The sequence below is a fragment of the Caretta caretta genome, chromosome 20 (assembly GCF_965140235.1).
Source record: "Caretta caretta isolate rCarCar2 chromosome 20, rCarCar1.hap1, whole genome shotgun sequence".
Taxonomy (NCBI): Eukaryota; Metazoa; Chordata; order Testudines; family Cheloniidae; genus Caretta; species Caretta caretta.
Window position 1 is genome coordinate 9,652,008 of NC_134225.1, and position 141,673 is coordinate 9,793,680.

General features: G+C 51.8%; 2 protein-coding genes and 1 long non-coding RNA gene across 6 annotated transcripts; 2 read left to right on the top strand and 1 right to left on the bottom strand.

The window, feature by feature from the left end:
• Positions 1–13,104: 13,104 nt before the first annotated feature.
• Positions 13,105–19,009, top strand: LOC125628963 (uncharacterized). The gene is made up of 4 exons (XR_007354322.2): positions 13,105–13,418; positions 14,106–14,144; positions 16,015–16,133; positions 17,812–19,009. It is a non-coding gene; the product is annotated as an uncharacterized LOC125628963 (long non-coding RNA).
• LOC125628962 (resistin) lies at positions 16,564–20,612 on the bottom strand. Its single transcript, XM_048834188.2, has 4 exons — positions 20,582–20,612; positions 18,700–18,837; positions 17,247–17,324; positions 16,564–16,825 (listed from the first exon to the last, which is right to left on the bottom strand). The coding sequence occupies exons 2-4, from the start codon at positions 18,815–18,817 to the stop codon at positions 16,695–16,697; spliced, it is 327 nt and encodes a 108-aa protein (XP_048690145.2). The 5' UTR covers positions 18,818–18,837; positions 20,582–20,612; the 3' UTR covers positions 16,564–16,694.
• Positions 20,613–31,750: 11,138 nt separating this feature from the next.
• On the top strand, positions 31,751–69,101 carry LOC125628959 (syntaxin-binding protein 2). Of its 4 annotated transcripts, none has more exons than XR_012665547.1 (19): positions 31,752–31,880; positions 51,386–51,435; positions 52,509–52,590; positions 53,189–53,265; positions 54,238–54,316; positions 55,055–55,158; positions 56,557–56,705; positions 56,986–57,070; positions 60,316–60,446; positions 60,590–60,697; positions 61,769–61,826; positions 62,330–62,395; positions 62,806–62,886; positions 63,148–63,286; positions 64,942–65,048; positions 65,477–65,495; positions 65,582–65,671; positions 67,768–67,853; positions 68,237–68,293. XR_012665547.1 is itself a non-coding variant. In XM_048834184.2 (19 exons), exons 1-19 carry the CDS (start codon positions 31,844–31,846, stop codon positions 69,010–69,012), a joined length of 1,767 nt encoding a protein of 588 aa, XP_048690141.2. In that variant the 5' UTR covers positions 31,752–31,843; the 3' UTR covers positions 69,013–69,101. The 4 variants fall into 4 exon arrangements, 3 of the variants coding, with proteins under 3 accessions (XP_074977553.1, XP_074977552.1, XP_048690141.2); XM_048834184.2 differs by lacking the exon at positions 65,477–65,495 and adding an exon at positions 68,933–69,101 and having other exon boundaries at positions 68,237–68,394; XM_075121452.1 differs by lacking the exons at positions 67,768–67,853; positions 68,237–68,293 and adding an exon at positions 66,350–66,372 and having other exon boundaries at positions 31,751–31,880.
• The last annotated feature ends 72,572 nt before the right edge of the window (positions 69,102–141,673 follow it).

Below are 141,673 nucleotides of genomic sequence, written 5' to 3' on the forward strand. Positions count from 1 at the left end.
CAGTGCCAAATAGAGGGGAATAATCACTTCCCTTGATCTGCTGGCAATGCTCCTACTCATACAGCCCAATATGCCATTGAGAAAGAGCAGGACCCCTTTGTGGTCTGGCCAAATGCAGGGATTCCTTCAAGGGACTGTTTAAAAGCTGGGGCATAGCACAGATCCTGGAGACCCAGGACAGATCCCCACTCCTCACCCAGAGGTGGGAAGGGAGCCCAGAAGTCCTGGCTCCCAGCCCACTGCTCTAACCCAATAGATAGAAGTCCCCTCCCGAAACCAGTGCTGGAACCCAGGAGGCCAGGCTCCCTTCCAGGGCCATATTACAGTTATTAGGGGCCTTAGGTAATGGGAGGGAAGGGCCTAAGTATGAATTACATATTGCAAAAAAAATGATGAAGTCATCAAACATTTATCTGCATACATATTTACATATTATTTATTTATTTATTTATTTATTTATTTATGTAAAATTAACAGGTTCATTCTACTATCACTACATTCAATTCTTCAAACACATTTTCCCCCCTAGCTTTAGCTGTGGCAAAGTAATGAATGATGTCATCGTACTTCAAAGACCTGATGATTTCATTCTCCGTGCTCAAGAGGGACAAAGCACCGAGATGCTCTTGAGTCATGGTGGATCAAGGACATTTTTGACCCTTGTTAGAAGAGAGAAGGAACATCTCTACTACAGTACGTGATCATTAGTGACAAATACATTCGATCACATTGGGTTCAGTGATAACTCGGTACATCCAAATAGATTTGCTTTCGTCATTTTTTCTCGATATATCTGAGAGTGATGTGAACTCAACAAATTGAAGAAATTCTTTAGTAAAATCTACTGGGAGATTGTCTGGGTACTTCTGACACAGATGTTTGATACCTTCACTGACTTCGGAACTTGAAATGTTAGGCGAAAAATTTGTCAGTACACTAAAGGTTTATGTCAATATTTTCGAAAGCTTCGATCTGACGTTCTAATGAACTCTTCAGTTTGTTAATGATTGTGACGAAGGTATTAACTGTGAAGGCCTCCTTGTCACTGAAGGAGTGAGCAGTTGCGTTGTCGCATGTCTTCTGTCTTTTGTGGCATTTGGCTGACTTATACTCATGGTTAGCAGTCTTTGCAGCCCCCTGAATTTCATAGTCATCAAAACTATCCTGCATTTGTTGAAGAACAGTTCCAAGACTCCTCATTAGGTTTACAGCAGTGGAAAGGTCAATTTGCGCACTTTGCAAGCTTAGACTGCACCTGCTGAATGGCTGAAGTATAGCATTCCAGACCTCACATTGATGTGCTGAGCTAAGAAAGAGTCAAACTTAGCGATTTGCTCTCAAATGCCAAGATAATTGCCATTGTGTTTCAATCGAACAGTGTCATCTGAGCCGTAGAATGGCAGACCACGCTCAGCAAGAAAAACTATGGTTTCACTATGCGTCTGAGATCGTTCTTCCAATAAGCACGAGCTTCCAAAAACTGGCTTTCCATTTTGGTATCAATTCTGCCACTAACTTTCTTTCGGGCATGGTAGCTGCTGACTGACAATGTGTGCGGCTCACTCATTGCATGATTGGTAATGTAGAGAGTATTCTTCCAACCACTGAAGACTTTGCAGAACATTCCCCACTTTTTGGTATCAGAAAACAGGCGGCAATAAAAACAGTTCACTTTCTTCTTAGAAGGCGAACAGATGAGCCGTTCTCGCTTGCCAATCTGTTTGTCAGGCTTCACATATTCAAACATTGCTTTGGTCAGATAACGATTCTGATTGGTGTACTCTCGCTTTGTCAATGAAAAGTCAGCATCTCGATCCTGGCATTTCTGTGGACCCTCCTAGGAGCAGAAGCCAGCCGGGATTGACACAATAAACAGATCCCCCTACACCCAATCCACAATGGCCTTCCTGAGAGCAGTGGGTGTGTGCAGGGGAAGCTCCTGCCGGGAGCTGGGGGTGGGGTGGGTGGGGGGCAGGTTGGCTCCCCAGGCCCCCCGTCACTAGTGCTGAATTCACAGATCTCATTGACACTGACTGGGGCACGCGGAGGCTGAACATGACCAGCCCCTCTCGGCAAGGCACAGTCCTTCCATTGTCCCCAGCCCCAGGGCAGCTGCTCACCCAGCCCAGCTCCCTCAGCAAACAGACTTCACCCCCATCGAAGCAGCCACGGACTGGTTGGTGCAGACGTGGCACCATTTCTGCCAGGTGCTGTTGGCAGCAACAAGGGCCAGGGTCAACCAGCTCGGGGACCTGACGGACACACGCCAGGCCCCCACAGGGACCTGGGAAACTGAACACTTCCCCTGGGCCCCCTAGCCAGCAAATATTCCTCGCCTACAGCACTGAGTCCGTGTGAAAAATACAGAAAACTTCATTAAGGGGACCAGGCACAGAGCTGGCACCCGGGAAAGCAACAACCACAAATCATCTCGATACGTGCACTCCTCCTCCTCCCCCTCCTCTGCTCTGCTGACCGTGGAGGGCCTTGGCTCTCTCCCAAGTTGCCCCATACAAAGTATGTCTACAACTAATAACTAAACCACCCCCCTGCCCTCCTCGCCCTGCAGTGCCTTTGGCAGTGCCCTTCGATGCCGTGTCCCTTCTGCAGGGGTGAATCATAGAAGATTAGGGTTGGAAGAGACCTCAGGAGGTCATCTAGTCCAACCCCCTGCTCCAAGCAGGATGTTAGAGGGCTTTCCCTCAACCCTCCCACTTCCCTGGTTCTTGTCACGCAGACAGCAAGCAGCAAAAGACCAGAAGTCTGAAGTGCAGACATTGTGATGTTTATTAGCATTAGTTTCCAAGCAAGCATATTCCAAAGCCCTTCACACTAGTCGGGCTTCTCTCTATACGCCGATAGAGTCTGTTCCCCACGTCCCCCTTCCTAGCTCTGATGCCGCAGAGCCCTGCCTGTGTCCCCACTCTCATTTCCCATTCCCTATTCCCCAATTCCTGCCTCCTCCTTCTTAGCAGGCCCAAATATACCTGTAATGCAGGCCCACAGTCCCACCCCTTACAACTTAGGGTAATGTTCCATTTTGGGTCTGGGGTCTTCATCCCACCCCTTTTGTACCCCATGGGAGGGGTGAGGAGTGAGGTTGTGCTGCGATCAGGGACGGGCATTTCTTTGGTCTTTTAGTGTTTATATCCCTCCCCAGCTCCTTTACCCCTCTACATGCTTGCTTGACTTTGCCTTGAGATAGGGGTTGAGGCAATCTTAAAGAGTGCTCCGGAGTAACACTTTAACCGCTCTTGTCTGTTCCCATTGTACTAACAAACCTGGCTGACTAGGCAGAAGCAACATCACAGTGTCTTTGTCCCTTGTTTATATATTTTCGTATAAAAAAGTCAAACCCAAAATTCTATCCCTGTTTACTAACACTCCCCCCCGCTTTATTTTATTTTCTTCTGGGACCCTCCTGCCCAGGTATCCTGGGAAAAGCATCGGGCAGATAGTGGCCAGGTATCAAGATGGAATGTGTTGATGCTCCATTTGCCCCACTGCCCTCCATGCAGTATGGTGCCCTGCACCTTCCCTTGTACGGCCATACTGCACGTATATTCCAATGAGTGTGTCAGATAGTAATGGGCCTGAGAAGGTTGGGTCTGGGTTATCTGTTACACTTTGGTGGAGAACTGTTTACATTACTTATATGTGACAATTAGTGGGTGTACCTTGTGGGTCTGTGCCTCCCTTAACCACCGCAGTATACATTGCAGGTTTAGTATACTTAACAATAGGCCAATAGCCACAATAATCCATAGTAATATTGTCAGCCCTGACCATCATAATATAGTCCAACATCCAGGCCACCACCAGAAACACTGGTTCTCCTCTTTTGACAGGGTTTAAGAGCCTGTTTACACCATTCTGGAGACTATATTTTAAATGTATCAGATTGTTAGCAGTTGCATCGAGCTGCTCCTGCAGGTTTTGCATGCTTTTGTCGATATCATGAGTCCATGGAATGTCCCCAGAGAATGTGGTATTGTCCAAACCAGCTCAGCCACGTGGTATGGAATCAGGTAGTAAGCACTGGTTTGATTGTACACAGGACGAGTTCCACACATCCATTCGTGCACTGAAGTCCTGATGGCAGTGTATAGATGTGTGTAACTGTGCCAGATGCTGGTGTAATTGTGTCCCCAAGTGTTGTGTACATTCCCAGCAAATACTCCATATCCCCCCATATATATATAACCCTTAATGGCCCCAATTTGCAACAGGCCATTAATTCTGCCCCTCCATGGCCATTGAGGAGGGACACATTCAAATATTTTCTCTGGACAAACAATTACTTAAGTGAATTATTGTCCATTTTACACCATTCCATCCTCCCCATTTGTCTCCCAGTGGTTCCCAGCGAGCTCCTCCCTTTCTCGTTATTCCCAAAGGGCTCATGGGGACCACCTTAGTAGCCGTCCCATTCCAAGGTACCACAGTAACTATTACACAGGGGCCGGCCCCAGAGTTGAGCATTTTGTATCCCATACACACCTCCCCCTCCCAAGTTAGCCTTTTGAAGCTAACCTCCACCCATGTCACAAGGTTTTCTGTCCATTGAGTTAGCCGCAGGTTCACTTTTGCCGCCCTTTTCCATCCCATTGCAATTGCAGACCATTGCCGTGCCAGTAGCTCATTGATTTGCTGCTGCCTTTTCACATTTCGGCTTTTCTTCAATTGCTTGGTTATTCAACTGTCCCCCAGGTTCCATACTCCCAACCCTGTGGTTCCTGCTCCCCCTAAATCCCTTTTCCAGTGACGATTGCATAGAATATCAGGGTTGGAAGGGACCTCAGGAGGTCATCTAGTCCAACCCCCTGCTCAAAGCAGGACCGATCCCCAATTAAATCATCCCAGCCAGGGCAGTGTCAAGCCTGACCTTAAAAACCTCTAAGGAAGGAGATTCCACCACCTCCCTAGGTAACGCATTCCAGTGTTTCACCACCCTCCTAGTGAAAAAGTTTTTCCTAATATCCAGCCTAAATCTCCCTCACTGCAACTTGAGACCATTACTCCTTGTTCTGTCATCTGCTACCACTGTGAACAGTCTAGAGCCTTCCTCTTTGGAACCCCCTCACCCACCAATTACATTTTTACTTGAACCCTTCTACATATGTACTGCAGTTGGGGTGTACCCGGTCCACCCACCATTCTCTGGGGTGTACCTCCCATGTTATGGATTGGAAAGACAGGTTGAAAAGCGCTGATTGCATCCACTCCCACAGTGGCTCCCACACATTCACTCATCAGGAAGTATTTCCGGCTCTGGGCTGTGGCCAGCTTAGATCAGGATTCTTCTAGCTTGGCATCAATATTACCTGTAGGGTTACATTAACAGCAACAATTGTGATTAGCAGCAATGATTGTTCCATGCCAGGTCAGGGAGTCCTTGGTTTTGCTTTGTGAGTGCACCTATAAGATGAATGCAATATAATTTATCCATCGTCCTTCTTAATCCCCATTTTGTGTCTTTTATTTGCACTTGATTTCCCAGCTTGGGTAGACCTTGCTTCCCAGGCAAGTCATACCTTGCACTGACCTTTGCTTTTATATGTGTTAATCCTCCTTGTACAATATCCACCAAAATAATGGTCATAACAAGACAAACAGCACAAACACATGACACAATTGTCGTCGTGACAATAGACCCATGGTGCTCTGGGTTATTTTCCCGCTGGTGCCACCTTGCTTGTGGAGTGTCTGAAAAACAAAATAAACATATCCTAGCCCCCTGGGTGGGGACAGATTATTGCCTAAAAATACCCCTTCCTTTTATAAATCTTGATAACTGCAGGAAAAACAGAAGAATTAACTCCATACTTTCCTTGTTTTGTTCTATAGGCAGGATAGTGAACTATCCCACTGTTCATTCATGAAATTCATGAGGTGGTGTACCTCAGTTTCCCTTCTTATCATAGCTCCTGTCTCTCAAAGTGGTCTGTTAACTCTGCTATTGACTCCAAACCCTGTAGTGCCAAATCATCTTTAACTACCCCTAACTCTAATTTACAATCCTCCAGTAGCCTTTGCTGGAGTAGCACCAAACTTGAAAGATTACTGGCAGCTTCCCATAATGCCGCCTTTACTTCAAACCTCTTACAAGCAGACTGAAGTGCCTCCTTTCCCTGGGAAGCATCTTGTCCCCATGGAAACGGACCTCCTCCCGTTACCCATTTACCAAAGAGGGTGGACTCCTCAGCCAGCCCCCATCCCTCTGGGTCCCCTAACACTGCTCCCATTTCCTTCTTAATCTCATCCCAGGTTGACCCCCGTGACTGGAATGGGCCCTGATTCTTCCGTATCCACTTACCCAAAAAGACATTATCCCAGCTTCCAAAGACCTGCAACTACCATCATGAGAGCCTGCCATGCCCCCTCCAAGCAGCTGTGCGGACAATTGGGGAGGGGGTCTTACGTGGCTGCTACTTACCTGTCCAGGGTGATGCATCCCAAGATATTAGAGGGCACCAAGATATTAGAGGGCTTTCCCTCAACCCTCCCACTTCCCCGGTTCTAGTCACGCAGACAGCAAGCAGCAAAAGACCAGAAGTCCGAAGCTCAGACAATGTGATACTTATTGGGGTTAGTTTCCAAGCAAGAATATTCCGAAGCCCTTCACACCAGTTGGGCTTATCTCTATACGCTGATAGAGTCTGTTCCCCAGTATTCCCTTCCCAGCTCTGAGGCTGCAGAGCGTTTACCCCACATCCCCATTCTCATTTCCCATTCCCTATTACTCATTCCCCAATTCCCGCCTCCTCCTTCTTAGCAGGCCCCACACTCCAAGCAGCGATCTTTGGCCCCCTAGCTCCAAGGTCCACCTTCAGTGGGCTCTGTCCCTCCTGAGGGTCTCCTTCTCTGTTGGTCCTGCTGACTGGACGCCTGCGTTTGTAGGTTGTGGGGTTAGCTGGCAGCCGGGGAAGGAGTTGTGATTCCTCTGGCTCCATTTTGAGGAGGTTCCACCCAGTCAGTCTGTCCCTCCTCCTCAGACTCCTGGACCTCTGAGGCCCATCAGCCACCAAGTAGTCCTCCATCTGTTCTATGGCCTCCGCCAGTGTTTTTGGTCGGTATCGCTGCACCCACTCCTTCCCTCCACTCGGGAGGATCTGAGTGAACAGTTCCAGGACCACTTGGGCCCCCGACCACTTCTATGATTCCAACCACCACCAGGCACTATCCTGCAGAGGCTGGGCTACCGCCTGGGGTCTTGCCCCCAGCAAGTACCTTTCTCGATGGAAGTGCCAGCGATACGTATCAGGGTTAACCCCTGTCTGGTCCAGGATGGAGACCTTCACTCTCCTTAAGTCCAGGGCATCCTGGGTGTCTAGCCCCCAGCAGGCCACCTGAGCTGGCTCCGTGAGATAGGGAGCTAACGGGGTAGCCCAGTGCTCTGGTGGCTACCTGCTCGAAAGTTACTAGAAATGCCTCGGGGTCATCACTGGGTCCCAATTTTGACAGCCATGTCAGCAGACCAGCAGGAAGGGTCTCAGCATCCTGCCCGGCTAGGCTGGGGTTCGGCATCCCTGTCAGGTGCTTCAAGGCGGCCATTTGCTGGATCAGGCACTCTTGCTAGGTTTGGTGTTGTGCAGCCAGCTGTCTCATTATTTGTTGTTGCTGGGCCATGATTTGTTGCAACAGCTGTTCCTGGTGTTGTTCCTGTTGGGTGGTTGTTGCTGTTGGCTCTCCAACAGCCATTTAAAAATCTTGTAGGTCTCCATCTTGGAGAGAGTGACAAGCTGGTGAGCGAAGGAGGGTTACTGTCCTAACAATCTCCTCCCTCTCAGGCCTTTCAGCAGGGCCCGATCATTGCCCGTATTCTCCACCACATGTCACAGGGTATGCATGCCCCATTCCCTTTTTGGGCTGGTTGGGGTTGTGATACTACCGTGGTTACAGTCTATCTGACTATCCCTAGGCTGAGAGCAGCACAACCCAATGGCCAGAGTCTGTATGGCTGCTCTGGGGATCAGGGCTATGTGGCCTACTGGCCAGAGTAAGGGGCCAATACCCAGGGAGGTGATGGCTGGGGTTGGGGGACCTGGGCGCTCCCTGTTCCACCTGGTCCCGGCCCAGGACCCTGTCAGCAGCGAGTGTGGTCACCACCCAATCAGCGGGGATCCTACCGCAACACGCTGACTTTCTTTGGGTGGGTGATACCACTCACCCCACCTCCCTGGACCACTTCCTACTGTGTCTCCTGAAGCCAGGGTCCGTACATCATCAGGGTCTCCGAGCCCCTTGGTGTAGGTAGCTTCCTGGGATTCTGACTCCAGTTGGCTGGCCATAGACAACAGGTTTCTCGTCTGGTCCTTGGGATCTCTGGCTCCCGCAGTCAAGTGCTGAAGGGGCTCCTGGACAGGCGCCTCCGCAAAGTGACCTCCCTCCTGGGTGGTCAGCCTAGAATGAACTGGGCTGCTCCCTTTTATACTGAGGCAGCAGTTGGAGCATGCCCAGCATGGTCTGAAGGGTGGGACTTCCGCTGCCCATAGCGTGGGGTTAACCCTTTCTTCCCTAGTGTGGGGTAGGCACATCCCATCATAGGCCCCCATCCCTGGTGGCTTTTTGCTGAAGCTGCTGAATGCACTGACTACGCTGAGTGACTCTGATAAGGGCCCCGTTCCCTACATTAGCACTGTAAGTGCTATAGCTGGCTCAGTAGTAGACCCTGGGCAGTGGAGCTGGTGTACAGAGGTGGCATTGGTGAGGTGGTGTTGTGGTTAAGGACAACGCCCCCTGCCAGCACCAGCGTAGCTGAAATCACTATCGCTGGGCCAGCCTGTGGGGCTCTGGACCAGACTAGGCAGCTTCCCCTGGCAGCTGGAGGGGGCTGGCTCAGAGCCCTCCAGGGCCCTGGGATGGTGCAAAGCAGAACTGGGGTTCATTGGACATTCACCCCTGCAGAAGAGACACGGCAGGGAAGGGCACTGCCACAGGCACAGTGTGGGGGGAGAGCAGGGGGGTGGTTTAGTTATTAGTTGTAGACACACTTCGTATGGGGCAAATTGTGAGAGAGCCAAGGCCCTCCACGGTCCGCAGAGCAGGGGAGGGGGAGGAGGAGGAGTGCACGTATCAGGATGATTTGTGGTTGCTGCATTTTCCCAGGTGCCAGCTCTGTGCCTGGTCCCCTTAATTAAGTTTTCCATGTTTTTCCAACTGACTCAGTGCTGTGAGTGACGAACATTTGCTGGCTAGGGGGCCCAGGGGAAGTGTTCAGTTTTTCCTGGTCCCTGGGGTGTGTCAGTTTCAACAAGGCCCCCTAGCTAGTTGACCCCGAGGTAGCTGACAGTCCCGGGCAGAAACAGTGCCAGGTCTACACCAACCAATCCATGGCTGCTCTCGTGTGTGAGAGGTCTCTTTGCTGAGGGAGTGGGGCTGGGTGTGGGGCGGCCCTAGGGCTGGGGAAAATGGAAGGACTGTGCCTTGCCGAGAGGGGCTGGTCATGTTCAGCCTCCACACAGCCCAGTCAGTGTCAATGAGATCTGTGAATTCAGCACTAGTGAAGGGGGCCCCTGGGGAGCCAACCCTCCCCCCTCAACTCCAGGCAGGTATAGTGGCAGATGAGCTTCCCCTGCACACACTCACTTCTCTCAGGGGGATCTGTTTATTGTGTCAATCCCGGCTGGCTTCTGCTCCTGAGATTTCACCTGTGTCAAGGTTCAGGGCAACTGGGCGCTGGAGAGCCTGGTGGTCAGTGCAGGACTCCTGGGTTCTCTTTCCTAGCTCTGGGATGGGGTTGAGGTCTAGTGCAGCGGTTCTCAAACTTTAGCAATCCAAGGACCCCCATTTTGATTTAAAATTTTTCATGGACTCCCAATTTCCCTTTAAGCCCCAGGCCCTTTCCCCACTCCACCCCTTCCCCAAGGCCCTACTCTACCCCACCTCTTCCTGCCCCTGCTCCACCCCTGCCCCTCCTCTTCCCCACTGCTTTCCACCTCCGCAGCATGCAGGAGGCACTGGGAGGGAGGGGAGGAGTTGATCAGTGAGGCCAGTGGCCCTGGACATGAGTCACAGACCCCTGGCGTACCCTCACAGACCTCAGTTTGAGAAACCCTATTCTAGTGCATTACAGCAGGTGGGAGGGAACTGGGCCTCCTAGGTTACATTGCTGGTTCTGGGCGGGCACCTATGTCTATTGGGTTAGAGCAGCGGGCTGGGAACCAAGACTCCTGGCTTCCATTCCCAGCTCTGCAAGAGGAGTGGGGATTTGTCATGGGCCAGCCCCCCAAGAGGTCCTGCTGTTCCTCAAGCATAGGCCACATATCCTCTGTGCCTTTAGGGCTCCAGGGAATCCCGCTGAGACAGACACCTGGTCAGAGACTTGTCCGCTCCTTAGGGCCCAACACACCTCAGCAAGGATTTGCAGTGACACCAGGAGCCTTTACAACCAGTCAGGTTTATTAGCTAGAATCCAGCCCAGGAAGTCCCCAGGTTAGCGCAGAGAAGCAAAAGCTAAGACATCGTCTATCCTGGCCATGCCAGTGCGCCACCCAGCCAATCCACTTTTGGCCCTCTCTATTTGTCAGTCCCAGGTGAGAGCTCTGCATCTCCCCAGAGGCCAGCTCTTATCCTAGCCTCCTGCCACCCCTCAGTCCATTCTCCTCCTCCCCCAGGCCCATGCTGAGTTCACATGTTCCGCCTGGAGAGTGGTGTCAGTTGTTCTGGCTTTGGGGTCCCATTGTGTTTCTGGATCCTCCATTGATACGGTCAGTTTCAGCCAGTCCTTTAACGTCCCACTCATTCCACCCCAGACAGCTACGTGACCCATCACCTCATGGCTTTTGCTGTGCCCCAAGAGCAGATTTAGCCCTTCTGCACCCACTGGGGAGCAAGGCAAAGTACAGGGGGAAACTGAGGCATGCCTAGGAATTATACAAATATTACAGAAAACTCCCCTTTGTCATAGGATTAGAGCGGGGGGAGGGGGCGGGGGGGCTGGGAGTAAGGACTCCTGGGTTCTATTTCTTGCTCTGCTGCAAGCTCACTATTACAACACTTCTATATTATCTCTCTGAGGTATTTGTTTAGCAGCAACAACAGCAGTAACTAGACACCATCTGTTCACCTTGTCAGGCCGGTGATGTTGCTTAGATTTGCACTGTGTGACCCTTGGAAGGTCCCTGCCTCATCATTCATTTCCCTACGTTTGGAGGCACCGTGGTCTCGTGACTAGAGCATCAGGCTGGGACTCTGGAGCTCTGGGTTCAATTCCTTGCTGTGCCACTGCCCTGCTAGACTGTGAGCTCTCTGGGGCAGTACCTACCTTGTCTGCACACAGGCCAGTACAGTGCATTAGAGCTCAGGCTAATGGCTTCTGTGTGCCAGCAGCCCAGCGCTACCATGGGAATGGCTGTGATTTGTGCAGTGGTGGCTTGAGGTGCCTGTCACCCCAGGGCTGGGAGGATGGCGCTCAGGTCTGTGGCTGTTGGCTCTTGCTCCCATGCTTAAGGTCACGCTGACCCCAGGTTTGGTGTTATTCAGGACCATTCCCCCAGGTCAGATTGGCAGGGACCTTGGGGTGTTTCTGCAGCATGTTGTGTGGATCGCCTGCTGGGAACAGCTGGGCATCTCCCCTAATCAATTCTCTGCCTTGCAGGGGCCTCAGCCGTTGGCAGCACCTTGATCTCTCCTGTTTTCTGCACCAGTTGAGTTACCCGAGGGCTGAAATGCTTTTGTCTAACAGGAGTCACTGGGCTCAGCATTAGCGACACGTGGGTGAGGTGCAATGGCCTGTGCTACACAGACTGTCTGGTCTGATGGTCCCTCCTGGCTGAAGCTCTGTGAGACAGGACTCACACTAGCAACTAGAGAGAGGTCAGAAAGCTGGGCTCTGATTGCATGTCTGCCCTCCCTGCCCAGCCCCGTGCTGGGCTACAATTCCTAATGGTCTCAAGTTGCAGTGGTGGAGGTTTAGGTTGGATATTAGGAAAAACTTTTTCACTAGGAGGGTGGTGAAGCACTGGAATGGGTTACCCGGGGAGGTGGTGGAATCTCCTTCCCTAGAGGTTTTTAAGTTTAGGCTTGACAGAGACCTGGCTGGGATGATTTAGTTGGGGATTGGTCCTGCTTTGAGCAGGGGGTTGGACAAGATGACCTCCTGAGGTCCCTTCCAATCCTGAGAGTCTATGACTCCTGCTGTTGCATTGTTAGAATATAGATATTCATGCCTGCCGGTAAAGGCCTATACTTTAATAACTTAGGTGCATTTTTATCACTTAGCTAGTTACAGGGGTATAAAAACAAAGATTCAAAATCACAGTCCACCTGTGTATGGGCCTTCTTTCCCTTGAGAGAGTCTGAGGCTTTGTTCTTAGGCTAAGGCCTGTGGCTAGGCAGCAGGGGCAGCCATAAGCTGGGAAGCGAACCGTCACATCCTCACATCCCAAACCAGTCACATTGAAATAAGCTGGTGTTGGGCTGTTAGGAAGACGATCCTGTCCTGATAGTGCCTGTCACCACCAGACAAAGAAACAGATCTTAAGCTGGTTAAAGAAAACTTAGTTTGACAGCATCCTGTCTGGCAAGAAATCACTTATTGTGGTTGTGGTTGTAAAACGCTCATTTCTGTGTGTTTTATCTTTATGGCCCCCACTTTTCTATTGTTACTCTGTCTGGTTTCTGTCTGCTGTATAATTAATTTTGCTAGGTGTAAGTTAATTAGGGTAGTGGGATATAATTGGTTAGAGAATTATGTTACAATATGTTACTGGGTTAGTTAAATTTCAGTAAAATGATTGGTTAAGTATAGCTGAGAATATCACTATATAAACTGGGGTCAAACAGGAAGTGGAAGGGAAATTGGAATCATGTTTGCTAAGGGGGGGAACGGGAATAGGGAACGGGGAACAGGGACACAGGCAATACTCTTCGGCGTTGGAGCCGGGAAGGGGGGCGCAGGGTAAAGGCTCTGCAGCGTCGGAGCTGGGAAGGGGGATGTGGGCTAAAGGCTCTGCTGCATGGGAGCCGGGAAGGGGAAAGTGGGGTAAAGGCTCTGCAGCGTGGGAGCCGGGAAGGCGGGCGCGGGGTAAAGTCTCTGCGGCGTGGGAGCTGGGAAGGGGGACGCAGGATAAAGGCTCTGCGGCTTGGGAGTCGGGAAGGGGGACGCGGGGCAAAGGCTCTGCGGCGTCGGAGCTGGGAAGGGGGACGCGGGGCAAAGGCTCTGTGGCATCGGAGCTGGGAAGGGGGACGTCGGGAACAGACTCTATCGGCATATAGAGATAAGCCCGACTGGTGTGAAGGGCTTCGGAATATTCTTGCTTGGAAACTAACCCCAATAAGCATCACATTGTCTGAGCTTCGGACTTCTGGTCTTTTGCTGCTTGCTGTCTGCGTGACTAGAACCAGGGAAGTGGGAGGGTTGAGGGAAAGCCCTCTAATATCTTGGTGCCGTGACTGGGATGCATCACCCTGGACAGGTAAGTAGCAGCCACGTAAGACCCCCTCCCCAATTGTCCGCACAGCTGCTTGGAGGGGGCATGGCAGGCTCTCATGATGGTAGTTGCAGGTCTTTGGAAGCTGGGATAATGTCTTTTTGGGTAAGTGGATACGGAAGAATCAGGGCCTATTCCAGTCACAGGGGTCAACCTGGGATGAGATTAAGAAGGAAATGGGAGCAGACCCAGAGGGATGGGGGCTGGCTGAGGAGTCCACCCTCTTTGGTAAATGGGTAGCGGAAGGAGGTCCCTGTCAATGGGGACAAGATGCCTTCCAGGGAAAGGAGGCACTTCAGTCCGCTTGGAAGAGGTTTGAAGTAAAGGCAGCATTACGGGAAGCTGCCAATAATCAGGCTGCCAGGCTACTGGAGGATTGTAAATTAGAGTTGGGGGTGGTTACAGATGATTTGGCACAACAGGGTTTGGAGTCAAAAGCAGAGTTAGACCTCCTTAATAGACAGGAGCTGGGACTTGGTGCTAGGGGAGTGGAGAGAAAAATGTTTCAAAATGAAGGCAGGGTTTGCAGGAGTGGGTAACAACCCCCACTTTTCTCCTAGAGCCAGGATAAAAACCTGGGTTAAGGGTCCCAGCTGTTTAAAGTTAGGGAGCCCTACCTTTTGCTCAGAGCTAACTATATCCTTTTCTTCTTCTTCTTCTTCTCCTCCTCAGTTTACTCAATGTGGTTGGGAGCTGTGGAAATGTTAAAAGGTAACTGTTGTGAAGACGTTAAAGAGAAACAGTTGTGGTGTTGTAAGAAAGAAGTTTTTGATTTGATGATAAAACCCAGTTATGTAAATGTAATTATTTGTGCAACTCGGTACAGTCACATTGGGAGGAACCCTGGTAGTTAAACAAATTATACAAGGGGGTCTGGTGGTTACTACATGTTTTTGTCCCCAGGAGCCTTTATAGCTATTCTGAAGGAAAATGGGCCCTTTTCTCACAGAAATGGTCTGTAAAGAACTGCCGCAGGCAGCCAGATACTCTGATCTATATTATTTAACAATTGGACAAGTTAATCAAAATCACCAAAGGTAGGTGTCATAAATATAAAGGGAAGGGCTCTCCTTCCCCCATGTGTTCTGTGGGGAGTTCGTCAGCCCCTCAGCGCACCCTCTGGAATTGGGCCCCACACCCGCGAGGCCAGCAGCTGACCGCACAGCTGCTCTGGGTTGGTGGCTCACTAGGAGACAGGCACTGCCTTGCAGGCTTAGGCCTGGCCAACACTTCGAAGCTCAGCTGACACAGCCCTGGAGCTCAGGGGGTGAAACATTCATGCCCCAGAGCAGTGGTCCCTAACCTTTCTCGTGGGAATAGCATATTGCTACTCCCAGAAGACCGTGGCGGGCGCCAGACACCCTGTCGCCAAAATGCCGCCGCAGAGAAGCGGTAGTGGCAATAAGCACGGCGACCGAAATGCCGCTGAGAAACGGCCACGCTTCTTGGCAGCATTTTGGCTGCAGGGCATCCTGTGGGTGCACAAAAATGCCCTGGCGGGCGCCATGGCACCCGCGGGCACCACATTGGGGACCCCTACCCCAGAGCAACCCAGTTAAGCTGACCTAACTCCCAGCCTAGCCGGCTGCTGTCCTCACTCAGGGAGGAGAAGTTCCTGCAGCGAGGGAAACAGCCCTGCCGCCCCCCAGGAAGTGTCCACACCATGAGCTCCTCCACCACTGTGCCTGCAGTGTAGACGTGGCCCTGGGCCCTGACCTCCGGGAGAGGGGCGGGGCTTAGCACACAGCCTTCTCGTTGGCATTTCCCATTGGCTGGCTCCCACCTAGCTCGCTAGCTCTTGTTACTCCCATTCTCAGGCACCTCTCTCCCCCCTCTATCCAGGGGGCAGCCTGGGCACCTGACTCAGGCCTCGGGGACGACCTCGTTTTTCCAGCAAATGTCTAGGCCCTACAACGCTCAGCGTCCTCACCCCCAGTGCCTGAGCTGGGCCTCAGTTCCCCTCTGTGCACCGGAGCCAACAGCCCTCCCTCGGCTCCTGTCCCGAGCGCAGCCTGTCCCAGCACCACCCAGGGTGCTCTATGGGGTAAGGTGGGTTCTGAGCCTTGTCAGGGCAGAGCCTGTGCTGGCCCGGCATGAATGCTGCTGGTCCGCATGGGCTCTCTGGGGCTGGGCTCCTTTTGGTTACCTGCTTCGCTGGGGTCTGTACAGCAGCTGGCGTAATGGGGGCCTAGCCCACGACTGGGGCTCCTGGGTGCTACCATAATACCATTCATAACGTCCCCTCTTGATTGAAAGACCTCAACTGATGTCTCTAAACCCAGACATGTGTCGTTCCAGAGGCCCAGATCCTACTGGCCTCTGCCCTAAATCAGATACCTGCATGTGCAAATGGGCCAAATCCTGAGGGTCGTTAATTCGGGATGAACCTTGGTTCTACTACAAATACCCTAGCCACTAGACTGGCTCCCAGGGGGTTGTCTGGGAAGGGGGTGGCCTGGCCACGAAGGCACCTGGTTGAGGTCTGGGATCACCAGAGGAGGCTGAGGCAGGTGATAGCAGGGCTGCAAGGTTACAAAGGGCCGGGGCTGATCTATTTCCGGTCTTTGTGCATTTTCACCAGCTAAAGAGGAGGGGCACCCCAGAGCTCCCCCACCCCCAGTTGCTGCAGCATCCCAATGTGGTGAGGGGGAACTCTGTGACCTGAACTCAGACAGACCCTGAAGGACTCCCCAGGGACAGGTGAGCTCGGGAGCAGTGCTGCGGTCGGGGGATGGTTGTTTCCTTTATGATCTGGGCTCTGTTACGTGAAGAGCAATGGGGCTAGAACCCTGCACGCGGTGTCTGTGCGCTCCGTGCTACGCTGACCACCCGGCCCCTGGAAGAGGGAACCCAGCTGTCCCACACCTTCAGAGGGAATTCTGGCAGACTCCAGCACTGCAGCCTGCTGAGACCACGGGAAGCTCAGAGCACCCTGAGGGGCGGGGGATGTTCAGTGTCTGGACCTCCGTAGGGATCTGGAGAGCTGCCAGCAGGGGCAGCCCAACCGATTTGGGACAGGGGCCTTTCTGGGGGAAATAGGAGGGAGGCAGAATTGTGCCCCCTGCCCATGCTTTGGCCCTAGGTACCAAAGTCTGGGAGGGCAGGGGAAGAACTGAGCCAGAGAAGCATCAGCAGACCCAGATCCAAGTTTATTCATTGCACTGGGCACAAGAGGCCCAGCATGGTTCTGTGCCAGGGCCCACGGCAGGGGCAGCAGGCCGGGTGGGGCTCTCCGGTGCCCCAGGCTGGGTCTGGGCATCACTACAGCCCTATCTTGCAGCAGCGTGCGGCCGTCCAGTCGATGCCGGCGCACTGGCAGTGGCAGGTGGAGTCGGTGCGGATGTCCCAGGAGCCGCAGCCCATTCCGCAGGCGCAGCCTGTGGGCTTGTACCCTGTGCGGGGATGGGGGAGGTGGGGTTAGGGAAGCAGCTGGTGGCAGGATGGGAGTCATGGGCGGCAGTGAGGTGCCCTGCTGTCTCCTCTTCCCCAGCCCCCAGGGCATGGCCCTGTGGCTCCCTTGCAGCCAGGCCACTGCCCAAGCAAGGGAGGTCAGTGAGACGTCCCAGGGGTCTGATCCAGGGGCCCACATTGGTCCCAGTTCTACAGCATCCAGTGCCCCCAGGGACTCGGGAGTGGTGCGAATGCCATTGCTCCAGGCACCTGGCAGCGTAAGTGCAGGGAGGCCCCAGTCAGGCTGGTGGTCCATCGCTGCCCCAGCTCAACACCCCCCAAGGACTGCAGAGGGGGTGGGGTCTGGGCCCCAACGGCCCCTCCCTCCTTGGGCCTGCGGGGCACTCGGGAAAGTTCTCTCACCTGCTGGGCAGGAGACAAGTGCCCCACGCGCCGAGACGTCCTGGCAGAGAAGCTTGGCTTTGGCCAGGGTGGCGGACACTGCAAGGCAAGAGGCAGAGTTGTAGCCAGCAGGACCCTGGGTGCAGAAAGGCTGCCCCTCCCCCCAGGCTCAGGTGGAGAGAAGCTGCCTCTGCCCCAGCTGTTACCTGCGCAGGTGGAACCCACCCAGCCCCACTCCATGTGGCGCTCTGCTCCCCCGAGTGGTGGCTGGGCTACATACAGCCGCAGCGCCAGGACCAATAGAGGCTCCTGGCCTGAGATCTGGAGGTCTCATGTTCGATGCCGGTTGCTCACAGCCCCCCAGAAGAGTGTTACCTGGTGGAAGCTGCTGGGCATTCAGCAAGACCCCCCTGGGCTGTGAACAAAGGGCAGGGATGGAGGTAGCAGAAATAATTCCTGGCTGCTTCCCACAGCCAAGGCACCCCTAGGTGCTGGAACTGGGGGCGCTACCGTACTCTCTGGCTTGAAGAGGTTTCCATCATATACAGTTTGGTTCTCAGCTCCCCCACTATACAAATTCTTCCAGCCCCGCTGAATGCAGCCATATCCGGGTGAGCAGCAGCCAGCTGAGAGAGATGGGCAGAGCCAGCCTTGAGAGACCCCAACCAGCCCCACTCAGCCCCTGGGGAGAGATGGTGCTCGCTGTGCAGATGGCACCTCATGGACCCGGTCTCCAGAAACTCCCGTGGGGTGACTGACCAATCCAGTGGATCTGTGGCTAAGGTATTGGTCTGGGCTGGGCTGCAGGAGATGTGGGTTTAATTCCTGCCTCTGCCACTGACTCCCTGTGTGACCTTGGGTGAGTCACTTAGTCCCTCTGGGCTTCGGTTCCCCTCTGTGCAATGGGGATGATGATCAGTCTCTTGGCAGCTCTTTGGGGCAGGGAGCGTCTCACCATGGCCTGTGCAGCGCCTGGCATGACGGGGCTCAGAGTGCAGCCACTGGAGCAGAACTAACACAAACGCCGGCTCCGTGCTGTGCTCAAGACGGAACCAAAGCGGAGGAACGGCAGGGAGTCCCAAGGGTTCCAGCTCCCCCTCGCCCTGTTTACACACTGAACGGGGCTGGCTGGGAGCAGAGCTGGGACGGGCAGTCAGAGAGCTGCACCCGGTGGGTTCGCAGGAGCAGGAATCGAACCTGGGACCCCTGGAGTCTCTGTTGCATAAGTCAAAGCCCCAGGCCTAGCAGCTCAGAATCACTAGCAGAAACTATGTGGGCCAACCACTAGGGGACGATAGAGAGCCACAGTGTGAGATACAGATAATGTTGCTCTTGTATGTGGGCTGGTTCCACATCCCCCTCATTTACACGCTGTGTTGTACCTGTCTGACCTGCCCCCCTCCCCCCGCTACAACCACGCAGAATCTGACACACACACCCCCATCTCTGGGGGAGGCGCCTCCGGGTCAGTTACCTATGGAAGTAATCGCTGCCTGCACCTTCAGATCAACCACATTGTCAATGATGCACTGAGCCTCTGTGTGGCACGCGGGCACCAGGAGGGCGAGCAGCAGGGACACGGCAGCCTTCATCCCGCTGGGTGCTGAGCTACCTGCAGGGGAGAGACCCGGCCAACATGTCAGACCCCAGGACAGGAGCCCTCTGGAACCCGTGGTAGGAGCTGAGGTGCACACAAGGCAGCGGAGTGGGGCACAGGCAAGAGGGAAAGCCACATTGCCAGGGAAGGGGATGAGGGTCAAAGCGGGAACAGGTGAGCCCATGGGTGCAGGGGATGTGGGGAGGAGAATGTGGGCAGCTGGAAGGGATACTGAGGGGTGGGGGAATGTAACGGCAGCAGATGGGGGAAAGGGAGGAAGGATTTGGAGCAGGAGACTGGGAGCGGTGGGTGGGTGGGGAGGCAGCAGGATGGTAATGAGGGGGTTATTGGGGAGGGCTGGAATGGCACCCCCATCCTAGGGTCTAGCAGAGCAGGACTGCCTCCATGCTGCCAGTGGGGACCATGTTCACTGGTGGTTGCATTTTCAGGCTGAAATCCACACACACACGTATGTGGGGGAAGGGGGTTCCCGTTAAAGGTTTGAGCCCTTAGAATTAGCTCCTTAGAGAACTGATTCACCCCCCCCACCTACCCCTCCCCAAAACAAAATTAAAGCACCCACAAAAAGAGCCTCGTCTCTCTGCTCCAAGCTGCACCCGTTTCACTCAGGCACGACTGTAAACCAGTTTGGTGAAAGCCGTGTGAGTCGCAGTATGGACGCTCTTACTCCAATGGAATTGCCATTTGGTAAGGGATCGACTTAAGCTAAACTGAGAGACGCCTGGTGTGGATCAGGTTAGGGCTGGGCTACACACCATTTTGCACGGAGTTATCCATTAGAGACTGATCTAGTTCGCGCCATGCCCCCCTGGGGTGGATGCAGCTAGAAGTATATAAAAGCATTTATAGCTAAAGAGTTTAATAATCAGTATCGTTAAATCCGTGCAAAACTGGGTTTAGACCAGTCCACTTGGGATTAAAACCAGATTTACATTGATTTAGTTTAAGGGAAGCATTTTCACGTGGTTTAGGATTCTAACTCCCATTGACTTTCAGTGAGACAAGGTTCCTAAAGGCCAGATATCAAAGGTATTTAGGTTTCAGAGTAGCAGCCGTGTTAGTCTGTATCTGCAAAAAGAACAGGAGGACTTGTGGCACCTTAGAGACTAACACATTTATTTGAGCATAAGCTTTTGTGAGCTACAGCTCACTTCATTGGATGCATTCAGTGGAAAATACAATGGGGAGATTTTATATACAGAGGGAACGTGAAACAATGGGTGTTACTCTCATTACAGTGTGTATGGTAACACCCATTGTTTCACGTTCTCTGTGTATATAAAATCTCCCCATTGTATTTTCCACTGTATGCATCCGATGAAGTGAGCTGTAGCTCACAAAAGCTTTTGCTGAAATAAATGTGTTAGTCTCTAAGGTGCCACAAGTACTCCTGTTCTTTTAAAGGTATTTAGGTGCCTAATGATGCACATAGGCACCTAAGTCACTTTTGAAAATGGAACACTGGCTCCTAAACTCTTTAGCTGCTTTTCAAATCTTTATCCCAAGCCGATCCCTTGCTAAATGGAGAGGAGCTCAGTTCACATTAGATTAAGAGAGTCCCCACTGTGCCTGGAACCAGATTAAATCCATCAGATTAAATCCATCAAATCCTGAAAGCCATTGAAAGTTACACCACCACCAAGGCCCCAGGGAGCTGGGCACACGCAGGAGCTGTGCCCCAAATCCTGCCCCAAGGCTGAGTCTGGAGAATCCCGCCCAACCAACGGTACAAACTCACCTTCTGGCACAATCTTGCAAAATGCTGCTCCCCAGTTCACAAGCTGCCCTTTAAATAGGAGCCAGCTGGAGCAGAGGTGGCAAAATCTTCCATCCCATTGGCCACTTGACAATTGAGTCTCCCATTACACAAGTGTGGGGAAACCCCAGGGCTGTTCCTAACAAAGAATGTTTCTTTTGCAACTTCCCTGTTTGCTCAACCTCTGCCCAACTCTTCATTGCCAGGGCCAAATTCTCCCCTGGTGGAACTCCATTATATTGGTGGCGTTACAACAGCGTAGGCTTTGGCTCTGAGGGTCTGGACAGCCCCGGGGCTCCCCCTCTGTGGGAATTTCCCGGGTATGTAAGGGCTGGAAGGCAGGGCCACTCTAGGTTTGGCACCAGCTACCTGCAGATTGGAGACTAAGGGGCGGGCTGCGCTGCAGCTGGAGGTATAATTAACTTTGCTGGAGCTAGCGAAGTGAAAATAGCAGTGTAGCCTGGGTGGTGCAGGAGGTGGGATGGGCCAGCTGCCCCGTGCATGCACCCTGGGTCTCGGACAGGATCATGCTCTGCGTGGCCAGCCCATCCCGCCTCCCGTGCAGCCGTGACTACATAGCTGCTCTAGCCTGCTAGCTCAGTCGGTTCCTGAGCTGGAAATTACACCTCTGGCTACCGCATAGAGGCAAGTGCCAGAGATGGGCTGGAAATGCACCAGCAGGAATTGTAGCCCAGCACGGGGCTGGGCAGAGAAGGCAGATATGCAATCAGAGCCCAGCTTTCTGACCTCTCTAGTTGCTAGTGTGAGCCCCGTCTCACAGAGCTTCAGCCAGGAGGGACCATCAGACCATCCAGTCTGTGTAGCACAGGCCATTGGACCTCACCCATGTGTCCCTAATACTGAGCCCAGTGACTCCTGTTAGACAAAAGCATTTCAGCCCTCGGGTAACTCAACTGGTGTAGAAAACAGGAGAGATCGAGGCGCTGCCAACAACAGGGAATTGATTAGGGGAGGCGCCCAGCTGCTCCCAGCAGGCGATCCACGCGACATGCTGCAGTACAAGCAAAACCACTCCAAGATCCCTGCCAATCTGACCTGGGGGAATTGTCCTGAATAACCCCAAACCTGGGCTCAGCATGACCTTGAGCATGAAAGCAAGAGCCACCAGCCAAAGACCCGAGTGCCATCCTCCCAGCCCTGGAGTGACAGGCACCTCTATGCACCACTGCACAAATCACAGCCATTTCCACATAGCGCTGGGCCGCTGGCACACAAAGCCACTAGCCTGAGCTCTCATGGTCTAATGCACTGTACTGGCCTGTGTGCAGACACGGAAGGAGAGACAGTCCCTGCCTCAGAGAGCTCACAGTCTAAAGAGACAAAAGCCTGGGACAGGAAACTGAGGTAAAGAAAGGAGAAGTGATTGACACAAGGTCACCCAGCAGGGCAGTGTCAGAACAAGGAAGAGAACACAAATCGCCAGAGTCTCAGCCTGGTGCTCTAGCCATGAGACCACAGGGCCTCTAAACATAGAGAAATGAATGATGAGGCAGAGATCTTCCAAAGGTCACACAGTGCAACTCAGGGAGACAACACCGGCATAGGGGTGCACAGCACATTTCATTAGGGTGTGCACCGAGGGGATTTTATTTATTTATTTATTTTTAAGGTGAACATTTATTGAATACTCAATCATAAAGGATATTATTTGTATTAATCAAACAAATTAAAGAAACTAAAACTGAACTAAACTTAATTTTTTTAAATTAACAACTAAACTTTACTTTAAAAATGAGACACAAAACACTAAATTTTTGCTGTTGTGATAACCAGGTGTATACAAAGATACAGTCAATTTTCATGATCTTTATCTTTAACCACATAACGAGCTAACCAAAGCTGACCAAAACAGATTAAGGTTTCTTCATCTTCCTGTCCTAGAGAATGAGACGTCGCTTACCAGGTGTTATGGACTTAAATTCCTCAATCACATCATTGTAATTAACTGACGAAGCCAATTCTTGTTCAATGTACAAAATCATGAGTGAGTCGAGGCGCTGTTGGGACATTGTACTTCTTCATTTGTTTTTTACATGTGCTAGTTTCGAAAAGGCTCTTTCACATGAACAGCTTGTCTGCTCCTTTTCTTATCTTAACAACGAACCGATCCATATTTTAAAATTAAAAGTGGGTACCGTACGATTGAATTAAAATGTAAAGCCATGGGCTTGTTATTCTAACCCCCGTTCTGCGTCCCCTGACTGTCCCCGGGATTCCCTGCCCCAACGTCCCTGGAGCTCAGGCAGGCCGGGCAGGACGAGCTTGCCCACTCCTGCATTAGGGTGTGCTTGGGCACACCCAGCACACCCCGTACGCACGCCTATGATCACCGGCCTGACAAGCCGGACAGATGGTGTCTAGTGACTGCCATTCTCGCTAAACAAGTACCTCAGAGGTAATATAGAAGTGTTGTAATAGTGAGCTTGCAGCAAAGCAGGAAATAGAACCCAGGGGTCCTTACTCCCTGCCCCACCTAACAGACCCCACTTTTCTCCCAAAGGGGGAAATAGAACCCAGGAGTCCTGACACCCTGCCCCCCTGCTCTAAACCTGTAAAAAAGGGGAATTTTCTGTAATATTTTTATATTTCCTAGGCAAGCCTCAGTTTCCCTCAGTACTTTGCATTGCTCCCCAGTGAGTGCAGAAGGGTTAAATCTGCTCTTGGGGCCGAGCAGAAGCCATGAGGTGATGGGTCACGGAGCTGTCTGGGGTGGAATGAGTGGGGGGTTAAAGGACTGGCTGAAACTGACCGTATCAATGGAGGATCCAGAAACACAATGGGACCCCAAAGCCAGAACAACTGACACCACTCTGCAGGCAGAACATGTGAACTCAGCATGGGCCTGGGGGAGGAGGAGAATGGACTGAGGGGTGGCAGGAGGTGCCAAGCCTAGAGTGGCCCTGCTTTCCAGCAGCTCCCTTACATACCCGGGAAATTCCCACAGAGGGGGAGCCCCCGGGCTGTCCAGACCCTCAGAGCCAAAGCCTATGCTGTTGTAACACCACAAATATAATGGAGTACCACCAGGGGAGAATTTGGCCCTGGCAAGGAAGAGCTAAGGAGATGCAGAGCTCTCACCTGGGACTGACAAAGCGAGAGGGCCAAAAGTGGATTGGCTGGGTGGCTCGCTGGCATGGCTGGGATGGACGGTGTCTTAGCCTTTGCTTCTCTGCGCTAACCTGGGGATTTCTTGGGCTGGGTTCTAGCTAATAAACCTGACGGGTTGTAAAGGCTCCTTGTGTCACTGCAAATCCTTGCCGAGGTGCGTTGGGGCCTGAGGAGTGGACAAGAGTCTAACCAGGTGTCTGTCTCAGCTGGATTCACTCCAGCCCCAGAGGCTCAGTCGCAGAGGCATTGAGGATTCGTGGCCTATGCTTGAGGAAGAGCCTGCAGGACCCCTTGGGGGACTGGCCCACTGCAGGGATTCCTTTGAGGGATTGTTTAAAAGCTGGGGCATAGCACAGATCCTGTGGACCAGTGACAGATCCCCACTCCTCACACAGAGCTGGGAATGGAACCACAGGGCACTGACTACCATCCTCTCCAGTGCACAGCTGCCCTGAACCTTGGCACAGGGGAAATCCCAGGAGCAGAAGCCTGCCGGGATTGACACAATAAGCAGATCCCCCTTCACCCAATCCACAATGTCCTTCCTGAGAGCAGTGGGTGTGTGCAGGGGAAGCTCCTGCATGGAGCTGGGGTGGGGTGGGGGGGCAGGGGGAAGGTAGGTTCCCCAGGGTCCCCCTTCACTAGTGCTGAATTCACACATCTCATTGACACTGACGGGGCTCCTGCTGGGCGCGCCCAGCCCCTCTCGGCAAGGCACAATCCTTCCATTGTCCCCAGCCCCAGGGCAGCCGCTCACCCAGCCCCGCTCCCTCAGCAAACAGACTTCACCCACATCGGAGCAGCCATGGACTGGTTGGTGCAGACGTGGCACCATTTCTGCCAAGAGCCAGGGTCAACCAGGCAGGGGACCGTGTTAAAACTGACACACGCCAGGCTCCCCCAGGGACCTGGGAAAACTGAACATTTCCCCTGGGCCCCCCTAGTCAGCAATTGTTCCTCACCCACAGCACTGAGTCCGTGTGAAAAACACTGAAAACTTCATTAAGGGGGCCAGGGACAGAGCTGGCACCCGGGAAAGCAGCAACCACAACTCATCTCAATACGTGCACTCCTCCTCCTCCCCGTCCCCTGCTCTGCGGACCGTGCGGGGCCTTGGCTCTCTCACAATTTGCCCCATACAAAGGACGTCTATAACTAAAAACTAAACCACCCACCCCTGCAGTGCCTTTGGCAGTGCCCTTCCCTGCAGGGGTGAATGTCCAATTAACCCCCATTCTGCTTTGCACCATCCCAGAGCCCTGGAAAACACTGGGCCAGCCCCCTTCCAGCTGCCGGGGGAACCTGCCTGCTCCCACACAGAGACCCACAGGCTGGCCCAGCGATAGTGATTTCAGCTACGTTGGTGCTGGCAGGGGGCGTTGCCTCGAACCATACCACCATCGCCACAATGCCACCTCTGTACACCAGCTACAGAGCCAGCTAGAGCAATTACAGTGCCAGTGGCACTGGGGAAAGGGGCCCTTATCAGAGTCACTCAGCGCGGTCAGTGCTCTCAGCAGCTTCAGCAAACAGCTACCAGGGATGGGGGCCCATTAGCAGATAAAATACCCATGCACAGAATCCATGTCACCACACTCTCACACCCCCCCCGTCCCCCGCCTTAAAATGAACCTGGCTGGTTTGTGCCCATGCTCTACTCAACTGTGCAAGACGAAGGCTCTGGTTATGGCGACTCCTCACTCAGGGTTTGCTGGTGCACTTCTGCTGCAGTCTTGTCGTACAACAAGGAGCCCCACCTTTCATCAGCCCTGAGCCCACAATGTAAATGAATGTTAAACCAAATGGCCAAAATGGTCCCAGTGGGCAACAAACATGCAAATAAGGTCCAGCTCATTCTGTCTCTTCCTCCAGTTCACCACTAGATGGCGGCAGAGAGCCCCTCTCCTCTACATTTTAGACCACAGGGCTTATTGAGGTGCCCTGTGTACATTGGGTGGGGAGGGGGTTGACTGGGTTGAACACACAGGGCTGGTGCTGTGTTTGCTGCTTTGTTGTTGCCCTAGAGGGGTTCTCACAATAAACGTTTTTGGTGGCCTCAGAGTGTGGCCACCAACTCTCACTGGTGCCTGCTCTGACACTTTTTCCTAAAATACTTAATTAACTTTAGGAAAAACAATTAAATGTGCACAGATTCACATCCAAATCAGTGTGATTTATATTTGTAGGGTTTTTTGGCAGACTCAATAACAAAAATAATGCTGCCTCCCCTTCCCCTCCCTCCCCCCACCAATCCAGGGCTTAAGTGAAAAGTGATATTTGTATATTTGTTAATATCACAGCACACTTAGTAGCTACCTGGGAGGCTATGGAAAGTGATAAGTGATATTAACAAACCTACAGGCATCACTTTTCCATAGATAGCTAGTAAGTCTGCTGTGAAAAGTGACACTTGCATGTTTGTTAATATCACTTTTCTCAGCAAGCCCCAGGACCCATTAAGCCCTGGATGGGGGCAGAGGGGGGGGGGGGGAGGAGGGCGGAGGCAAAGGGAAGGCAGCAGGGGCCAGAGGCAATGGTGGGATGGATGCAAGGCTTGGGGAAGCAGCGGGGGCTGGGGGAATGGATGCGAAGCAAGGAAGGCAGCTGTGTCCTGGCGGGGTGAGGGGGTATGGCCACAGTACTGTGGAAGGCAGCGGGGGCCCAGGGCAATGGGGTTGTGTGATGAGCTCCACTGTCTCATAGCCAGAGCCAGGGCCTGATGTCTACTGCCATGCGGCCAGGACCAGGGGGACTCAGTGCCCCTGGCTAGAACCTGGAGCCAGGGATTGCAGCCTGCTGCCACGCAGCCGGAGCTGTGGGTCAGTGCCTGGGGCCAGTGACTCCTGCTGCATGGCCAGAGCCTGGAGCTGGATGCTGGAGCCCAGGGGTGCATGGCTGGAGCCAGGAGTCAGCGCCTGCCTCTGCATGGCTGAAGCTAACACTCGCTGCTATACAGCCAGGACCAGGGGTCAGCATCTGGAGCCAGCTCCCACCACTGCATGGTGGGACCCTGGGAACAGAGCTGTAGGTCGGCACCTGCTGCTATGCAGGTGGGGAAGGGGATCAGCACCAGGGGCTGGGGCCACATGGCTGGAGCCCAGGGCCAGTGCCTGCCACCACACAGCTGGAACTGGGGGCCAGAGGCTGACTTAAGCTCCTTGGCCGGAGCCAGGGGTCAGCACCAGAGCCAGAGGTTGGTGCCCAAAGCCCTGTGCTTGGAGCCCGCTGCCCTGTGGCTGAGGCTGGGGGTCAGTGCCTGTGGCCAGCGCCTGCCACTGCGTGGTCGGAGCCTGGGACTAGAGCCAGGAGCCAGCGCCTACTGCCACCCAGGTGGAACCAGGGGCAGGAGGCTGAAGCCCTGCAGCTGGACGCCAGGGTTGCATGGCCAGAGCCGGGGGGATGGTTCAGTACCCGCTGCCCTGTGGTCAGAGCCCTGGGCCACATTGCCAGGTCCCTGAAGTCCCGCCACTGGATCCTGCCGCCCAACCCTCCCGGGTTAAGAACTCAGCTGGCTCCTGCAGCGTTGTGCCCCACCTCTCTCCAGAGGCGATGCAGGGCGGTGCATCCAGGAGCAACAAGGAAAAAGGGGGCAGGGCGGAGACTTCCCCCCCCCCGGCCCATCACTGCCTAGGAGGCTGTCAAGGCCTCACGAAAAGCCTCTGGTGGCCTCATTTGAGAAACGTTGCCCTAGAGTACAAGGCAGAATATACTGCTCTGTTCCTGTCAATGTGGGGCTAGGTATGCTGGTTTGTTATTTTAGGGTCACACAGGAGTGCTGGGGACTGCATACACTCGTCATTATAGGGTTGCTCAGTAGAGCAGGGAGCTGCATACACTGGTTTGTTATTGCAGGGTTGCTCCTGAGTGCAAGGTGGAACCACCTTCCCCGCCCCCAAGTCTGGGGCCTCGTAGGCTTTCCCATCGGCCACTTGATTTCACCAGCATCAGTGGGGGATAAAGCCCAGAGTCTGAGCTATTCTGACTGTAGCCAGCAGGGGAAAGCAGAGGACTGCAGATCCCCTGCCTCCTCATGACCATACGGACACTGGCAATAAGATTTTGAATGGCTCCTAACGTTGGGTGCCCACGTTGAGACACCTGGGGCCTAGATTTCAGAGGTGCTAAACACCCGCAGCTCCCAGCGGGGCTCGTGGGCACTTAGGGTGTGTCTACACTGCAGTTACGTGCCCACAGCTGGCCCAGGCCAGCTGACTCCGGCTCACAGGGCTCGAGCTGAGCAGCTGTTTACTTGCAGTGCAGATGTTCTGGCTTGGGCTGGAGCCCGAGCTCTGGGAACCTCCCACCTCGCATCGTCCTAGAGTCGAAGCTCCAGCCTGAGCCCCAAAGGCTACACCGCAGTTAAACAGCCCCTTAGCCCGAGGCACGGGAGCTGGAGTCAGCTGGCCTGGGCCAGCCGCAGGTGTGTAATTGAAAATCAGCCCCCAACCGTCTCTGGGTGGGCACCAAAACCTGAAGCATCCAGTGCTGGCCATTTACTCCCTACGGAATCCCTGGATCTGAACTCCATGGGCAAGGCCACCTTGCCTGGCCTGCGTTTGGCTCTAGGCTACATCTACTGGGAGCCTAGCAGGTCCTTTAGGTTTCATGTATTGTGAGGGCAGCACCTGGCTGTGGGAAGGCTCAGTAATTAGATGAGTCTGTTCAATTACACGGATCTGCTTCTAGCCAGGCCAGCATGAAGCGGTTGCCGGTTGCATTTTGCTTGGGTCTGTAAAACAAAATGAAATCAAAGTGGCTGGTGGAAGCAGCGCAATGAACGTTTAAAAAGAATCAGTGGCAGAGCTAATAGTGGGCCGGGGGGCAACCGTCCCCCTCAGCAGCCATTAGATATTCGTGTGGTGCCTTTTCAAGCCAATAGGTATAACTGAAGGTGGAACCACCAATGACCCAGCTGCCTCCTGGTTCCACCACTGCTCAAAATGTAGCTCCGCTGATGCTAAGAATCCAGAGTCTATTGAGCAGGAACATGGGACAGACAGCACCCTTGCTTGGAGAACCCATGCTTTGCAAAATGAGACATGGACTTTCATTCACCCTGCGCTGAATTGCAGCCACTTCTGGGGTGGAGCACAACAGCTGCATAACAACACACAGCAACACTGCTCAGGGATTGCTCACCCAGCACTGAAATGCAGATACCTCTGGGGTGGAGCGCAGCAGCTGTTGAACAGCCACAGAGCGACACTACTCACAGTTTAGAGCAGGATGTGAAGAAGACTCTCCACTTCCATTCAAAAGCTCTGGGGGAGTTTACAGAGACAGACCATGCTGTTAACCTGAGCTGAACAGCAGCCAAGACACAATAGATTGGGTCTGCACTGCAGGTAACCAGACAACAGCTCCTGCCATGAGGGCATTTGTTCTGATTGACTAAGGGAGGGATGGGGCAGGGAGCCAGTCAAGCCTGGGGAACAAATTCCTTCTCCAGGACGCTTTGCTCCAGGATCTCGCAACCCAGGCTCTACGGCCATTAATTACTGCACCACCCAGCAGGAAAGGAAGGGCTGAGGCAAGTCTCTGTGCTCCACATGTCACAAGCGGACAAGGCAGAATGAACCATATCACAGAATGCATCAATTGCATAGCCTGGAATAAAACTCAGGAATCCTAACTGCCAGCTCTCTGCTCTAACCGTTAGACCCCCACTCCACTTGCAGTCAGGATAGAACCCAGGAGTCCTGATTCCTAGACCCCCCCACCCCGTTTGTCTAACCTAGTGGTTCTCAACTAGGGTTACGTGTGTCTTTGGGGGTACGCAGAGGTCTTCCAGGGGGTACACCAACAGGAGACGTAAAAAACATTAGCAAAGTCAGGACAAACTAAAATTTCATACAGACAATGACTTGTTTATACTGCTCTATTTACCATACACTGAAATGAAAGTACAATAGTCATATTCCAATTGATTTATTTTATAATTATATGGTAAAAATGAGAGAAAGCAATTTGTCAGTAATACTGTACTGGGGTACAGTAGTCTGGAAAGGTTGAGAGCCACATCTCTAACCCACTAGGCCTCCCACTGCACCCACAGCTCCGGATAGAACCCAGGAGTCCTGACACCCAGCTCCCTGCTCTAACCATTAGACCCCACTCCTTTCCAGAAGCTGGTGATAGAATCCTGGAATCCAGACTCACAGCTCTGTACGTTGTGTGGAGGTGATGTGTAATTGGACAGAGATACTTTGCAGTGTGCAGCTTTGCTTGGCTCATGGGGCCTTAATGGAGAAATTCTGTAGCCACTGGGTGCCATCTGGTGGCTGGAGGTGGCTCAGTGGGACTTAGACGTACAGTCCGTGCTGTGATAGCCAGCGCTGGTGGAGGCCCTTACTCAGGCAGAGCTCGCTCAGGGCAGCTGGACAGCCAGCCCCAAGGGCACACCCTGTGCCCGAGGAAGGTGAGCTGCGGACTCTGGTCATCGGGATTGGGTGCCTACAGGGAAAGGTGACCAGGAGTTAATGAGGCTGGGAGTGACCTTAGCTCCAGAAGCATCCCCTCTCCTGCTGCTAATGAGCAGCAGCAAGGGGCAAGACTAACAACTGAGCCACGTGTGGATCAAACCTAGGGCCTTCAGCTGCTGAGACCCAGGCCTCTCTCTTGAGCCAAAGGAGGAGATCCCTTGGCTGGAATCAGTAGCAGGTTGTTATCCTTAAATTGGCCACTAGGGGGACACATGCACCAAGCCAGAGCAGCCTTAGGCCAGCCCAGGGTAGAGGTCCATGTAGGATTTGCCCCAACCCCGGTAGAGTTGCATCAGGGGCTGCCATGTAGCTGCCAGCTCCCAGTAGCCATGATGCCCAGCAAGGCACTGGGCAGTGCATTGCTAGTGCCCTTTGCAGCTGTTCACTAGGCTATTGGGTAGGGAGGGAAGGGTGAGGACGAGTCCCGCACCAGGGGAAGTGCTGGGCCGGCTGGAGGGGCCTGGTTGGTGAAGTTCTGGTTGAAATGATTGATGGTTTCAATTCTCCTGGGATTTTCTCGGATTAGAAATGATGGCCCAGGTGCCTGGAGCCTCATTACGGGAGGCTCCCACACAGTGGATGTGACCAGAATCCATAGAGCTCGGATCAGAGTGAGGCGAGCAAGGGCCCTGGCTTGGGGGCTGGAGTTAGAGGGTGAGCAGCCTGGGGGTGGGGAGCTAGTTGGAGTTGGGGACAAGGGGCCTGGCGAGGGCAGTGAGAGTTGGCCAAAAAGGGGCGGGGGGGGGTAAGAGACCTGGGAAAGGTCTGCTGGTTAGAGTGGTGGGGGTGAGGGGCCCGGGTGACGGGGCAAGGGGACCAGCGAGGGTGCGAGGGGAGGCTGGCTGGAGGTGGGGGGCCAGAGGCCTGGCAGCGGGAGAGGGAGGTTCATTGGAGGTGGGGGGCAAGGGGCCCAGCTGAGGGAGTGGGGAAGCTGGTTGGAGGTGGGGGGCAAATCGCCTGGCAGGGGGAGGGGAGGCTGGGTGGAGTTGGGGGGCAAGGGGCCCTGTTGAGGGGGGTGGGTGGAGGTGGGGGGCGAGGGACACTGCTGAGGGGGAGACGCTGGTTGGAGGGGGGACTTGCAGTTCAGTGGGGGGCCCTGACTGGAGTGGGCTGAGGCCCCACTACCCCAACCCAGTCCTCGCTTTAACCCTGCCCGAGGCCCCCGCCTCCCTCTGCGCCCCACATGACCAGGTGGGGGTTCAGTGGGGACCTGCGTGGCCCTGTCACCGGGCCCAGCCCTCGCAGCGCCAGAAGTGGGGGGCTGCGGCGTTCGGCCGTCTTCAGCCTTGCAGACATCGACCCGCCAGCACCCCAGTTGCTTTATACTGAAATCAGTCACGGGGGGGGGTGTAGGGGGGGCTGTCCATCCGTGACACTGGGGGCCCTCGCCCAGCCCCACAGACACTCCCCGGAGAGGCCAGGGCGCGCCCAGGGGCAGGAGCAGCCGGGGCAGAACCCAGGAGTCCTGACTCCAGCCCCGCCCCCCGCGCAGTTGAGTCCCACTTCCACCCCCAGGGCTCGGGGGGGCGTGTCCCCACGCTCGGGGGGCGGGGCGGGGGCGGGGCGAGCTCCTTGCCCCTGCCCCGCGCGCGGACCCGGAAGCGGCGGCGGCCCGGAGCAGCAGGAAGCGGAGATGGCCCCGGCAGGGCTGAAGGCGGTGGTGGGCGACAGTGAGTGGCGGCCGCGGGGGGCAGGGCCCGGTCGGGTGTGGGTCTGGGGGGGAGCAGGGCCCTGGGGCGGGGAGGAGGGGGTCTGCCCCACCCCCCAGGGCCGCCCCTTCCCTTGGGCTGGGGGGGCGGCGGCGGCGTCTCCTCCTCTTTCCATCGGGGCGACTCCCGCCCTCGCATCTCCCCGGCACCCCGGCTGCGTCTCCGGCCCCGGCACCCGGCCCGGCCGCTCAGCCTGTGGAGGAGGGCAGGGCTCCCTAGTGGCCAATGCTGCCTGATGCCCTGTGTGTGTGAGGGCCCCAGGGCCGTTTGTGGTTTCCCCCTACCTCCGCCCCCCCCCCCAAGGATGATCCGGGAGCCCCCCAACGACACCCAACCAAGTATTGGGTGAAAGCCACCCCAGCCCAAAGCCGAGTTGCCCCAGATCCTTTAGCAGTGCCCAGGAGCGCCCCTGCGCCTGGAGGGGCACTTCCTGCTTCACAGCTCACCTTAAGTCAAAACAAAAAGGAGGACTTGTGGCACCTTAGAGACTAACACATTCATTGGAGCCTAAGCTTTCGTGCGCGACAGCTCACTTCATGGGATGCACTTTAAGTCAGCTTCTTAAACTCTGACCCGCCCCAGTGACAGGTCAAGCTGCTGAGCTGGAGGGATCTCAGCAATAGTTAGGCAGGATCCAGGAACTGAAATCCGCTTCTGTGCACTGTTGTGTTCCTTGGTCCAGACCTCTGTGTCTTAGATTGGTGGCTGGCCCCTATGCTGTGGTATCTGGGCATCTCACACTCTTTAGTATATTTGCCTCACCATCCCCTAGTTATTATCTCCTTTGTGCAGAGGGGCAATTGAGGCACAGAGACATGCAGCAACTTGCCCAGGGTCACACACGGAGTCGGTGGCAGAGCAAGGAATTGAATCCATGGTCTCTCAGATCCAAAGCTTGCACCCTCAAATCGACACCGCTGGGCCATCTTTCTTCTCTTGCAGCTGCCTAAATCCTGTCTGCTCTGTGTGGATGTTAAATGTCCTGCTGCTCTTTGTGAGGTTTTGTCCTAGTGTGCTGTGTGGAGGTGGTTGTGCTGATCCCCAGAAGTGGCTGCATTTTACTTAGTTCATAAAGAAATGTAGCCACATTTATAATTATTATTAACGTCTCCGTTGCGCCAGGCCAAGAGGCAAGCGAGCCATAGGCTCTGTGTTTTGTATTGCTCAAGGCTGCACACAGGCACACTAAACTCTGCCAATTTCCCCATTGCTGAAGGGGAGATGGTGGAGATTTAATCAGCTGCTGCCTCAGTCTGTGTAGCGTTTTCCATATGCAGGATCCTTTACAAGTGCTGGTTCTTGTTGCTTTCACTTCCACTTGGTAGTGCTTGTCCATGATGGATCAGCCAGGTGTGGTTTCCCATTGACAAAACATCCAGGATACAGGAGGGATAAAGATCTGTCCTCCTTATGTTGTCTCCTTAAGGTCTCCTGCAAACCGTGTCCTGCTTGGCTTTGGACTGGGGAAGCTCCCCAGGGCTCCAGACACAGGTAGAGGGAGACATCTGGTGCTTTTTGCAGGCTTTGACCTGGTTTAAAGCACCACTTAGGGGGAAAGAGGAGAAACTGACAAGAAGTTATAGGCTAGCACTTATCCCATAGTCGATCATGCAACAGATGCCTGAACAACTCATGGGTTCATCTGACACCTCTGTGAGGGAGGTGGATAGAGATGAGAGCTAGGCTGGGCAGGCTATGCAGAGAAACCACCCGGTGAAGTTAGGATTTGTGTTATATTGGAAGCTGTGTGAGGCAGGGATTGTCTCTTTTGTTCTGCGTCCAGCACCTAGCACAATGAGGGCCTGAGCCAGCTCTGCGGCTCCTGGGCTAGGTGCTACTGTAATGTATGTAGTAGGTATACCAGGCAAGGCAGCTCCAGCTGCCAGATCTCTTCCGAAGAGCTGATTCTGACATAGCTGTGCAGGCCTCTTTCCAAAGGCTTTGCACTGCGGTCACCTTGTCTTTCCTCTGTAAAGATCCAGTAAGATCAGCACCAGATGCTCCAGTTAAACAGCCATCTGGGGAATGCTTGAAGGCAGAACTTTGCTGTCTTGCGTGCTTTATCACCAGCATGAAATCCAGCGACCTCTCCTTGCTTCTCAGTAGAGACGGAATAGCTGAGATTATGTGCCCTACGTTGATGTAGAGAGGTGTCATGTCACTAAGGCCTTGTCTGTGGTTGGGATTCAGTTCAGCAGCTAGGAGCCGGTGTAGTGGTCCTGGTATAAGTCTCAGAAATGAGGAGGAAAGCTGTAATTTGCACTGCTGGAAACACCGGTATAGCACAGTTTGCTCCCATACAACTTTTTTTGGCTACTTTTGTATGTTACCCCCTTTTCCCTTCACCAGCTGTCTTGTCTCCTTAGGCTGTCAGCTCTCTGGAGCAGGGACTGTCTACTACTGTCTTTGTACAGTGACTAGCACAGCACCAATTCTTGGTTGGTCCCCAGGCACTACAGTACTCATGATCCCTAGCTCTCGTCTAGTGTTTTTTGTGAGTAGAGGTCAAAGCGCTTTGCAGAGGAGATTAGTATCATTATCTGCCTGTTACTAATAGGGAAACTGAGGCACAAAGAGGGGGACGTGACCTGCCCAGGGTCACCCAGCAGGCTAGTGACAGAGCCAGGAATAGAACCTGTGTCTCCTGAGTCCCATCCTGTGCTTTCTCCCCTTGACCACACTGCCTGTACTTGGTCTTTGCACCTGTTGCTAGTCACCAGTGGCTGAATCCCAAGGATAAATCAGGCCTAAAACTTTATCTTCCCAAAATGTCGTACAGAGCATTTACTGAACCCCCGACCAGTTGAAATAAGCAAAGAGTAAATGATGGGATGCTGTGGGCTTCAAATGTAGGGTCTCTGTAATGTTGATCTTGTGCAGTGTAACAATTAAGCATGGTACAATTTGCTTCTTGTTTATAACGGGTTAAGGAGAAATGGGTCACACTTTGTTTTAGGAATCCATTTTGAAAGGGTTATAAATAAGATATTTGAATGAATGGGTAATCAATTACAGAGTCTACTGGATGGGTAACACCTTTCACTGGTGCACTTAGCCATCTGACAAGTGCTACTCATGTCTAACATGCTTATAACTTCTGTTAACCCATTGTACGTAGAACCTTAAAATCCAGCCTGTCTGATAGGATAATTTGCAGTTAGCTGTTATGTCCTTCTAGGTTTTGCTCTAACTACTTTACTGTAGAAGAACGAAGGCTTTAGTCAGAAGCATTAACATTAAGTATATCAGTGAAATCTGCTGCTAAGAAATGCAGAATTCAGCTGGAGAAAAATGAGCAAGCAGCAGACAAAGTAGTCCACATAGCTTAGGTTCTTGAATAACGAGAATGGGCTGTAACTTTATATTCTCTCTGTTGGGGGGAGGCTCGGCAGTTCTTGTAGAGCTGGGGAAAATCTTTGTTTTTTCAGTTGTCTGTTCCCTTTGGAAAATTCCATAACTTGCAAACTCTGCTGTGTTTGCTTCCAGCAGCTATTATCAGAACTAGGTTGCAAAGGGAAGGAGGGGAATGGAGGGAGAGTTTTGGAGAGAACGTTCCATCCAGGCCGGGGGTTGGGTTCGGCATAGCCCTGCCTGCCCTTCAGTAGTATCGCGTTGTGATGCAGGATGTAATTGGTGCCTCCAGGCCTAGGATCGGTGACTGTGCTGGCACACTCTGGCTCATCCTTTCCCATCCCTGCTGCTCTTCTCTGCAGCGGGAGATGGTTTGGGGTGAACTTAAACATGGCTAGAGACTGCAGAACTGGGAGTGTTGGAGGAGTCTGGAGGCGCAAAACCAAATCCCCAACCAGGGCAGGGTCAGGTGTGTGGCCTGTTTCCATTCCATGGCACTGAGATCACAGTATATCAAAGGCATCAGTGCTGTCCCATCCCTACTGACGTGCAAGGTCCACCTTGTTATGCTGAGAATAAAGGAGGCATGAATGGCAGGTAGATACGGCATGAATGGCAGGTAGATACAGAACCAATTACAAAAGATGTTCCTGTGGCTAGCAAGCAGCGAGCCTGCGGGATTCCTAGCAGCACTAGACCCTGGAGTCGGGAGCACGGGCTGGGTATCTGCACAAGGAAGAACATTTGTAGCCAGCCGCTGACAGAGGACGATGTGGAAGTCAACAAATGGCTACGCAGGTGGTGTAGGAGAGAAGGCTTTGGATTCTTTGACCATGGGATGGTGTTCCAAGAAGGAGGAGTGCTAGGCAGAGATGGGCTCCACCTAACAAAGAGAGGGAAGAGCATCTTTGCCAGCAGGCTGGCTAACCTAGTGAGGAGGGCTTTAAACTATGTTCACCAGGGGAAGGAGACCAAAGCCCTGAGGTAAGTGGGGATGTGGGATACCGGAAGGAGACATGAGCAGGAGAGCGTGAGAGGGGAGGGCTTCTGCTTCATACTAAGAGAGCAGGACAAACAGCAAGTTATCTCAAGTGCCTATACACAAATACAAGAAGCCTGGGGAACAAGCAGGGAGAACTGGAAGTCCTGGCACAGTCAAGGAATTATGATGTGATTAGAATAACAGAGACTTGGTGGGATAACTCACATGACTGGAGTACTGTCATGGATGGATATAAACTATTCAGGAAGGACAGGCAGGGCAGAAAAGGTGGGGGAGTTGCATTGTATGTAAGGGAGCAATATGACTGCTCAGAGCTCCGGTATGAAACTGCAGAAAAACCTGAGAGTCTCTGGATTAAGTTTAGAAGCGTGAGCAACAAGGGTAATATCGTGGTGGGAGTCTGCTATAGACCACCGGACCAGGGGGATGAGGTGGATGAGGCTTTCCTCCGGCAACTCACGGAAGTTACTAGATCACAGGTCCTGGTTCTCATGGGAGACTTCAATCACCCTGATATCTGCTGGGAGAGCTTAGAATCATAGAATATCAGGGTTGGAAGGGACCTCAGGAGGTCATCTAGTCCAATCCCCTGCTCAAAGCAAGACCAACACCAACTAAATCATCCAAGCCAAGGCTTTGTCAAGCCGGGCCTTAAAAACCTCTAAGGATGGAGGCATTAAATGGGGGGATGCCAGGGACAGGCAGAGCTAGTGAAGCTGATGGACCATGTTGGCCCAAGAACTAATGGAGATAACCTGGCCAGGAGTAAACCGGCTGAGCTTCCACCAGGCCCTGGAAAGGCCAGGCTGCAGCCTGCTCCGTCTAACATGGAGGTCAGCCCATTTCTCCTGCTATCTGGTGGTAGCAGCACATCCCCAGCTTTACCAGGTGCCCCACCCCCCCCAGATGCCATGGCCCCATGGCACACCACTGCCTTTCTGCAGGGCATCAGGCAGAGAAACCTGACCTCCTCTCAGCCCAGACTGTAGCACTGTATTCACTGCATGCTAGTCCCAGGCTGCCTTTCCCTGGAGCGTCTGGAGCTGAAGACAGAGCCTGACCGGCAGCATCTGAGCTCAGATCAAATCCTGCATTGTGACATGATACAAACAGACTGAACCCAGCTCCTCCAAGCCCTGGGCCTGGGTGGAAAGAGCTCTCCAGACTCACTCAATTCCCCTTCTCCCCTTTGCGACAGCCGCTCTGAGAAACTCAGCAGAACCCCAGACAGGTTCCCCCTTTGCGAATTACACAGGAACATCAGAGAGGCAGGAGCCGCCTGGCTCCAGGAGTCCAGTCCTGGCTATTGCAGGCTGCCCCATCATACAGTCTTCTTCTGAAACTGATATTGCTCCATCTCCAAGCTAGCTAGGTTCTCTCCCCCCATTGCATCGACTGGGAGGCTGCTCAAGCCATCAAATCCTTAAAAAATGGGCAGGCTCCTGGCAAGGATAACTTGAATGGAGAATTGTTCAAGGTAAATCCTAAATTAGCAGCATCTATCCAGGCCCCTCAATTTACATCAGTCTGGGAAAGGGAAAAAGTGCCAGATGAGTGAACCAATGTGGTTATAATGAAGATACCAAAGAAAGGAATAATAGAAACACAGACTATTAGGGTTGGAAAAAAACCTTGGAGGTCATCTAGTCCAATCCCCTGCTCAAATCAGGACCAACACCACCTAAATCATCCCAGCCAGGGCTTTGTCAAGCTTGACCTTAAAAACCTCTAAGGATGGAGATTGCATCACCTCCCTTGGTAACGCATTTCCTCCACCCTCCTAGTGAAATAGTGTTTCCTAATATCCAACCTAGACCTCCCCCACTGCAGCTTGAGACCATTATTCCTTGTTCTGTCATCTGCCACCACTGAGAAAAGCCAAACTCCATCTTCTTTGGAACCCCCCTTCAGGTAGTTGAAGGCTGCTATCAAATCCCCCCCCTCCCCCTTCTGCAGACTAAATAAGCCCAGTTCTCTCAGCCTCTCCTCGTAAGTCATGTGCCCCAGCCCCCTAATCCTTTTTTGTTGCCCTCCACTGGACACGCTCCAATTTTTTAACATCCCTCCTGTAGTGGGGGGGGGGGGGGGGAACTAAAACTGGACACAGTACTCCAGATGAGGCCTCACCAATGTTGAATAGTGGGGAACAATCATGTCCCTCGATCTGCTGGCAGTGCCCCTACTCATACATCCCAATATGCCATTGGCCTTCTTAGCAACAAGGGCACACTGCTGACTCGTATCTAGCTTCTCATCCACTGTAATCCCCAGGTCCTTTTCTGTAGAACTGCTGCTTAGCCAGTCGGTCCCCAGTCTGTAGCGGTGCATGGGATTCTTCCGTCCTAAGTGCAGGACTCTGCACTTGTCCTTGTTGAACCTCATTAGATTTCTTTTGGCCCAATCCTCCAATTTGTCTAGGTTATTCTGGACCCTTTCCCTACCCTCCAGCATATCTATCTCTCCCTCCATTTTAGTGTCATCTGCGAACTTGCTGAGGGTGCGATTCATCCCGTCATCCAGATCATTAATGAAGATGTTGAACAAAACAAGCCCCAAGACCTACCCCTGGGGCACTCCGCTTGATACTGGCTGCCAACTAGACATGGAGCCATTGATCACTACCCGTTGAGCCCGACAATTTAGCCAGCTTTCTATCCACCTTGTAGTCCATTCATCCAGCCCATACTTCTTTAACCTGCTGGCAAGAACACTGTGGGAGAGACGGTATCAAAAGTTTTGCTAAAGTCAAGATATATCACATTCACCGCTTTCCCCATATCCACAGAGCCAGTTGTCTCATCATGCTCTCAGTGACTGTAATAACTGTCGTGGTATCACACTTTTATCTGTGCCAAGCAAAGTATTGTATAAGATCATAGTCCGTGTATATCGGGGCAGTTGTTAGAGTTCTCAGAAAAGAGCAAGTTGGTTTTGAGAAAGGGTGTAGATGCACAGACCAGATCTTCACTGTATGAAACATTAACAGAACAGTGCTTAGAATGGCAACAGCAACTCTACATAAATTTCATAGACTTTGAGAAGGCTTTTGATAGCCTTCACAGGACCAGCCTGTGACGGGCTCAGTCACAGAGATTCCCTTGGGACTGTCACCTGATGTGCAGAAATTACCTCTGAGCCCGTTTTCTGTGACCGCTTGGGACTCCAGAACCCTGCCTTGTTGAGCCAGACACGCTAGCCTGCTATAACACAGACCCAGGGTCTGGGCCACCCCCCCAAAGCTGTGGACTGTAACTAAAAACAGCTCAGCAGCTTACCTGTCTTCAGGACCCAGACACCCAGCTCCCAATGGGATCCAAACCCCAAATAAATCTGTTTTGCTCTGTATAAAGCTTATACAGGGTAAATTTGTAAATTGTTTGCCTTCTATATCACTGATAGAGAGAGATGCACAGCTGTTTGCTCCCCCAGGTATTAATCACTTACTCTGGGTTTATTAATAAACAAAAGTGATTTTATTAAGTATAAAAATAGGATTTAATTGGTTTCAAGTAATAGCCACAATGAAGTAAATCTCAAAGCAAAGTAACACAAGTCTAAGCCTAATACTACCTGCAATCAGTTTCTTATTGTATCTCGCCCTCAGAGATGTTCCAATAAGCTTCTTTCCCAGACTAGTATCAGAGGGGTAGCCGTGTTAGTCTGGATCTGTAAAAGCGGCAAAGAGTTCATAGAATCATAGAATATCAGGGCTGGAAGGGACCCCAGAAGGTCATCTAGTCCAACCCCCTGCTCGAAGCAGGACCAATTCCCAGTTAAATCATCCCAGCCAGGGCTTTGTCAAGCCTGACCTTAAAAACCTCTAAGGAAGGAGATTCTACCACCTCCCTAGGTAACGCATTCCAGTGTTTCACCACCCTCTTAGTGAAAAAGTTTTTCCTAATATCCAATCTAAACCTCCCCCACTGACGTATTGGAGCATAAGCTTTTCGTGGGTGGGTATTCATCCATGAAAAGCTTATGCTCCAATACGTCTGTTAGTCTATAAGGTGCCACAGGACTCTTTGCCGCTTTTACAGATCCAGACTCCTTCCTAGTCTGGGCCCAGTTACTTCCCCGGTACAGTCTTTGTTAGATCGGGCAGACATCGCAGGTGGTAAGCAGGGGTTTTCTCATGACTGGCACCCCCTTTGTCCTGCTCCACCCCCTTTTTATAGCTTTGGCACAAGGCAGGAATCTTTTGTCTAAGCTTGTCCCCACCCCCACCTCATCAATGGAAAAGTACAAGGATTAAGATGGATTCCAGTAGCATGTGACATGTCACTGTAAGACCCCTCGTCTACATTCTTCCTGGGTTGGTTCACAGGTACATAGGAAGGTTTGCCGGTAAATAAACCATTTACAACCAGTTGTCCTAGTCAGTGGGAGCCATCAAGATTCTAAACCACCATTAATGGCCCACACTTTGCATAATTACGATAGGACCTCAGAATTATATTTCATATTTCTAGTTTCAGATACAAGAATGATTCAGATACAAGAATGTTTTTTGCATAAAAGATATTCCAGTTACATCATATTCACACTCATAAGCATACTTCTATAAAACACATGGAGCACAATGTCACACAGCCTATGGTGCATTCTGCGGACATATGGACTTCCTTTCCGTATAATCAACATCCTTAAAAGCTTCTATTTCAACTTTATATGCAGTGTTGATCAGTGACCTCAGTTTTGAAGTCAAAACAGGAGTACGTCAGGGGTGTGTCATTGCCATCGTCTGGGTAATGCGGCGTACAACAGAAGACATGCCAAGAGGCATTAAATGGACACTCTTGAAGACCTGGACTTCGCAGATGATGTCGCTCTCCTATCACATACCCAACACCATATACAAGAAAAAACAACTCCACTCAACGCATTCAGCCAGCAAATTGGACTGAAAATCCATCGCAATAAGACAGATATCGTGACCTAGCCTGCTACACCCAGGGTTGTGAGTTCAATCCTTGAGGGGGCCATTTAGGGAACTGGGGCAAAAATTGGGGATTGGTCCTGCTTTGAGCAGGGGGTTGGACTAGATGACCTCCTGAGGTCCCTTCCAACCCTGATATTCTATGATATCTATATCTACCTTTAATATTGCCTCACCATCACCAGTATGGATAGAGAATTATGTTCTCACCAGTGTAGAAACATTCACGTACTTGGGCAGCACCATCAGCCAGGACGGTGGAACAAGCCTGGACATCCGGAACAAAATCAAAGCCAGGAACACCTTCAGGAGCTTAAATACGGTCTGGAAATCATCAAAATACAAAACCAAAACCAAACTCAAAATTTATCAGAGCTGCGTACTTTCTCATTCCCCAGCATTCTGCACTATAAAGTTGTGTTGAAAGTATGACATGTCCAAACTCTCTTTTGGCCCAGAACAATCTTAAACCAAGATCTGTTGACACAGTGCAGCTAAGAGGATCTGAGCACCATCATTGCCTGGAGGCGCTTGAGACGAATCCTTCATGTGCTTCGGATGGAAACTGATTCCATCATCAGAGTAACAATAACACGGACACATGAAGGCAAGTGAAACGAGTCCGCCCAAAAAAATATGGCAAAGAGATATGGAAGCAGAGCTGAAAAACCTGGGGCTTAGCTGGGGAACCATTGAAAGACTTGCCAGAAACACAGGAGTGGAGGAGCTTGGTCACTGCCCTAAATGCTAGAGGCGTAATAGGAACATGATGATGATAACATGCTACCAGCGTGATATGGTGGCAGGAGGCCAGTTCTGTGTGTACAGAGGCAGCACGTTGCAGAGTAAGAGGGGGCAAGTTCTTTCTGTCTGCAGCTAGCTAGCTTTGGTGTGGCCACTATGGGAATGCCACAGGCAGTTTTCTGGGATCCAGGTACAAGGGAGCTCTTGGCAAAATGGCAGAGGAGAGCTAACCAAATGGCACTGCCTACCACCAGGGTGAAGCTGGTCTGTGCAGGAGATGGAACTGTTAGGATATAGATATTTAGGCCTGTCTGTAAAGGCCTATACTCTAAGAATTTAGGGGTATTCTTATCACTTAGCTAGTTATAGAGGTATAAAAGAGAGAATCAAAATCACTGTGTGACTGTATAAGGCCTTTGGCTAAGCAGCAGAGGCATCCATAAGCTGGAAATTGAATGGTCACATCCTCACATTCCAAACTAGTCACACTGAAATAAGGTGCTGTTGGGCTGTTAAGAATACAATCCTGTCCTATCACCTCCAGAGAAAGGGAAGTGCCTAGAAGATGTAAAAGGAAACTTAGTTTGATAGCATCCTGTCTGGCAAGAACTCACTTATCAATAGCTGGGATGTGAAATCCTCACTTTTGTATTGTTTTGTCATTATAGTTCCCACTTCGTTATTGTTTGTCTGTATAATCTCTGTCTGGTTCTGTGATTGTTCCTGTCTGCTGTATAATTAGTTTTGCTGGGTGTAAACTAATTAAGGTGGTGGGATATAATTGGTTACATAATCATATTACAATAGGTTAGGATTGGTTAGTTAAATTTCAGGAAAATGATTGGTTAAGGTATAGCTAAGCAGAACTCAAGTTCTACTATATAGTCTGCAGTCAATCAGGAAGTGGGTGGGTTTGTGGGGGGGGGGAAGTGGGAACAAGGAATGGGGTTGTGGAAATTGGAATCATGTTTTGCTAAGGGGGGTGCGGAATGGGAACAGGGACACAGGCAAGGCTCTGTGGTGTCAGAGCTGGGAAGGGGGACAACTAAGGAAGGAAACTGGAATCATGCTTGCTGGAAGTTCACCCCAATAAACATCGAATTGTTTGCACCTTTGGACTTCAGGTATTGTTGCTCTCTGTTCATGCGAGAAGGACCAGGGAAGTAAGCCAGTGAAGGAATAAGCCCCTAACAGGAACTTCCTCAGGGGCTGGTCCAAGACTGGGGAACTGCCTGCCACATGAACTAGGGACTATCCCAAACCTCCCTACCTCCTGCTTCAAATGCCAGGCATCCTTCTCTGATTGGCCTTCTCCAATATAAACACGGAGCAGAACCCTACCAAAACAAAACCCTCCTGGGAACACCCAGTTCTCCCCTGGGGAGGGAGGGAGAGGATGAACGACACGTGACCATTGTTAGTCGCAGCTCATGCAGGTGCTGTGGTGATGAGGGTGGGATAAGAGCCTGAATAGAACAAAGGTGCATGAGGATATGGAGTGGAGCTGGCCTGTGCTATCACTAATGGCTGATGCTGATGGCTGTTTACCGGCTTGCTGGGCTGCGCGAGAGGGATCAGAACAAAGCTGGGGAGATCATTATATACATTGCAGTCAGAATGAGAGCTGAAAAGGGCCTGCTCAAAGGACAAAGGCAGCTGCACTCCAGCAGCCGGAAGAGAGCTATTAGCTGGGGCTAGTTACTGGAGGTGGAAATGGTTCAATTGTACCTGTCGCGGCGCCGGCGGATGCAGGGAGGAGGGGAAAGTAGTGCCTGCCAGCCCCTTGTGCACAACATCCTGAGCCGTGAGTGAGAACCGAGGGATAGTTCTGGGCCTCTCTCCTCCAAGCTGCCTAGCGTTTGGGAACCTTTGTAAACTCCCATTCCCCTGGCCTTGCTTTGATGGGAACCGCGGATAGCATCACTAGCGGGAGGGTGGGGCCTGGGGACAGTGCCCTAGAGGGAATCCCAGCCCCACTGCTGCCCTGGAAGAGGGAGGGTGCTAGGATTTATGCGGACGCCTGGCAGATCAGCGGCTGATATGTTTGAGCCGCTGGGATGCAGAGCGAATGTTCAGAGAGCTCTGCTGTGTCTGTCCTCCCCCGCAAACAGCCCCGGGTGTAGGGGTATGAAACTGACTGGGTCTGCGATGGTCTCCCTGATTCCCACAGGCTGCCTAATAGCTATGGTGAAACTGGAATCCAGCAGCAGCGTAGCAAAGCCCTGAGCAGCTGTGGAGGTGTTAAGAACTGTCTCTGCAGGCTCAGGAAGATGGCTCTGCCTCAGGATCGGTGTTTGGGATGGGACATCTTTATCACCGTGAGAGCACAACCTGCAAGGCTACAGAAATTCATGGCTCAGGCCCCGGGTTTTCTGGGGAAAGTGTCCCCTCCCCTGCTGGAGAAGGGGGTTTTCAGGCTCTGCCTTAGACATTGATCAGGCCCTGGCTGTGATGATGATCAGAGACCAGTATCATTATCCCCATTTTACAGATGAGGGAAGCTGAGTCATGAGGGGGGGTGCACAGGGTCACCCAGCTGGCGAACACACGAGCTGGGTCTAAAATCCGGGTCTCCCAAGTCCCAGCCAAGCACCGTATCCACTAGGCCACGCGGTACTGGCGATTTCCTGAAAACGTCCCACTGGAGCAGGTTTTAGCGCAGGTTGGCCACTGGCACTTCACCACAGAGCTGCGCAGACCTGCCCTGAGCAGGGGAAATGCAGCTGCAGGCTGCGCTCGTACTCCCGCCATCGGTGCTCCCTTTCGGATGCCTTCAGCAGGGCAGGCAGAGCCTGCATCACGCAGCTCATGACGGGGCTCACAAAGGCCCTGTGACCACGTCCCATCTCCAGTGCGATCATGCCTTGGCAGGGCTGGTGTGGGGGACGCTCACAGAAGAGCAGCAGTTTAGGGAGGCTGATGGCTTCGGGGACAAGAGGGGTGCAGAACGTTGCAGTTAGTTCAGCGAGTCTCCCACGGAAACAGCTCCTGGATCTAGAAATGATGCGCCACCTGCGTGGCGAGCCAGCTGCCTGTGCTCCTTTAACTCACCTTCCGGAGTGGAGCAAGGCTATTGAGAGGGCTGATGCATACGATCAGAGGACAGCTGCTCTCTCCTGAGTGCTGCCAAGGGACCCAAGCCCTGGCTTCCCTTCCCGCAGAGCCTGGTCAGCCTGAGGATTAAGGCTGGAGCTGAGAGAACGGTGCTCTGGAGTTCGAGCAGCAGGCTGTTGTTTTCCCCCGTTATTGACGTGGCCGCTCAGGACAATGTGGATGGTTGCTCGGCGCGGGGGACCCTCTTGCACACGCTGCTCGGGTGATTTCCCAGAAGGCCCCTGGAAGGAACAAAGGTGGCTGGTGTAGAGACGATGAAGGTACAATTTGAACTCGAGCCCCTTACCAGGCTGGGTCAAATTGTTCCTCCCATTAGAGTTGCTCCCTGGAGCCAGCCTGTGCTAGCACGAGGACATGCTGTCATTTGGTAGCTCTGCCTGTGCTGATTGCTGGGTCCACCCTGTGTTCCAGCCGGGTGGTGCTCAGGACACCTGGGTTCTATTCCCAGCTTTGCCACCAACCTGCCATGTGACCCTGGGCAAGCCCCTTCCTCGCTCTGTGCCTTAGTTTCCTCTCCTGCCCTTTGGCTGTTTGGGGAGGCACTGTCTCATTGTGTGTAGGTAGAACACCTAGTGTAACGGGACCCTCCATCTGAAGTGGGGACTTGGGGGCTACTAATAGCTGCCTGGTAGGAGACACTCTTTAGCTGATCCTGTCCACGCTGTGAGGGCAGAGGGGTCCTGTGCAGAATGACCCAGGTCAGATATGATAGCGAGAATTCCCGTCATTAGCTGCGTGATGCTACTTTGCTCCCGCCCCCGACTGACACGTGGTGGTGTTTGTAAAGGCCACAGGATAGCAGAAAAGTCCCCGGTGGGTGCCATGGGGCCAGCAAGTGGTTGCTCCCTAGGCACGTGTACAGGGCTTGGTCCCATGTCCTGGTGCTCAGGTTCCATTTCCATCTCGGCCTTGGGCAGCAACAACCCCTGTGTTTGATCCCAGAGCAATGAGGGCCATGTAGATACCTAAGAGAGCTGGGACTAGAACAGAACCCAGGAGTCCGGACTCCCAGGCTGGTGTTCATCCCTCTGGAGGCTGCTTTGCGGCCTGCTGGGTCTAAGTGGAAAGTTCTGGATCTGATATGAACCCTGTTGCTCCTTCTCATTGGCGATTTCCTCCTGCTGCTTTGTCTCCTTAGTGTTTTCCCATCGCCCTAGAGCATTCTATGAGCTGGGCTGTGCAGAGCCAGTCATTCCATCTGCTAGGAGCTGAGTTTGCTAGGGCTCAGGTCAGTCCACAGTGGAGAGGGGGTCATGTGGCATGTTCTGTTCTCATCTTTGCAGTATTTCAGCACCTCCCAGTCGTTCACCAAGCTCTGTGACTAACCTCCATCTTGTGAGGTTCATTCTTTCATCGCTCTCCTTCCGAGGAGAATTGTGTGTGCTGTGGAGGGTTGTTTAACTGTCCACACTGCTCCGTGTTTATATCAGAGAAGGGCACCTGGCACTTGGAGCAGGAAATGGGGAGGTTTGGGATGGTCTCTAGTTCATGTGGCGGGTAGTTCCACTGTCTGGGACTAGCCCCTAGGGAAGCCCTGTCTCTTGCACAGCTTCACCCTCATGGCAGAAAGCGCCCTGGGGCCTGACAAGCTGTGCTGTCGACCATGGTCCCCATCTCGGGGCTTTAGGCTCTGGTAGGCATCCTGGGCAAGGGAGTGCCTTGGAGAGAAGGACCGAGCCCTGGACCTTGACTCGCTTAACCCCCAACCTCTGGGGTGGACAGCAACAGCCTGGAGGAGAGGAGGGGAGATTCAGGCTGATTGGTACCAGTACTCTGCATAGGTGCCCACGCTGTGGGTGCTCTGGGGCTGGAGCACCCATGCAAAAAAATACAGTGGGTGCTCAGCAGCGCTGCCAATCAGCTGTTTGGCGGCTGGGGGAGAGGCTTGGGGGAGGGCAGTGAGCGGCGGCGGGTGAGGACCTTGGGGAAGGGTGGAGTGGGGCGGGAAGAGGCGAGGCATGGGTGGGGCATTGGGGCAGGGCCAGAGTGGGGGTGGGGCTTATGGTACTCTGGGACTTCTGGCGTCCATGCAGAATGGACGGGGTGTCAGGGTAGGGTCTAATCCAGGAGACGCTGTCGGTGGCAAGGAACTCTGTGTCCATAACAGTGATGTTCCTGATTCCTGGTTACAAATCTGCAAAATTCCACAAGTGAACTAGGCGCCTAAAGCCCGTGGCCTGAGGCTCCTGAATGACTTAGGCTCTGTAGTCACAAAGTGCTTTCAAGATGTGTGCCCCTCCTGGTCATGCTGGTCTCTGTGAGCTGGGGGCCTGGCTGGCCCAGAGCGGTGGGACGGGAGGCAGAGAGCTGTGGAGAGGAGTCTGAACCCAGGCAGGGGTGGCAGTGCCTAGGAGGTTTCCCTGCACATGGCTCTTGGCTGGCCTGAGTGAATGCATTGGTGGGGGCAGTTCAGTGGCTCTCAGCAAGAGATCCAGGGAGTCAGGCTTTGGTGGGGCTGAGGCACCAGATCCTCGGCAGCAAGTACAGGCCTAGGCGAGCCAAAACCCGGTGAGCCAGGGTGTTCCTGACAGATGACGGGGCGGCTGGAAGAAGCAGCGGGGCTGGTCGCTAATCCCTGGCCCAGTCCTGTGCCAAGGCCATTAGTGCATTAGCAGCTTCGCTCTTCTGTACACAGCATCTGCGTGGCATGACGCGTGGGCTGGCCTTGGCACCGGCACTTGGCATGCCCCAAGTGCCAGGTGCCCCAGGGACTCGCCAAGAATGAACCCGTTCAGCCGACAGCCTCGGAGTGACACTCTGGAGACCAGCACCAGTGCTCTCTTCCGAACCCTCTCCTTCCTGCACAGCTAGCTGGCGGCTGCTCTCCTTCCCAGAGGTGACTGCATTTTGCCCAGGCAGAGAGTACACGCTGAGATCTTAGTGGCTGTAGAAAGGGATGTGGGGGGATAGCCAATGATTGTGTGTATTCAGGGGCTTCTCTCACGAGAGAGGGGGCCCAAGGGAATTAGACGCTGATCTCTGTGCATTGTGGAGGTGACTTTTGGCAGGGCGGATGTTACCCTGGAACTTGTGGTTAAGTCCCTGTTTTCATGTGTCCCCTCCGGGCTGTGGCGAGAATTGTGCCAGTCCCATGCCCATCTCGGGGTGTCAGAGAGTGCATCTGCTTCCAGCAGGCGGTGGGGGCCTGGCTGACTCGGGGCAGGACTGGTCATTGATCAGTCAATCTAGGCTAGTAATGATTAGTGAGTTCTGTTCTGTTCTGCTGACAGCACCTTCTCTTGGGAGCTCCCTGGAGATCTGGGGAGCATGGTGAGGGGGCAGCAAATGATGTCATCGGGTGCCTGAATATGGCCAAAATGGATATACTGCATCGCTGTGTGACCTCAGTGAGTCCCCACCCACCCCCTGCCTCAGTTTCCCTATATGGAAAAATGGGTTCTATCTCTTTCTTAGGGGCTGGGTGAGACATTTTCTGAGCGAACCCCCCCTTCCCTGTTCTCCAACCTTGTGTTGAGGGATTCAGGCTGAGCTGAAAACTCAGGGAAGGGAATGGGCCCACCGGTCTCTGGCTCCTGCTAGGTTGCATCCAGGTTCCAGGAAGTCCCTCTGGATCCCACTGGAGCACCGAGCATGGCCCCTGCCATCCCAGGTGTGTGTGTGGTGGGGGAAGAGGTTGCAGCTCTGGGACACTCCAGTAGCATCCATGAACCTGTCCATGGAGCATGCAACTGCTGGCCCCTCTCCTCTGCCTAGTGGTGCTGCCCCCACTGTTGGTCTGGGTCTGTTCTGTGACCGATCTCCCACCACTTCTGTGCTGCAGCAACTGGTTGCTGATCGGTGCCTGGGCTTACAGGGCTGAGCCATCTGCCCCCTCCCTGGGACCTTCCCCAGAGGTCTGCATGGTTGCAGGGCCAGGGGGCAGCTTGTTAGATCTTAGCTTCCCATGACTCTGGAAACCATGGCCATAGGCAGTTGCCTGCTGCCTTTATCTCTGCTCTGCCCAGCCACGAGTCACCCCCACGCAGGAAGTGACTTGCCGATACAAACATGGGTTGTGCTGCAAAGATAATTTGTTCCCGGGACGGGTGCAGCTCTATAGCCACAGCCCCAGGCCAGCCCTGCGAGCGCTGGTGGCTCCAGTGCCGAGGCTGCCTCTGCCGTGCTGGCTGCTGGACATAGAAGAGCAAACCCAGTCCTCTCGTCTCCTCAAGTGGGACAGGCCGGAAGCCCAGGCCAGGGGTGGCTGCAGCTCCTTTGGGCTTACACTTGATGAGCATGGCCTCCGCTGCCTTGTGCATGCTGGACTCTGCCGTGTTAGTTGCTATGTGTTAGTCATTGTCTTCTGGCGCGACCCTGACCCGCTGTGAGGGCTGTGTTACTTCAGAAGCCCAACCCACTGCTGAATCTCCAGCCCAGGCTGCAGTGGACGGGGCCTGTGGCTAAATCCAGACCACAGACCTGGGGTTTAAAAGACCCTTGGAAAGTGGATTCAGTTCTGATGTTCCATGGTTGCCCCCAGAACGGGGACCGAGCAAAAGTGGCCCACAGCTCAGGACGGCCGGTGGTGCTAATAACCTTTAGCTCTTCTCTTAGCTTTTCCTCACTAAATCGCACAGTTAGGAGGGCCTGACACCTGGCTTTTCAAGACTTGGGGTGGGCCATACTACCCTGGTTCAAGAGGGGTCTCTGAACAGGAATAGCAGGGGGCTGCGGGTCAGGAGTGAGAGGCATCTGCAGAGCCGTGAGGGGGGGAACCCAGGACCGGAATAGCTGTGGGTCAGGAGTGAGGAGCACTGGCAGAGCTGGGAGTGGGTGGGAGCCCAAGGCTGCGATAGCAGGGGGCTGCGGACAGGAGTGAGGGGCACTGGCAGAGCTGGGAATGGGGGGGGGGGGAGCAAAGGGCTGGAATAGCAGAAGGCTGCAGACAGGAGTGAGGGGCATCTGCAGAGCCGTGAGGCAGGGATCCCAGGACTGGAATAACTGCGGGTCAGGAGTGAGGCAGAGCCGGTGGGGGACAGACCAGGGCTGGCATAGCAGGGGGCTGTGGACAGGAGTGAGGGGCACTGGCGGAGCTGGGAGTGGGTGGGAGCCCAGGGCTGGGGTAGCAAGGGCTCCAGTCAGTAGTGAGGGGCACTGGCACAGCTGGTGGGGGCAGCCCAGGGCTGGTGTGTGTGGGGGGGGGGTGTAGCTGCAGTTCAGGGTCGAAATGCCTGGGTGGAGATGCGTGGAGAAAGCAGGTTTGTGTCTGCCTTCACCATGTCTGGATCCAGTCTGTGCTGCCAGCCCCTTACCGTGCACTCGAGCCCCACGTGCCCCAGTGAACGGGGCGTCCGCATGCCGCAGGTGTAAAGGAACTGCAGGAAAGGCAGGGAGGCCATAGGCATAGCAGGGAGGCCAGCGCATCCTGGTGCAGAATAGCCCCTGGAGCCTCATTAGGACCGAGCAGCCAAGTCCTGATGGGCTAGAGGTGGGGTAGGGAGAGGCATTGCTTGAGTTATGGGGGAAACATAGTGTGTTGGGCAGTGCACTCATGCACACCAGCTACCGGGAGTGGGAGTGAGAGTGAGAGCACAGGTCAGGGTCTCGGGGCTATTGCCCTACGGGGCCAGCCAGAATCAGGTGCTTCGTAGGGGTAAAACAAACAGATGTATTATGGTAGCACCCAGGAGCCCCAGTCATGGACCAAGGCCCCATTTTGCAAGGCGTTGTACATTATTCATTAGGTGTATTACGGTAGTGCCCAGGAGCACCAGTTGTGGGCCAGGACCCCATTGTGCTAGGTGCTGTACATGATTTATTAGGTGTATTACGGTAGCACCCAGGAGCGCCAGTCATGGGTCAGGGTACCATTGTGCTGAGCACAACAAAAAGATGGTGCTTGGCCCGAAGAGCTGACTATCTAATTGCTTCGCTTGGCCGTGGAAGGTGCCCAGGAGACAGGCCGGCAGTTCCCTGAGCGGGGCATGCCTTGGAGGGGTTCTATGTGCAGGACTCAGGATTTGAAGTCTTTGTCGTGTTGCTGTTCCCCGCATGCAGTAGAGGGTCCCTGGATCCCCTCCAGTCGAGAGGTGCTAGGCAGGATCTGTTCTCTTGCTGCACGGGGCCAGATCCTTAGTTCAGCTGCGCTCGTATCCAGCCTGGCAGAAAGGAAGGGGGATCAGACCCATGGCCCATCTAGCCTGTCACCCCACCACGATTGCTGACTGGGGGCTCTGCTAGGAGCACAATGCTATCTGGCCTGAAAGCAGCCTCTGAGCCACTTCCCCAAGGGGTCCTTCCACCAGCCAGTGGGTCCTGGCTCAGGGCACAGCCATCCTGTCCGAGCCCACCACTAATCCCCGTCTCTTTCCCTCGCAGAGATCCTCAGCGGCGTCATTCGCAGCGTGAAGAAGGAAGGAGAATGGAAGGTAAGCAGGCCGATTCTGCTGCCCTGGGGATATGCTGTATCCATATATCGTGCTCCTCCCCCTCCAGTCTCTTGAGATTCACACCTGAGTTTTTCCAGGCTGGATCAGATCCCTGCTCTGTCTAGCCCATCATCCGTCCCCAGCTAGGCTTGGGTATGTCTGCCTTCCCACTGCGCTGGATCAGACCCAGCTTGTCCAGCTAGCCCCATATCTCCCCAAACACACACCCTGGATCAGACCACTGGGCCCAGTGAGCCCAGTAACTTCCTGCCTCCCCTTTCCCCCTCCTTACACCGGATCAGACCACTTGGCCCAGCAAGCTAGCCTGGGTGGGAGGAGGAGGAGCATGGGGGCAGTATGCACCATTGGGCAGGCAGGTTATTGAGCCCCTGGAGGCTTGGACTCGGCTGGGGTGTGTGGAGCACGGGGCGAGGCCGGTACAGCAGGGGGAGCACAGGGAACTAGCTTGCCCAGTGGCCAGATCTGGTGCAGTGGGATGCTGGGCTGTGTGGAGCAGTGGGGTCATTTGGCATGGCAGGAAGGTGGTGGAGATGTTGGGCCAATGGCCTACAGGGCTTTCCGAGGGGAACATGGAGACTCCCCTGGTTCCATTTCTCCTTGCCCTGATCCTGTTCTGCCCGAGGGCAGGGGAGCAGGTATCTGGTGGATCAGAGCAGGAGACTGGGAGCTAGGACTCCTGGGTTCTGTCCCTGCCTCTTGCACTCACCCTGTCACCTGGGCGAAGAGGCTGATCTCCAGTCTAGGAGGATGGAACCATTCTGAATGGCCGGGTGTCCCAGGTTTGTCTCCTACATCTCGTCCCAGCCACTCTGCTCGGAGCCACTCTCCCTGTAGCTCCTCACGCAGTCCTTAGCACGGTCAGCTCAGCAAAGTGCAGGCTTGGTACCGGCCCTGCTGCTCTGCTGTAGAAGGGCTGGGCTGGGAGCCGTCAGCTCTGCCGTTAGCAGTCGCTCTGCTCCCTTGGCTGTGCCGCGGATGATGATGGTGGGCGGCTGTGCTCAGGGCAGTGACTAGCTCATCTGAAGTGGTGCGCTCCCCTCTCACTGCCCCAGGTGCTGATTATGGACCACCCTAGCATGCGCATCCTCTCGTCGTGCTGCAAGATGTCCGACATCCTGGCTGAAGGCATCACGAGTGAGTGGCCCTTCCCTCCCATCTGCTCCCCCTACCAGGGCTCCCCTCCCCTTGCATACACTTCGCACTCGGGGAGTTGACTTGTCTACATTCACGTTTGCATCTAGTTTCCCTCCTTTGCAGCCTCCTAGACGCCCTCCTTGCTATTGGTACCTTCCCAGCCAGGTCTAGTTCCCTTAGCCCGGCACTTTCAGCCCGTGGAGCCTCTTCACCGCTTTTCTCAGACTCCCGTTAACTCCTCACTGCTCCTCCCCCATGCTGTGGGCAGGGTCCTGGCTGGGGAGGGGGAATGCTGGCTCCCTGCTCCAGGGTGGAGGAGCCCTGGGGTTGAGGGGCACAGAGCTGAGCCAGCACTCTAGCGGGGTGCCCCCAGCACAGTACAGAGGGACATTCCCTCGCTGCTCCGTACTGTGGCAGCATCGCAGCCCACGGCCCCACATCAAAGCAGCTGCTGCATTGTAGCCTGTGGAACGCCCCGGCCTGCTGCCAGCGAACATCACTGTGCCCCTTGGCTTCCCCTCCCCCCATCCCAGTGGAGAGCGGCTGGGATGGGTGGCTAGGACACACTGACCCGCTCCCAGTGTCTGCTCTCTCCTAGTTGTGGAAGATATTAACAAACGCCGGGAGCCAATCCCCAGCCTGGAGGCCATCTACCTGCTCAGCCCAGTGGAGAAGGTAGGAGCTCGGGCCTGGGGCAGCTGGATGGGGAGCAGGGGAGACCCCGGGGACAGCTCCTAGTGCTGCCTGGAGGTGGCGCTGTCCAGGGGGATGTGCAGCACAACGTCAGGATGGGAATGGGGCTAGTCAGGGCTCCCCAGGAAGCTGCTTCCCCGGAGCTGGGCTTTATGTTCTTTGCCACGTGAGGCACAGACTGTCCCCCAGACCTCTCCGCAGTGCAATCCTGTGGGGGTTGGATGGGCAGGTGCAGCAGGCGGAGAGAGGCGACCTCAGCTGAGACTCAAAGCGAAGGAGACTCGCTGAGGCAGAGGCTCAGGGAGCAGGGGCTGTTGGGGAGGAGGCTCCTGCATCTGCAGCAGCAAGGTGAGTGGAGGGAGACCAGGGGCAGGGGGCGCTGGCAGAGCAGGGTGAAGCCCAGAACCCGCAGGGGCTGCCCGCGGAGGGAGCGCTGTAGGAGAGGACTGCGAGCTGGGGCCTGGGGCTTGGGACAGGACAGCCAGGTTCTCACCTGTCACAATGGCCGGTCGAGGGGTCTGAACAGGTTCCAAACACCCTGCCAAGCTAGCTGGCGTGGCGAAGCTGCAGATGCCCAGCCTGGCGCCCGGGGAGGGAGAGGGCCCTGATGGCAGCTGCCTGGGATTGCTGCTCGGCCGGCTGTTCCCTGGGCGCTGCTCAGAGCCCACTTAGTTCAGCAGCAAGGCAATGCCAGGCCCCATCTGTGGCCGGGCACGGACACTTGTGTGCCAGCAAGAGATGTGGCTGGGCCCCTGAGGATGTCCCGGGCACATGGGCACAAGCCCTGCTCCAGGTGGGGAGGGAGCCCAGAGCCAGGGGGGTGAAAACCAGCCCACCTCCCGATGGCATCGTGCTGGGTCCTGAGTCCCCAGGTGCTGGGGATGGGATGGGACCTTCGGGCAGCAGGGAGGGGCCTCGACTGATGCTGACAACCCCCCTCTTTCCTCTTTGCAGTCGGTGCAGGCTCTGATCGGTGACTTCCAGGGCACCCCCACCTTCACCTACAAGGCAGCTCACGTCTTCTTCATCGACAGTGAGTATCAGGGGTCGGGGGATCCCCAAGCTGGGAGCCTGGCCAGCGGTTCACTGGAGCCTGGGGGTGGGGGTCTCTCTCTGCCGGCAGGCCAGTGCGCAGCCCCCTGATTTCGCTCTGCCCTCCTGCAGGGGGATGCAGCCCCAGCAGGCCAGACCAAACGACCCCACCTATTCCTTCCCCCACTTTCTCCTCCATGGGCCTGCCTCCAGCCAGCACGGCTCACAGACATCTGCAGAGTGCGCACAGAAAGGCGGCCTCTGGCTACCATTCCCAGCATGCATTGCTCCATCAGTCCCAACTCGGGTGGGGGGATGGGACACCACCAGAATACCCAGTGTGTCAGGGTCATATCTGCTTCTCCCCATTACAGTGGCAGGGGGAGCCCAAGTCCCCGTTTCTCCTTGTGCATCATCCTGAGTTGTAGACTCCAGTTACTCAGCCCTGCGGGGGGGCTGAGGACAGGGTGTGAGACAGGAGGGGCTGTGTCGGAGAGATTGTGGCTCCCCCTCACTGCTGATGCTGCAGAAGGCAAGAACCTGGCATGACTCTGGTTCGGGGGGGCTGGATTCATCGTTGACTCCTGTGTGGCCCTGCTGGCTTGCCCAGGTTCCCCACAGGCGTGCAGCACTACTGCCCCTGCTATGCCCGGTCTGGCCCCGTCCGTGGGGGCTGGCGCTGTGCTGGGGGTCCTGAGCCCTGTGCCTGTCACTCCCACCCACTGCCTCTGCCTTGCAGCCTGTCCTGAGCCTCTGTTCAACGAGCTGAGCAAGTCACGGATCATCAAGGCCATCAAAACCCTCAAGGAGATCAACATGGCCTTCCTGCCCTACGAGAGCCAGGTGAGGCATGGCTGGGTTTTGGAGGAGCAGCGACACCCCATCCTTAGTGTTCCATGTGGCTCCGGGGCGGGGTGGGGGGGAACCTTTCCCTTCTAGGGCCCCGGTTTTGACGCCAGCACAGGGCAGCAGGAACTAGCTGGCTGCTCACACCCTGTGAGACGTGGAATCGCTGGCTTGCACCTGGTGGGGATGGTAGATGTATGGGGGAGGAGGGTCCTGCCTCTTTGGCTTTACCAGCTCTTACTGATGGTTTATACCAGGCCTGCAAGACACAGGCCGATACTCCACACGCCTGCCCTTTGCCCAACCACCCCATCCCCTCCTTGTGTTGTCAGTGGATTTCCCCCCTCACGCTCCTGAGGGGCAGGGCTGTGTTGTCAGCCCCATTGCATTGATGGGGAAACTGAGGCACAGAGAGACATGAGCCTGGTCTACACACACAAGCTTTGTTGGTATGGGTTTGTTACGGGGACATGAGAGAAAAAATCCCCCCTGCAACTGATGCAGCTGTGGTGGCAGAGCCCCTGGGTAGGTGCCGTTATGCTGGCAAAGCAGTCCTTTCGCCACTCTAGCTGATTTCATCTGGGGTACCGGTGCCAGCTGTGCCAAGAGAAGCTTTGGCTGGTAGAAGCTGAGTGTCCGTCAGGAGGCTTTGCTGGCTCACCCGTCCCGTTGCGCCAGCAAACCCTTTGTGGGCCGATACTATTTATTGGTGTCCAAGCACGTTTGCCCCAGTGGCTCGTTCTGTTCGGCCAGTGAAATAAGCGACAGCGGCAGACGTGCCTTGATGCCGGGTTTGCCCGTGGCTATGCTGGGGCTTTCGCCAGACTAGAAGCGTCGTCAAGCCCCCTCCCACAACATTGACTTCTCCAGGGCAGAGACACACCCCTGAGGGCACCCGGGAGTCTGCAGCCACGTAAGGACCTGAACCTGGGGCATCTTCATCCCAGGCTGGTGCATGAATCTCTGGTTCGCTATCCCTCTACCACAACAGGAGTGGCACTGGCAAAAGGATCTTTCCCTCACTAGGGGCTTGCTACGGCTCCGTCAGGCTGGCCTGGTCAATTGCCCATCTTAAGGGCGTGGTGTGAGGCACAGCTGGCCTGGCTGCCAGCAGGTGGCACCAGCCCAGTCTTGACCACTGAGCAAGTGAAGGGCACTACTATGGGGGATGGCATGCCTGGCAGGGCTAGTGCCATGGGGAGGAGGGTCAGAGCTGTGCCATCATTCGGGGGCAGTCAGGCCAGGAAGAGCATATCTGGGGTGAAGGCTGCTTTTCGCTGCCCATGGTCCCTCCCTGGCACCCCAGGCCCTGGAGGTTATGGGGTAAGTTAGCTGGAGTGTGGGGGGAACGCAAGGTGCCAGGGTCTGATCTCTGCCTCACCCCCAAACCTGCAGGTGTACTCCCTGGACAGGCCCCAGACCTTCCACAACTGCTTCAGCCCCTTCCGCTCCTTGGACAAGAACAAGCAGATGGAGATGCTGGCAGAGCAGATTGCCACATTGTGTGAAACCCTGAAGGAGTATCCAGCCATCCGCTACAGGAAGTGAGTGTGCCCAGGGGGAGGGAAGGGTACCTGGCCATCTGCTACAGGAGGTGAGTGTGCCCAAGGGGAGGGGTTACCTGGCCATCCCCTACAGAAAGTGAGAAGGGGTACCTAGCTATCCCCTATAGGAAGTGAGTGTGCCATGGGGAGGTACCTAGGTATACCCTATTGGAAGTGTGTGTGCCCAGAGGGAGGGGGTACCTGGTCATCCCTTACTGGAAGTGCAGGTGCCCCTGCGGGAGAGGCTGTTTCTCACCCTTAGGGTTGGTCTTTGCTGCAGGGGCCATGAAGATAACTTCCACCTGGCACACGCTGTGCTGGCCAAACTCAACGCATTCAAGGCAGACAACCCCAGCATGGGCGAGGTGAGCAAGCTGTGCCGGCCACACCCCTGGGGGTGGGGAGAGCGCATGAGAAGTAGAAGGAAGGAGGAGTGATTTAGAACGTCCTTGGAGATCCTGGCAGGGGGAAGGGTGGGGATCTAGACCTCCGTTGGAGATCCTGAGGGGCTGGCAGAACAATAGCATTCCCTGTGTGGCTGGACTAATGGCCCCAGCCCTTCTCTAATGCTGGCCATGAGCACATCTCAAAGTGCTCTACAAAGGCCAGTGTCATTATCCTCTCGGTACAGATGGGGAAACTGAGGCACCAAACGGGGAAGTGTGTGCCCAGCACAGTCTCTCTTTGTTTATAAACAGGGCAGTTCAATCACAGAACTAAGCTTTGCACACAGAGCTTCTTCCACACCTGGACACTCCTGTCTGTGTGTGCTCCTACACCCATCACCATGGTATCGGAACCTCACTAATGAATTCAGCCTCCCAGGGGAGGCAGGTTGGCCTGTGTTACAGATGGGGAAACTGAGGCACACAGGGAGTCTGTCAGAACCCAGCTCTCCCAAGCCTTAGCCATAGTCAGCCCTCACCTTAGGCTTCCCCCAGCTCCTGCCATCCCTGTCCCACCCCCAGCAGAAGGGAGCTGCAAACACGCCCTTCCCTGGATTCTCACATGGGAAACACAGTAGCTCCTGCCCCCCCTAGGAGAAGCAAAGTGATATAAAATCCAAGGCTTGCCCAGATCTCTCCATCCTGTTGCCTCTGCTCTTGCCTCCAGCCTTTGCCGAGCTGCTGGGAGACTGTGCACCTGTGACCAACTGGGAATGTTTGTAATATCTTTTATGAATCTGATGCGTGCCTCCATTTCCCTATATATTTCATGGCTTCTCTGGCAGGGGTGGAGGGGAAGGTAAGAGTCATGCCGGGGGTGGAGGGTGTCACCTCCCTGTCTTGGTGAAATGAAGAGATTCCAACCCAGATCAGCCTGGGGGCCAGAAAGACCGTGGCGGCTCCAATGGCTCCTGGCTGGATGCTCCCAGCAGGGAATTGGAGCAGGGCCCCTAGCTCGAGAACACAGGGTTGGGAAGGTTTGAGCTGGGGGATAAGTGGGGGAAGCTGGGAGCTCTCGCCTGAGAACTGACCAAGATCAGGCCGAGGCCTGGTCTACATGAGGAATTGGGTCCGTGCAACTGCGTGGCTTGGGGGTATGGGAAAGGCATCGCCACTGAAGCAGTGCAGCTGCTGTAGTTTTGAGTGGAGCCTGGCACACACCTGGCTGCCCAAACCATCTACACAGGGAAGGGATTGACAGCATGCTTGTTAACCACTGGAGCTCCAGCCTCCAGCCCCCGTCTGCCTTCCTCACCTGCGATTAGTAAAGATCAAAGTCCTGCTCTGTGCACACCCTGCTGCTGTTACTCCCGTGAGTCCCCCCAGGGATATTCCTGAGGCTCTTGCCAAGCCTCCCTGTCACAGGTGAAAGCACTATCCCCATGTTACACGGGGGAAACTGAGGCATGGAGCAGCGTGCCAGGAGTAGGTGGCAGAGGCAGGAATAGGAGCCAGGAGTCCTGCCTGCCCAGCCCCCTTCAATAGAATCCAGACAGCACGCCCACTGCAGGGCTGGGGGTGCTGACTCAAGCCCCTGCTCTCAATGCAATGCTGGCTCCATGCAGCACAATCCCGGCTGGCCAGTCCAATGTGCCCCTGCCTTGCCAGCTGGCGCAGAAAGAACCCCAGGGTCTCTTGTAGCATGGCCTCTAGCAGTCAGGTCTCCAAAGCCACCCAGCCCGCGGTCCCGGCACCCTGGGGCCTTGTCTGCGCTAGTCCCTCTTGCCTTGATGTTTCCCAGCTGCCAGCCCTGAGGGGTAGCTGGGACAGGCAGTGCTGTGGCACCCACCAGTGCACTAACCACCCCTCTGCTCTGGGCAGGGTGGGGTGACCCGGTGGTTACGCCAGCCCCCATCTGCACTCGGGGATCCCTCCAGCAGAGCCGAACTGGCAAAGGTGTGAGCAGAGTCCCTTGGGGGGTGGGGGTGAGGGCTGGGCATAGCAACCCATCCAGGCTGGGTAGGGCTAGAGGGGAATGATGGCGCCAGCTCTGGGTTCATGTCCCTGCTCTGCCACAGACTCCCTGTGTGACCTTGGGTGAGTCACCCAGCCCCTCTGGGCCTCCGTCCCCCTCTGCAATGGGGTGACAGCCCTGCCCAGCCCCACGTGCATGGGGGGGCAGGATGCAGCAATGATAGTGCTACAGGGGTGGCGGCCAGATACTCCTCCAAGAGAGGCGCTCCCCCGTCAGCCTCAACCCATTTACCCAGAGGCTGTGGAGACCTGCCAGGCGGGTGGGTGGTGGCCGGTCCGACGTTCTGCTCCCGAGCGTGGCTGAAAATCGGGCCACGTACTGAGGTGGGACAGTTGGGGTAGCATCAGGGGCTGTACGTCCCCACCCCACCCACCCCCGACTGTCTGTGCGACCCAGCGAAGAGCAGACGCAGCCCCTTGCCGAGGTGCTCCTGGGTGGGCTTGGGTTCCACTGGGGCTGCTGGAGCCGGTTTCAGAGCCGTCTGCCATGAGAGCGCAGGGCTGGTCTCCTATCGCCACCTGCTGCGCAAAGAGGGCAGTGCATGCTGATCAGGCAGGAAGCGGGGGCTGGGCCAGGCCCCCCATGATGTGGGTCTGAGATGCTGACCATTTGAGTGGTCTCTGTCCCACTGGATGCTGGGGGACCACCCAGGCTGGGAGAGGGGAGCTAGAGCTTCATATGGGGTCCCAGCTCAGATGCAGGGTGGGGCATAGGGATAATGTCCTGTCGTCCCCCTCTGGGACCTTGTATCAAAGAGTCTCTGGGCCTGGTGTTGGTTCATGATAGACTAGCCAGGCCCTTCTGGTGTCTGGTCCTCCCATCCCCACACAGCATATGGGGCAGGGGGCAGTCGGGGGGCTGCCTTGTAAGGGGCATGCTCCCGTTGGTGGAGAGGCACGAGCAGAGAGCGTGCTTGGGGGAGGGGGGCATTGCTATTTGCACGAGGGGCAGATAACCCATCCCTGCAGGGGGCGTTGCAGTGCAGCTGGTCAGGGCGGGACCCCAGGGCACGTCCCAGCTAGCTTGGGGGGGTGTCTCTTGGCTTCCCCCTGGGGTTGGGGGTTGGCCACAGAGAGGGCAGGTGGTGATGTTTCAAGCCACCAGGGCCCATTGGATTGTGCCATGTAAGCCAGGCCAGGAACCCTCCGCCAGAGCAGGGGGTGACGGGTTTCTCTCTCCTTTGCCCCAGGGCCCCGACAAAGCCCGTTCTCAGCTGCTGATCGTGGACCGGAGCTTCGACCTGGTGTCCCCGCTGCTGCACGAGCTCACCTACCAGGCCATGGCCTACGACCTGCTCAGCATCGAGAAAGACACCTACAAGTAGGGCCTGGCTGCCAGCAGGGGGCGCCCCGCATCCCTCCTCAGGCGGGCTGGGGGGGATGTGACCCAGGCACCCGCACTGCTCCACAGACCTCACACTGGGGGGAGGGGTGCCGCAGCCTGACCCCATCTCCCCCCTGCAGGTACGAGACGACGGGCATCAGCGACTCGCGGGAGAAAGTGGCGCTGCTGGACGAAGACGACGAACTCTGGGTGCAGCTACGCCACATGCACATCGCTGACGTCTCCAAGTGAGCGCGCTCGGCCCCGCTCATGGACACACCCCTCTGTCCCCCACCCAGGGCCGGGACCTTTGGACATGCCCCTCCATGCCCTGCCTAGTGCCGGGACCCGCTACGCACCCTCCCCCCTTTCGGCACACCTCTCCCCTCCCTGCCCACTGGTGGGACCTTCTATCCCCACTTTGGCACAGCCCTCCCCACCCGCTGCCAGGACCTCCCCCCTTGGACACACCTCTCCTACTCAGTGCCAGGACCCTCTACCCCGTTGATACACCCCTCCCCCTCTTTTCCAGTGCTGGGACTTCCCTGTCCTCCCCTTCAGACACACCCTTCCCCACCCTGGGGCTCCCTCGGACACACCACTCCCCCTTGGATACACTCCTCTCTCACCCCGTGCAGGGACACCCCCCCCGCAACACACCCCTCTCCTGCTCAGTGCCAGGACTCCCCCTCCCCCTCCCACCCAGTGCTGGGGCTTGTCCCTCAGACATACTCCTCTCTGGCTGCTGAGAGCCCCTGGACTCAGCCCCTCTCCCCAAAGGACCCCTGAGCGCTCCCTTCCAGAGCCACTGTCCACATCTCCTCTCGGGGATCCCCCTGGACACTGTCTCCCCCTGTTCCCGGGGTCTCCCCATGCACCTCACAGGCCCCTTGAGTGAGTCCCTCACAGACCTGCTGGGGCTGCCACTGCCCCCAGGCCCCCCCCAGCAGGGCGCCGGGAGCCCCCAGAGGTGCACTGAACTGTCTGCCTTGGGATAATCTCCTTCCTTAGAGGTTTTTAAGGTCAGGCTTGACAAAGCCCTGGCTGGGATGATTTAACTGGGAATTGGTCCTGCTTCGAGCAGGGGGTTGGACTAGATGACCTTCTGGGGTCCCTTCCAACCCTGATATTCTATGATTCTATGATTCTATAACTTGGGAAGAGGCACCCCCCCGCACCCCATGCCCCACCTGAGGCTCTCGAGGCAGAGAACTCTGGTGCCCGTGGGGCGGGGGCTCCATCCCCTGTAGCATAGGACAGGGTACCCCCTACCTCCAAGGCAGTGCCTGGCTCTGGCCTGACCCCTCTCCCTGCTGCAGGAAGGTGACGGAGCTGCTGCGCACCTTCTGTGAGAGCAAGAGGCTGACCACGGACAAGGTGCGGAGGAGGCTGGGGGGAGCGATTGGGGAGTTCAGGCAGGAGGGACGGGGGGACCCATCCCACTGCCACTGATGGGGAGGGGAGGCTGCCCTGCTGCCCCAGGAGGGGTTGGTGGGGGGGGGGGGGTTGCCTGTAAAGGGCTAAGAGGTGTATGTGGAGCCCCCTGCCCCCCAGCCAGAGCTCTGGAGCTCCCCACATGGGGCAGGGTCAGACAGCAGGATCGGGTCCGCGCAGGGCGAGCTGCAGGGAGCCAACGCTGGCATCTCCCCGGCCCGCTGTCACTTTACACCTTGAGGGGCGCTCGGGTTGCAGGGCTCCCATCTCGTTCCAGCTGGCTTGGGAAGGGCAGGTCTAACCCAAGCTGCAGCCGCATGTGGCCTGAGTGACCCGCCCTGGCACGCGTGGCTGGGCTGCTGCAGCTGTCCCCAGGTGAGGCCTCTGCCCTGCAGGGGGCTCCGTGCGCTGGGAGGGGCTGGGATCTCACCACCGCCTCCCTCCAGGCCAACATCAAGGACCTGTCCCAGATCCTGAAGAAGATGCCCCAGTATCAGAAGGAGCTGAACAAGGTAACGGGGCTGGGGCTTTTAGTGGGCGGGGGCAGGGCATTCAGTGGGGCTGATGGGGGTGCAGGGTGTTCTGTGGGGCTGGTGAGGGACAGTAGGGACTCTCCTGGGGGGCAGGGGACTCTGGGGGGCTCTGTGCAGGTCTAGGCAGGAGCCCTGCCCCAGTGATGGGACTGCCTTACTGCCTGATGACAGCTGCTGACCTGTCCCTCCAGCTGCCCCACTCCACCCCACCCCAGAGGTGGCTGCACGTCAGTGCTGGGCAAAACAATCCCTATATACTCTGCTTCTACAGCCTATTGGGGTTGCCCCTCTAGCTGAGGGGTTCTCCTTGGGGACTGGGGGGGGTGTGGGTGCTCTGGACCAGCCGGTGATGCAGTAAACTCCCCCCATGCCCTGGTCTCTCCCCGCAGTACTCCACGCACCTGAACCTGGCTGAGCACTGCATGCGGCACTTCAAAGGGACGGTGGAGAAGCTGTGCAGCGTGGAGCAGGTGGGTCTGTGGGCAGAGCCTGGCTGGGGGGCAGAGTCTGGCTCATGGACTCAGCCTGGAGAGAGGGGTCTCAGACCCGCAGATTCGCTGGAGCCAGGGCCAGCCCCCGCCCCCCCCCCCAATGCAGCAACATGGGTGTAGAAGGGTGACATGCGGCTCGGGTTACTCCCTGGGGGCCCATTGCTCCCATCCTGCTGCGGGGGCGGGAGGAAGCAGAGCGGCCTGACCTGGGCCTTGTGTGTGCGCCCCCTCCCCCCACAGGACCTGGCCATGGGAACGGACGTGGACGGGGAGAAGATCAAGGACCCCATGAAGATCATCGTGCCCGTTCTGCTGGACCCCAGCGTGCAGGCCTACGACAAGATCCGCATCATCCTGCTCTACATCTTCCTGAAGAATGGTAACGCCACAGGCCTGCAGGGGGAGCGCTGGGGGGCCTGCTGCTGCAAGGGGTGCTCCTAGAGGCAGGGCCCAGGCCTATGGGGCTGGGGGGGAATAGCAATGCTCAGACTGGCATGCCCCCCAGCCATGTAGGGCACCTCCCAGCCAGCCACTTCCCAGGGCCTGTGTCCAGCTTGGCTCTATGGCCCTGTCTCCCCTCTGCCCACCTCTCGGTGCCTGCGAACCTGCCAGTGCGCTGTGCCCATGCTCCGCACTGTCCCCTGGGCTCGGACCTGGCGGCCTTTGCTCCCTGCTGCTGCCTTCCGAGCAGTGTCCGCCCTCCACGTTCCCCCAAGCCCGTTCTCTGCAGGGACGGGAAATGGAGACACACACCCAGAGCGGCCCCCCAGCCTGTTCTCTGCAGGGAGGGGGGATGGAGACACACACCCAGAGCGGCCCCCCAGCCTGTTCTCTGCAGGGAGGAGGGATGGAGACACACACCCAGAGCGGCCCCCCTGCCCGTTCTCTGCAGGGAGGAGGGATGGAGACACACACCCGGAGCGGCCCCCCGGCCCGTTCTCTGCAGGGAGGGGGGACGGAGACACACACCCGGAGCGGCCCCCCTGCCCGTTCTCTGCAGGGAGGGGGGATGGAGACACACACCCGGAGCGGCCCCCCGGCCCGTTCTCTGCAGGGAGGGGGGACGGAGACACACACCCGGAGCGGCCCCCCGGCCCGTTCTCTGCAGGGAGGGGAAATGGAGACACACACCCGGAGCGGCCCCCCTGCCCATTCTCTGCAGGGAGGGGGGATGGAGAAACACACCCGGAGCAGCCCCCCTGCCCGTTCTCTGCAGGGAGGGGGGATGGAGACACACACCCGGATCGGCCCCCCGGCCCGTTCTCTGCAGGGAGGAGGGACATCTCTCTCCTCCTGCAGGCTGTTCAGATGCCATGTTCTGTCTCTGAGCCTCCTGCGACCAGTCCCCTGCCCACCCCTTGTGTCATCCCTGCAGCAGCTCCCTGCTTCTTGCTGCATCCAGCCCCTTCCCCAAACTCACCAGGGCCTGGGGAACCTCCCTGACCCTGACACTTGGCACAGTCCCTCTTCCCCCATCCGTTCCTGCCCCATGCTGGCTTGGTGGGGCAGGGCCCTGCTCCGGGGCCCTTCCTGTAACCCTGCTCAGGCACTGCCCCCGGGGCCCATTGCCCAGGCCAGGGTGCCCTCATGTGGCTCCTCTGGCTGCCCGGTTTCCTGGCCAGGGGGTGCTGTGGAGTTGCCAGGCCTCCCCGTCTGCACTAAGCAGCAGTAAATGGTTTGGGGGGGCGGGAGGGGGAGGGAGCGTGTTGCACCTGACTGGCCGCAGGAGGGAGAGCCCACTGCACTGTCAGGGGGAGTTAGAGAGACCCCCTCCGCCAGCGCCCGAGGGAACCTGTGGAGGGAGGAGCAGCAAGAACCAAAATTCGATCATTAACTGCGTGGGGTCCAGTGGGTTAGCGCGGATGGTGCTGAGAGCCAGGACTCCTGGGTTTACCCCCAGCTGTGAGAGGGGTGGGAAGAGCAGGATCTCAGGATCTGATCGGGGAACTAGGACTCCTGGGGCCACGGACTCGTGAGCCTGGGCTGTGGGTGCGTCCCAGGGGTGCTAGAGCTGACCTGTCTGTCCCCGTGCAGGTGTGAGCGAGGAGAACCTCACCAAGCTGATCCAGCATGCCAACATCCAGCAGCAGAGAGACATCATCCACAACATACAGCTCCTGGGCATTTCTCTCACGCCTGGGGTAAGGGACTGGGGCCAGCAGCTGTACCCATGCCAGGGGGCAGATCTGTGCTGCACAGGGGAGCCCAGGCCATCCTGGAGGTGCCCCCCTATGGCAGTGACCTACTCCCAGCACAGAGGTGGCCTCTGTCCCTGTACAGTGGGGTGACACCCTCCCCTTTTGAGGGTGACCCCCGAGTTATTCCCCATCTGGGGTGACTTCTTTTGCCCCTGCAGAGGACTCTGGGGATCAGGACCTCAGATCGCCAGGGAGCTGGAGCTGGTGACCACTGCATGGGGCGCCCATGTGGCGAATGGGGGGAAGCAGCTCTGTTCTCCTGTCAGTCTCTCTTCACTCCTCTCTCTCTCTCTCTCTCTCTCTCTCTCTCTCTCTCCCTCCCCCTCTCTGAGTGATCCATTCTGTTCTTTTCTCTGCCTCTCCCCTGCCAGCCCGGCTGGAGCGACTCAGGTAGGCCACGCTCTCCCTGTCTGCCCCCGTTCCCACCCCGCACCTCCTCCCTGCTGCCTCTCACCCCCTCTCCCTTCCTCCCCCAGAGCGGGCAGCTGCGACCGGAGAGGAAGGTGCGGCTGGAATCCACCTACCAGCTCTCCCGCTGGACCCCCATGCTCAAGGACATCATGGAGGTACCGGGCCATCTGCTTCCTGGCCTTGGGGGTGGGGTTGCAACCGGCAGGCTGGGCCCAAGGGGGAGGGGTCGGTTTGGGGTCAACCATATGTAGAGCCCTGCATATCTGCTCCCCGTTTCTGCCGATAGTGGATCGGCTGCAGATACAACCGTGCAGGGCCGTACTCCCCAGCAGCGCCTGGCCCGTGGCGTCCAGCTCAGGCAGCCTGGGGCACGCAGCGCACTCAGGGCCGTTGGTCCGCAGCCAGTGGCTGGGTGACAGGTCGGAGTTGGGGCTGTCCAGCACCCACTTGCTCCGCCGCGCGGCTTCCTGTCCAGCAGCTTGAGCAGCACCAGTGTCCCCACCAGCTCCTGAGCAGCAGGATTTGGGATTGGAGCGGGCGGGGCCCCGGCACCCCACCCCTCCACCCCACTGTGATGCAACATGCTCTGCTGCTGCCGTGTACGCTCGTGACCTCTCAGGAGCGGCACCTGACGAGACACCCCTTCCCCCAAGCCCCCGCCCCCTCCACACTGCCCCTTCTCCTCGAGACCCCACCCCCTCCACGCTGCTCCTTCCCTGCAAGACCCCTTCCCCACCCTCGTTAGCTGCCGCCGGTGAGGATGCGGATACGGGTAAAAGGCGGCTTGTAGATCGCGGGCTGATGCACATCCACACTTTTTTGTATCTGCGCAGGGCTCTAGCCATGTGAGGGGCTCATCAGCGAGTCCTCTCCTGCTGCCATCCTTAGGAGTCTTCAATCATAGACACGAGTGCAGGGGAGTTGTCTTACCCGGTGCTGAGATGCTGCCACCTCTGGGGTTGGGCACGGGCGGTTTATACAGGGGTCCCTCACCGGGGCTGAATTCTTCCTAAGGAGTGGCAGGCAGCTATTAACAGCTGTCTAGCAGCGCTGCCCAAGAGTCTAGGGCAGGAGATGATCAGTGTGTGGGGCTGGAAGTGCAGAGGATCCAGGCAGCACACTGTCGTGACTGGCTGGAATCTGAATGGCTGCAAGGTCCTTGATCTAACCTCCAGTGAGGAGCAGCTGTGTGACGCTCATCTAAAGGATGAACTCCTGCAGCACAGTACTGGTCACGCCCCCTGCAGACCCCCCCCCCCCAACTCACTCCCTGCAGTACAGCACCCCCTAGCGCTGCACTGGGGTCATAGAGCACCCTCTGCCGACTCACTCGCACCCCCCAGCACCCAGTGGCTTTTCCTTAGAGGTCTCCTATCCAAGCACTGCCTGGGCCCAAACCTGCTTAGCTTGTGAGAGGTGACATAGTCACTCCTTCCCCCCACCTTTGCTGGGGGCTGAGCCCCTCATCACCCTGTCCTGTGGGGCACTCCTCAAGGGGGTGGGGGGCACACTTAGTTGCCTTCAACCTACTGGCTTGGGGCTCCTCCAGACCAAGAATTAACCCCCCCGCCCGAGCTCCTGTCCTGGCAGATCACAGGCAGGAGGCTCCCAGGCCCCTGTTCCAGCATTGTGATGGTTCCTCCTGTGGGATTTTGGGGCAGGTAGTTGCGGTAACCTCAGTCCCATGCCTAATCCAATCAGGGGCGCCCCCCTCTGCGCCAGCCACAGCTTGGCAGGCCTTAAGCTCCCTGTACAAGTCAAAGCAGCGGACTAATGTAAAAGCCCCTATTATGTGGCATTAGGATGTATCATTGCTTGGGCCCCCTGCGTGCCTGGGACACACCTCATGGAGCAAGAGGCAGAGCCTGGATCTGCCCGCAGCAGGGAAGGGGCACTGAGGGCAGCCCCCTGCTTCCCCCCCACCCCAAGTGTGGGGCCCTGGATCCGGCTGTAGGAGGTCTCTGCCCTCCCCATAACGGTGGATGGGTGAGGAGTTCACAGCAGGGCACTGAGCAGCTGAGGGGGATGTGGGGAGTTGGGGGCATCACTGGAGGAGTCAGCGTGCTCTTTGCTGGCTCCCCATGCCCCACCCTGGAAAGGGGGCCCCAAGCTGCTCCCCCCAGGGACTGTCAATCATTCAGTGAGGAGCCTTCCCAGCTCCTCCCCACCAATGGGGCCTGGCTTGGCCACCAGGTCCGAGGTTCCTGCTGCTTGGCCCCTGCTGACCTGTCCTCCCTCAACTCCCCGCCAGGACATCATTGAGGACAAACTGGACAAGAAGCTGTGGCCCTTCGTGTCAGACCCTGTCCCTACCACCAGCTCCCAGGCTGCTGTCAGGTAAGGCTGAGCCTGGCTGGGCTGTGGGGGGCAGAGCCCTGACACCCCTGCCCCCCCCGGCGTATAGCCTCTGTGCCTGGGAGTGTGTGGAGAGGACCCTGCTCTCTATGAGGTGGGGGGTGACCAATAGCTGGAGCTCTGGACCCCTCTTACCATGTCCCCTGCACCCTAGCAGTCCCTCAACACACCAGGGCCCAGGATGGAGGAAAGGGACTGGCTGAGCTCCAGACACCACCCTTCCCTACTTCCTCTTGCCTGCTTTGGGACTCCTGTCCCACGCCCTTGGGCAGGGCCTGGAGGAGGCTGGGGGGTAGGCCCTGCGCCTCCGCCTGGCATCCCCTCAGCAAGCCCCTGGTATCCACACAGCCCCTCTCTCCCCCCAGCGCCCGCTTCGGGCATTGGCACAAGAACAAGCCAGCAGCTGAGTACCGGACCGGTCCACGCCTCATCATCTACGTGCTGGGTGGGGTGTCCATGTCTGAGATGCGCTGCGCCTATGAAGTGACCCGGGCCACCGAGGGCAAGTGGGAGGTGGTGATCGGTGAGTGGGGCAAGTCCTGGGGGGAAGGGTGGCTGGAATGCCCAGGTCAGGGACAGTCGGGAACCCCTGGAAGGGGGAGACCCTAGAACTGCACGCCCAGCACCCACAGGGACCTCTGTCCTCCCGCACCCAGGGGCATGGGAACAGATGCGCTTTCCCCAACTGCCAGCAGCCCCACATGGCCTGTATCTAGCCACCTCATCTCCTGGTCCTGGGCTCCCCAGGTCTCTCCTTGCCCAGGGACCTTTTGTGGGGGCCCAGTCAGACACCCCCAGTAACACCGCTAGGGATATGGCTCACTCCCTGCACACACCCCTCTAAGACCCAAGGATGAGGAACCCTGTCAGCGCATGGATTCTTGCCTGTCCGTGCAGGGTACAGCGGGACTAGGGGTGCAGTGCCAGGCCATGGGGGGGTAGGAGACAGCCTCACCCCACACTAGAGCAGGGTCCAGCTGCAAGGATGGGGGAGATGGTGTTGTTAGCCTCATGCCCGCCCCACTGTGCCCACCGCTGCCAACCACCTCTCTCTCCCCCAGGTTCCAGTCACATCCTGACTCCCAAGTGCTTCCTGGATGATGTCCAAGCCCTCGACCATGAGGCACCTGGGGAGGCCTAAAGGAGCCCCCTCCCCCCAGAGACTCTGCCCCCCACAGATCGCTTTCCCCAGCTCAACCTGCTCTTCTTAACAAGGCACTTTCCCCCCTACTCCTGGCAGCGGTGTCGGTTCTTGGGGGAGGGACGGGCCCCCCAGCCTGCTTGGCTGTTAGGGCAGGGTCAGGCCAGGCTCCCTCCCTCTGACACAGCGTCTAGGGTTGTCGCCCTCTGTGCCCTATGGCTACCCTCCCCCCGATGGGATGGGGAAGAGTCAGGCTCCATTATCTACAGCTTCAGCCATTCCTACCTCCCCTGCCTCTGACCCAAAGCACAGCACCTCCCCCTCCCCCTCCTGTCACCCCTCTGCCAGTGATGTGGGGCATGCAGAGGCTGCTACCAGCATCTGGCTTTGGGGGGTATGTGATCCAGCCACTGAGCCCCAGGCTGTGTCTGTCCAGTCTGCAAAGGGTTAAAGAGAATCCCCCTTCTGCCCCCCTATCATCCTCATTCACCGCCTTGGGGTGCTGGCCCAGCCCTGGCTCCCTGCACCCCTCCCATCACAGCCTGGTACCCTGGCCTCTTGGCCCTGTCCCCCAGTGGGGACCTCGGCTCCCGAAGGGGGGAGGGGTCCTAGCAGGAGTTGCAGTCAGAGTGCCCAAGTAAGTGGGGGTGGAGCCAGGACTGCGTAGGAGGCGCGTCCAGGGTTGGTCAGCAGCAGGTAGAGTGACCAGATGTCCCGATTTTATAGGGACAGTCCTGATATTCGGAGCTTTTTCTTATCTAGGCTCTTATTACCCCCCCCGTCCTGATTTTTCACGCTTGCTGTCTGGTCACCCTAGCAGCAGGGCAGAGCGGGCTCGCCACCTGATGGGCCTGGATCAAATGCCCCTGCCCAGAGACAGACACCTCCCCACTGCCTTTTCCTGGGCACCTGGAGCCCCAGCTCCATCTGAGGCAGCCAGCTCCAGCCCCCTTGGGTCTGATCAAGCCCTGAGCCAAGCCTCACCCCCTGAATCCCACGGGCCCTAGAGATCCTCTCCCTCTTGCCCGACAGCAGGGCTGTGCTGGGCCAAGTGCTGGCAGGACTGATCCCAGATAAAGGCAGTGACCTCCTTTACCGGGAGTGTCCTCCAGGGGGTGGGGGGCGCAGGGGGAGAGTTTGTTTGTTCGCAGCTCTGAGGCCCGCCCCCCCCGCCCTTTATCACAAAGTCAGTGCTGGCCCTGCCCCCGCCTCCGGCTACTGCCCTGCTGGGCATGTGCCTGGGCCAATGAAGTGCATTGCCAAAGGCTGGCCGAGGTCTCTGCTGCTGTTCACGGATGGGATGGGGTGGGTGGCTGTGGGCCCAGGGCGCCAGGGAGTGGGATCTCCCCAGCTCCCCCTCCAGCCCTGCTGCAGGTCCCTGGCTCTGAGTCACCTGGCCACCCCTGCCTCCTCCCTCCCCTCCCAGAGCTCCCAGATCTAACCCTTGGACCCTGCTCCCCTCCCAGAGCTCAGCACAGAACCCAGGAGTCCTGCCTCCCAGCCCCTCCTGCTCTGCCCATCCTTCTCTCCCCCTCATACTCCTGCTAATAATGGCACACGCAGCCTGCTGGGAACGTGCCCCGGCAGGCCCCGTTTCCCCTCCCCCTGGGCCAGCTCCTGTCTCCCTGCTGGGCAAACGAGCCCTGCCAGCACTGTGTGCCTGCTGTGGACGGGGTGAGAGACCCTGGCACCTCGGATCTGCTGCTCGGGCCCAGCCCCAATCTGCTCAGCTGCGGAGCTTTCCACCCTAGATCCCCGTGGGGAATTGTCAGCCCCAATTAACAGCCATTTGGATAATTGCTGCGCGGCTGCCAGGCAGGTGGGTGGCGAATTGGGGGCGCGGAATTAAAAAGCTCCGGCGGAGACACCTGCCCAACTGTGGGCTCGCCAGCTCCCCCCATGGCTGCCCTTACAGCTGGGCTGCCACTGGGGCTCCGTGTGCACCCCAAGCCTGCACCTTGAGCAAGGGGGACCCCAGTCACACACGCTGTACCCCTCAGCCTGCCCCCAGAAGCATGAGGGGGGTGCAGGCATGAGACAGCCGGCCATGGTCCTGGTCGGTGCTAGGCAGGAGGGTGGGTCCGGCAGACAGGCTCATCCTGCAGAGACCTGCATGCAGACCCTGCTGGAGGGAGAGTGTTTGGGGCAGAGCGGGATGACTGGGGGGCTTACAGCAGGGCTGGGGGGAGGCAGTGGGGGTAGCAGGGAGGGGGAGAGGTTTACAGTGACTGCAAGCTGTATACAGTGCATGGGTGGAGGGGCCAGGGGGTGATTTGGGGTGGGGCAGTGGGAGGCAGGAGGTGCAGGTGGGTGATACCCCCATGCAGCGGCAGTGCCCCCTGTAGGCAGCACAGGTGCATCCAATGGGCCCTAGAGGAAATATTGTCTAAAGATCGGAGTTCACCAAACCCAGGCTGAGCCAGCCCTGTCCCCAACCTGCCCATCCCTTGTGGGTATGGACTGCAGCCCAGTGCCCCCTGCCCTGGGCCTGGCCATGCTGGGGGCTGAGCGATCCCAGAATGATGCCCAGCGCACACCCCTTCTCCCGGGCAGGGACCCAGCATCTTGTCCCCCAGCCCTCCTCAGAGTCGGCCCCCAACCTCCAGGGCTGGGCGGGAGGCAGGGAAGGCGAGCAGCCTGAGTCAAGTTCACAATTATGCAACCAGCCCGTGTGATGCTGCTTATCATCTTACCGCGCAGCCCAAAGCCGGCTCACCCGCCACTTTCGTGGCATTTCATTGCCTGAAATTAAATCTCATTTCCTAATTACTGGGTGGACTCCAGCTGCAGGGCTGGGCTTTAAGAAGGGGGCAGCGTAGTGTGATCAGCATCAGTTACAGAGACAGCCTGTTGGAGAGAACCCCCCCAAAGCCCGAGACCCCCCTCACCATAGCCAGCCCCCCAGGCTGCATCTAACGAGGCCCACTCACCTCCCTCTGCCCTGCAGGAAACTCAGCCTGGCTGGTTCCTACAGGGCCCATCCAGCCCAGTATCCCTCTCCCTGCTACGCTGGCTCTGCCCAGTGGAATTAGGGTGACCAGACAGCAAATGTGAAAAATTGGAACGGGGTGGGAGGTAATAGGAGCCTATATAAGAAAAAGATCCAAATATCCGGACTGTGCCTATAAAATTGGGACATCTGGTCACCCTAAGTTCATGTGGTGTGGAGCAGCTCACAACATGGGTGCCAACCTCAGGGCAGCCCCGAAACTGGCTGGGTGTTCTCAAAAGAGCTTACAGCAACCAGGTACTGGCTATGAATTCCTCCAGCCCTGCAACAGCCGCAGGCAGTCCCCTGAGGCACCCTGGTCTAGCAAGCCGGCCTCAGTGATAGACAGGCCCAGGGTTAGGTTCCAAAAGGCAATAGAAGCTGCTGTCACCTCCAAGCTCTGTTTCTCTTTCCGGGCTAACCCCAGCTGAGCTGCTTGGGGATCCCTTGCTTACGCTTCGAAATCTTGCCCTCCCCAGGTGCCAAGCTCGGCAGTGCTACAGCTCCTTCTGGCCAGGCATTTTATTCCTTGTTCCCAGAGCTCAAACTGATAGAACAAGTGTCGGCACCTGGTTCCCCTTCAAGGGCGTGGGGGCTGCAGTAGGAAGACAGCCTAAAATAGGAGCCCTTGTATTAAAGGCCTGGTACAAGGCCTAAGCTAAAGTAGGGGCAAACTTTGCTAATAGAAAGCAAAAGTCAGGCTGTGAGAGAATGTCAGGCCCTGCCCGCTGGCACATTCCCAGGGTCTGGCGAGCCCAGCGCTGATCATGTAGAAACGTGCAGTCCTGGATCGTGCTTGGCACAAAGGACTCAGACAAACCCATTCCAGAAGCTTGGTACGAAAACCACAATATAAAGAATGGCGCAAAAACATTCCCCAAGGATAACTGGAACACACTGAGCCCTCCTAAAAGATAAGGTCAAATAGCAACTTAATAAATAAAAATGTTTTAATCAAACCAACATGTACAAAAAAGTGGACAATAACTAGTCAGGTCAGAGGGCAGTATCTAAGTCAGAGGCAGCTTGTTTGTATCAGGGTATCTCTGAGAGAATGTATTAGTCCAGCCAAGGGGGCAATGGAAAGTCCCGCCATTCACTGAGCTGCATCCGTTGTCACAGGCATACATGTCTTAGTATCCTCGTAGAGTCTGCCAGGTGCTATTACCATGCCTTGTCAACAATAAACCTGGCCAGGTGCCTTAGTCCCTTAACGGATCCTGTGGTCATTGGGCGGTTCACTCAAGGTCTGCTGTGCTGGCTGTCTGCGCAGAGCTGGGGCAGCACACAGGGAGAACACACACACGCAGTGAAATATCTAACAATAGAAGCAATCAGTAAGGATGTTTCGCAATGGCTCTTTTGGTTTCGATGGGCAGGCCCAGCACTTTACACTAATTCATGCTTCTCCCCTGTTGGGGGAGTTACACAGGCCATGGCTACACTACAAAATCAAATCGCCCTGCGTGCAGCCGCCACAGTAGTTACAGCACTTGTGTGTGTGTACACCTGGCTCCTTGTGTCTGTGGTGTGTGGTATCGATTGTGCTGTCAGAGTGGGGCATTGCGGGACAGTCGATGTGAGCAACGCAGTACGTACACTGACACTGCGTTGACCTAACTACGCTGACTGGGGGAAGTGGCGTGATTAAGTCGGCAAAGCAGGTGAGTTACATCAGCGGGAGCCAAATTTTAGTGTAGACGCAGTGTTAGGTGGACATAAGCTGCCTTGCAAACTCAGTGGTGTAGAGCAGTTACAGAGGTTTACGATGCAAATGTTCATTCTAACTTTATATCACGGGCTACAGAGGTTATGGGAGAGATCAATCCTGCAAGCAATTCCACAAGTCGAAACACTCCACACACGCTGATCAGCAGCTGTTGTCACACGGCTAACACACAGGCTGGGTCAAGCTCTGCATTTGTCAGTGTTCAGTGAGGCCTAAGGGCCTGGGCATGAGCTGGCACCTGGTCTGCTAGCATCACAGGACCCATCTAGCCCAGTATCCTGCCCTCTCCCTGCTGCCTCCTTCCCCAAATTAGATCAATGGGGCCAGCCACTCCAGCTAGTTCAGAGGAAGGTGCAAGAACCCCCTCCTAGTGGCTAATGATGACATAACCAGTCGGGGGAGGGGGGGAAGGGGGGCATATCCCCCTCATCCTGACAGTCAGCAGTGGTCTTGTGCCCTGTTTTCTAAATTCTGTCCTGACACCTTTGCTCCCCCCAACCCCCCGCCATCCTTGTCTGAATCCTGCCAGGCTCACAATGTCAGTGTCATATAGTGGCAGTGAGTTCCCCTGGCTAATTATGTAACTTCCCTTGACATTTGCTTTCACAGAGCATCCCATTGGTCTTGCAACCCTGGGGCAGGTGAAGCGGGGGGCAAATGGGAGCACCCCCCTCCTTTCATTATATTCTGTACCTATTTCAGCCCTACTTCTTTTGCTCCTCTTTAAACTAAAGCCTCAGCTTTTTTGTTGGTAAATTGACCTTTTTCTTGATAGTGTTGTGGAAAAAATTTGCTTCTTTCTAAACATTTCAGGTTTTTGATGAGCAATTTAAAAAAAGCCTTCGAAAAATTATCCCTCCCTCCCCCATTTCTCTGCCCTTTGTCCTTTTCTCATTTGCCACTGGAAAGTGGATGGGAGGGGATGAAAAAACCCACACACGTAGAATCATAGAATATCAGGGTTGGAAGGGACCCCAGAAGGTCATCTAGTCCAACCTCCTGCTTGAAGCAGGACCAATTCCCAGTTAAATCATCCCAGCCAGGGCTTTGTCAAGCCTGACCTTAAAAACCTCTAAGGAAGGAGATTCTACCACCTCCCTAGGTAACGCATTCCAGTGTTTCACCACCCTCTTCGTGAAAAAGTTTTTCCTAATATCCAATCTAAACCTCCCCCACTGCAACTTGAGACCATTACTCCTCGTTCTGTCATCTGCTACCATTGAGAACAGTCTAGAGCCATCCTCTTTGGAACCCCCTTTCAGGTAGTTGAAAGCAGCTATCAAATCCCCCCTCATTCTTCTCTTCTGCAGGCTAAACAATCCCAGCTCCCTCAGCCTCTCCTCATAACTCATGTGTTCCAGTCCCCTAATCATTTTTGTTGCCCTTCGCTGGACTCTCTCCAATTTATCCACATCCTTCTTGAAGTGACGTACACACACACACTCATTTTGGGCTTTTGAAAATTTTTTGCAAGGGGTGAAAACATAAGGGTTCCACACACACCCCCAAATTTCCAAGGCAGCTCAATTGTGGGGCTGCTGCTCTTCCTGCTGCCCTTCTAGTGCCAGGGTAGACCAACGCCCTGTCACACTTTAACCCTTAAATGGCCAGCGTTGCCAACACTCATCATTGCATGGTGAGCCCAGCAGTGGGTGGGTGGGTGAGTTGGAATGGGATCAGTAACGAAGAAACTTCACTTTCGTTAGATAAAGTGCCCACCCTTGGCGTGGCGGAGAAGCCCCAGACCTCGCTTCTCCCAAACACAGCCATGCCAGAATGCAAACAAATATTAAAATCTTGTGATTTTTAAAGCAAATCTCATGATTTTGAGGCCTGACTAGTGACTTATGAATGTTGGGGGGTAAGAGGGGCACCAAAGCTGATGGGCCCGCTCAGCCTTTGTGCCATCTGGACAGAGGCACCTGTGTGGGACCCGGGGTGGCTTGTGCCTCCCCACACTTGGGACAGACAATACTAAACATCTCATGGCTCCCCCTGGCAGTGCGTGGAGGGAAAGCCGTTCCTGAGCTATGGCCACAGAGTCAAGGGAGGCAGTGTGGCCTAGTGATAAAGCACTGAACTGGGATGCAGTGGACTGGGGGGGTCGATGTCTGGCTCTGCCACTGGGTGACCTTGGGCAAATCTCTTCCCTGCCCTCTGCCTCAGTATCCCTATGAGTACAGTGGGGATGATGACACTGACCTCCTTTGGGAAGTGTTTTGCTGGACAGTGCTATGTAAGATGAATAATAATATTCTGGGCTGGCGGGGGTAGGGGGCGTCTCTCCTCTCTGGGGCACGGGTTCGAATCTGTTCCAGGGGAGCAGTGTCTGACAGTGGGTGGTGGCTGTGGAGAGGGGCTCAGTCCAGTTCCTGTTGGGACAGCAACCGCGTTGCCTGCCAGCTGTGGGACCAGCACGCTGGGGCTACAGAGCCTGAGCTCCGCTCTGCCCCTAGATGGGTCCATTCAGGGCAGGGCCGTTGGCGTGGGGGATGGGGGTGTGACGCAAGCCTTGGGCTCTGGGGCAGTCGAGCTGGCCCTTTCCCCAGTGCTGGAGTCCCCTCCACAAGGCCCAAAGCTCCCCAGGCCTGAATCCTGGCCCCACGGAGCCCGGCTCGGGGGGGGGGGGGGTTTCCTGCAGCCGCACGGCCTCTCCGGTACAGCCAGTGGCCTTGGCACTCTGGGGCAAGGCAAGTCACTTTCCAGCCCCCACCCCTGGGGCCAGGGGGCACAGGCCAGCCCAGGGCTCTGAGGAAGATGGGGCGTGCCCTCCGCCCCTCTGGTTTAAACGTCTCTCTGTCCCTTCCCCCCGCTCCATGGCCCCGTGCACAGCTCTCCTCTTTCTGCATCTTCCCCTCCTGCTCTTTAGGATCTGGCCCCCTGGGGAACCCAGGTGTCAAGGAAACCCGCTCCCGGCTGGGGAGCCATGGTTGGCTTTTGGGCCCCGGGCGTCTGCATGGCCCTGGCTAACGAGCCCCCTGGGAGGGCAGCGCTGCCCGGCCTGGGCCCTGGGGCCTCGGCAGGAGCTGCCACAGAATGCCAGCAGCAAAGCTGCCAGTGGAGGCTTCTCCAGTGCCCTGCAGAGTGGGGGAACTGGGCTGAACTGGGGCCAGCGTCAAGGCCGTGGGAGGTGCCAGCCAGGTAAGGGGCTGGGTTCCCCACTGTTGGGCCCTATGGGGATGCTGGCTGAGGGTCCCTGTGCCCATGGCGTTAGAGGGATCTCAGGGACGAGGCTCTGGGAGTTTGGAGAGGGGTCCGTGTTCAGCTCCCATCTCCCCACACACGCTTCTGATCCAGAATGGCCTGGGTGCGAGACCTTCCCCTGGCTGGTGCCGAATGGCCAGTGTTTGCTGGGATGCTTTGGACCCGGCAGCTGCTCCCTGCCCCTGGGGGAGGTTCATCGCTGGGGCAGTGCTGCCAGCCCCAGAGACTGAGGGCCTGGGCCCCACAGCAGATCACTCTGTACTCCACCCCTTGCCCTGCCTGAGAAGGCGGGGAAGGCACTCTTGGCCAGTCCTTGGCTGTCAGCTAATCCCCGTCAGAGCATGGACCCATCCCCCTAGGGACGGGGTTGAGACCCCGAACTCATGTCACACATAGGCCTGCTGGGCACTGGCAGTGGGGCAATCCCTTCCCTGCCAGGGACTGCGGGGGGAGGCTCTTGGGGCAGAGATGGGACCAGCGGGGCATCCCTGGCACAGCGGGGGAGCAGGTCCGTAGTCCTGGCCTAGAGAATCCGTTATCCACCGCTCATTATCCGCTGCCCAGTCGAGGCACCGAAAAGAAACCGTGTGATTGCAGGTGACCTATCGAGTGGCACCTAGTGCGACTCAGAGCGACATGGCTGGCACGAAGGGCTCGGTGAATGGGGAGGGCTGGCTGGGAGCGGGGCACTGACTGAGTCACTGGGCTCCCACGGCCAGAAGAATCTCGGCCCCGGCCTTGCACCACCCCAGAGCCCCAATCTCTGCTGAGGCCTTGCCCAGCTCCCTGGCAAGAGGCCCAGCAGCCCTGGTCACTCCCAGGACTAGAGTCACTTGTATTCCAGTCACTCAGTTCATCCCTGGGGTTGAGATGTAGCCACCTCTGGGGTGGGGTGCAGGGGCTATTTATACAGGGATCCTTTGCGCAGCACTGAGATGCAGCCACCTCTGGGGTGGGACGGAGCAGCTCTTTAACAGCCACACAGCACAGTAGATTAGGACAAGTGAAGATTCCCACATCTAGTTGCACTGCGCTGCACAGAGCGTGGGGAGCTGGGCCAGGGAGCCTTGGGGGAGGGATAGCTCAGTGGTTTGAGCATTGGCCTGCTAAACCCAGGGTTGTGAGTTCAATCCTTGAGGGGGCCATTTAGGGATCTGGGGCAAAAATTGGGGACTGGCCCTGCTTTGAGCAGGGGGTTGGACTAGACGACCTCCTGAGGTCCCTTCCAATCCTGATATTCTATGATTCTATGACCAGGCTGCACTGCACATGGGCTCCTTAGTGACAAGCGCTCAGAAACTTAGATTTACAACCCCCAAAATAGCACAAATTGAGCACTATGCTGGGGCCGGCACAGACTAGAAGGGGCAAGTGCCCCCTACTGGGTCCTCCCACCCCACTCACTGCAGCCCCTAGCACCCCATAAGCTCCATCCATGCAGAGTAAGGGGACTGGCACATGGAATTGCAAGCCCAATAGCAAGGATTTCTGATGACTCTGTAACCTCGGGGCGGGGGAGTGGAGAATTGCTAATATAGTTCCTATTTTTAAGAAATGGAAAAAAACGTGGTCCAGGTATCTACAGGCCTTTTAATTTGACCTCAACTGTCTGCAGGGTCTTGGGACAAATTTTGAGTGAGAAAGTAATGAAGGACAAAGAGGTGAACGGTAACTGGGATAAAATACAACCTGGTTTTACAATCGGTAGGTCCTGCCAGGCCAACCTGATCTGTTTCTCTGCGAAGATAACTGAGGTTTTAGACAAAGGAAATGCAGTAGATCTAATCCAGTGGTTCTCAAACTTTTTGTATTGGTGACCCCTTTCGAACACCAAACCTCTGAGTGCGACCCCCCCTTAAAAATTAAAAACACATTTTTGATATTTAACACTATGTTAAATACTAAATTTAAACCCTATTGCTTAAAATGAATTTACCTTTACTCACTGCTTTTAAATTAAGACTAAAACACAGTGGGTGGCGGGGCTCGGGGCTGACAACCCTGTGTGTGCTCCCGGCTGATAACCCTCAGCATGGCCGGGCTCCGCCTGAAACCCCATTACAGGGGTCGGGGCTCACAGCGTCCTGGAGGCCCCAGCTCAGGGCTCACAGCCCCACTCCTGGTTGGGGTCAGCACTTGCAACCCCATGTGGCAGTTGGACTCAGGGATCACAGCCCCGCTCCTGGCCAGGGCTGGGGTCTGAGCTTGCAGCCCTGTGTGGGGGTTGGAGTTGGGGCTCGCAACCACGATTCCCTGTCGGGGTCGGGGCTCACAGATCGGCCCAGGGGTTGGGGTCAGGACTCACAGCTGCACACCGGGGTCGGGGCTCACAGCCCGGCGCAGGGGTCGGGATCGGGACTCACAGTCGCACACCGGGGTCAGGGCTCACAGCCTAGCACAGGGGTCGGGACCCACAGCCGTGTGCCCGGGTTGGGGCTCGTAGCCCCACAGCTCCACACAGGGGTTGGGGCTGACAGCCTGGTGCAGGGGTCGGGGCTGGCAACTTACAGCCGCGCGCTGGGGTCAGGGCTCGTGACCCCCCCACTTAACCGGGTTGTGACCCCCAGTTTGAGAACCAATGATCTAATCTACCTGGATGTCAGTGAGGCATTTGATACAATTGGGAAATTATTAGTTCAATTGGAGAAGATGGGCTTTAATCTGAGAATTGAAAGTTGGATAAGGAACTGGTGAAAAGGACCTGCAGAAAAGGACCTGGGGTTACAGCAGATGAGAAGCTGGAGGTGAGTCAGCAGTGTGCCCGTGTTGCCAAAAAGGCTAACAGCATATTGGGCTGCGTTAGTAGGAGCATTGCCCACAGATCGAGGGAAGTGATTATTCCCCTCTATTCAGCACTGGTGAGGGCCTCATCTGGAGTATTGCGTCCAGTTTTGGGCCCCCACTACAGAAAGGATGCGGACAAACTGGAGAGAGTCCAGCGGAGGGCAATGCAAATGAGTAGGGAGCTGGGGCACGTGACTTATGGGGAGAGGCTGAGGGAACTGTGGTTATTTTGTCTGCAGAAGAGAAGAGGGAGGGGGGATTTGATAGCTGTCATGGAGTCCCCAGGCGATGCTCTGGAACTGCTCCCCATGAAGCCAGTCAGGACTCTGGGGAAGTCTCCTGTCTGTGAGCAGACTGTCTGCAGGACACACAGCTCACACAGCTTCCTGGGTCTGACCTCGGAGCATTCAGCATCCTCTGCCCCTCCGTGTGCTTCCCACAGCGAGTCCGCTCAGGCAGGGCTCCTGGGGAAGCCAGAGGGTCCTGCACCCCAACTTCGCAGTCAGATGTGACTCTCAGCCAGCCAGTAAAACAGAGGTTTATTAAACGACAGGAACATGGTCTAAAACAGAGCTGGTAGGTGCAGAGAACAGGACCCCTCAGCTGGGTCCATTTTGGGGGGCAGTGAGCCAGACAACCACGACTGCCCTTCACTCCATGTCCCAGCCAGCCCAAACTGAAACTCCCTCCAGCCCCTCCTCCTCTGGGCTTTGTTCCTTTCCCGGGCCAGGAGCTCACCTGATTCCCTTGTTCTCCAACCCTTTAGCTCTCACCTTGCAGGGGGGAAGGACCCAGGCCATCAGTGGCCAGGAAACAGGGTGTCGGCCATTCTCTGTGTCCAGACTCCTGCACACACCTGCCCTCTAGGGCTCTGCAGTGATCAGACACCCTTCTCCCACCACCTAGATACTTAAGAACTGCAAAGGGGAAATTGAGGCACCCCCACACTATTCAGAGGAAACATTAAGAACAATCCCACTTCGTCACATCAGCGCCCCCCCCGCAACTCCCCTTCTGAGTCCCTGATGTGGGTCTCCCTCCTGACCCCTATCTGCTGTTCACAAACTCATCCACTAGTGCCCCTGCACTGCGCAGATCTTTAGGCTTCCGGTCCACTAACCACATCTTAAGGTCTGGAGGGCAGATGTCATACAGCTGCCCCAACCCCACCAGGTTACACACCTCCTCTGCGGTAGTGGCCCCTGTGCCCTTCCCCCACCTACAGAGATATTCCCCCAGCAGATTGGTGACCTCCTTGTAAGTGACACCTGGGGTCTTGCGTACACCCCGGAATCGTTTTCTGTACGCCTCGGGGGTCAGTTCAAACTTCAGCAGCAAAGCCTGTTTGAACAGGTCATAGTCCCCCATCTCAATACCATCCATTTGGCTGAAGGGCTCTATGGCCTTGGGATCCAGCAGGGGGGTCAGATAGTGTCATAACCATACAGCTCAGGGTAGCCTAGAATTCCGCCTTACCTAGTGTTGGCCCATTCCCAGCTTCTGGCAAACAGAGGCGAGGTACACTTCAGAGCTTGGTTTTGCATCCCTGCTCATCCTGACTAATTCATGAACTTATCTAGTTCTTTTTTAAACCCTGTTATAGTCTTGGCTTTCACAACTTCCTTTGGCAAGGAGTTCCACAGGTTGACTGTGCATTGTGTGAAGAAATACTTCCTTTTGTTTGTTTTAAACCTGTTGCCTATTAATGTCGTTTGATGACCTCTAGTTCTTGTGTTATGAGAAGCAGAAATAACACTTCCGTATTTACTTTCACCCCATTAGTCATCTCTTTTCCAAGCTGAAAAGTCCCAGTCTTCTCTCTTCTTATAAGGAAGCTGTTCCATACCCGTAATAATTTTTGTTGCCCCTTTCTGTATCTTTTCCATTTCCAATATATCTTTTTGAGATGGGGCGACCACATCTGCACACAGTATTCAAGATATGAATGTAGTGTGGATTTATATAGCGGCAATATGATATTAATTCTGCTTATGCTCAAATAAATTGATTAGTCTCTAAGGTGCCACAAGTACTCCTTTTCTTTCTGTTAATGTTGCATTTGTTTAATCACTGTACAGTGCCTAGCACAACAGATCTTTGTCCATGACTAGGGCTCCTGGGCACTATGCTAATACAAATAAATAATAACAATGATGATGCAGAATAGACCTGAGCTCTCCCTCCTGTAGCTGGGCTGGCTCTGCAGAGTTAAGATGAGCAAAATGCAACAAATCCTCCCCCTTCTCATTTTTGTCACGACCGTCACAGCTCTGATTCCAATACACACACACACAGAGCAGGCCAGCTAAGGAGATGCCATTTTTAGCCAGTCACGTTTCAGAGCAAAAGCACATCATGGGACTGAAGTGACAACTTGCCGGCGGGGTAGTAAACATATTTTCTGATGGGCAACCAAATCTGAGATTCAGGTTGACTCTAGACTGTGCAGTCCTTTAAATTCTGTCTTATTTAGACTTGTAATCTTGGGGGGAAGGATTTTTTTAGATGGCTGATGCATTCAAATTGTGTGAATTGCAGTGAAGACAGGAGAGAATCTAACTCTTTGTGTTTTTGGTTTGTTTGTTTTAACTAAAACATCAGGAACCAAGTTCTTCATACAGATCATGAGCCACAAGGTAGGTGTAAAAGTGTTGACCTCTCAGGCAGGTGGAGGGGCTCAGGATAGAGTATTACTTTAAGCGTGTATAAGAAAAGATAACTGAGCTGCCCAACCTTTGTGAGCCAGGAAGGCTGGAGTGGGGGCGTAACTCAGCTGTGTGTGGTTCCTTTTATTTATTTAATGTATGCGATCCAGCTAAGCCTCAGCCTTCTTATCAGTGATGTTCAAGGCATGAAGACCACCAGGAAGTTGCCATTTTGCAGTCCTCCACAGTGTGCATCATGGTTTGTGGGTTCCCACATTGACCTAGTGGACTATGTCCCCCAGCTGCAGCATGTCTGTGGTCTGGAGAAATGGATGATCCAACTAGCAGATCAAATTTGCTGTGTGAGGTACAAACTGGTTACAAAGCTACAGTCATGTCTTGTGCAGCCAGGGCCTAAATCAGTTTCCTGGGGATCATCCCAGTGAAGTGACTGTTCTTATTAAGGCCCTGTCCTTGCCATAATTTATAATTGACTTTATTACCAGTGGCTGGCTCCAAAATGCGTTTTGCTACAGACGCAACATGGTTAATATCCTGTCAGTACGAGGGCTGTCAAGCAATTAAAAAATGTAATCACGCACTTAAAAATAATAGAATACCATTTAAATATTTGTGGATGTTTTCTACATTTTCAAATATATTTATTTCATTTACAACACAGAATACAAAGTGTACAGTGCTCACTTATATTTCTTTTTTATGACAAATATTTATACTGTACAAAAAGACAAAAGAAATAGTGTTTTTCACTTGACCTAATACAAGTAATATAGTGCAATCTCTTTATCACGAAAGTAGAACTCACAAATGTAGAATTATGTACAAAAAAATTGCATTCTCAAACAAAACAATGTAAAACTTTAGAGCCTACAAGTACACTCAGTCTTACTTCTTGCTCAGCCAATTGCGAAGACAAACAAGTTTGTTTACATTTGCAGGAGAGAATGTGTCCATGCTGATGATGAGTTCTGCTCAATAACGATCCAAAGCAGTGTGGCCCAACACATGTTCACTTTCATCATCTGAGTTAGATGCCACCAGCAGAAGGTTGATTTTCTCTTTCGGTGGCTTGGATCTGTAGTTTCCACATTGGAGTCTTGCTCTTTTAAGACTTCTGAAAGCATGCTCCACACCTCGACCCTCTCAGATTTTGGAAGGCACTTCAGATTCTTAAACCTTGAGTCGAGTACTGTAGCTATCTTTAGAAATCTCAGATTGGTACCTTCTTTGCGTTTGGTCAGATCTGCAGGGAAAGTGTTCTTCAAATGAGCAACCTGTGCTGGGTCATCATCCGCGACTGCTATAACAGGGAATCTGTGGCGGCGTGCGGGTGAAACAGCGCAGGGGGTGCACCGCTCTCCCCCAAGGAGTTCAGTCACACACATTATATTTTTAACAAGTGTCATCCGCATGGAAGCACGTCCTCTGGAACGGTGGCCGAGGCAGGAAGGGGCATACGAATGTTCAGCATCTCTGGCATGTAAATACCTTGCAATGCCGGCTACAAAAGTGCCATACAAATGCCTGTTCTCACTTTCAGGTGACATTGTGAATAAGAAGTGGGCAGCATATCTCCCGTAAATGTCAACAGACTTGTTTCTCTCAGTGATTGAACGAGAAGGAGGAGTGAGTAGACTTGTAAGGTCTAAAGTTTTACATTGGTTTGTTTTTGGGTGCAGTTATGTAACAAAAAAAATCTACATTTGTAAGTTGCACTTTCACGATAAAGAGATTGCACCTCAGTACTTGTATGAGGTAAATTGAAAAATACGATTTCTTTTGTTTATCATTTTTACAGTGCAAATATTTGCAATAAATAGAATAGAGTGAGCACGGTACCTTTTGTATTCTGTGTTGTAACTGAAATCAATATATTTGAAAATGTAGAAAACATCCCAAAATGTGTAATACACAATAGAATACCAATTGAAATGTAACTGCGATTCATTTTTTTAATAATTTTTTTTTTGAGTTAATCGCATGAGTTAACTGTGATTAATCGACAGCCCTAATTAGTACCATGGTCAGGTAAGGGTGCTGCCCTCTCCAGAGGCCTAGCCAGGTATATGGTGTTGGTTTGAGGCATTGGGGACTTTTTCCCCCCATAGTAGTTCATGGATGCACGGGCTTGGTGCTCTGGAACCATTGAATGAAGTTCAGGGCTTGTCTACGCTTCCGCTTAAGTTGATGTAACTTATGTCGGTCACGGATATGAAAAAGCCACCCCCCTCAGCAGTCCGCACGGGCGCTAAGTCAGTGGGACACACTCTCATTCTGTCATAGCTTCCACCTTTCCCTGAGGTGGAGTAATTATGCTGACAGGAAAGCGCTCTCTGGTCTTCATAGTGCGTTTACACTACTGCCCTACATTAGTGCAGCTGCAGTGAGTCTAGTGAAGAGTAGCCCCCGGACGAGGACCCTCTTGCAGTGTGACTACCCCTCGGGGCACACTCTCACTAGGACAAGCCTCCTGGGCTTCAGCTCCTCCTTGGTCTGACCTCAGAGCATTCAGCATCCCTGTCTCACGCCATAAGCTCCCTGCAGTGAGCCACCTGAATAGGACACCTGGGGAAACCTTACACGCCCTCCAAAGGGGCCATGCACCCCCGACTTCAGCAGTCAGGAGTGACTCTCAGCCAGTGGTGCAAAACAGAAGGGTTTATTAGTCATCTGGAACACAGCATAGAGCAGAATCTTGTTAGCACAGAAAGCAGGAAGTTACAGCAAAGTTCATCTTGAGGAGACCCAGAGCCACGGGCTCTCCTCCTGAGTCCCAAACCAGGAGTCTGACCAGCCTCCAGCAGCCCACCTTCAGTCACACCCAGTTGCCCCTCCTCTATCCTGTATGCTGTTCCCCAGGCAAACCGGTCACCTGGCCTCCACCTCTCTTTGTTCTCCAATTCCTCCCACTGGCTCTTGCAGAGGATGGGCCCCGGCAATCAGTTGCCAAGATACATCTATTGTCTGGGCCCAGGGAGCTAGAAGGCACTTGCACCTTCCCTCTCGGGGTATCTGCAAAGCTCACACACCCTTATCCCACCACCTAGATACTTGTGCAACACAATGGGAAAACTGAGGTGTGCACAGTATTCATACAAACACTAAGACACTTCCCACTTCGTCACAAGTAGCCATTTGTCCTAAGTACCTATGTCAGTCAGTCTTTCTCAATGGCCTGTCCCTCAGATCTCCCCGACACTGTTTAGAAAGGCTGCAAGCTTTGGATTCACCAAGGGCAAGTCATGCTTGACCAGCCTGATTGCCTTCCAGGATGAGATAACTGGCTCTGTGGATATGGGGAAAGCAGTGCATGTGATATATCTTGACTTTAGCAAAGCTTTTGGTACGGTCTCCCACAGTATTCTTGCCAGCAAGTTAAAGTAGTATGGATTGGATGAATGGACTATAAGGTGGATAGAAAGCTGGCTAGATTGTTGGGCTCAACGGGTAGTGACCAATGGCTCCAAGTCTAGATGGCAGCTGGTATGAAGAAGAGTGCCCCAGGGGTCAATCCTGAGGCTGGTTTTGTTCAACATCTTTATTAGTGATCTGGATGATGGGATTAATTGCACCCTCAGCAAGTTTGCAGATGACACTAAACTGGGGGGAGAAGTAGATACACTGGAGGGTAGGGAAGGGTCCAGAGTGACCTAGACAAATTGGGGGATTGGGCCAAGAGAAATCTGATAAGGTTCAACAAGGACAAGTGCAGAGTTCTGCACTAAGGAAGGAAGGAAGGAAATCCCATGCACTGCTACAGACAGGGGACCGACTGGCTAAGCAGCAGTTCTGCAGAAAAGGACCTGGGGATGACAGTGGATGAGAAGCTGGATATGAGTCAGCAGTGTGCCCTTGTTGCCAAGAAGGCCAATGGTATATTGGGCTGTATTAGTAGGAGCATTGCCAGCAGATGGAGGGAAGTGGTTATTCCCCTCCATTTGGCACTGGTGAGACCACACCTGGAGTGTTGCGTCCAGTTTTGGTCCCCCCACTACAGAACAGATGTGGACAAATTGGAGGGAGTCCAGCGGAAGGCAACGAAAATTATTAAGGAGCTGGGGCACATGACTTATGAGGAGAGGCTGAGGGAACTGGGGTTATTTAGTCTGCAGAAGAGAAGAGTGAGGGGGAATTTGATAGCAGCCTTTAACTACCTGAAAGGGGGTTCCAAAGAGGATGGAGCTAGGCTGTTCAAAGTGGTGGCAGATGACAGAACAAGAAGCAATGGTCTCAAGTTGCAGTGGGGGAGGTCTAGGTTGGATATTAGGAAACACTATTTCACTAGGAGGGTGGTGAAACACTGGAATGGGTTCCCTAGGGAGATGGTGGAAACTCCATCCTTCGAGGTTTTTAAGGCCCGGCTTGACAGAGCCTTGGCTTGGATGATTTAGTTGGTGTTGGTCTTGCTCTGAGCAGGGGGTTGGACTAGATGACTTCCTGAGGTCCCTTCCAACCCTGATATTCAATGATTCTAAGCTGGTCCCTGGTATCAAAAAGGTTGAAAAATACTGATTTATGTAATCAATCTGGCCCGTCCTCCTTACTTCCAGCTATCTAGAAAACCTCCCACAGTCCGTTGGCCCATGTTCCTTCTGTGCATGCCCTCTGTACATTGATACAAATGCGGATAAATAGCATGGAAGGTGTGAGGGGAGACACATTTGTGATGGCAAGAAAACTGCTGCATGGACACAAACTGAATCCTGAAGAAGAGGTCTATGTATGCTTGAAAGCCTGTGTGTCTCACTATCAGAAGTTGGTCCTCCCCTACCTTGTCCCTTCTGTGTAACTGTTAAGTGATTAAGGTGACTCGTGCCTGTCTCTGGGTCATAGTATGGACTAGGAGGGAACATTTTCAAAAAGTGCCTGTGACTTAGGCCCTCACTATGTTCAGAGAGTGTTGGGCTCTTAAGCACCTGCCGACCTCTGCACTTTACAGGGCCAAGTGCACTGTAGTGCAAATTGCATCCTTAACTCCAGACATGTTTGTTTTAGTTTGATGTTTTTCTAAATCCAGCAGAGATGGCCTTGGAGTATGAAGGTAAATGCAAAAGGATTTACTTCAGAATGCCGTGCTTCTGCCAATCCTTACCATGTCACTGCTGTACAACTAGTTAATTTGGTAGCTTCAAGGGTTTTTATAGTAATGTTTATTTCCAGCTCACTGTTCTGCATAAGTATAGTCATTAATATGTACCGGCCACTCTGCACTGCTGATTGCGCTTTCCTCATTTTTAATGGAATATTCCACTCACCCAAAATCCGAAGTGAATTTGGTTGGGTACACACAGTGAGTGCCAACTTAGCAGTTTAGCATTTTTATCTCGGCTATTAAAAATTGATGGCTTAACCCCGTTAGAGGGCAGCTCCAGTACCTAGTATGCTTCCACTCTTGTTCATTGTGTTGATGATGAACTTAGATCTTGTTTTACAGAATGTTTTCTTTTGTCTTTTTATTCCTTCTCTTCCAGTTGATGCTTTGGATCCAGAGAGGTTAATACAATGTCCCTATGATAACTATCATCGAATCAGGGCCTGTTGGTTTCCCTATCATCTGATAAAGTGCAGGAAGGTAGGATGCATCCGATGAAGTGAGCTGTAGCTCACGGAAGCTTATGCTCAAATAAATTGGTTAGTCTCTAAGGTGCCACAAGTACTCCTTTTCTTTTTGCGAATACAGACTAATATGGCTGTTACTCTGAAGGTAGGATGGGATGTTAAGGTCTCTAATGCACTTGGGAAATCATATTTTTGTAAATGCTTATGCATGGTGAGCTCGATATGCTGTGCTGCCTTTTGCTAGAAGGCTGCCTTCACTTGCTATTAGGCTGGAAGAAGCCGTCTTTATTTCATATTTATGTCGCTCATCCATTTACCACTTAGTAAAAGCATCCAGTTCATATTTAGTAATGCCCTTCAGATCAGTGCATTTACCCTGAAGAAAGGTGAAACAGGTTCTTCAGAATACCTAGCTCAGTGATGGGATTCTATTCTCTTCCAACAGTTCACTCATGGGACCAGGCTATTTACTTCCCACTTCAGGCCATGGAGCAAATGCAGCCAGTGTTATATGGATGCCTTCTGGCTGGCCAAAGCAGAAGTGATCTGATGTCGCAGTTAATTCTTTACTTTGCAATCAGAGCAGGAGAGCTGCTAAGCCATCTTTTTTCATATTGCTAATAACTCTATTCCGTGTACATCTGTCTGCAAGTCCCTCTTCGCAGTCTTCTATCCTGGGCGAGAATGCTGTATATTTAAGAGGAGAATCTGCTCCTTTCTTTTGTCCTCTCAGTCTAGTATCTTATTTTAAGCTCTCCAGTGCTAGTGTATATTAGTTGTACAGGTATAAGCACACTTATACTGGTATAACTGCCTCCATGAGTTAAGATGATGTACTGGTATGATGGTATTGGTTGGGAATCACACCCCTAGCCAACATCACTATAGTGATAGAAAAGCCATGCAGAGCAAGCCTGAGCAGTGGGTTCGTCCTCTTTGTATTCTTGCTCTTTTCTAAGGGTAAAGGTTCTTCATTCAGTGGGGGACAGTAGTGGTCTTCTATGTCCACACTAGTTTACCTATACTGGCAAAATGCTCCCAATATAGATGTGGCCTCAGCTGGAACATTGAGTAACTTCCCTCCTGTTTCAGAAGGGTTAAATTAACTGCAAAGACTTTAGCTCTAGCACAGGCAGAGACTTATCATAGAATATCAGGGTTGGAAGGGACCTCAGGAGGTCATTTAGTCCAACCCCCTGCTCAAAGCAGGACCAATCCCCAATTAAATCATCCCAGCCAGGGCTTTGTCAAGCCTGACCTTAAAAACCTCTAAGGAAGGAGATTCCACCACCTCCCTAGGTAACCCATTCCAGTGCTTCACCACCCTCCTAGTGAAAAAGTTTTTCTTAATATCCAACCTAAACCTCCCCCACTGCAACTGGAGACCATTACTCCTTGTTCTGTCATCAGCTACCACTGAGAACAGTCTAGAGCCATCCTCTTTGGAACCCCCTTTCAGGTAGTTGAAAGCAGCTATCAAATCCCCCCCTCCTTCTTCTCTTCTGCAGACTAAACAATCCCAGTTCCCTCAGCCTCTCCTCATAAGTCACGTGTTCCAGTCCCCTAATCATTCTTGTTGCCCTCCGCTGGACGTTTTCCAATTTTTCACATCCTTCTTGTAGTGTGGGGCCCAAAACTGGACACAGTAGTCCAGATGAGGCCTCACCAATGTCGAGTAGAGGGGAACGATCACGTCCCTCGATCTGCTGGCAATGCCCCTACTTATACATCCCAAAATGCCATTGGCCTTCTTGGCAGCAAGGGCACACTGTTGACTCATATCCAGCTTCTCGTCCACTGTAACCCCTAGGTCCTTTTCTGCAGAACTGCGGCCGAGCCTTTTGGTCCCTAGTCTGCAGCGGTGCATGGGATTCTTCCCTCCGAAGTGCAGGACTCTGCACTTGTCCTTGTTGAACCTCATCAGATTTCTTTTGGCACAATCCTCCAACTTGTCTAGGTCCCTCTGTATCCTATCCCTACCCTCCAACCTATCTACTTCTCCTCCCAGTTTAGTGGCATCTGCAAACTTGCTGAGGGTACAATCCACGCCATCCTCCAGATCATTAATGAAGATACTGAACAAAACCGGACCCAAGACCGACCCTTGGGGCACTCCACTTGATACTGGCTGCCAACTAGACATGGAGCCATTGATCACCACCCATTGAGCCCGACAGTCTAGCCAGCTTTCTATCCACCTTATAGTCCGTTCATCCAGCCCATACTTCTTTAACTTGCTGGCAAGAATATTGTGGGAGACCATGTCAAAAGCTTTGCTAAAGTCAAGGAATAACACATCCACTGCTTTCCCCTCATCCACAGAGCCAGTTATCTCATCATAGAAGGCAATTAGATTAGTCAGGCATGACTTGCGCTTGGTGAATCCATGCTGACTGTTCCTGATCACTTTCCTCTTGTAAGCAGAATCGGGATGAGCTCCACCCTGACATCTGGTGGTGAGGTGTGGCAAGTTGTGGAAAAGAACTTCAGGGGCCGATCTCATTTGCATAGGCACACCCACCCCGCCTAGAATGAGGCCATAGCTGCCCAAATGGTCACTTTGGCTGCTGTGGGATCCCCATTGTCTCTGTTATTGGGGCAGGAAGAATAAATTGTTATTACCCTGATTATGGGAATCAAGGACAGTGGAACTGTACTTGGCCTTTTGTTATGATGGAGGGACTCGCTATCAACTAAGTAGCACTCACTAGGCAAGGGACATGGGTTCCAAAATGCTGTGAAGGGAGAGAGGCTGGGGATGGGTATTAATATTTGGTGGCATGCCCCCCCCTCTTGTGAGGGCTTTACATGCTAATTGCACTTCCTCCTCTTTCCACTATAATTTTGATTCTATTAGGAGTCTAGTTACAGGCTGCTGAGCTGGCTCAACCATTAGAAGAAAACCACTCACCCCCTTCAGGCGAATGCCAGGTGGCGAAGCTCCAGGCCCAAGGTGACAGCATGAAGCAGAGTTCAAATCAGAGTCCTGGTGTTACCGTAACACCGGCATGGCAGTCGGCGGCAGGTTGCCAAAGCTCAGGCTCCAGGCCCCGCCCTGCCCTCACCCTGTAGCCCCCTTATCGGCCAGGGAGAGCCTACAGATAACGAGGGATCAATGAAGAGCAGCCGCCCTGTATCCCACACAGGCTCACAGACGAGCCCGGGATGCTGTTAACAGCCACCCAAGGGACAAAGGGTGTTGGATCAATGGGCCCCAGATTCCTGCCAGGGCAGCCATCTCCTCTCACCCCAAAGCTCTGGCACAGAAGGAAAGGCTGCCTGGGAGAACCCCTTGGCAGGGAGCTTTGCTCAGGACGCAAGGGTCCCTCTGCCGGCTCTCGTGCAGGGTGCCCACTGAGGCATGGGGCAGAAGCAGTCAGGTTAATCCAGCTCTGGATTGCCTTTGCACTGCAGCAGCCTCTGAAGACTGATCAGCAAGCGAGGCCACGCCCTGATAAGAGGGCTGGACAGACAGATGCTGTGTGGAAAGGCCAAGCAAAGTGCCCGTGGCCTTCCCCACCCCACCAGCCCAGCCTTCCCTGCCCAGCATCTGCCAATCCCAGCCTAGCCTTTGCCCCTTCTAGCCCACCGCCCATGCCCCCCATGTCCCAGCCCCCCAATTTTTCCCACCCAGCACCTGCTTCCCCCAACCCAGCCTCCCGCAACCAACACCCCCTCAACTTCCCACCCAGTGCCTGCCACCCTCCTTCCAGCACCTGCTGCTGCCACCGCCCCACCCCCTTCCCCACAAGCCTTCCCTGCCACCCTCAGCCAGCCTTCCCTCCCCCTGCCCAGTCAGTCTTCCCCACTTGCCACCTCACTCTCTCCAGCCTGCCCTGCCCCACCCAGCATCCCACCCCACAACCCACCCTTTCCCACCCTGTGGCTCAGCTAAGCCTTGCAGCTCCCCTCATTAACAGTGGCAGCTACTTCAGAGGACATCTCTGTGCTGGTTGTTGCTGGCGTACTTTGGAGCTAATAGGCACACAGAGCCCACCATCTATGCAGCGTCACCAGCTTCAGAGCTCAGAAGTGAGGCCCCCAAAATCATGGGATTACAAAACTGATCAGTTTGGGTTCTTTATTTATCCCTCCATGGAGCTGCTGGACTGTGCTCCCCAGCCATGAGCACTAGACACTGACTTCATTGGCTAAGCAAAAACTGGAATTCTCACAAATTCACATGACTCCAGGAGCTGGGACTTTAAGAAAGCCACCAGTTCTCCTGAGAGTCAGTGACCTTGGCTGTGCTCAGGGGAGGCTCAGCTCTGTTCCCAGGTGCCCAGCTGTGCCCTGCTTGGGAGCACTCTGTCACAAGTGTGATACTGGGGAGAAAGGAGCACACAAGGGGCATGGCCCATGCCTGAGAGACAGCTGGACACATTTCCATGTGCAGCATCAGGTTTAAAATGTACCAGACCTTAATAAAGTGGGAATTTTCTGTAATATTTTTAAATAATTCTATGCATGCCTCAGTTTCCCTCTGTACTTCACACTGTTACCCAATGGGTCTGGAGGGTTAAAATGCCCATGGGGCAAAGCAGGAGACATGAGGTTCCTGGACTTTCAGAAGGCTTTGACAAAGAGCCTTTGGTGGGGGTCCTAAGCAAAGTAAGTAGTCACGGGATTAGAGGGAAAGTCCTCTCATGGATCAGTAACTTAAAAGACAGGAAGCAAAGGATAGGAATAAATGGTCAATATTCAGCATGGAGAGAGGTAAACCGTGGTGTCCCCCAGGGATCTGTACGGGGACTAGTGATGTTCAACATATTCATAAATGATCTGGAAAAGGGGGTAAATGGTGATGTGGCAAAAAGTGCAAATGATAGAAAGTTACTCAAGACAGGTAAGTCCAAAGCAGACCGTGAAGAATTACAAAGGAACCTCAGGTTTCAGAGTAACAGCCGTGTTAGTCTGTATTCGCAAAAAGAAAAGGAGTACTTGTGGCACCTTAGAGACTAACCAATTTATTTGAGCATGGGCAGCAGGGCTGAGACTTGGGCTTCAGCCCTGGGATCAGGTTACAGCTCCCCCCGCCCCCTGCCTGGGCCTGAAGCCCTTGGGTTTTGACTTTGGCCCCTTCTGGCCCGGGGGAGCTAGGACTTGGGCGGGCTCAGGGTTTGGTTCTCCCTCCTGGGGTCGCGTAGTAATTTTTGTTGTCAGAAGGGGGTCGTGGTGCAATGAAGTTGGAGAACCCCTGTTACAGCAAGTTCTCATCTTTCTCTATTATCGTTTGCCAGCCTAATGCCATGTGGGAGCAGTTTTGTTTTGCTGTATGGGGTGGCTTGCTGCATCAGGGCCTCTAGTGGTGGAGCACGTACGGGCTCTGGCTGGGAGTTCAGATGTGGGAGTTCAGTGGGGACACTGGGGCATGGCCACTAGGTATCTCGAGGGGATGGAAGACCACGAGTGTCGATGAAGCCCCCTCGCACTAGGCCCAGGTGTCCTTGCGCCCCCCCCCCCCCCGGCCTGGAGGCACTCGCAGCAGCTCTGTGTACTAGGCCCAAGTGTCCTTGGCCCCCCGCCTGGAGGCACTCGCAGCAGTTATGCTGAGGATCTGCAACAATATGTTGCAGAGTCAGACTGCCTGAAACTAAACAAGGCCAAACAGGGCAGATATGGAAGACCAATGCTGAATAAAGCAGCTTTATGTATGGTTTAACAAATGATACAGAGAACAAGGGAACTAGCTGGGAACTGGATTGGCTGGCTATATGGATACTTAGGGCAGCTTGCTATTGGATAGGTATGCTGGGAAAAAGGACGTATAAAAGCCTGTGTAACTTCCTGCTCTGGGTGCAGGATTGGAGATTTTATTCTCCCTGTACCTTTTTGCAGCTGCAAATAAACTTTTCTGCTTCTTCACCCCGTTGTGATTATTGGGTGTAGCACACCGGGTAGCGAACCAACCTCAGCTGTTGTTTAGCCTCTCGGCACTGGGTGCCGGCAACAATAACAATTATCAAAAAGTGTCATGTTTTCTCTAGTGACGTGCTAACATATTTTGTCACCAGGATAAATAATTCTAATGAATTACCACAGATTTACATTGGTGTAACTGAAATTATGCATTCAATATCCTGTTTCAGGTTAGTAAAAATAAAAGAATGCTGTGGGTTTTGCGGACATGTACAAGATACAGATTTATAAAAACAACATGAAAACAGGTAGTTACACTGGGGAAAGGGGAAGCCTTATTGAAGCTGGTGGGCATACCAGTTGTCCTTTATTCAGGATCAATGTAAAAACAATCAAGCTCTTTTGTGGAATAGATGGCTGACTTAATAGAAGTCACCATCAAGTAAAGCTGGAATAGGAGTTGAGACATACAGTGGAAGGGGCTTTCACTGGGGTCTGAATGCAAATGCAGGGGGATGGGGTTTGGGGTGCGGGGGGGAGGAAGAGAGGGAGTGTGACACCGCAGAAGCATAAAGGAGCCCCAGGGAAGTATTTGTAGCGTGATCTCAGAAAAAGTTGAGAGAGAGAGAGAGAGAGAGCGCGGGCGTGCATTATGGTAGACTGCTGGATAGAAAGAGGCTTGGAATTGTGAGCCAAGAAACTATTCCTGCTGTCGTTAGGGAAATAGAACTTTGTGTACATTCTTTGTAAATAAGCAGGATTGTGTCAAAAAAATACCTGACTCCATCATCCATTTCTCCCCCTAATGGAAACAACTCACAAGACCCAAAATATTCACTAATTGCTCAGGTCAAAAGGGATAACAATATTGTGAATTCTTTTGTTTTCCTGTTCTTAGATAAAGAATAGACCTGCTTCAGTAAAGAACCATAAACACTGAAAATACTGTTTTGTTCTCTCAGAGCTAGCTCTCAGTAGATCTAGAAAATAAGAGTGTTTGTTGTTACACAATCCTTAGAATTCAATTATTTGCACAAATCATTTTAATTTTTCTCTGATTAGGATTCAAAAATAAGCAATTAGATATTCTGTATAGTGTTTAGGAAATTTGTAGGATTAAAATCAGCATGTATTGTGTATACATGGCTTTACCATATATGCAACCTCACATCTACACTTGTAAGAGGACCACATTTCCTGAAGCAGTTTCAAACCACTTCAAGCTAGGACAGTTTTAAGCTACTTTATGTTTCAAATGTGAATGGTGTCCGCTGTGTCAATTAATCTTTTTAAATTATGACCATGATCTAAGATCCACATTTTCAGAATTTTCTTCCATCATTCATATGCTTGGATGAATAAGGCTGCTTTCCTGAACTGCGGTCCATATTTGGAACTGTCTTTATAGTTTAGACTCAACCACCCTCCTTATACAGTTTGGAAGTTGTTCGATACTCCCTCGGGACCAGATTTACTCTTCTTTACACACATTTGGGCCCGAGTCGGGGAGCGACATACTCATGTAACCGAGGAGCAGAATTTGGCCCTCCTATGGATTCAGTCTCTCAGTTAGGCCTGTCTTTTTATCTTATCTATTGATATAGCAGCCATCCCGAGAGCAGAAGAGCAGCTGTCCCATTTCAGACAAGATACATCAATACCTATATTGATTATTCACAATGGAGTTTTTATCTTTGTTGTACTGTTCCTTTTGAGAAAAAAGAAAATAGAGTAAAAGTAAAATGTACTTTTTCTCCCAAATCTATGTGCCACTCCTGATCTTGATTGATCAGGGGAGAGCGTCTTTCCTCTGGATTAAGAATCCAGCTGAGACAACTACCCCAGCCCCACACATTCTACAAGGGAATCCAAAGTCAGAGCAGTGGCATTCAGTGAAGGGTAGCTGCTCTCTTTGAACATCCTGATAGATGAAATAAAGGACTGGGGGTCATCATTAAAAGTACCTTAAATGGGAGCTCAATCCCCAGAGCTATGATTGCCGAATCAGGAAAAAACAAGAAAGTACGTCCTCTCAGGGATTGGCATATTCAGGTTTACAAGAGAGATGATAAAGACTGGCCATGACGTAGAAAAATCAAAATTCAAGTTCGCCAGTAAGAAAAAAGCCTGAGTAATAGTCAGCTAAAGAATGGAAGGGACCAGTTGACCCAGGAAGTTACAAGAGCCTTTATTAAAATGGAGAGCTACTTTTGTCCTTCTGTCTCCTTGCTTCTGGCCATGGTTGGCTCAGGAATAGAGGGGGAATCTCTTGGGGTCCAGCAACTCTGCTGGCTTGGGAAAGTGTGCACTGCATCACCCACTCCTCCCTGTGTGAGACAATCTCTGTGCCTCTGTTTCGACAGTTCAAAACCCTTAAAAATACCTTTCTTTACAGCTCAATACAGAAATTGCCAGAACCTAGTCCTGTACTTTTTTCTTAAAAAAAAAAACAATGAAAAGGGGATATTTGCACGACAATGATATGAATCGATGTCTGTATTTTTATATCTTTAGACGCTCAACAAATATCTAAAAATCTGCATTAAAATAACAATTAGTAAGTTTGCAAAACTGAGCAATGGAAAGTTTGGAAATGCCAGGATTCAGGGAGTCTGAGTACTGTGCACGTGCCTTTTGACACAGTCTTGAATTGCACAATTGTACTATTTTTTTCCACAGGCCCCTCATTCAGTGACCATTGAAGTGTTGTTTGTTGCTTGCCTTCAGATGCTGTGTACATACTTCTGCAACGTGAACACATCAAGTCAGGTTCCAGGTCGCAGTCCTTCTCTTCCAGGGGCTCAGTGGCCAGGGCCCAGTATATCTAAAATATCAGGTAAATCCCTGGGATTAGGGTTGTGGCTGACAGGGCCTATTTCTCAGGCACCATGAAGTTTTCTACTCTAAGGATGAGGCTTGTCTCTGCAGTAGATAGAGCTTTCTCAGGGGACAGTCTGTGACAGGAGAACAAACTCCCATGTCGTTCCGAGGCTATTAGAGAGACAAGGTGGGTGAGGGAGAGGGTGACCAGATAGCAAGTATGAAAAATCGTGATGGGGGTGGGGTGGGATTGATAGGCGCCTAAACCCCGAATATCTGGACTGTCCCTATACACTTAGGACATCTGGTCACCCTAGCTGAGGTAATATCTTCTGTTGGACCAACTTCTGTTGGTGAAAGAAATAACCTTTCAAGGACCTGAAGGAGAACTCTGTGCAGTCCTTTCACCAACAGAAGTTAGTCCAATAAAAGATATTACCATGACAGATGTGAGTCATATTATTAATGTACTAGAGGAAGCTGCTCAGATACTTCATTGAGGAGAACAGTGGAAAAACCTAGATAGAATAAAGTGAAGGAGAAAGAGAGAGCCTCTTTCTGAGATTATCCTTTTCCTTCTCCCTAATGATCCTGTTTGCTAACAAAGATATACATTCTTAGTGCTGTTGTGGCTTTGTGCAGAAGTGTGAATTGTCTCAGTAGATTCGGATGTATTTTATCTTTTAGGCAAAGATATCGAAAACAGGGAATACAAACAACACATGTTATGCAAACCCGCACCACTAGGTGGAAGCAGATATTTTGAGTTGTCATTAATTGAGAAACCATTTCAAAAAGCGAAGTAATGTTCTTGGAATTCTGCTTTAAGCCACAAGGCACACAGCTAAGCAGAGTCATCTTCTGAGTGCTGGATCTTTAATTTTTTTCCATACGAGAACCTGCTTAAAATCCCATTAATGAACTGTGTTCTCTTCACTCTCCTATTTGTCTGTGCTGTGACGGAAAAATATAATTGTCTGTCAATAATGGCTTTTATTTGAAGCAGAGAGTGAGAAAACATGTGTGTAAAATGCTTTGAAGAAGAAAATCTCTCTAGAAATGCAAATTATTATTATTATTATTGTTGTTATTGGGTCAAATTCTACAGTAGGTATTTAGGCTCCTAGCTTCCACTGATTTCAGTGGAAGTTAGGAGTCTAAAGACCTTTGAGGAGCTGGGCCTCATACCCTACTCAGACAAAACTTTGACTGACTTTAATTCAGCCTAGCCCTGCGTTGGGTTAAGCCCAATATCTTACTGTACATTGTACAGAAGCTTCTTGCTAGCAGGAGTCAATCTGCAGCTGTTTTTTCAGTAATGCTATCAAGGTTCCTTCCCCACTCTGAACTCTAGGGTACAGATGTGGGGACCTGCATGAAAATCTCCTAAGCTTACTTTTACCAGCTTAGGTTAAAACTTCCCCAAGGTACAAATTAATTTGACCCTTTGCCCTTGGAATTTCCACTGCCACCACCAAACTTTAACTGGGTTTACTGGGAAACGTAGTTTGGACACGTCTTTCCCCCCAAAATCCTCCCAACTCTTGCACCCCACTTCCTGGGGAAGGTTTGGTAAAAATCCTCACCAATTTGCATAGGTGACCACAGACCCACACCCTTGGATCTTAGAACAATGAAAAAGCATTCAGTTTTCTTACAAGAAGACTTTTAATAGAAGGAAAGGAATACCTCTGTAAAATCAGGATGGTAGATACCTTACAGGGTAATTAGATTCAAAACATAGAGAATCCTTCTAGGCAAAACCTTAAGTTACAAAAAAGACACACAGACAAGAATAGTCATTCTATTCAGCACAACTCTTCTCAGCCATTTAAAGAAATCATAATCTAACACATACCGAGCTAGATTAGTTACTAAAAGTTCTGAGACTCCAGTCCTGTTCTGTCCCCAGCACAAGCAGCAGGCAGGCAGGCAGGCAGAGACACAGACCCTTTGTTTTTTCTCCCTCCTCCCAGCTTTTGAAGGGATCTTGTCTCCTCATTGGTCATTTTGGTCAGGTGCCAACGAGGTTACCTTTAGCTTCTTAACCCTTTACGGGTGAGAGGATGTTTCCTCTGGCCAGGAGGGATTTTAAAGGGGTTTACCCTTCCCTTTATATTTATGACAAATGCATTTTCTGTATTTACCAGCTTTGTTTTCTTGCACCCTCAGTCATTTTGGGCCTTGTACATAATGTGTATAAATGGAATATTTATCATCCTCTCTGACTGTAATGTGTTTTAAGTGATGGTATATTGTCAAGCTGCATTCAGTATGGGTTGATCTGTTGATCCTCATTAGTGAGAGAAGTGTATGAATTACGAGCCCAAGCAGGATCCCGCTGCTCTACATATGGCCATACATATGACACCACACTGTATTAAACACAACAAAAAATAATTTAGTTGATTTGTTTGGCAGGACATGGAAATGAAGAATAAATTTCAATTCATTGTAAAACAATATAAAAATCAATATTTGTAATACAGTCCAATAAGATTTCATCAAGCTTTTTAATCAACCGAATGAAAAAGCAAAAGAAACCAACCACCCACACTCAAGTGTCACTGTGCATTCCAACCAACCAACCACACTCAAGTGTCACTGTGCATTCTCCAAGGCAGTTTCTTCTCTTTCTTTGTTCGGTGCTTTTATTTTCTATCCATTCAACCAGGAGCAGATTTTCCAATAAAACCAATATTGGAAAGTGTGGCAAACTGAGAGAGGGACAGAACCAAAATTCAAAATGATTTAGAGCGAATGAGAAAGTCTACACTGGAGCAAATTTAGCCACCTATTGGACTGCATACATGGATGGGCCCAGATATTGAAATGTATTTAGGTTCCTCACATCTATTGATTTCAGTGCGAGTTAGAAGCCTAAATACCTTTGAGGCTCTTGTCCATGTCATCACAGCACCTACCTGGTCAGCAGCAGTTTATGTGCTATGTCACAGTCACAGTGATGTCATAATAGTGCTTGCATAATCTTAACTGGCTATCCTGGACAGGACAGCCTGAGAGGCCAGCTGCCTATCAGTACTGGAGCTCTTTGGAGAAAGGACTGGAGGAAGTGTTGAGGAAAGATTAAAACATGAATAAATTTGTGAGTGATCAGGAGGTAACCGACAGAGGTAAGGGTCAGCATTGTATTCTCTATATCCATTCTATATTCACACACACATTTAGAAAGCATAGGCATACAGATGAGCTGTAATGTTCTCCATTTGTATGAGCAGAACCTCAGCTGCTGTAAACCAGTGTCCCTCTGTTGACTTCCTTGTAGCTGTGTTGATTTACACCAGTTGAGGAGTTGGCCTACAGCCTCTGGACCTGGAAACTTTCCTGAGAATCTGAGTTTCTAGGGAATGTTATGGGGGAGGTCTTCCTTCTTTTCTCCCAGTTGTTTTATGTTTGTTATGGGTCCTCATTTTGTGTCTTCTGCATCCATGGAGCCTACTCCATCAGCGATAGGGGAAATTAGAACAAAAAAGGCAGAAGGACTTCTCCTCTAGCTGTCTAAATGAAGCTCTGCTAATATCTTAAATGCAAGAGAACAAAGCATGGGGTCACATTTCTTAGCAACACTAGTGCTCCTCATCCCACACAGATGGGCAGAGTAGGTTACAGTTATGATTCCGTTTGCATCTGGGTGTTACAACTGAAGGATGCAATTTGCATAACGCATGGGCAATCACCTAACCTCAAGTAGTCTTTCCTGAGAAGGGGAAATCTTGTCAGTTCCTCCCTCATGCTTGGAATGCTGTTACAATGGAGACAGATAAATATGGCATTTCAGATTTCTTGTGAAATACTAAGTCTCCTGGAGAATTTCTGCCCAGAGCGAAGAGATATATGGGAGATCAAATCCTGATTTTTTTCATACACCAGCTATTTCATTGTTCCTAGAGTTTAAGGCCAGAAGGGACCATTAGATCATCTAGTCTGACTTCCTGTATTTCACAGGCCACTAAATTTCACCTAGCAACCCTACAGTACTGAACCCCAAAACTTGTCTTGGACAAAAACATTTCAGTCTGTAGGAGACAAAACTGTTGTGTGCCATCGGCAGAGGACAGGAGAGACTGAGGTTCCACCAATGCCTGAGGCCCTTGCAATGGTCGAGAATTGATTAGGTCAGATATACTCAGATTATCCTAGCAGGTGATCAGTGCCCCATCCTGCCACTCAAAGGTCCCTGCCAATCCGACCAGGGGGAAATTCCTTCCCACCCACAACTCTGGAGATCAGTTGGACCCTGAGCATGTGAGCAGGACAGCTAAGGAAACAGATTCTCTGAACCATTTTAGAGCGCTGGTCCACCCTACCAGGTGTCCCATCTCCTGCTATGGTCAATCCCTGATGCTTCAGATGAAGGTTGGAGGGACCCACCCCACCCCACCCCACTCACAGCGTACACCTCGCCAATTGTGCATGGGGGTGGGGGTGGGGGTGGGCGTGGGGGTGGGGGGGGCGGAGGAATTCCTTTATGACCTCTACAGGCAACTGTACAGGGGGGAGGGATAGCTCAGTGGTTTGAGCATTGGCCTGCTAAACCCAGGGTTGTGAGTTCAATCCTTGAGGGGACCATTTAGGGATCTGGGGCAAAAGTTGGGGATTGGTCCTGCTTTGAGCAGGGGGTCGGACTAGATGACCTCCTGAGGTCCCTTCCAACCCTGATATTCTATGAACTGGATGAACTCCGTTCCATGAGTCTTCTCTGCAAGTATTTAAACGACCATCAAAGAAGATTAAAGGCTTTCTTCAAAAGAAGGGGCCTAAAGTTAAGCTTCTAAATTCATACTGAGGTCTCCAACAGTGGCCTGATTTTCAAGAGATACCGAGCCCCAAAAGTTCCCAGCATAGCTAATAGGTACATCTGGGTGCTCAGGATTTTTGAAAATGAGGCCCTGACTAAGCAAAACTCTGCAGCATGTGCTTAACTTTAGCTCTATTTCTTGGCTTAGAGTTAAATTATTATTCTGTATGCTATCAAAACTCATCAATTGACAGTAAAGAGGGAAAGGAAGATTATTTTACGTGGGGACCTACTTGAAAGGAGCAAATTTGCTTCATTATGATTTCCCCCCAAGCACACTGGGGAGTTCAGCAAACAAACCTGGTCATGAGGAGGAAGGAAGAGGATTTCCAGGATTCCCAGGTCTACTTCTCACAGTGTTTGGGCTCCTGCAGGCTCTTGACTGGATAGTGAATTAAAGAGGCCAGCACCAATTTCTGCTATCAGTGGTAACCAGCCGAATCCTTTTATTTAATTTCAGGTGTTTATAATGAGGTTGTTTCCCTCCTGGCACATATGGATGACCAAGATAAGGGCAAAATTGCCCTCCGGATTGCCTTTATAGCTGAGACCAAGTTGGCTATCGTTCTGACAGTTCTGCTCGAGAAACTGCAAAAGGATGAGGTAGGGCAGTTTCATGAAATTACATCCGCTTTCCAGGTGTCCACACCAAATTCTGCCTGACTTCATGGGGGTACAAGGGACTGCACGGGGGTAATTCAGTGTAGAACTTGGCCTGGTGCACCATCAGGAGAATCAGTATTCGCCCTTCTGTCCTCAGGCGTAAACTCATCATGCAAAATGCTGTTCTTACAGATCAGGATGATACAATGCTCTATAAAGAGAGCATTGCCCTTTTACACACAGTGGAGTACATGGGCTGTAGACAGTAAAAGTACACCATCGGACTAGCAGTAATCTCTTCTAATAATACTTTGCCCTTCTTTAGCATCTTCGTCCAAAAATCTCAAAGCACTTCCCTAAGACTAATGAATTAAGACTCACAGCACCCTTGTGAGAATGGGAAGCATTATCCCCATTTACGGATGACTTGTGTCACAGGGAATTAAGTAACTTGCTCAACACCACTTAGCAAGTTAGTCAAAGAATGTGAATAAAACCCAAGTGAACTGACTCCCTGCTCTAAAGCCTAGCCAACACTCCTTTGTTATGATGACATATTATTGAGATTATAGCATTGAAGGGACCCGTATCTATATATATTTTCTACTGGGGGAATTCTGCAAGAAAAAAATAAAAATGATGCGTACAATATTTTAGAAGTTCTGCAAAATTCTGCATATTTTGTTTGTCAAAATAATACAATATAATTACACCCATTAAAATGATTTTTGGTTATTTATTTCAAAATACCTGTCAGCAAGTATGTCTGTATGAATACAGACAACAAAAAGGATTCAGGAAATGTTTTTTGACAAACCAATTCCTTACTCTGCATGTTAATACAGAACTCTGAGTAATAATTCATTTAAACTCAATACAGAACCATATTTCTTGCACCCCTTAGGCGCAGTGCAAAGGCTTGGTAGAGTCAGGGGTAATGGAGGGAAGTAAATTGCTGGGAAGGAGCCTGGCTGTGAACTTGGAGCGTTGCTGGGTATGGGTGGGAAAAGTATGGAACAGTTTTTTTGGGAGGGGCAGGGAGGAATTGTTAGGCAGCTCCCCCCATGCAGACCCTGTCTGACCCCTAACCTCTCCCATTCAGTAAGGCACATCTGCCCCTGTCTCCATGTGTTCCTGCACACCCATGGGTCCTTGCACCCCCGTCCACATGTGTCCCTCCACCCCCACTCAGAAACCCACTCCCCCCATCCCCATGTGTGTTAGGGGGCTTATTCCTTCACCCACTCACTTCCCTGGTCCTTCTCGCATGAACAGAGAGCAACAATACCCGAAGTCCAAAGGTGCAAAGAATTCCATGTTTATTGGGTGAACTTCCAGCAAGCATGATTTCAGTTTCCTTCCTTAGTGTCCCCCTTCCCAGCTCTGACACCACAGAGCCTTACAGCTGTGTCCCTGTTCCCATTCCTGCCCTTAGCCAAACATGATTCCAATTTCCCCAGCCCCATTCCCTGTTCCCATTTCCCCCTTTAGCAAAACATGATTCCAATTTCCCCACCCCCATTCCCTGTTCCCATTTCCCCCAGAAACAATGGGGAAATGGGGACTACAGTGATAGAACAAACCCAGAAATGAGGATTTCACATCCCTGCTAGTGATAAGTGAGTTCTTGCCAGACAGGATGCTATCAAACTAAGTTTCCTTTTACATCTTCTAGGCCCTTCCCTTTCTCTGGAGGCAATAGGCATTATCAGGACAGGACTGTGTTCCGAACAGCCCAATAGCACCTTATTTCAATGTGACTAGTTGGGAATGTGAAGAGGTGACTGGTCGCTTCCCAGCTTATGGCTGCCTCTGCTGCTTAGCCAAAGGCCTTAGCCTAAGAACAGGGCCTCAGACTGTCACAGTAAGAGAAGGACCTTACACTGGCAGACAGTGATTTTCATTCTTTCTTTTATACCTCGAGAACTAGCCAAGTGATAAGAATACACCTAAATTCTTAGATGATAGGCCTTTACAGACAGGCCTGAACATCTATATCCTAACAATGTGTCCCTGTACCCCCTTCCCCCGTCCCCATGTGTCTCTGTGCCCCCAGCCAACCACCCCCTGTCCTTATGTAGCTCTGTACCTCCTCCCCCATCACTATGGGGCCCTGAACCTCCCTCCTCCTCTAACTCTGTGCCTCCACTCCCATTCAGCCCCTGCCCCAGTCTGTCCTCCCCCACTAGCCCTTATGAGCCCCTGACTGACCCCACCCCAGCATCCCACACCGTCTGTCTCCCCATAGCCCCTGTCTCCTGACCTGGCCTGCTGTGAAGAAGACAGGCTCTCTCTCTTCCTTCGCTGATCGGGAGTTGCTGCTTTGTTCTATTGCCACAGCACCCTTTGGTGGGCAAGAGATGGAACGGCAGCAGCATTTCAGCAGAAGCTTTTTACTGTGCAAAAAAATAAAAATATGCGGGGCTCATTAATTATGCACGTGTGCAATCGTGCCCCAGGAGGAATATTCAGACCCCTTTTTTCCATTGATTAATACTTGCATCCAACAAAGTCCATTTCCCTATTAAGGGCCAACACAGACGGCATTTTAGTTTCCATTAAAGTACTAGGAGGGCAACTGAACTGCTTGTCTTGGCCTCCGACTCCTTTAATTATTTGAATTACTTGATTAATTATAAAAAGAAAAGGAGGACTTGTGGCACCTTAGAGATTAACCAATTTATTTGAGCGTAAGCTTTCATGAGCTACAGCTCACTTCATCGGATTCATTCAGTGGAAAATACAGTGAGGAGATTTAGATACACACAGAACATGAAAAAATGGGTGTTATCATACTCACTGTAAGGAGAGTGATTAATTATGTTAATTCATGTGATTAATTACTTGAATTACTTGAATTATGTAGTGCTTATGTATTGATAAGTTGTCAGTGACAATTTTCCATTAAAAAAATCCTCCTTACATTTAAAAATGAATGGAAGGGGCTTCTCCCCAGTGGAGCTGTCTGTTATGATTGCAGTTTGCAGAAGCATGCCTTTTAAAGCAGAACCACTGGAATGTATAGGTTTCAGAGTAACAGCCGTGTTAGTCTGTATTCGCAAAAAGAAAAGGAGTACTTGTGGCACCTTAGAGACTAACCAATTTAGCCAATCAAGAGATCTGATGCAGACCCTGTCCGACCCCTAAGCTCTCCCATTCAGAGATCTGATTGGCTTTGAACCTTCCAAAGTGGGTTATGACCTTGGCATGCAGGTCACACAGATGTCTAGACTCACAGGAGACCGAGACGGAAAAGACCTATTGGATCATCCAGTCCATTTCCCTGCTAATGCAGGAGCATTCCCAGCAGCCATTTTCCACTGTTTTGGCCAAACTAATTTGAAAAGCCCCTAAGGACTGAACTTCCGCCTCTTTCCTAGGAAGACTATGTCATAACCTAATAGCCCTGTCTTACAGTTGGGGCATTTTTCCTGTTATCAAAGTCTAAATTGAATGTCCTTTTTTAGCTTAATCCCATTACTCCTACTTTTACCAAAATGTATTATCCTAAAAAATTCCTCTCCCTCCTTGGTGTTCACACCCTCCAGGTAGTTGTATGGTATTATCCTCTCTCCTTCAGAGTCATCCCTTGGCCGCATCAGACACAGACAGCTCTTTCCGTCTGTCTGCAGAAGTAGGGGTCTGCTCGGGCCCAATTTTTAAGCCCAACCTGAACTGGCCCCCGGCCCACTCACCTCACCCTGAGAGGGCTGAATCATTTTCCATCCTGGTCCCAACCTTTCCCCCCAAACCGGATCCTGCCGCTGCATCCTGCTCATGGGGCTGGTGCAGCGGCCACTGTGTGCAGCAATGGCTCCATCCTCTGACACGGCCCCTGCTGCGCTGGGTCTGTGCTGCAGAGAGAGGGAGACGCTGTGACTCCTCGGCATCCTTGCTCCACAGCGCGTGCAGCGCAGGAAGGAGGTGGTGGCTGGCAGGAATACGCAGTCCTGGTTGTGCCAATCCCAGGGGCTAAAGGAGGAGAGCCGACCTGACCCCACCCCAAGAGGGTCCAGTTGTTTTCTCACCCAACCTGACCGGGACGCCTGTGGTCAGGTCCCCTAGGATTTGGGTCAGGTTGCAGGGCTCTATCCAGAAGTCACTTCTGCCAGCCCCCTGCATTCTTTTTTGCTCTCCCAGGAATGACTTCCCATTTGTTGATCTCTCTGGGAATGTGGTGCTAGAAAAGGCACTCCTCCAGATGCAGTCACAGCTCAGCTGAACAGAGAGGAACTGTTGTCTTCCTGCTTTGTGCCATGATCCCTGTGTGTAAAAGACCCAACCCACATGGCTCTTTGTGGTAGCCATCGCACCTTGCATATACCTCTTGACTTTGTTTTCCACTGTCACCCCCAGGGCACTTGTTGCTTCCCACTTTTCTCCCTCCCATTCTGTCAGTTACTTCTACCTCCTTTCCAGGGGTGCTAGTTTGCAGTTTTCTGAAATGAATCTTGGTCTCTCCTCAGGCTTTTAATTTCTCAGTGTCCCGCTTTATTTTTTCTCGGTCCCAACTGATCCTACAACTCCTCCATAGTTAGTCTCATCTGTGAAGTTCTACACTGATGGGCCACATAAAAGACACCTTCGCGCGTGCTACTGTCCGTGTAGATCTAAGGGCTGAGCTCATTGCCCCCGGGAGCGGTTGAGGACTCACTGCAGGAGTTGGGTATTTTATATTCCACATTTACAAATTCTGCCTGGAGTGGCTAGAGCAAGGGCAAGGTGCTCATTTTTATTGTTTGTTCTGAATAAATGAAACTAGAGAAGGGGGCAGTGAAGGGCGCTTCCTCTGGCTCTTTTCTCTCCAGGAAGATTAAACAATGTCAGTTGCTTGGCTGCCTCTGAAGCGCTGCTGAATGCGGTGCTTGTGGAGGGCAGGGCATGTTTTACACCAGCTAAGCCACCAATTAGGGCAGGGGCTTATTAGCTACATTACTGTCTGGTCGGCAAGAAAAACTTTTCCCAATTCTTCTCCTTTATGTTTTGTCCCCAGCAAAACAGAATAGACATTTACTGTGTCCTGGAGAAAATCTTACAGCAGGACACCCAGGGCCTAGAGAGACGGCTTCTGAAGAAAATAATAACACTAGCCTCAAACCACATGACAGAGACTCAGGTAAGTTAGTTCTCCCGAGATACCAATCAAAGGATCCAAAGCTTTAACTCATTCAAACTCTCTTTTGGGGGGATAAACTATATACTGAAATGAAAAGGTATTCTTCTGTTAGAGGTCCACACCTTCCTCCAGACCAAAGCCCAGGTCCTAGACAGCACTTGTGCACATGCATAAGATGGGACAACTCACATGCTGAAAGTTACACATGTGCTGAAGTGCTTTGCAGGATCAGGACCTGAGACACATGATCTCAGACCCAGAGACAGGCCTATGGTGTCTTAAGGAGCAAGTCTTTCCCGAAGTCTACTCAGGATTTCATTATTGATACTGATTTTATGGGGAAGGCGCTCTGATACTGTAGCAATAAGTGGCAGTATAAAGCCCCAAGACAGACAGAATCTGAGCTATGTCCAAAAGAAGCAGCATTGGATTTAGAATATAGTTTGCCAGCAGGAAACCCCATGGAAAAATCCCTCTCTTGTTCCAAAGGAAGTCAGCCTCCTTTTGGGGGACAGTTTATTCCAGGAAAGCTCTCGGAATATCTTGAAGCTGCCCAGCCTGTGTCTCACTTACTGCCTCAGGGAAGGGCAGGGAAAATATCATGTGACTATGGTGACCAGTCACCCTCCATAAGTAGCTAACAGTGAAGCAGCTTGCAAGCAACTCAAAGGCTGAAAACTGTTTAGCCAAGTGACTCAAGGAATATTTATGACGAATGACTCTACCCTCAGAAAGTTGGGTTGGTTCATTCACAACTTGTGCACAGAAATAAGGACTTGACTCATGACTTGACTGGCTAGTGCAACCGGCTTCAGTCACCTCAGTCTCTCTCTTTTGGTTTTTGGTTTTAGGAAGCAAGAAATGAACTAAAAGTGGCAGCTAGCAACACCTTAGTGACTCTGGCACGCTGCTATTTCAGTGATGTCATATTAGAGCTGATGTATCGTCTGGAGCTTCCTGAAGAGTTTATTTTCATTACATTGGGCAACCTGTCATCCACCTATGGTATGGTCACTTCCCTCTTTTCTTTCAAAGTGATTGTTTTTCATTTAAGGACAGGGGATTATCTCTCTACCTAAAAATGTTACCGCTAAACAGAGCTCTGTTTGAGTGTGTGTGTGTAGAAACACAAGATTAACTGCTGTTGCTAGTTCTGGCCTCCAGATCATGAGCGATCCAGCCGGAGGTGCAAGCTCTAACCTATGCCCCAGAGTGAAGTACCTTAAGGATGGGAATGCGTGGAAGATCAGGTCTAGTGGAGCTCTTCTCCAGCCCACTTGCCATCCCGCCCCAGTGCTCTCTCCCCTTACTCTGGGAGTGAGTTGGGCATTGGGCACAGCTGTACACTTGTGGAGGATTCCCCTCTTCAGGTTGAATCCCCCACTGGCTTTCAATGGCTGCTTTAAAGCCATTCTGCTCTGCTTACGCAGCGCCAATGGCCTCGGAACCCATAGCATCCTGCCCCACAGTGTTTCTACGTGTGTTGTAAGAAGGCAGAGAGCAGCTGATTGTCTGTCTTCCTTCTCTTCTGGCCTTTCTCTGCAGCACTTAAGTGTATCCCTTTTGTGGGAATGATCCTGAAGGTCATGATCTCCATGTTGGCATTAGTCAAGGACAGCAGGATGAGACAAGCATTTTGCGGTGGTAAGTGCCAGCACTTCCTGTAGGTGCCCCAAATGGATATTTAGGGGGTCTTGGTACAGATTTAAGTGACTGACCAAGTTTGCAAACAGGCCCTGAACTCTGCTCCCTTCCCTGGATTGCACCAGGTGCTGCGTTCCTTGGCTCCTGTAGCACTCAGTGAAGTTGAGAGTACTCCTTCCTTTGCAGGTGCTGAGCATTTGTAAGTTCAGGCCCTTTATGACTCACACATATCGTTTAAAATAAACAGACACAAAAGCTGAAGCTGCCCCTCTGCCAGGAGGCTCCTGGGGGAGGAGGTGAAGGGAGCAGATTTCATTACTGTACATTTAAAAATCCCCTGTTTCCCACTCCTCCACCCATTCTCTCTCCTCAGTTTCTTCTTCTTCTTCATCATCATCATCATCTCCTTTCACCCTCTTTCTCTGTCTACTCCACTTCTCTCTTCCTTTGCTTTTCAGGTGATGCTCAGTAAGGGGTTAATCCTGTGCCCTTGAGGGAAATGGGAATTTTGCCATCCACTTCATAGAGAACAGGATTGGGCCCTAATTCGTCTTAGCAAGGACACTAGATACACCTACTTTTAGGGCGAAGTGCTCCCCACTACCTTCAAATCCCACTAAAGCCAATGGCAGTGAGGGGCACTGAACATCTTTCAGAAAAACTGTAACTCAGGATGAAATCATACAGTGTTCGGGTTGAATAAACAATAACTGCAGGGGAGGAGAGTCTTCAAATGATGGTAATTGAAAAAAGATGGAGAGATGTAGAAAAAAAAAGCCTTTTAAGAAACAAGAAATGGAATGGGGGAAAGAGAAATAGCTCCCAATTGATATGGGATTTCAGCATCTAGTCCTGATAGTAGCTGCCATGGAATTGGAGTAAACGATAGGCCTGGGTGTCTTCTCTGAGAAAGCAACTTCTCCTCATTATTACTATGTCCTTTTCACATGGCCTGTCTTCTCTCCTTCTGTGCAGTTCTGGAAAAATGCTCAAGGGCAGTGAATGTATATTTTATGAACTGGGAAAAGTGCCCATTCCCCAGAATGGGTGAATCACAATTCTGGAAGAACATTCTTCCCTTATATTGCCATGTGACCAGCAACTGGCTGAGCTGTGAGGAGCTGGAGGTGAGAATTGCTGGCTTTCTAAACCTTTAGCGGAAATTGTGATGTTACATTCTGTGTGTCTGGCACTCTTTGTGATGATGGCATTTAATGGTAGGTCCTTTTGGATGGAACAGATTGTCATGTAAAACATCGAAAACCCATACGTTTATAATGTCACCACATCATGGAAATTCGGTCTGTACCCAGTGTACATGGAGTCTAGTTTTGTGCAGCTAATGTGCAGATGAACCCGGGATAGTGGGCTAAATTAATTCCTGGTCTAAGTCCATTCAGCCCCAGTGGAGTTACAGCAGGGATGAGTTGGCCTAGAATGCATACTATTCTGGGGAAATATTTTACCTGGTCTAGTTGTGAGGTGCATTAGAATATAATCCTGACACCAACCCTACGAGTCCTGGTTCTTTACCAGGAAATATTGGGATTGGACCGTTCCGACAGTGGAACAAGGGAAACTGCACTCATTAGAAGTAGGAAAGGTGTGCCTATTGGAAGATATTGAATGAATTCGTAGGAACATAAATTCTGTGTCTCATCTATGCAGCTCAAGCAGGCCGTCATCAAAGCCCTTGGTCCCATGATGGGCATCCTGCTACACAAAAAGGAGCCGCAAAATCCAATATTTAAAGAGATCTCATGGCTCCTTGAGCAATATAAGGAGGAAATTGATGTTTTTCACGTCACCAAGGTGAGGTACCACTCATTAAGGTAGCTGTCTCTGTGTGTGCCTGTATGACCTGCAGGAGGAATTTGCTGCCAGTGGGGTTTCCTGGTCTAGATAGTGACTTGTTAGATAATAAATATGCATACAAGTTCTGGGTTTATACACATGGTGACCCAGGCAACAAGATTTGTAGGTAACTGCCTCTGATGAAAAGCATCCTCTGTTTCCTGGGGAGGAGGAGAAGGAGATAAAAAACAAAACACCTGCACAACAAGATACTCCCTCCTTGTGATTTCCCAAAACATCCTGTCAACTCTGTGTCTCTCTTTTAGATCATAAGCTCCTCAGAGCAGGGGCTATCATATGTTGTCTCTGGTCGATACCAAGCCAACTGTCAACGGTTGAAAATTAATAATAAGGAGGCTTGAGGGTCATTGCTTTGCATTGCATAACTCAATAGATATAAAATCATTGCCTGTCTGTTTCATCTACCGTTCTATGCAGTGCTGTTGTAGCCATGTTGGTCCAAGATATTGGAGCGACAAGGTGGGTGTGATAATCTAATTGAAGATATTGTCTCACTCACCGTGTCTCTCTATTTCATCCCCCCTCAGTACCACATGAGCGAGAAGTAAGGGGCCATATTCTGTCTTCAGTGGGGCTACACTGTTGTAAATGAAGTCATGAGACAGCTCTAACTTCTTGGTAGTGATATTTACTCACCGTCTATGTTGGTTGAAGCTTTCTAGTACGGAGTATGTGGTCACTTTGGGGGTTGAAATACCCATGATTTGGAGGGAACCAATGCATCATGGACTTCTTTGATAGCATCAGGGCACTACACAACTGTGTAAACATAGTAAAATATGTAGATGGCATCCGAGACATTCTGGAAGCTTCAAGCAGCAAAGGAGAAAAGTGTGTTAGATGCAGGAAGGAATTCGATTTTCACCTTTTTTTTAATCAATAACCTGGCAGAGGACATAAAACCATCACTGATAAAGTTGGCAGATGAGATAAAAATGGGGGAGTGGTAAATAATGGAGAGGAGAGCTCATGGATTCAGAGTGATCTAGATCACTTAGCAAACTGGGCGCAAAGAAACAATATGCCTTTAAATACGGCTGAATGTAAATGTATGCGTCGAGGCACAAGGGATTTAGGCCACACATACCTGATGGGGGATGCTGTCCTGGGAAGCAGTGACTCTGAAAAAGATTTTGGGGGTCATGGGGCATAATCAGCTGAACATGAACTCATGCTGTGGCCAAAAAAGCTAAAGCTGGGGTGCATCAAAAGGGGAATCTCAAGGAGGAGCACAGTGGTTAATTTACCTCTAAATCTGGCACTTGTCTGACGACTGTTGGAATCCTGTGTCCAGTTCTAGTGGCCACAATTCAAAAAGGGTGTTGATAAATTGACAGAAGAGCCACAGTGACGAAAGGATTAGAAAATGTGCCTTACAGAGGGAGAATCAAGGAAGTAAATCTCTTTAGTTTAATACACAGAAAGTAAAAGGGTGTGTGATGGGGTTTACCTACCCCGCATGGGTTCAGCAGGGGTTAATCCTGCTTTGTGGGCCGAGGAGGCCATGCCCCCTCATCTCTGCTCGGCATGCTTCAGCTGGACCCAGGATACAAAAGAGAGCTGCTCAGCTCAGGCTGGGATGGCTGCCGAAGGGAGCAGAGGCGCATTGCAGGCTCCTGCAGAGAGACTGCCAGTGCTCCAGGATTCAGAGGCCAGCCGGACTGTGGCTGCAGCTGACCGCCAGCCACCCAATGCCAGAGATGGAGGAGAGACCCCAGAATCCCTGAGAGTCCCAGCTGCGGAAGAACGGGTGGGAAGCAGCCTAGGTGGACGAAGCATTGATCCAGTTGAGGTAGCGGGCTTGACTCAGCATGCTTTGGAAGGATCCCCGCTGAGTTGGTGGCAGATACCCCTGCGCCCTGGGCTGGGACCCTGTGGAATAGGTAGGAACCAGTGGAGAAGGGCTCACCACTAGGTAACACTTCCCTGCCACAAAAGGTGGTTCTATCGACTCTGGCCACTAGGCCGCATTGCCCTGCAGCCAAGGGTGGGTCTATTGACTTTGGCCACTAGGCCGCACTGCCATCCCTAGAAGGGCAGCCCAAGTGACTCAGGCTGTTGGGCTGCGGACCCTCACCCAAGGGCTGCTGCACTGATCCCGACCATTAGGCGATGGTGCCCTAGGAGCCCGGACTGCTGTGGTGGCTAGGGAGACTAGGCCAGTTGGGCCACTCCAGATCTACTTCAATTCCTCCTCAACCTGATACCACCCTGACGGGGTGGACCTATCCTGTGACAGGGTGACTTAATTACAGTCTCTAATATCTTACATGAGGGACTCCTATTATCTAATGGGCTCTTCCGTCTAGCAGAGAAAGGTGTCACTTGATCCAATGGCTAGAAACTGAAGCTAGACACTTTCAGACTGGAAATACGGTGTACATTTTTAATGGTGAGATAATTAACCATTGGAGCCATTTATCAAGGGCCGAGGCGGATTCTGACGACTTTTCAATCAGGATTGGTATGTTTTTCTAAAAGCTCTGCTCTGGGAATGATTCTGGGCAAGGTCTATGGCCTGTGTCATACCGACCGGAGGTCAGACTAGATGATGGCAAGAATCCGGTCCGGCCTTGGAATCGAGGAATCCCCTGAATCTGCTTCAGTCACTACATATGGCTCCTTTGTGTGCCCACCATCTGACTTTCGCCCTCTGTTGCAGAGTCTGAGCCAGCTCTTGGAGGTCTCTGGTGAATATAAGATCCCTCTACCTAAAGCGAAGTTTCAAGCCATCTGCAGTGCTCTGCACAACCAGGTGAGGGGTGGTTTTGCTTGGATCCCTTGAGCTTAGGCACAGCAGATCTGAAGCATATTAACACTGAAAAATCGATGGAATGATTGTGGAGAGCCTGGGGACCTCCTCATGCCTTACTGATTTCTGCAGGCTCAAGAGTAAGTAGGGAGCGCTCTCATTTTCTTAGCTACTATCCAGCTCAGTTTGTAAAGCAATTTCACCATAAGCCGATTACCAGGGGGAGTCAGAGTTGTAAAGTAAAAACTGTGGCTGTGTCTTGATTAGGTCAGCTCTGCTGCTCAAAACACTTTAGCTTCTCTTATCTTATGTATTGGTCATTGTCTTTGAGTCTTGCTGTGCATGCAGGACCATCTCCCTGGGGTTCAGACCTCCAGTTGGACAAGCAGGAAGCGGAAGCTTAGAAATTAATTGAACATTTTTCTTTTCCATTGCTTGTGATTAGTTTTTCTTTGACCATTTCCCTTCTTCCCACAGATCTGTTCTCCAGCTAAGCAGCTCAGCATTGAAAACCACAAAGAGCTGTTCCATTGTGTACTTCTGCTAGGTAAGGGGAAGAGACTCTGAGTGACACTGTGGTTTCTTTGTAACTTCCTTACCTTTGTGAGGTACGGTAAGAAGAAGAGTTCTGCAGACAGTGAGGATGTGATTTCTTCCCTTGCAGCCCGTTCTTCTCCTGATGACCTGCTAGCATTTCTACACAAGCAGCAGGAGATTGAGCATGAGGCCGTTCGTGTGGTGTCTTTAGAGCTCCTGAGGGCTATTGTTGGGGCTGACTGTAAGTAACACAGGAGCAACTGTGCCAGCTGCCCTCTTGGCCGACATGCTGAGGGTTGAGTTGAGGACATCCAGAGCTAAAAGCTTGAGCTACTAGAGATTGAGCTAAAGAACCAAGGCTGTGTAGGCACGGCAGGGCTGCAGCAGACTCATCATCTCTGCAACTGGGGCACAGAGGCTCTAGAACACACAGTCACCAGTGGTTTGGAGATCCACTAAGGGACCAAATGCTGCCCTAAGTTACCCCCATATGGCCCCATATGGAAATCAACAGGTTCAACCAAGTGCTGAATGTAGCCCAAGATATTTGTCAAGGTCTTTTTCAACTTCAAATACAGAAGTTAACTTCGGGCTAATGCATGTTAACAATAATCAGACAAAAATAGAATAATACTCCTGACTCGAGAATCCTAAGTATTATACACTCTAGACTAGATTCTGAGTCCTGTTATGCCGGTGTAAACACAGATTAACTTCAGGTTTCAGAGTAACAGCCGTGTTAGTCTGTATTCGCAAAAAGAAAAGGAGCACGAAAGCTCATGCTCAAATAAATTGGTTAGTCTCTAAGGTGCCACAAGTACTCCTTTTCTTTTTGCAGATTAACTTCAGTCACCTCAGTCTATCAAACTCCTTTATAATATTTCCATCATGGTGGTAGGATGGCACTATTTAGAGAAATGGAATTACTTTAGATTTACACTGGTGCAACTGAGACCAGAATCTGGTCCTATGTTTTCCCCACTGATTCTGTAGAGGAGAGAAGCTTGGTACTATTCTTAACTAGGGCCCTTTGAAATCCAGGATTAATTCCAGTGTGGAAAGTGAGTGTGTGTGGAACAAAGAAGTACTGTACACCTCTCCTTATCTTTCAGTGCCTGAGACAAGAGTTAAAAAGCTTCTGATTGTGAAATCCACTCTCAGTGATCAGAATGCTACGGTAAGATTGTGTGTGGAACAGTGAACTATTTCAATTTTTTCAGTGTTATGGGATGAATGGATATCTGGGTGGAGCTTTCATTCAGATCCAGATGGGAGACTGCAGAATAGAGAAGGCATGTCATTCTCCTGTCGGTGTTAAATGTATCCATGTTTCTAATCCAAGGAGACAAAATCAAAAGCATAATGGCCCAACTTGACTATCATACACATTGTAAGGAGAGTGATCACTTTAGATAAGCTATTACCAGCAGGAGAGTGGGATGGGAGGAGGTATTGTTTCATGGTCTCTGTGTATATAATGTCTTCTGCAGTTTCCACAGTATGCATCTGATGAAGTGAGCTGTAGCTCACAAAAGCTTATGCTCAAATAAATTGGTTAGTCTCCAAGGTGCCACAAGTACTCCTTTTCTTTTTGTCTTGATACAGTGGAAGTGCCTCTCGTTAAGTTATTATGGGTCATACACAGGTTGCCTGGTCTGCCAGTGTCACAAATGCATTCTTGGTTCTTATGCTCCCTGGGTGGTAAAGGAAAATTTCTATTTAGCCAGCTAAGAACATAAAACATAAGAATGGCTAACCTGCCTCCTGCAAAAGAATGGTTCATCTGGTCCAGTATCCTGTCTTCTGACTGCATTGTGTGAAGAAATGCTTCCTTGGGTTTGTTTTAAACCTGCTGCCTATTAATTTCATTGGGGGACCCCTTGGTCTTGTGTTAGGTGAAGGGCTAAATAACACTTCCTTATTGACTTTCTCTACACCAGTCATGATTTTATAGACCTCTAGCATATTCCCTCTTCGTCGTCTCTTTTCCAAGCTGAAACGTCGCTCTTTTTTTAATCTCCCTTGGGTGAGAAGTTATCCCATAGGCCTAATTTGTGTTGCACTTCTCCGTATTTCTTCCCATTCTAACACATCTTTTTTGAGATGAGATGACCAAAACGGCACGCAGTATTCAAGGTGTGGGGGTCCTGTAGATTCATATCGTGGCATAATGATATTTGCTGTCTTCTTATCGATCCTTTTCCTAAGGGTTCCTAACATGTTGTTAACTTTTTTGACTGCATGTTGAGCGGATGCTTTCAGAGAACTGTACACAATGACTCTGAGGTCTCTTTCTTGAGTGATAACAGCTAATTTAGATCCCATCCATTTGTATGTACAATTGGGATTATGTTTTCCAAAGTGCATTACCCAGTACAGAACAGGAATCAGGGGCACAATGTTACCAGATGTGCCTGTTACTTTGGGGTAGGCTCATTGATTAGGGTTACTCTTCTTGGGGGGGGGGGGGGAGGGTCTGTAATTCTATTAATGTGCTGCTTATGTCACTTGTGTGGAGCTCTCCTCCTTCCTTCTGCAAGTCCCCTCCCAGTGGAGCTACCCTGCAGGACCTCGGTTCCCCAGGGCTGGGTCCCTCCAGCCCTAGAACTAGATGAACACACACGCACGCACGCACACACTAGCAGAGCAAGTCTGAGCGGACCAGGTCCATCAGCCCTCTCCAGCTGATCCTCTCATATGGCCCTGTACTCAATGGGCTGGGTTAAGCAGCACTTTCAGCTGCTCCCCTCTTACGTGCCCCAAGTTTAACACATCCCTATCCCACTTTCACGTTACAATTGGACTGGTAGTAACCCACTTCATGAGCAAACCCCACAGTATTTTTGGGCACTACCGGGATCTTTAGCTTAGGTAAAAGAAGGGTTGCTGCAGAGTAAATGGGGGAAGCGGAAAATACAGAGTAAAATTTGGAGGGAGAGAGAGAGAAGCAACCAGCTGAACCATAAAAGTTATTTGTTGAAAAATAGTGATAACTACACAAGGAGGGCTAAACAAACATAATGGTTACATTTGAAAGGTTAATACCTGAGGAAGAAAAGAAAACGGAGGGGCGGGGGGGGGAATCTCACCCACTCCATGAGGCTTGAACTGGGTGGGGTTCCCAGGTGGTGGTGGTAGCTCAGGGTCCTGAGTGCTGAAGACAGGCAGAGCCCCCCGCACGATCAGTCAGGAGATGGAATCCCAGTGGAACTGAAGCAGAGTTTGGGTCTATACATCAGAACCCTTACTTGGGCATAGGTAGGGGGTTTTGTAGAGAAAATACAATGGTTCAAGGGAGAACACTAGATTTGTTTATGGGTAAACTGATGGGTTTTCAAGGGTTTTCTTTAGGCTAGACAATAGGAGCTGATCACTCTTGGCTATGGGTGGTGTTTTTTTCCAGGGAGCTCACAAGACAACTAGGCTGCTTCAGTATTTTAGGATAATAAAGATTTATTACTAGAATTGGTCTGATAATTGCTGAGCTAGGTGTGTGCAGGCGTAGGTTCATTAGCATCTGGAGCAGGGATTCCCATGATGCAGTGCTTCCCTGCTTTTCTGGTCCCAGAGTTCAGTGCGGTTCTCTGTTCCTCATTCTTCATGTTTCAGAGTAACAGCCGTGTTAGTCTGTATTCGCAAAAAGAAAAGGAGTACTTGTGGCACCTTAGAGACTAACCAATTTATTTGAGCATGAGCTTTCGTGAGCTACAGCTCACTTCATCGGATGCATACTGTGGAAACTGCAGCAGACTTTATATACACACAGAGAATATGAAACAATACCTCCTCCCACCCCACTGTCCTGCTGGTAATAGCTTATCTAAAGTGATCATCAAGTTGGGCCATTTCCAGCACAAATCCAGGATTTCTCACCCTCCACCCCCCCACACAAATTCACTCTCCTGCTGGTGATAGCCCATTCAAAGTTCACAACTCTCTACACAATGTGCATGATAATCAAGTTGGGCCATTTCCTGCCCAAATCCAGGTTCCCTCACCCCCCTCCCAAAAACCACACACACAAACTCACTATCCTGCTGGTAATAGCTCATCCAAAGTGACCACTCTCCCTACAATGTGCATGATAATCAAGGTGGGCCATTTCCAGCACAAATCCAGGTTTTCTCACCCCCCCACCCCCATACACACACAAACTAATTCCTATCCCATCTTTCATGCAGATGAGGCTAGGGGAGTTGTCTCTGTTCTTCATTCTGTATGCAAATGGAGATGTCTTAATCTTGTCACCCTTCTCAGGAGGGGTCTAGGTGTGACTCCCAACACCCTTCATTGTTCTCTGCAAGCCTTTTCTCTGATGGGTTTTGGTTCAAACAGAGACTGGTGGGGGCGGGGGGTGTCTTTCATGAGTCAGACAGGCTAGATACTGCGCCCTGGTTCCCCAAAAACACAGAGCTGACTGGTCTCAACAATAAGGATGGCAAGTGAAGTCTAGTCCAACTGGAGACCATTCATTCTTCGTTCTTCCTTCTTTTTTCATTAGACTCAGGGAACTTTTGATCGGTTTGGATCTCTGATTGGACGCATAGCACCATACAGCTGTGATTCGCTGGCCACGTCCCGTCAGTGGGTGGTTGACTGTATCAGCTGCCTTCTCTGTATACAAGGTGAGGAGACCATTAGCAGGTATAAGGAATTCTTCACCTTCTTTCACTGTTGTAATGTCCATTTGTCTGCCTATCTAGTTCTTTCTGTCCTGTCTGTTGTCGCTTAGATAACAGAATGGTGGGCATCTTGTAAATACCTCATTAGAAGAGAAGATTCTGATGTGTAAAGAGCCTAGCACACTTTTGGGAACTGTACAACTAATAAATGGTCTGCATACAGGTAGATAAGCACTAAATTCCTTAGGGCTTGTCTACACAGGGACACTAAGGAAAGTTAATCCAAATGAACTAAAGGTGTACATTTCAAGTGCATGAGGTAAATGGCATTAAACACATGTGTGGATGCTCGGATTCTGAATTAAAATGGGCCTTATTAGTTGTAGTGAATTCCATGGATGAAACTAACCTGAAGGAAGGCCACTTTAATTCTAAATAAGTGTGTCCCCATAGGTGTTTAATGAAGTTTAACTCATGCATTTTGAAAATGAATGGGGATTAGCTTTCTTGAATATCTCCATGGAGACAAGCCCTTGGTACTAAACATTTTCATTCTCTTTACCCTGCCACTGGCTGTATTGGAGGGGTTTCCTGGAATAATTCTGTAAACAAAAAGTTCTTCCAGCAGCCCTCTGTCATGAGCCTTCAGAGCTATTGGAGTAAGTAGAGGCCATTTTTCCCCTTTGTGAAAGAGTAGGATATTCTTTTCACCTAAGGGTTAGATGATAAGGGATAGAGCTTGGTTATCGTTTAAGGCCATTTCCAATGAGGGTGACCAGACAGCAAATGTGAAACCTCGGGACAGGAGGTGGGGGGGAATAGGAGTCTATATAAGAAAAAGACCCCAAAATGGGGACTGTCCCTATAAAATCGGGACCCCTGGTCACCCGAGTTCCAATTATTATTAATCAGTCCTAAAAACAGTGTTGGTGATTCAGAAACAGAATAAGGGACTCCAGCCTTTGAATGTACGACATAGTAATCCCAGCATTGTTTAGAAGTGACTGATGAGCCTGGGTTTCTTGCCGAAGTTTTTTGTCTATCCCCGTCTCTTTTACAAGGAGAGTTTGGTGGAGGGATTCACCTTTAATGAATCCTTAGATGTAAATAGTGAGAGCAGAGAGACTACTGAAACCGGATACACACAGAAAACTAGGGACCGAATGGCTAGGCAGCAGTTCTGTGGAAAAAGACCTAGGGGTGACAGTGGACGAGAAGCTGGATATGACCCAGCAGTGTGCCCTTGTTGCCAAGAAGGCCAATGGCATTTTGGGATGTATAAGTAGGGGCAGAGCGAGCAGATCGAGGGACGTGATTGTCCCCCTCTATTCAACATTGGTGAGGCCTCATCTGGAGTACTGTGTCCAGTTTTGGGCCCCACACTACAAGAAAGATGTGGATAAATTGGAGAGAGTCCAGCGAAGGGCAACAAAAATGATTAGGGGTCTGGAACACATGAGTTATGAGGAGAGGCTGAGGGATTTGGGATTGTTTAGTCTGCAGAAGAGAAGAATGAGGGGGGATAGAAGAGGACAGGACAAGGAGTAATGGTCTCAAGTTGCAGTAGGGGAGGTTTAGGTTGGATATTAGGAAAAACTTTTTCACTAGGAGGGTGGTGAAACACTGGAATGCGTTACCTAGGGAGGTGGTAGAATCTCCTTCCGTAGAAGTTTTTAAGGTCAGGCTTGACAAAGCCCTGGCTGGGATGATTTAGTTGGGGATTGGTCCTGCTTTGAGCAGGGGGTTGGACTAGATGACCTCCTGAGGTCCCTTCCAACCCTGAGATTCTATGATTCTATGATTCTACGATAGCACATGGATCCTCCCATATGAAGATCCATGCAGTAGGGGTTCAGTTTCCTTAATCGTTACAGTACTTTTTCTCCTTTTCTCCACTCCAGGCCAGTCCATAAACCTGGGCTCAGCAGAGGAGGAGCTGAGATGTCTCCGTGAAGCACTAACAGCTCCAGACCCCGAGGCTCTGTTTCAGGCATCTTCCAAAATGGCCAGGGTAACTGACTCAAAAAGCTTGTGCGGATGTGCGAGTGACCGGGCACCGTTCATTTGACATTTGCTCTTTCATGATGCCTTTCCGTACTCGGAGCGAGCTGTGGGAGCGGGGCGTTGGTTGCTAGTAACCAGCAAGATGCTTTTCATAGATGTGTGCTCTGAATGCCACATAAAAACCAGATTCCACAGAATGTTGCACGCCCATGAAAATGCGCACGTGGATGCACACACATGTACCTATCCAGCAGGGCCGGCTCTTGCTTTTTCACTGATCTGGAGCGGTGAAGCACGAAAAATAATGAAATAAAAGACCCCCATGCCGCCCTAAGCTTGGCCGGAACACCGCCCCTTGCAATCTGCCGCCCCAAGCACGAGCTTCCTCGGCGGGTGCCTGGAGCCGGCCCTGCCATCCAGCCATCCAGGAGAAAAACTGTGTTAGTGGAACATCAAGCTGAGAACCACCCAGGATTCATTCTGTCACCTTGTGGGTTTGCCTTCGCCGATATTTGTGTGCACGCCTCTCTTGACTGACTTCTCTGTGCTGTAAAAAGATGCAGTGTATGTAAGAGACTACAAACGGGAAACTTACCTCCTGCATATCCAGTACAATGTTGTGCTAACTGTGCAACAGAGTCTTTGCCTCTAACCTGATATCATTAGTGTAGAAGACAAAAATGTAGTCTATGGACTAGAGAGAGAATTGTAATCCCAAATGGCGAGCTAGACAGGAGGCTAATTCACCATTTGCTGATGCAGGTATATCTTTTTTTCCATTTTTAAAAGTGCTGGAGCCAAACATCATTGCGGTCTCTCCTGTTTTTGGTTTGTTCCCAGGTTGTTAGTGAGTACTTTCCCTCGGAACAGGCCACAGACTTTATTGAGGCCACATTGGGTGGTCTGCTAGCCCCGGCTAGCCCCAGCTGCCACGGCAGCTGGACTGTGGATGAAGATCATCCTGAAGGAGTGTGGAGGTGCCATGCTGGACAAGGTAAAACTGGGAACTGGAGAGCTTTTCTGCCTGAACTCTTGGCTTTTTGATCTTTGCCCTCATGTGTAAGGAAGAAAAATCTTGCTGTTTCTCCCCCTCGGACATAGAGTCGATTCCATCTCTGTTTCTACCCTAAGATAGGCAATGGCAGAATCAATAGCAACCACATTAAATTACCTGGTATGTCTATGTGTGTGTCAGGGTTAATTTTTACAACCGTGTGTGGGCAATTTGTGCAGGTTCAAGTTACGCAGACGAATTTGAACATTTGCTTCTTGAAGTGAGGCATTTCTAAAAAAGCAGCAAATGGCTAAATAAAGGTTTTGATTCTGTAGAGTGAATGGAGAGAAAGAAAAAGGGACATTTCTTTCTGGTTTTGTTCCTTCCAGGTGCCAGATATCCTGGCTATACTATATCGCCACATGCCTACGATCCAGGAGGGCAGCTTGAGGCAGTTCCTGGTGGAGGCAGTGTCCATTCTAGCTCACCATCACCAAGAGGCAGTGATCTCCAGCCTCCTCAGCAAACGTCTGCCGATGGACAGGTATATACCGCTACCTATTGCATTCATCTTGGTAAAACATGGATCCCACAGCTTTACTAGGAGATGTAGGGCTTCATTTAAGCAGCAGACAGTTTGGGATCATTCCTAAGGGTTAAGAGCCTGGCTCTTTCTGCAGGAAGGTCCAAGAACATGTTAAGGTGGGGTGCGGAGAGAAATTAAGTGTCATTCTGTTTCCATTCATGAATAGCTGCTTTGACATCCTAAAGACCTATCTTTACTGGTATAACTGGAGTGTATTGTTGGAAACATCTACCTCTCTAGACGCCTGAATTGAGCTCACTCTGGAAATGAGCAGTGGCTGTTGGTTTCCTGGTAGCATGACAGCTTCAAGTGCAAATCCCTGGCTGATTGCAAAGACTAGGGCCAATATTATCCTCAGACCTGTGCTTGGTATCAGTGAGGGTGTGGCTGCTAGAGCAGTGTTGCCATCCTTGGTACTTAAAAGTGGACTGGAAGCAGATCCACCATTTCGTTTAAAGATCCCTAACTGAGTTATCAGTGATCAGTGCTGGAATCTAAGACCATAAGAACAGCCATATTGGGTCAGACCAAAAGGCCATCTAGCCCAGTAGTCTGTCTTGCGACCGTGACCAGTGCCACATGCCCCAGAGGAAATGAACACAACAGGTTGTTGTCAAGTGATCCATCCCCTGTTGCCCAGTCCCAGCTTTTGGCAAACAGAGGGTCGGGACACCATTTGTGAAGGGGACATAGGATGGCCATGAATATTCGTTCTCATAGTTGTATGTCCATCGAGTAGGAATCTGGCTTTTCTTTCATCCACTTGCCTTCCAAACCCTAGATCTTTGGGAGCCACATGCTCATGATTCCATATTGACTGGGAAGTGGAGCAAACAGGAAGTGAGGTTGGCGCTCTGTGTCCTGTCCTTCTGAAGTCTAGTATTAATGGTTAGGCTGCAGGAAGACTAGGTCACTTAACTTAGTTCTGTACCTGGAAACTCCATATTTAAACTCGAGGAGAGTTAAAGGAGGACAGGACTCCTAACTCTCTCATCATAGGCAAGGAGAACATTTGGTCTTTACAAAAATATGATGCATTCAGGGTGAGCCACAAAAGTGTCCAGGGCTCACCTGTAACTTCTGTTAAACTGCAGTGACACCGCTGAGCTGTGGAGATCTCTGGGGGGAGACCCCTTGCTTGCCACTCAAGTCCTACAAGCCCTAATAGAGAAGATAAAGACTCCAGCAAGAACAGAAGGCAACATCAACTCAGAGGCAGAAATTGACAGGCATTTGGCAGCTGCTGAACCTCTCTCAGTAAGTTAGATGACAGACACGTCTTTCAGGCTTTCCTGTGCCCTGTGACAATCCTGCTGATGGAAAGCGGGAAGTGTGGTATAATATTGCTGTGTGGGCACTTCTTCTCTGATGGACTGTTTCCCTGAGTCCGGCTCTGCTGTCTGTGGAACAAATACGGCAGTTTTAGCTACGTTACTGATTTCCTTAATACTATCTGGCCATTAGAAAGTCTTTGGAGCAGGTTTCTCACAGTGCTTTGCAAATCTTCCTTTGGACTCACAGCATGCCTTGGGAGGTCATACACATTTATACAGATGTAGGAAAGTGAGCCACGAGTTAAGCAAGTTGCTCGCTGTCATTCAAGTTACTGGCCGAAGGGAGAATTTAGTACAGCAGATATCAGAAGGGGAGAGAGGGAGTGATGGTGTTAGGAAGAGATCTCCTTTTTTACCATGCTCTCCTTTCAGGCAACATGTGCCATCTTTGAGGTGGTGTCAGCCCTGCAGTTGAGCAAAGCTGTGCGGGAACTGCTCCCAGAGTTGTTTCCTGTTCTCCTGCAGCAGGTCAGCCAAACCCTCGGACAAGAGCTGCCTTTGCCAACGAGAAGCAGCCCGAGCGAAATCCGAAAAGGGCTACAACTTCCTGAGGGCAACCCTTGCCGGTAATTAGAAGGAAGGGAGAGAAACCAAGAGAATTCCAGGAGAGTTGTGTGACGCTCCCCAGGAGTTCCCAGGGTTACGAGGCACCTTACCACCACGTGCCCTTCGAGTGAGGAAGTCTTGTCTGTGCCTGCTGTGGGTCAGTTCCCTGAAACTACCAGGCTCTGGCAAAACAAACCCTGCCACCCAGGCCTCCTCAGACCTCAGTCTCTTTGTACAGGTTAATGACAGGCACACACCCACCCCCAAGTCTTCTGACCATTCCGTATAGTGTCCAGCCCTTTATCCACTGAACTCCCACAGAATTATCAGGCCTGCTGTTCCCAATGGAACAGTACACACCAGTTTATTACTTCTTCTTTAGACTCTGTACTCGATACTTATACTCTGTACTGCAAAACACACAGCACTTAGATATATTTCTAGTGAAAAGAAGAACCGAGATTATCAAAGAACAGAGATTCCAGTGACCGTGAGTAAGAATGCAAGGAAAAAATGGTTACATTTCAAATGAAATCATAACCTGCTCCTAGAAACTAAACTTAACCAACAGGTTAACCTCCTGTCTCAAGATGTTTCTCACCCAAAGTTCTCAACCAAGCCTGATCGCGACCCCTCTTTCATGAAGCAAATTCGCGGTCCATCTACTTCCTAAGTGAAAGATGTCCCCCAAATAGACTAGAGCAAACCTTTGATGTGTACCCCAAAATTGGGTCCCCACCCCCTGTCTACTTCCTGCTACTTTTCTTTCTTTGAAGTTCTCACAGTCCTTCTCAACTGAATGTGAACCCTACATGCTTAATGTACATGTAAACAAACAGATGGATAAACATTTCTTGCCTGAAAGAAAACCATTTTGTCACCTTTCCTGGTGACTAGTCCCGAGACACAGATCCTAAGAATGTAATTTTCAATGCATATCCATGACTCTTGGCACAGCATCTGTACATGCGTTTCACAATGATATTGGTGACATGGACTTTTATTTGAGACTCATGGGGCAATCTTTTAGTGAGCTAGAATGTATGTACCAGGCCCCTCGGCACCCACTCTGTGCCCCTCGCCAGTTAACACTAAGATTCCTGAGTCCTCAGTTGACTTCAGCTCTGGTAGCACATTAATGTACATTTCCCACCAATCTCGCAACATGATTAGTTTCTCTTCTTGATGTGTTTCTTTATTCCATGCCAACAAGGTGCTCAAATTACAGACTTCATGGTTTTATAATGTCTCTGAATTTTCCTAGGAAACCAGGATCTCAGCTCTGTTCACAGATGGGCAGCAGGTATCAAATAAATATAAGGAAGTACTACTTCACACAACGCACGGTCAACCTGTGGAACTCATTGCCAAAGGGTGTTGTGAAGGCCAAAAGTATAACTGGGTTTAAAAAAAAAAGAATTAGATAAGTTCATGGAGAACAGGTCCATCAATGGCTATTAGGCAAGATGGTCAGGGATGCAACCCCAAGCTCTGGGTGTCCCTAGGCCTCTGACCGCCAGAAACTGAGACTGGACAACAGGGATTGGATCATTTCATGATTGCCCTGTTCTGTTCATTCCTGCTGAAGAAGCTGGCATTGACCACTGTTGGAAGACACTGTACTGGACTAGATGGACCATTGGACTGACCCAGTAAGGCTGATCTTATGCAGTGGCCACAGTGGGTCAGGTTTTCAAGATGGGTGCCTTAGTTTTGTCCACAAAACTTGAATTTGTTCAGATGGATGGGTACCTAGCTATGTGATTGCTGGCGCTGCAGACACGAGTATATATTCTGCTCATGCTGTTGGCCCATGTGCAGGCCCATTTTAGGTACCTATATGTGACGGGGTGGTAGGCTGTGCCCCGGCCTCTTCCATGGACACAGACTGCTCTGAGTCCCTCCAAAGTGTGCTAGGGATGCCTGCTCCTGAGATCCTGGTGGTAAGGGCTCTGATGACTGTTTGACCCCACTGGATGATCTTAAGTCACCTTTACGCTTGACCTTTGTTTTCTTTCTCCTCCCTCTTGTCTATACTTCGTGTCTAGGTTCCTCCAGCCCCTTTACATATATTTCCTCTTTACCTGGCCCTTCAGGTTTTATTTCCACCCTCCTGGGCCTCCATACCTGCCTTGGTGTCCCTGTTAGAAAGGGATTCCAGTCCATGCCCAGGAGAAGGCAGTGGGGCAATCCATCCACTACCCCTACATGTTTCTGCCTAAACTTCCCCTTAATTTTCAGAGTCACCTCTGCCATTGGGCAGAATTTATTGTCCCCATGGGCCTGGTATTCAGTTTTGATCCTACCTCTGGGAAGTATCCAGTGGGGTTTCACTAACTCCTGCCTGATTAGCAAACAGGATGAAGCTGTGTCCATTAGTCCCTTTGGTGGCTCCTCCCTACCCAGACCGATACGGTAGGTACTTTCTTTTTTCTTCCCTGCCTGGGAGTCTTGTCCCAACCACAAAACTGGGCAAACCCACAGTCCATTTTCGGACAGTCTCTTTTTAGATGTCCTTCAGGTCCATGTCGGAAGCACGCCGTAGGCCAAGCTCCCACTACAGTTCCTTGAGGCTCCTCCCTCTTCTTCTTGCTGCCCTTCCCAGCTGTAGGCACTCTGGTCCTTCTCAAATCTAGTCCCTTAGACCACTGACTCACTCTGGGAATGTCCGCCTCTGCAAATTCCTCTCACTTGAACTGTGGGGTCCAGATGAACTGGCTGGCGCCACAGAACCCATACTCGGGTATACTCAGGGAGACTCTGAAGAAACTTCCAGAACCATGCAGTCCATGATCTCCCCCACAGTCTGAGTATCTGGCCTTACCAATGAGTGGCCCAATCTTTTAATTTCTGTCCAAATGCACAGAGGCATAATCCCTCAATCCATCTTTCAACTCTAGATTTCTGGCAGTACTTTTCTGTGGACAGGCCCCACCTCGTCCAGCATGGCTGCCTTAATCATGTCCTAATCTCTTGCCTGCTCATCACTAAAAGCCCTAGATGTGCTTCCCCGGTTCAATAGGGTGTCAGTTGAAGGGCCCACATTGTTCTGTCCCTAGGAGGTCTCACTGCTGCTCCTTGAAGAGTAACCAAAAACACATGGGGGTTGTTCGCGGGTACCATTTTACAGTCTGATCTCCTGTGCCTGGTTTCCATTTCCTGTCACGGGACTCACCAAACTTTGGAGGAGTTGTTGCCAGACCTGGGCTTGCTCCCGTATAAATTCCTGCCGACTCCTTTGCTGTTAAACCTACCGGGCGAGGAAAGGCTGTTTTTCTGCCTGCTGGGATTGTTGGAAGGTCTGTCGGGTCTTCTACGCCAGCGGTCTCCAAACTGGGGTGCGCAGGATGATCCCGGGGGGGCGTGGCAGCAGTAGCGCCGCCGGACGGCACTCCGCCGTTTTTTTCCTTCGGCGGCAGCTCTGCACGTCCACGGCTGGTGCTCCCCTCTGGCGGCCCGCCTGCGGCAGGTCTCCCATCGGTGGCGCGTCTGCGGCAGGTCACCCTGGGGGCGCGTGAGCCAAAACGTTTGGAGACCACTGTTCTACACCAGCGGTTCTCAACCGGGCCGGTTTTAGGGGGTCTGCCAAGCAGGGTTGGCTTTAGACTAGCTGGGGCTCAGGGCAGAAAGCTGAAGCCTTGAGCCCAGCCCCTGCACTAAAGCCCCAAGCCCCTGCACCCTGTGGGGTTAAAATCTGGAGCCAGGAGCCCCAAACTCTGATGCCTGGCAGGGCAGAGGCCTGGAACTGGGCCATGGAGTATTTCTAGCATGTTGAGGGTGGGGGGAGGCTCAGAAACAGAAAGGTTGAGAACCCCTGTTCTACACTTCTCTTTGCTGCTTCATCACCCATTTCAGTGTTCCCTCCATCGCCTGGACTGCCAAACCTCTACACCGGCTTCTCCAACAGGCTCTCTATTTGCATAGATAACAGGGAAATCCCTGATGAGCCCCCAGCTGTGACAGAGAGGGGTGTTGCACCCCCACATCTTCCACAAACACAGACCGCGTTGAGACTTTTTTGCTTGTAAACACCAACGTATAGTCTATTTAATCCCCCTACCAATACATAGCACCTTTATATTGTATCTCAACTTTCTAAGCTCTTCTCCAAAAGTCAGGTGGGGGGTAAGGTGTTTCCACTCAGAGACCTCACTTTGTCAGGCTCTCCTAGCTTTTTGTCTTTCTGTTTCTCTTAGGGTGACCAGACAGCAAGTGTGAAAAATCAGGACGGGGGTGGGAGGGGGAGGGGATAGGCACCTGTATAAGATAAAGCCCCAAATATTGGGACATCTGGTCACCCAAGTTTCTTTCTCTGTCTGTTCCCCTCAAAGGGCTCCTGCCCATGTCCTTTTATACAGTTTCCCTGTTAATGGAATGATTGGTTCCTTGACTCACTAGCCCCAATCTGACCTCATAATCAGGTACACCTCTCTCCAATTAGGCCTTCTGTGAGGAACCGAATTAGTACGAATAGTGACCAGAGTGCTGACTCAAGTGCAAACCCTCAGCACTCTGTCACCTCATATCTGGAGATATGACCCCAAAATGTCCAGTAGTGATCACCACACTCTATGCCCCCTGTTTCTGGGTCCTGATCATGTATCTTTTCCATATCACTGTACTCTGCCCATACTCCTTGCAGAAAGAGAAAAAGCCCTGGCTGGGATGATTTAATTGGGGATGGGTCCTGCTTTTGAGCAGGGGGTTGGACTAGATGACCTCCTGAGCTCCCTTCCAACCCTGATATTCTATGATTCTATGATTCTATGAAAAAGGACTGCAAAATTTTGTCCCGAGCAAAACTAGTCCTATGAGATGTATGAAACTGAAACTTACCTCCCAGCATCAAGTCTTTCCAGGGATACTGGTGTCCAGGACATTGCCAATGGATGAACTGCCGATTGAACAGCAGACCTGAGAAGTAACCGGGGCTTCCTGACTCTCTGTTCAAGCTGCACCTTCCTCCTGATTGCTGCAGTTCTGTGCCTCTCTTTCCCCAGGCTTTCTATCAAAGCATTAGAATCTGTGCTTTTCAAGGGTGGGAATGAGAGACTGGTGAGAGCGCTCAGGAAGCAGAGGACTTGGACTCTTGTGGAAAACCCCAAGACACACCATGAGGGAGTGTGTCTGCTGGTGAGGTAAGAGATCTAGGAGGCATCATTTTATCCTTGGGAATGAGTAGCCAATAGAGTGGCTGAGAGGGAACCTCCCGTTTATAGCTTTGTGGGCGGGGAGTGCGGGGGTGTCCTGGGTGGAAACACACAGCTCCCACTCCTAGATATCAGAGCTGTATGCTCAGAGCAGCTGAGTTTTTGAAGTGTGCAATCTAGCCCATGAGCGGTTTCTTTTGTCTTCCAGGCTTCTGCTAAGATCTGGACTCATAACACCTGAGATCATACAGAGCCTCCTCCCCTGGGTGAATTCCCCCTCAGAAAACCACCGAGTCACCAGCACAGCTTTCCTTGCCCAGGTAAGACACAGGGCTCTGAAGAGCAGTTTCACCATTAGACTCTTGTCTGCCTTTCTTTCGGGAGTTGTACAGTTCAGTTCATAGGAGTAATTGTCATTTTAGACAGTAGAATAGGTCCTCCTTTATATGGAAACCTCACCAGGAACTTCACGATACCTTTCTGAGTCCTTCTCTCTCTCTCTGTGGTTTTTATTGCCGTCATTGCCTATACTAGCTACACAACCACAGGTGCTGGCTGAGAGAGATACGGACAGAGTTTGGATGACTGGACCTCTTCTGCCAAGTCCTAGTGCTGATCCAAACCAACAGCTCCTGATTTTGGTTTAGCTCAGCACATCTTCTGAATGAACCGAGTGTCCTAATACTACCCACCAAGCAACCTACAACTACATTCATGTCTATCTTAGGTTCTCATTACTCTAGTATCGGAGTACCTCTAAACTCTTTAATGTCTGTATCCCCACCACACTCCTGCGAGGTAGGGAAGCACTATGTTTCCTATTTTACAGGCAGGGAACTGATGCACAGAAGGGCTAAGTGACTTGCCCAAGGTCACACAGGAAGTCTTTGAGGGAGCAGGAAATGGAACCTGGGTCTCCTAAGTCCTAGGCTGGTGTGGGGATACCTGCTGGAGCATCCTCCCTTTCCACAGTCTTCCTCCAACATCTGCATCATATTTCCCACTTATGCTAAGCAACTATCTTCGGGGCTTATCTGGTTCAAAGAAAAACAACCTCTCTGTGCCTGTGATGGGCTGTACCTGGGCTTTAAGGCTCCTTACAAGAGGCCCCGTGGTCCTACTACACCCTGCCCCAGGGAAAGAGCCCCCAGTCTGGGTCTGTCTAGAGAGGCCTCATGAAAGCAGCCAATCCAAGCCCATCAGGCTTGGCTAAAAGGAGCTGAAGGACTTTAGCAGGTCAGTTCCTGGCAGGAACTGGAGGGGCAAGAAAGGGCGCTGCTCTCTGGCCACAGAAATTCAGGGGACAGCCAGAGTTTGATTCTGGCAGCCTTTACTTAAGCTGGGTTTTCAGGAAGAGAGTCCCGAAGAACATTAACCCTGAGGTGAGGGTGAAGCTAAAAGTGGCCGGTAGGAAGAAGCGACAATGACCCGAAATCAAGCAGTGCCTAGCTCCTGTTTATAGGATCCATGGTTTGGAACCCAGAGTTAGGGACAGGCCCAGGTTCCCCTGCCACCAACAGTGGCATAAGCCCCATGGAGGGGACAATGCTAATGGAGAGCTTGAACAAAGGGCAGAATGTAAAGGACCCAGAGTTGGGGCTGGAGACCCTAGTGAGGGCAATGGGACTGTTCTTGACTACCCCAGAAGGGGTTCCTTTGGACTTTGGGACTCAGCCAGAGGCCTGAGCCACAGAAGACGCACTGAGGACGGCTGGCAGGGTGCACCAGGGGTGAGAAAAGGACTGTGATACCATACCCAGCCACTAAGAGGCTCTCAAGAGGTGAGTGGATCCCTATTCTAGTGCCCAAAAGGAAAGCTCCATGTTTTGTAGACCTTTCTCATTTGTGTGGAATTTCTCATTTGTGTTACAGTGGATTATGTGCCAAGTATCAGAGGGGTAGCCATATTTGTCTGTATCCTCAAGACTGGGGCTGTAGGAGGACTCCTTCTTGTTTTTAGTGTATGACATGTCTTCTCAGATTCTATTCCCAATCTTAATGATCATATTGGGGCTAATGGACAGGTTGATTTTCTTTCAGCTAATGAGTGATCCCATGCTCAGGGAGAAGAAGTTCCTTAAGCCAGTCTTACACATCTTGGAAGAAAAGTCACAGGATAGGAACAGCATTGTCCGGCAGATGGCTGTAAGAGGCCTGGGAAATTTAGTCTATGGGGCTCCTGAGAAGGTAAGAGAGAATACTGACTAGAATGCAGCATAACGAGAGAAACCAAGGAAAATAGTTGTTCGGAGTTTACAGAGGCTGCACACAATGCACTCGGCCAAATTCTGCTCTCTCACATACCCGAGTAACCTCTTTGCAGTCAATACAGAGCAAGCTAGATCCTTTGCTAAGTTGGGCATAAGCAAACAATCTATGCACTTTAATATGACCACGTGTAAATGTCTCCATCTAGGAACAAAAAAAAAAAAATGCAGGCCATACTTACAGGATGAGAGACTCTATCCCAAGAAGCAATGATGCTGAAAACCACTTGAGTCATGGCAGAGAATCAGTTGAACATAAGGTGTCCCAATGCGAAGTTGTGGCCAAAAGGGCTGAAATGATCCTTAGAGGCATAAAGAGAGGAATCTTGACTAAGAGTAAAGAAGTTCTTTTCCCTCTGAATATGACACTCATGTGAGCACTGCTGGAATGCTGTGTCCAGATCAGGTGTCCACAATTCAAGAAGGATGCTGATAAATTAGAGAGGATTCAGAGAAGAGTCCCAAGAATTCTCAAAGGATTGGCAAAGATACCGCTCGTGATAGACTCAAGGAGCTCAATCTATTTAGCTGTACAAAGAGAAGGTTAAGGAGTGACTTGAGGACAGTCTAGAACTACTCACATGGGGAACACATTTTGAGAATGGGTTCTTCCCATTAGCAAACAAAGGTATAAGAAGATTCAATGGGGGAAAATGAAGCTAGACTAATTCAGACTGGTAATAAGGCATTGATTTTTAATGGTAATTTTAATTAACCATTGGAACAATTTACCAAGGGTTGTAGTGGATTCTCTGTTACTAGCAATTTTAAAATCAAGATTGAACGTTTTTCTAAAAGATACACTCTAGTTCCAACAGAGACCATTTCGGGGAAGTTCAATGTTATGCAGGAGGTCAGACTGGATAATCACAAGGGTTCCTTTTGGCCTTGGAATCTAAGTCACTAGGAATCTAATAATAGGATGACACAGGTGTATGATGGCACCAAGTTTGGCTCATTGTAGCTCGAACCTGGTCTGAAATATAGCTATAGGTCTCCGGGGGGGGGTGGGGGGGGGTGGGAGGGGGAGATGAAATTCCCACAGCTTCATAACTGCTAAAGAAAACGTATTAGAAGTGTGATCAGTGATCAGTGTTCTTTAATGTCGTATGTTTGTCCAGGTGAAAAAGCACAAGAAGTTTCTTATGGTCATCCTGATCAGGGCCTTAAGTGACCCTTTCAGTTCTGAAGTCATTGGCGAGAGCATGAAAGCAGTGGCCAAAGTCCTGAAGGAGCTGAAAGAGAAGGACATAGGTTCTTCCTTCAGAGACCTCACCCAAGAGATCCGGACCTACTTTGACAACGTATGTGACCAGAACTCTCCAGCCCCAGTTCAAGCGATCTTGATTAGACTCCATTTACTCCCTGGGCATTGCTCATGTCAGAGTGAAGAGATGTTTCGGCCCCAGGGAAGAGAGGTGTTTTACGGAGGAGGAGAACATTAGGAGGATGGGGATGACATCCCTGCTCCCACAGTCTCCCCCTTCTGTTCGTCTTTCTTGCCACTGAGAACCTCAAAGAAAGTCTGAATACTAGATTAGGTAGCTCGATAACCATGAAAAGGGGGTTCCAAGGTACAATAGAGAGCATTGGGCCTGCTCTATACCATTTTTTTGTGAGAGGGTTGGAATGATTCCGTTTTGCAGAGAATTTTGAGATGTCAAATTTTGGTTTTGTTCCTATTTGTGGCAATCCCTCTCCCCAAACTTCAAAACTCTTTGTGAAACAGAATTCCTATTCTCAGCCGAGCTCTATTGAAAGCCTTGGGTCCGGGCAGTCTGCTCTCAGACTATCCCGGTGCTGGGAACCCAGGAAACTGTGGGAGCTAGAAGTGCCAGGGAGTTGCAAATTTGAGAGCCAGGGTCCCAGACGCTGCGGGTTTGGAAGCCCACGATTCCAGTCAGCCTGCTAGATCGGCTTCCAGGGAGCTGAATGGGTGCACTGGCAAGACAGCAGGCATGTTTCTAAGGACCCCGCCTGGCTTCTGGAGGAATTTCATCAAAATGGAACTGTCGCTAAAATAGTTTGATGAATCAGCAAATTCGAATCAAAAATTAGTTCATGAAAGTGTTCCCGACTAGCTGTAGTTGGAATCCCTCGACTTTAGCGTAGAAGAGATGGCTGTGCGAGGTACATGATGTGATTGTCCCTTAGTTACTAACTTGTGGGGCTTTCTTGGCTGTAGGAGGACGATGCTCTTCGTTTATGGTCCTTTGTCCTCTTTGGCATCCTGGCCCGCCTGACCAAAAGAAAATGGAAGGGCTATTTCGCCGAGCAGGTTCGACAGAGCTGGCTCACACTTCTGCTGCACCTGCAAGACCCGAACCCCAGGGTTTCAGTGGTAAGACCGAGAGTGACTTATTTACTAAGCCAAAGGAATCTTCCTCCCAATGACAGGGGAGCTCTGCTATTCCTGCCTGCTCTGGAGGCCCAAATTCCCCCCTCAGTTCATTGCCCTCCTGCTGAGTCAGTTCCCGCCAGGTTGCTCCATGGCTGCCTCACCAGAATCCAGGATAGGTCATGGGTCTGAGCCCGACAGCTCTCTCTTCCTGTCTGTCTCTGCACCCCAGGCCCCTGCCTCCCCAGAAGAGAAGAGAGACCTGGTGAAGCAGCTTTCGTAGGTAGATCTGTTCCAAAAAGACATTGATGCTACCTCCAGGTTGCAGTGGAAGCTCTCCCCTCTATTAGTCATTCCTGCATGTTTTCTGCCAATTACATCCAGAGGAATCCCTTTTTATCCTGGAATAGATGAGCAGTCAAGCAGATGAGTTCCCTTTGAATGACCAAAGCACTCAGTAGGGAACAATTAAATGGTGTGACACGCTTCCTTTTTTTCAGGAATGCAGAGCTACGTTTCACCTCTGTGTCCCGTTTTTGGGACTGAAGAGGCTCCAAACTGCCGTGAATGAACACCTTGATGGCACAGCCGAGCTGAAGCCTGAAGAGCTCCAGGTGGACATTTGCAGACACCTTGTGAGTGAGCTGTTGAAGTGTCTGAGATTCTTGACTGGAGTGGTATGTGGTGGTGTAGAGGTGTGGGGGGGATGTGTGATGAGTAATGGAAATAACGGTCAGAGGTGGATATATGACTGAGGGTGATGGGAAATGTAAATCTGCCACAGATCCCCATTTTTCAAACCACATCCACCCAGTCACCTGTTCTTTCTCTGATTTACCTGTGGCTCGTAAAAGCATGTGCTGGCAGTCAAAGGGCACTTCTAGCCAGAGAGAGCTCATGTGTCCCTGATTTCCTCTAGGCCAAAGAGAATGCCGAGCTGCTGGAGAACTTGTACAAAAGTACCATCATGTACTTCTTTAGCAGATGGGAAGAGATCTGGGCAGTTGCAGCCAAGTTAGCTGGTGAGAGATGATGCCCAGTATCCCTTTTGGTATTCCCATTGAGGGAGAGAGAAAAAAATCCCACTGTGCAGCACTGAGCTGCCATTAATCTCTCTGTGCCTCAGCTTCCCATACATAAATGGGGATGTTAATATCCCTACCTCTCCAGTGTGGTGGTCGGAGGAAATCATGACTTGCTATAAAGTGCTTTGGGATAGTTGCAGGGAAAGCACGGTGCAGTCATTTAGTAGTAGAGGCTGGGACACTGTCTCATAGGGCATGTTTACACTTGGAGCTGGGGGTCTAATTCCCAGCTTGATGAAACATACCCGCACTAGCCCTGAGTGCTAAAAATAGAGAGTAGCTGCGATGGCAGGAGCAGGAGGAAGTTTAACCACCCCAAGTATGATCCCATCCAAACCCCAAAGTCGATTCTCAAGGTGGCTAGCTCCTCCCACTGCTCGTGCTGCTTTAGCTACATTCTAATTTTAGCATGCGAGCGCTGTCCGAGCTAGAGTGGGCCTGTCCCATTGAACTGGGAGTGATCCCCCTCGCTCAAAGTGCAGACCCACCCACAGTGTTGCTCAGTGCTCTTCACTACTACTTCATCATTGGGAGGCATGCAGCCCACCTGCCCTCAGCACCTGCTGTTTCAGGTTCCTGGCCACACCACCTTGTCAAGGAGGCAAAAGGTTCCTCCGCTTTGACCCTGTGCCCTCTTCTCCCAAGCATACCCAGGTGAGACAGGCAGGCATTGTGGCCTAAGTCCCACCTGTCAGTCACCTTGTGGGATCCCTGCTTAGAACTCACTTATTCCTGGCCCCAGGCCTTTGCTCAGACCACTAGACCAAGACACTAGCGTAGTATGTCTCCAATAACTGACAGCAGTGGCAAGAGGAACACAGACTCTTTAAAGCAAATGGGTTTTGTGTAAACATTCTTAAAAAAAAAAAGTCTTTCTCATTCTCTTCAGTGTGGACTCTAAACTGCACTAGCATCCTCTTGCCCACAGCTCACCCTTAGGTCCACAGTAGGAGAGGCCAAAGACCTGTCTAGGGGCTGCTAATATCACTTTGCACTCAACAAGGGAAGGTTTTATTGTTGTTGTTTGTTTTCCATTGTGTATTTAGGCATCATCCTGGAACACACAGACAGGCAGCGTATGAAATGGCTGAACCTGGACCATCTGCTGATGTGTAAGTAATAAATACAGCTGAAGTTCTGCTCATCCGTGAGTTCTAAAGGAATTTAGCTGACAAGCAGCAGTAACCGATACCACTGGTGCAAAGTGCATCAGCCACACATCCAAGGACAAATTCAGTCTTGCCCAGTAGAAAGTCAGCTTTAATTTCCCCTGAAGGAGGCAGCTGCAGGGGGTGTGATGTGAGTCCGTGCATCTCCTGGTTGTCCTGGCAAGGCCCCCTCCGCAGCCAGTGCTATCCACTCTTTGGGCTTTATTGGCTCTCTGTGGACTGCCCAGGTGAGGAGAAATTGGAGCCACTTTCTGCTCCCCCAAATTTCCCACCAGCAATTTTTCTTCCAGTAGGTGCCCTGCATCCTGCACAAACCAGCTTGGACCTGGTCTCTGTTCAATTCCAGGGTTATTGGAGCTCAGACCGTGGCTCCTGAATAGAGATGGAAAATAAACTTAAAAGTGGAAGCTATTGAAACAATGGACCTTCTTCCATTTACAGCAGAGTGGATGACTTTCTGGTTGTGTCAGGGCCTCCCCACTTGTTGGGAGCATGGAAGGGAGCCAATGGAGGAACCTAAAGCTTTCTTTGTATTGGAGAGCTTCTGTAGCATGGTATTCAGAGATAGTAAGTCTCCAGCTATTTCAGGCACAGGTGACAATATGAAAAGTGAGGCATATTCATCTCTCATGTATTTTCCATCCCAATAGAAGGACTGAGCCCAGTTTCACATTTTACAATGTGATCATTCAGCTCTGGTAGTTCAAGATTCTGTGATCACGCTTAGCTGTGATTTGATAGTCTGTACACTAGCATGTTGTCCTCTGTCATTTCAGCTCTCCAGTTCCTCAAGAAAGACCCAAGTCCCTCTGTCCAGCTGGTGGCAACTGAGGTCCTAAATGACATCTGTCCTGGCCGAGTGCTTGGGGAATGAAGCGGGAGAGAAACAGAAGAAGGCGCTCCAGTAGTATAAGGGCCCTACCGTCAATCAAACGTTAACCCCACCCTTGGCCCTCGTAAGCCTTGCCCACCGGTCACTGGAAGTCCCAAGCCATGAGGTATTACTTCCAGGGTCAAGGCAGACAAATGACCGGAAGCAATGTGTGTCATGTGACCCCTCTAAGAACTCCTCCCATTGTCCTCTACCAATCGGGATGGGTTTCGCCCTGATAGGAACGCCCCAAGAGAAGATTTGACCAATTAGGGGGAGTTCCGGGGCAGGATGACCTGTCTGGAAGTGGTTCGTGTGACCCCTCTATGAATACCTCCCACCACCGTCTACCCATCAGTAGGGGTTTGAGCCACTGGGGACCACCCCGAGAGGAGGTTTGACCAATCATGGGGAGTTCCGGGGCAGGATGACCTGTCTGGAAGTGGTTCGTGTGACCCCTCTAAGAATACCTCCCACCACCATCTACCAATCAGTAGGGGTTTGAGCCACTGGGGACCACCCCGAGAGGAGGTTTGACCAATCATGGGGAGTTCCGGGGTGGGGTGATCTTTCTGGAAGTGGTTTGTGTGACCCCTCTAAGAATTCCTCCCACCGCCCTCTACCAATCAGGAGGGGTTTCAGCCACTGGGGACCACCCCGAGAGGAGATTTGACCAACTGGGGGGAGTTCCAGGGTGGGGTGACCCGTCCAGAAGTGCTTCGTGTGACCCCTCTAAGAACTCCTCCCACCACCTTCTACCAATCGCGATGGGTTTCGGCTGCAGAGGACCGCCCCGAGAAGAGATTTGACCAAAATGGGGCAGGTTCTCGGATTGGGTGAACCGTCCAGAAGAGGGTCATGTGAGCCCTCTAAGAACTCCTCCCAACGCCCTCTGCCAATCAGAGTGCAGCACCATCACCCCATAGGTCCCAGCGTTGGGCAGAGGAAGCCATCTCTCACCAAGAAGACATGTTTTAGAAATTGTGGAAAGGCTGAGAGGAAACATGGACTCCTTTACCACCCCCGTGAGACCTTCAGATTTTGTTTTAGCTCTGAGGACCTTTGGAGTTGTGTGGAGAAAGCGCTACGGCAGTGATAGTTCCGAGGAGGGCCCTTTGACTCAACCGTTGATGGATACATCGGAACCCGACCCCAAAATCCAAACCTTTGTGAGGCACCCCGATGAGTGTGACAGCCTCTCATTGTCCATGCCCTAAAGTTGGAAGGCGATTGTGGCTTGGGGGAGTCACAAGGTGAACGGGAAAGACGGCGCTCAGGTAAATGAATGATTAAGAAGTGACGGTCGGTCATGGGGGTGTAATGGGGTTAGGAATCGACCTGGCATTGCATAAATGTAAATACAGGCAGTGGGGTGCTTACACTGTTTTTTGTCTGAAAATCTCTCAACAGCTCGACGATGCCTTTCTAGAGGCCTTTGAGAAGTTACACATCGGTAGCCCTGTGGGAGTAAATCCATCGCGCATCAGCTGTTTTTGCTCCTGTCTGAGACCCAGATCTCAAGAGGAAAATCCAGAAAAGGACAAAAATGGAAGAATGAACCAGCTCAGACTCCCTCATGGTAGGGATCATGGCCTCCTTTGTTTCAGGCGGCTTAAAAGATGGTGTTAAACCAGGCAATTAATAAAACTTATTTAAATGTGCCAGAATGAACGTGTCCCCCTCCATACTTGTGTTCGTAAAAGACAGTCCCAGGAACAGCCATGTCTCCACAGACGGCTCTGTTAAAGAAAATCTGTTAAAGCCCCAGGAAAGCTGGGGGCTTTGACGGGGTCAATCTTCTTTTTCAAGTGGCCAAAAAGCATCCTAAAACTTTAAATAGAAGACAGGTAAGAGCTTGGCTTTCACACCAGGATGCTTACACTTTACACAAACCAGCTCAAATACGTTTTGAAAGAACCAGGACCGTTGTTTCAGATGTGGACGCGCAATGGCAGGCAGATTTGGTCCGTATGCACCGCTTCTCCAAACACAACAGCGGTTTTAAATACATCTTAACAGTGATAGACATTCTATCCAAATATGCCTGGGCCTTAGGCCTAAAAGACAAGATGAGCGGTGAGGAATCCAAGGCCTTGAAAGCTATTTTTAGCCAAGGTCGCGTGCCTCAAAAATGACAAACTAATCGGTGGAAAGAATTTTGAAACAAACCTTTCAGCAGATTGTTGAAACGGCACAGCGTTAACGCTTTTTGTTATTGATAATGAAGTCAAAGCAGGGGTTGTGGAGCCATTTTAACAGAACTTGAAAAAGATGTGGAGGATGTGGCGATATTTTACAGCCCATAACGCCTTTCGCCACATTGACCTGTTACCTGACTTTATGAAGAGTTACAACCAGAGCTTTTACAGAACTCTACGTACCAGACCCGCCGATGTTAACCCTTCCAATTCTCTGAAGATATGGAAACCGGTTGATAGAGACGGTTTTAAAATAAAACCGGTTGTTGCCCCTTTTAGAAAAGGCGACCACGTGAGACTATCTAAAACCAAAGGAGCTTTTGAAAAAGGTTGTGAACAGACGTTTACCAATGAGATATTTATAGTGGATGAAGCCTGAACCAGGAGCCCGAGACCTGTATACCGATTAAAAGATTACGAGGGTGAGACAGTTACTGGATCTTTTTACCCTGAAGATTTACAAAAAGTAAACCCCAAACAAGACAAGATTTGCAGGATCGAAAAAGTTCTAGCGGAGAAAGGAAAAGGGAGAAAAAAGCAGCTACTGGTGAAATGGTTTGCGGGGGGCGGGGGATAAGTTTATCAGCTGGGTGGAAGCTTCTCAATTCTGACGTTTAGACACAAACAAACAAAAAGATTCCTCCTGCAAAGACTGAGGGAGCGAAAAATGAGCGACGGCGGGTTTTACATGACTTTGCCCAGCAATGCCAGCTCTGCAGTTTTTCCTCAAAACACCAGCTCGAACTTTACAATACAGCTAATTAAGCCCTTGGATCTCCCGGGTGCCTGGGAGGTGGGGTTAGTGGAAATACAACACCCGCACAGCTGGAACGCTATCAACGAGGACACCCCTTTTGAAATCACCTTTGAAGATATGGCATAGAGTTTTATCCTACGATGAGGTTATTACTCGTCCATAGCCGAATGATTGGATCATATGAACAGTACCGTGGCTCGTCATCCCCCAACGCCTGAGGTGGTCATGAACGATGACCCTGTGGGTAGAAAAGTTAGCCTTAAATCCGCTGATTTTACTTTGATGTTTTCTACCAGCAGGGAGCTAGCTAACATTCTAGGTTTGGGCCCCAAGCGCAGCGTCCAAAAATTCCCCTTCTGGGCAGACATCACAGGGGGAGTTAATTCCCTGTATCTGCAAACAGATATTGTAGAACACCAGTTTGTGAGGGACTTTTCTGTTCCCCTGTTACACTGTGTCCCTGTCTGAGGAAGGAACAATGAGTTTGTCACCATCACCTACGATAAACCTCATCACGTTCCTGTCAGAAAACACCACATCGATACCATTACCATTGAAATAAAGACAGATCAGAACAGATACGTCTCATTTGTTGAACGGAGTGGATATGAAAATTTAAACTGACGCGCAGATAAGACGCTTTCTGTTTAATGGGCAATGCAGCCGAAGGCTTTAAATTGCGCATTGTATCAGCATCGCTTTTTGTGAAGAAAGTACGGGTGGCCCTGAGCGTTCGTCTGCGGCACGCGGAGTCCCTGCTTACCACAAATGCTAAATATCCCGTGGACCGTGTGGGAATGAAAGTGTTTAGCATCCCCGTGGGCAGCAGGGTCAATAACCAGGAGAACCTGTTTTTTGGGACAGTTACCCAAAATGCTTGTCCTAGGGTTTGTCTTATGCCTTGAGTGGAAGTTACACTAAAAATCCCTTTCATTTTAAACATTATGATATTAATTTTGTGGCCTTATATGTGGATGGTGAACAGATACCAACCAAGCCTCTGCAACCAGACTTCGAGGCAGGATGCTGCGTGAGAGAATACATGAATCTGGTACAGACACTGGTAAACACATGACAGATCGTTCTCTGTTAATCGACCGTGAGAAGTTTCCACAGGGTTACACCTTGTTTGCCTTTGACCTGTCTCCCGACCAGGAATGCACCGATGACTATTCCCTGATTAAAACCGGGAACCTGAGAGCAGAAATACGTTTTGGGAAGGCTTTAACCATCACCATCAATCTGATCGTGCATGGGGTTTTTGACAACATCATAGAGAGAAATCAGAGGAGAGACGTTCTGCTTGACCATATGTGAACATGGACACCGTGCAGCTCTCGTGTGTCTTATCAAGGTGCCTTACACAAAAAAGAATTTCTTAGATGTGTTCCCTTGGGATTTGGCTCCCTGGCGACAAGCTGTCTCAGAGACCCCTAGGTTTGTATCGCGCATCCACACAACCAACCTGGTGAACACTGGCTTGCCTTGTGTCTGGCGGAGCGTAACCGTGGAGAGTTTTTAGACTCATACGGGCACCCCCCGAAGAGCATGTTGTTTCCTAAAAGCATTATGAAATGTTTAAACAAAAATGCCACGGGCATTGTGTTTCACAGTAGACAATTGCAAGACCCCCGCTCTGTCGCCTGCGGCTATCACTGAGTGTTTTTCTTACATCATCAGAGCAAGGGTTTATCTTTTGACCGGATTTTAAAATTGTAATCTAACGACTTAGTGCAAAACGACCGGAAGGTGATGAATTTTCTAAAAAATACATTTAAATTCTT

Bases quoted from the DNA above. Each gene is read 5' to 3' on its own strand.
- LOC125628962 (XM_048834188.2), bottom strand. From the start codon at position 18,817: ATGAAGGCTGCCGTGTCCCTGCTGCTCGCCCTCCTGGTGCCCGCGTGC. The intron at 17,325-18,699 runs GTAACTGACCCG...CTTGCCTTGCAG, and splicing joins GGCAGCGATTACTTCCATAG to TGTCCGCCACCCTGGCCAAA. The intron at 16,826-17,246 runs GTGAGAGAACTT...ATCCCCGCACAG, and splicing joins ACTTGTCTCCTGCCCAGCAG to GGTACAAGCCCACAGGCTGC.
- LOC125628959 (XM_048834184.2), top strand. From the start codon at position 31,844: ATGGCCCCGGCAGGGCTGAAGGCGGTGGTGGGCGACA. The intron at 53,266-54,237 runs GTAGGAGCTCGG...TCCTCTTTGCAG, and splicing joins TGCTCAGCCCAGTGGAGAAG to TCGGTGCAGGCTCTGATCGG. The intron at 56,706-56,985 runs GTGAGTGTGCCC...TCTTTGCTGCAG, and splicing joins CCAGCCATCCGCTACAGGAA to GGGCCATGAAGATAACTTCC.